Source organism: Ovis aries, chromosome 2, assembly GCF_016772045.2.
Source record: "Ovis aries strain OAR_USU_Benz2616 breed Rambouillet chromosome 2, ARS-UI_Ramb_v3.0, whole genome shotgun sequence".
NCBI lineage: Eukaryota > Metazoa > Chordata > Mammalia > Artiodactyla > Bovidae > Ovis > Ovis aries.
In genome coordinates, this window is record NC_056055.1 from 148362101 (window position 1) to 148506279 (window position 144179).

At 36.7% G+C, this 144179-nt stretch overlaps 2 protein-coding genes and 2 non-coding genes across 12 annotated transcripts; 1 reads left to right on the forward strand and 3 right to left on the reverse strand.

Annotated features, from left to right (window-relative positions):
- Positions 1-1341: 1341 nt before the first annotated feature.
- Positions 1342-10746, reverse strand: TBR1 (T-box brain transcription factor 1). Its single transcript, XM_027964904.3, has 6 exons — positions 9941-10746; positions 9176-9330; positions 8697-8818; positions 7966-8124; positions 6974-7035; positions 1342-3873 (listed from the first exon to the last, which is right to left on the reverse strand). The coding sequence occupies exons 1-6, from the start codon at positions 10630-10632 to the stop codon at positions 3015-3017; spliced, it is 2049 nt and encodes a 682-aa protein (XP_027820705.1). The 5' UTR covers positions 10633-10746; the 3' UTR covers positions 1342-3014.
- A 4691-nt stretch (positions 10747-15437) lies between these two features.
- On the reverse strand, positions 15438-118040 carry PSMD14 (proteasome 26S subunit, non-ATPase 14). 9 transcript variants are annotated; one of them, XM_012135823.4, is made up of 13 exons: positions 117882-118040; positions 109292-109425; positions 106959-107010; positions 79794-79831; positions 59091-59162; positions 58744-58863; positions 56667-56737; positions 55540-55690; positions 41208-41315; positions 34947-35021; positions 28832-28957; positions 18296-18358; positions 15438-15853 (listed from the first exon to the last, which is right to left on the reverse strand). In XM_012135823.4, the coding sequence occupies exons 6-13, from the start codon at positions 58861-58863 to the stop codon at positions 15755-15757; spliced, it is 813 nt and encodes a 270-aa protein (XP_011991213.1). In that variant the 5' UTR covers positions 59091-59162; positions 79794-79831; positions 106959-107010; positions 109292-109425; positions 117882-118040; the 3' UTR covers positions 15438-15754. The 9 variants fall into 9 exon arrangements, with proteins under 9 accessions (XP_011991213.1, XP_042099748.1, XP_042099750.1 ...); XM_042243814.1 differs by lacking the exon at positions 79794-79831 and adding an exon at positions 99295-99354; XM_042243816.1 differs by lacking the exon at positions 79794-79831 and adding an exon at positions 100066-100109.
- Positions 118041-128156: 10116 nt separating this feature from the next.
- Positions 128157-128229, forward strand: TRNAE-UUC (transfer RNA glutamic acid (anticodon UUC)). The gene has a single exon. It is a non-coding gene; the product is annotated as a tRNA-Glu (tRNA).
- Positions 128230-139161: 10932 nt separating this feature from the next.
- TRNAL-CAA (transfer RNA leucine (anticodon CAA)) lies at positions 139162-139243 on the reverse strand. The gene has a single exon. It is a non-coding gene; the product is annotated as a tRNA-Leu (tRNA).
- Between the last annotated feature and the right edge of the window lie 4936 nt (positions 139244-144179).

A 144179-nucleotide genomic window follows, 5' to 3' on the forward strand; every position in this document is an offset into this window, starting at 1 on the left:
GGCCCGGCGCCGCGCTCCGACCTCCAGGATCACTCCCCGGAACCCTTGGCGGCTCCGCAGCCCCTCGCCCTCGGCCTGGGCGCCCCCGGGCCTCCCGACTGCACGTGCGCCTCCTGCTCGCTGGCACCGAGGTCGCAGGAGCGCAAGGCCACGGGATGATTACAAGAATACACCGTTCCACTTCACTCGCCACGCAGGCCCCCTGTTCTGTACTTTTTGTCCTCTTGTTTAGTTCTTAGGTGTGATCCGGGAGAAACAAACACAAAAGAAAATCAGTCATCGCTTTTCTATGTGGCAGACAAAACTCGGCGGAACGCCGTCTAGTGGCCAGATTACCCCAGGAAGGCAAATCGGTTTTGTTCCCCCCTCCAGTGTTCATTTTAATTGGTACTTTGAAGCCTCTTTGCATCTGTCAAATTGCAAAGGGGATACAGGACCATCTCTGGGTGGTGGTAAATTTCACCCCATAACCTGAGACTGGCCTAGGCCAAACAAGGATGCTGGACCATTTTCCACCTTTCTTGGATCTCCTTCTCTGGAGACAAGAGCAAAAGAGAGCTCAATGGACCCCTTGACTAAGACGCAACTAGCCTCCTCCCAGCTGGAATATCCACATTTCTGCATTTTTTCTCAAGGGATGGTGACCTGGCTTGGGCAGGATGGGCGCTGGAACTTCTCTGTAGAAGAGATGGAGTGGTGCCCCACAGATACCTCCTAAAGCAAGTTTTAAGCTCACTGGTTAAATATCGACCTTTCATGAGTTTGCTCTATGATTACTTTCCCTACTCCAACCCCTCCCTATCCCCCCAAAATAATCCACTCAAGAAATGTAGGCCATTCTGTGTTTTCATTTACGGATTCACCACTCAACTCCAAGGCCTTGTATTTAAAGACCAGAATTTTCAACATCAGACTAAAGCTGTGGTCAACAGCCTATTTTGACAAGCATTTAAATTACACTCTTCTCTTGCCCAAAGCCTCCCTCTTGACTTTGTGAAATTTCAAGAAATACTTAATTTCTTATTAAAGACCCTCCATTTCCTGCTCATGTTATTTCCTACTTACAGATATAAGAAAGCGTGTACATTTTCCTGAAGAGAAAAAAAAAAAAACGAGTGTAACAAAGTGAACTCGACTTACAGGGAACTAAGTAGGTGTAAATAAGACAGAAAAAAGTAATTACTGGTAGTGGTATACTAACAAATTTAAGAGGAAAATGGGATGTAGTTCCCACTACACAGACTGCCCCATATTGGAGTAGAGACAGGCTATTCTTCCTCAGCCCTTAAAAATATTCACCTCTAATTAAATTTTCAAACTGTAAACTGCTTTCAAACACCATAGAGTTTTACCAGATTTATTTTACTTGTTATACACAGACAATACAAACGAGCAAAAAACAAAACGTTTCTCAATGGAGTGTGTCCTTGTATAAATTATTCAGTTCACAGACAAAACGAAACAAATATAAAAATCACAACATTAGATTTACAGAAGAGCCAAAATATACACACGTTTAGACCCTGAATTCCTATTAGGAAAAAAAATCCCCCCAATGGACTGGAATCTAGATTGAGTATTGTGTATGATGCATATTTCACATTAATTTTAAAATACAAAAAAAAAGTATAGGTTTGCTACACAACATTAGAAATTCTACTAATCTATTTTCAGGGGGATCAGTGCTCCTTATCAAATATAACAAGACTTAGAGGGGGGAATAAACAGTCTTACTTGCATTAATGCTAGTGTTTTCCCAAGGAAGTCAAATTTCAGCTGTTTCTAGGTGGCGGGGAAATCATTTTCAAAACTAAAATGCAGTAAAATATACAACTCACACAATTCATCTTCACTAGACTACACTATAGTTAACCAACAATTCAGTCATCTATATCATTAGTAGAATATTCATTACAAAGATTTACAGCATATAAAGGTGGAGGGGGGAACTGAAAGATATTCAGAAACAGTTTGTCAGCATATTTGGCACCTGCACAGACCAGTAATGGATTTGGCACTTTGGGGAAAAACAAATAAGGCAAAATAATATTGCTGATGTCGAGCTATTCTATTTAGAAGGAAGGGGGGAAAAAAACATGTAACTCGTTAACTTTGCTTTGCAGGCATCATGCCACTTAATCGACTTGCCTATGAACAGACACCTATCCTTTACAGGTGTTTGGTCAGATTCTCCTTAGCTATTTGTGTGCAGAAGGGCACAGGGTAGTTATTTCATGCAGTGGATTGAGAAGAAGTGAGAAACTCTTCATTATCTAGTCTTTCGAGTTTCCAGAGCCTCTTAGAATACTGTTAATAATCTCACAAGAAAACATTTTCAGGGACGGGAGGAGTTGGAGAAAAAGGAAAAGAAATGAATGAGAAAGTTTAAGCATGAACTGGTTTTGTGCCTTGACAATGTGAATAAAAACTAGCCATTCGTTACAATAAATTAACACTATATACAGTCATTTCACAGGCTTTGTTCCACTAGAATTATTAACATCCCTACCATCCATCCATCCATCCACTCGGGGATAAGAAAGGACGCGCTGGGTGGGTCCAGGTTCTACAGTCAACATCCTACGGTTAATGGGGAGGCCGAGGCTTGGCGGGTCGGAATCGTTGCTGCCTGACAGGACTGCCCAGGTCTCCTAAAGGTGAAGAGTTTCATGAGGAGAAAGACAAGGAGAGGGTGAGAAAAAGACGAGGGGGAGGGGAACCGTTAAGATAACTTCACAGAAGGAGAGTAAGTAGGCAAACCAAAAAGGTTTACCGCCAAGTTGAAGGTCGGTGCGCTAACTGCAGAAACTGCTGTGCAAAAAAAAAAAAAAAAAAAAGGTTAAAATCACACTCAGGAGACCTGTACTAATTCGCTGCAGACGGTGTTCGAGGGTCAGATAAACTGAGGGAGTGCGCGAGGTGGGGCGTGAGCAGGAGGCGCAGGGGGAGAGGCGCGAGGAGCCGGCAGGGGCCGGGCCGCGGCGGGGCGCGGGGCCGGGGCGGGCAGGGCCGGCCTAGCTGTGCGAGTAGAAGCCGTAGTAGCCGCCTATGTCCTTGGCGCAGTTCTTCTCGCAGTCCCGCTGGGCCAGCACCTCGCTCTTGAGCGGGGACGAGCTCTCGGACACCGGCGTGTCGGCGGGCGAGATCCGCCTCCGTTTGGCCTGCTCGTAAATCCCCGAGTCGCTCGAGTCGATGGACTTGATGGAGGAGGGCGTCTCGATCCAGCTGGAGTCGGACAGGTCCTTGGGCTTGGCGTCCTCGGCGGCGCCCGGCGGCAGCGGCGAGCGCTCGGCGGCCAGGCCCTCGGCCTCCTCGCCCAGGTAGGGGTTGGCGCCGGCCATGCGCGCGGCGGCCGCGGCGCTGTTGGGCCAGCAGGGCAGCACCGAGCCCGACTTGGCGCCGCAGTACTGCGGTGGGCTGCGCGCTCCCCAGCCCGACGGGTCGGCGTAGTAGCCGAGCGGGCGGCCCGTGCAGCCAGCCGCCTGCAGCGGCAGCGCCTTCACGCCCGCCGCCGCGTACGAGAGCAGCGTGGCCGCGTTGCCCGCGAAGTCCGTGGCCGTGTCGTAGGCCGAGGCGGCGAAGTCCAGCCGGTTGTTGGCCGGAGTCACAAACCAGCGCTGCGGCGACGGCGCGCCCGGGTCCTCGGCCTGCTGCGGCGACAGCAGCCCGTTGGTGTGCGGCACGCTGCGGTCCGTGCCCGGCCCGGGGCCGGCGCCCGCGCCCGGGTGGAAACGGGCCTTGGCGTAGTTGCTCACGAACTGGTCCTGCAGGAAAGAGCCGGCCATGGCGTAGCGGGCCCCGGGCACGATCTGCGAGCGCGGGGAGTCGTTGGGCGAAGGGGTCAGACGGTCCATGTCGCAGCCGGTGTAGATCCTGCGAGGGAGGGAGAGAGAGAGAACCGAAGGGTGGCGCAAGGTCCTTTCGGGGGCGCTAAAGAGAAGACCACCCCTGGTCGCCCACCCCCACACTCTCCACGTGTAACCTGCCGTCCAGGATAAAGACAGACAAAAGGTCACAGACTTTCATCCTCTCCAAATCGTGAAATTATAAAGGAACCGATTTGTCCATTCAGAGACCTAAAGCTGATACAGATGAAGAGGAAGGCTTCGCTCCTCTCTTGAGCTCTCTCACCAAGTGCACAGAGGGCCGAGAGAAGAGCACAGCAGGGGATGCTCACCCACTTCTCCAATATATGTGCACACATTGAGGCAGATCTGCCCAGGGGCTCAGGTGTCATTTTCCCAGTGGGCCTTTCTTCTGCGGTGACAGTTTCTGAGTGAAATTTCTAAACCGGTTACCCACTCCATCCTTTTAAGACCACTTTCTTCCATCTGACACACACGCGGGGACCCCCCCTTGGTAGTGAGCATCAGACTGGCCTTGGACAGTCTTCTGAGACCCGAGGGTTACTGCTGGAAGCCTCCATGGCACTTACTATTGTTTTCCCCTGTGTGTTCCTTTAACCACCCCTCCAACCATACAAACTAGAATTACTATGTGGAAATAAAGTCATCAATCAATAAAATTATTTTACAGAGGAAAAGTATTCTTTGAGCTTCTCTCCCCAGCTTTTGATTTGTTACTGGTTTAAAAAAAAGAAAAAAAAAATGTGGGCAAACTCTTAAAAGTACAATTATCAACCTCCGCCAAGAATCTCCCACTGGTAACAGCTCATCCTTATACAACTTGACTATGTTCCAGGCACCCTTGTCTAGGGCTGTACAGATCATTATTTAACCATCACAATTTTCCAAGTTAGGTACCATTATTATCCTATCTTACAGATGAAGAAATTGAGTCAAAGGAAAGTTAAATAACTTGCCCAACCATAGACAGTGATTGTGTTACTGGGAATTACCTTAGATAAGATAATCAAAGGTTCACTCTAGGCCCCACAGTAGCCTATAAGATCCCATTAGAATTGAGAAGGAACCAGAGACTGGATCAAGACTGGTAGACCTATTTTCTCATATACATCACACACATGCCTCCCTTTTTTAGCTCACACATAAATGTTTTTATCTTTAATCAACAGACTGTTTTGAAAGAGAAACTTGTCATACCTCAGTACTTTGGGGAGGAGATTCCCTAGTGAGTGGCCAAGCAAACACCCTGGTCCCCCTGAACTCTTTATTGCTTTCTCTGTTTCTCCAACAGTGAGCCAGGCCCAAATAACCAAAGTAAGGTGGAAAGAGAGTGTCCAAAACCATTCTACTCTAAGCCATAAATCTCTAAGACAGCCATCTGTATAGCTAAAGAAGCTTTTTATGATAAATATATAGTGACTTAAGAATCAAACAGAAGTGGCTTTTCCAACAGAAGTCAGCCAGAAGAGGGACAGATGAGGGTTATGCCGTGGCTGCTCATATGCAGTTTGCTGACTGAACAAAATTTCCCTCCTGAAACTTAATTCCAGTCTCAAATAAGAACAAGTAGAGGGAGGCAGGAAGGGAACATAACCAGCAAGGTGCAAATATCTTCTCTGTTTACCACCACATTTAAAAGGAAAAGAAAAAAAAAAACCAATCTGCAAAAGATATAGTTTATATGCCCATCCAGGTTCCAACCCACTTGGGATTACCGAATTGATTTGTGCAAAATAAAATGCTTTGGAACAGATGTTCACAGCAGAATTAAAAGCTCAAAATCTACAAGACCCCCCTAGTACAGAGACCAGTATCTCTGGTCTCCTGGGCCACACGCTTTCCACCGTGCTGAGCCCACCTTTTTAGATTGTGAGGAAGGACTAGAGTAGCCAAGTTTTTCTTTCTTTCTTTTTTTCCTGGGGAATCATACTGATGAGGCTTGCTTCCTTTGGATCACTTTTGAGGGATACACTTGACAGTTACAGTGTATAACTGTACAGTTTTAGTGTATAACTATATAGTTATAGTGTATAACTATAGTTACAGTGTATAACTATTGATGATTCTCTTCAATTTGTTATAAAAATATCAGGAGGGAAGTTTGGTATCTACCTGGAGAGAGCCACTTGTCTTCTCCACAAATTTAATCTATTCCTAATCAAAGATAGCTTCAACTCTGTAGTTCTAGCCCCAGCACTTAATGCAAGCCATGAAATTAAAATTAATGTATCCTTTCCTTCTATGGTCAGAGAAAAGTGAAGGGATCCCCAGAGTCCAGATTTAGATCTTGCCCTATAACTCTTTGTGAACTCCTCAGCACTGTACCTGGGCTCTGAGCCTCTGATTGAGAGAACACCAGAACAAGCCCAGGAAAGGTTCAGTTTACACCTACTGTTGCCCCCAGAGGACAGCATTTTGATAGGCAAGAAATCGAGATAGATAAGGGAGGTCTGGAGAAAAGGAAACCAGCACATTTAATTAAAACACACCTAGATACAAATGATTAAAGAGGAAATATTTTTCTTTCAAAGCATAAATAATACACTGCAACAGCACCTGGGTCCTTCCCAAAGCCTGAAATGACTGCACCATCAGCTGTGCTCGTGAACTTGCCTGTGCACATTTCTATTCAGTCCATGGTAAACTTGCACAGGAAAAGCTATTACACAAAACTTGGAAATGGGTAAATAAAAGTCACATATGCCAAGGAGACTGTAACAACTGCCAGAGCCACATGCACTTTCAGCAGAATCCGGCGGTTTCAGACACAGACAATCTGAGCTGAGCATCTGCAGCACCACACACAACTCCCGAACCCGGGAACCAGGGCAGCTTCCGCAGCCAGCCAGCCAGCCCCAGGGTTCGCGCCAGCAACTTTGTAATTCATATGAAAGCTAAATATAGGTGGAGGAAACCTTTGACCCAAAACACAGAAGTACCAAGCCAGGTCGCCCTAGAGAAGAGGACCGTCAAAAAAGAAAGGGAAAACCCCGAAAACAACTTTGTCTTCACACTTTCTAGCTTCCAAAAACCTTGTACAAAACAGTCTACCTTTGACCCAAAGCCCAATTCCACAAATTTGAGAAGAAAGGTACAAAACTACTTACGTATCATAATTATCCCGAAATCCTTTAGCAAAAGGGTTGTGATCTATTTTCAGTTGTGTAATCTGGAAAAAGAGAAAAAAAGATTAATATAATTTTATTTTTTATACAAAGCAGATTGGGTGTTTAAGAATATGTCATCTGCCACTTTTGACAGGGGCTAAAGGCCTACAATTTCACTAAATAGCAAGGTTTCCCTAACTGAAATTTTTGAGGGAATGGGTGGAAAGGTGAAAAAAGTATGATGAAAGTTATGTTTAAATTAATGGTGACTAAAACTAAAGTATAGCTTTCCATTAGCTCTCCCATGTGTCCTAAACTGGTTCAAAATTCTCATTTAAAAAAATGCTTGTTATGTAAATACACTTACTCAGGCAAAAATTTTTAAGGGGCACTTGAATTCATTCCTAAAAAATGTTGCCTATCTTAAATGCTTTATCATATTTGTTAGTTGCTTCTAATACACAACTTGAAGAACCCACAAGTTGCATCTTGAAATCAGTTTTGACTGAAAAATGCATATCTTTCATTTATTATATTTTCCTGTTTTAAAAGAAACACTCTCACTTCTAGTAGTCAAATCAACAGTAGTAAAAAAAAGTTTTTGCAAACTTGCAAATGAGTGCTAGGAAGCTCACTCCATAGTCCCCAGTAATTTGATTTATTTTAGTTTTAAAATCATGAATGTGCATTTCTTTCGATCACCCAGAAACTGATGTTTGAAAATTAAATCAAAATTCCCAAGAGGCTCTAGAAATCCTGGTCACCTTGAAGGTGGCCCGGTGACCCGCGTCGGAGACGAATAAGCAGAGTTTTCCGACCGGTTAGGTATACAGGGAAGGTGCCCAGCAGGCCCCTAGCCCTACTCTTAAAAGGTACAGCAGAGCCAGCTGTGGCGGCTGTTGGTGCCCGAGCCGGGGATGGCCCCCGGTACCGCCGCGGGCCGCGGGAAGCCTGCGCCGCCCGCCGCGCGCCCAGCCCCCAGGCCTCCTTACATCGGTGTTCTGGTAGGCAGTGACGGCGATGAACTGAGTCTCGGGAAAAGTGAACGTCTGCACGCGCCCGGGCTGGCTGGTGTCCTCTGTGCCGTCCTCGTTCACTTCCACTACATGCAGGCGGGGCTGGTACTTGTGCAAGGACTGCAAAACCACCATCTGTCCGGCGGGAAGAAAGGGAAGCGCCCGGCGGCACGTTAGTGCGGTCTGCCCGCACGGGGCTGTGAGCCGCGGGCCGTGTGGAGTCTGCCAGGAGCCCGCCGCCCCGGGAAACTGACCGCGGGCCTCGCCCAGCTGGTGACTGGCTGGCGGAAGCAGACCTGCCCCCGTTTCGCCGGAGCACGCAACGCCCGAGCACCAGAGGAAAACCGAACCCGACCGCCCAATTCTCAGGGCCCTTCTCCCAGATCTCCTTTAAGGAGCAACAAAGATTTTCACAACCTGCAGATTCTGCGCGTTTCCTTCTCAAAATCAACCAAATATTTGTACTTGTGAAGGTTGGGAACTCGATAATTGGGCGAGGGAGGGGGGCAGGGGGGACAAGAACAACTTTGTAGCTTAATATAATTTGGGAGGACGGAAATAGAATTTTTAAAAAGTCTTTTTAATGAAGCAAAGACACATGTGTCGTTCCTCATGTTAAAGTGATGAACTGGATCTTAGGCAGGAACGAGTGTGTATAAGTGAGTGTGTGTGTGTGAGAGAGAGAAATGAGCGCTTGAGCCACTGACCTGCCCATTGTTGTTTGACGCTCCTTTGTTGTTTGTAAGTTTTAATTTTCCAAAAGAGATTTCTTGACGCATCCAGTGAGCCCCCGTGTTGGGGGAATCCGGGTGCATATAGACCCGATTTCCTAGAGAAAGAGACAAGTTGTTTACATGTGCCCGCGGCACTGCCCAGTCCCAACTCCTCACCACGTAGGACAGACACACACACACACAGACACACACCCCTTATTCCACTGTAAGGCCCGTTAGCTGGGGCTTTTTTAAGGCCGCGCTTTCTTCCTATTAACTGGGAATGATTAAAATAGCTTTTGCATAATCCTCCCCCTTCTCGTCGCTGAGTCTCTCCCCCTATCCTCCTAGTTTCCTTTTAGAAGTCATTGGCCGATCGTTTTAAAAGTCGCTCGAGCCAGTCCACAAAGGCTTTAATTAATCATTCTCACCTAAATAAGTGTCAGGAAGACGTGTTAATTGGAAGGACTTGCCTTGCACATTGGTGTCCGCTTTGCCGCAAGGAACCCATTTGCCTCCTTGAAACCTCCAGTGATTGGGATCCGCCAAAATCACATCCACAAAAATATTGTAATGAGCCGTGGGATCGAGACCAGAAATGTTAAAACTTAAAAAAGGAAACATGCGCCTATTTAAATTAGGGAGGGGGGAGACAACAAGGGGAAAAAAAAAAAAAAACATAAATGTTAAAGATTAAATGCAAGAAGCGCGGCGCCAGATAGCAAAGCAAAACTTATTTTCTCAGCATCGATGAGCGAACGTTTGCTGGATTGGAAATAGGGTGGTGGGGGAGAAAAAGAAGAGGGACTGAAGTCTGGGAGATCGGCGGATGAACTGGAATGGGAAGTCGGCAGGTATCACTGCCCAGGTAGAAAGCGAGGTTGGCGACCCGAATCTCCACCTGTCGGTGTATCGGGCATTGATGCCTCCCTCCCATCTTCCGGCCACAGGCCAGGACTCTCCCCCTCTCTCTCTCTCCTTTCTCCGGCCACTGACTGGCTCTCCGACCACCTTTCTAGAGCGGGAACCCCCACCCCCCCCGCCCCGCTCCCCGACATCACCGCAGTGGTTATACCTTCCACTTTCCGTTTTTCCAACACCAGCCAACTCTAGGACGCGCCGGAGCGCCTTCCACTCCGCTCCCGACCCCAAATCCTCGCTGCCGCGGCGGTCACAGCCCGGGTACACATGCCCCCCGGCCGCGCCTGGAGCAGCGGCAGCCAAGAATGTAGCATTACCTTCCCTGTTTGGTGATGATCATCTCCGTTTGGTGCCGGTGAAATTTCAGCCAAAGGGGCCTGTTGCACAGGTACACCTGCGCTTTGCCAGGCACCAGCCCGGGCTGTGTGGAGGAGAACTGGTAGAACGGGGCTCCTTGGTAGGAGTGGCCGTACTGCTGCGGGTAGGGGTAGCCGGCGGTGGGGTAGCCCTGCGGTGAGGAGTTGGACAGGAGGCTGTTGTAGGCTCCGTTGGTGATGACCGGGTGGTGGGCCATGTAGCGGCTGGGGCTGCCGATGGAGAAGGCGGGGTGAGCCGGTCCGTGCTGGCCGGGGTACGGGAACATGGCACTGGGAGCAGTGGCCGCAGACTGTGGCTGGCTGGACTGAGAGAGGAGGTAGCGATCTGCAGCAGAGCCATCGAAACTGTGACGAAGCTCAGAGACCCCGTCCAAGACAGGAGAGAGTTTACTTCTCTGGACGTCCCCTGGTGAGTCCTTGGAGTCAGGAAAATTGTCTGTATCTGACTGATTCGTCATCCCCCTGGTAATTTTTTTCAAAGGTGAACTTCTCTCCAGGTTGTCAGTGGTCGAGATAATGGGATGATCGTGCAAGACAAGCTCAGATCCGCCTGAATGTGGGTAGCTGCTGCTCACATTGAGAAATTTCTTGGAGAGCATGATAGAAGGAGAAAGGCAGTGCTCCAGCTGCATAGCTCTAGAACCTGAACACTCGCCCTCCTGTCCCTGGTTTTTAAAGTCCTATTTATCATAAACTAGAAATCCACAGACCCCCTCACTAGACAGAAAGCACTTCAACCAGCAAATGCTTCTCAAAGGTTTGATTTACTTTTTTTTTTCCCCTGGGAGAAGAGATTGGCCAATTGACACTATGCAGCAATCAGAAAAGGCTCACTTTTGATCTTGCTGCTTGTGCAGCCGATGAAACGGCTCCTGCCATTGGTTAACTGCTGACAGTAATTTAATTAGATAGACATTAATTAGGATAATCACCTGGCTCCTGGTCGCAGCGATCATGGCAAATTGAAGGGGATGATTTTATTGTTGGTTTAGGGGGGTGGGGAATGTGTGTTGGTTTTACGTGAGCGCTGTTGTGTCACCTTTAAGCTTTGTGACCACTGCTTTAGGAAGATTCAAAGATGTGCAATTTACTAAACATTTCCTACCTTCCCCCTCCCCCTCCTTTGGAGCTGAGGGGCGGAGGAGGGAATTCGACGATGCTAGGAGACTTTTCGGATCTGAATGAGCCAAATATTCAGTTGAATGTAACGATTTCAAGTGCAAAGTATACAAAGCGCGAGCCGGTGGCCTCTTCTCGCCCTGTAAAAGTTCCAGAGTCTGTCTTTTCCAGTTAATACAGAAGCACAAGACACCTGAGCCAGTCCTTTGTGATCAGGTCCTGCGTGTCCTCAACGAACACCCCCACCAACGCACACCCTTTTAACTCCATACAGAAATAAATAAATCACTGCTACTGAGCGCCACAGCCATGAAAGTGAGCGGGAAGGGGGAGTCGTGGGGGAGAAAAGCAATTCAGCCACCCCATCCACCCACCTCGGGAAGATTCGGTTTCTTGGTTGAGCACAGAAACAGTGACAATCAATGATCTCCTTTTTAAGTTTTGAAATAATCATAAGCTGTCGGGTTGAAGTGCCTTAATGTATTTGCAGTGATGTTTACGAGGTCTTTCCTAAATATTTAATCAGCGAGCTTGGTCGCAGATTATCTGAAGAGCATCTAACTGGGGGCAGGCGCCATGCATCCCTCACGTCCCACTGCACTTCCTTCTCTCCGAGGTACGGCCTTGGCGACAGGTTCAAAAGCCTCGCCAGGAAAAGAAAGAGCCGAGTCCTCGCGCAAATGGGTTCGCTAGAAGCGCTGATCTGGGGAGACAGAGTGGAAGTGGTGTCAACGCAGTGATCTTTATGGAAGACTCGTGTGTGTGTGTGTGTGTGTGTGTGTGTGTGTGTGTGTGTAATGTTTATATAATCTGGAGGGGAGAAAAAGAATCCATGCCAATAATTTTAAAATGAGAAAGAATTTAAAGAGGGATAGAGAAAAGAACCAGTTTAAAAGGATGTTGGCACAAATAGATAGCACGAGGCCCAAAGCAACCCCGAGGTGTAAGAAGAGATCTCATGGTACTGGTTCCACGGAGCAACTCAGTCTCCGCCCGAACCAGAGAGCCAAGAGCAGCAGAGGGTTCACCGCCCAAAACTGCTTCGCGTGGCGGGCACCAGCCAGCCCGCCCTCCTGTGGCTTTCCTGGGACGGCCGAGCCGCGCGGAAACCAGGAGGAGCGCAGCGCCGGAGCTCGGCTCGGTCCCGCGAGCTGGCTGGCGGGCCGGCTCCAGGCGGGGCACCGCGGGAGCCGGCGGCGGGAGAAGCCACCCCCGCGCTCGGTGCTCGGCCCTAGGCCAGCCGCCTTGCTCGGCTCCATTGTCTAAGGTCTCTAAGCGGCCCGAGAGTAGGCTCCCCAGCACCCGGGCGATCACGAGGGGGAGCCGCCCGGATACCCAGGGAGCGCGGAGGCTGGCGCGTAACCCAGGGGGACACACTCTTTCCGTGCCGGAGGCTTGGCCTGGGCGCCTCCGCCCGGCGGAGCTCGTGCCTTCCTCCGAGAGTGTAACTGCCTTCCCCTCGCCCCCGCCGCTCCCAGAGGGAAAGGACGCCCGGGACACTGGGTGGGTCCTGCGCTTGATAGCGAGGGGGGTTGCCAGACTCGACCTGTGCCTACGCGGGCGCATTTGGAGAGCGCCGCCTGGGTGGGCCCAGCGGTCAGCGTCCAGCGCGGACTGCGCCCGGCTGGCGGTTCGGGCGCCTCGGCCGCAGAGGGCATCAGCTGTGGCCTCCACCACCGCGCTGCAAGCAAGATCCGACGCGGGCGGCCCAGGGCTGGAAGGGTTGATGACCAGATGTCCCAGACTCAAGCCGAGATAGTTTTCTGGGAGAAAAATACAGCCAGACCCCATTTTCCTTCAAAAAGCCTCAGAAACAAGCAGGGGCTTAATTACTAAGGTGTTGGGAGGTGGGGGAAGGGACCGTGGCAATGACATTATTGATGCTTTTTTTTCCTCTTACCTCTATCGCCATTTCTCCTGAGAGCCTTTTGCCCTGTTTGGCCTACTGTTGCTTTCATTAACTTCTTTGTCCCTGAATGCCTTTCCACGGTTTCCAAGGTTGCCCACCTCCCACTCCCTCAGTGGGACAGCCTTAAGTGTGTAGCAAAAAAGGAGAAACTACCTGGGCTCTTTGTCAGGTTTTTTTATTCCTAGTACCCTGAGTTGGGTTTTTTAAAAAATGAAGAATGCTAAAATGACATGTTAAAGTTCAGAAGAGGGAGAGTGCACCTTCCTCAGTTTTTAAGGCATTGGATTAGAAGATGAACAGGAACACTCACTCAGATCATCAGGACTGCATTCAGTGATTCCTCAATACAGGTTTATGCCTTTAATATGCATCCTCAAGAAGGAAAACTAAGGTTTTTCTCAGGATCAGCACATCTGCTCTTGACTCATACTTCTGTAGAGCTGGGCTTCCCAAACTTTAAAAGTGCATATGACCCTCACCAGGATTCTGGATTCTGATTCAGTAGGTCTGTATGTATGGTGAGCTCCCAGAAGACCCAGGTGCTCCTTGTCCAAGCAGATCACACTGAATAGTGAGGCTGGAGTTTTCCATGCCCCCGTACTAGTCTAAGAGGAAAGCAGGACATCTGAGGCAAGTTTTGGTTCTAGTGCAGCAAAATCAATAAATGTGCTCATATAAGCACTCAGGTAAACACACACATCTGAAGTGGCTTATAGAGCTTGTGGTTAAATAAGTTGCTTGAATGCCCGCCTAGGCTATCAGGCCGCTGCCGCTAGCTAAAATAGCTGTGCACTCCAAGACAAAGGTGTTCACAGAGCCTCTTCTTTGGGCATCCTCCTTTTGATGGGCTTCAAATCTATAAAAATCTAGGTTTTTTGCTAGAAGGGATTTTGGTAAGGTTTTGAAATTGGGAATGTCTCCAGCATGAACCAAGTGGGAGAACGTGGTATGTGACTGTGTGAAGTCCAGGAAGATGAGGTGATCAAGCAAGAACAAAAGGCAGGCCTTGTATAAGCCTTCTCAGTCATTTTATTGTGAGGAGCTATTTTTCAGGGGACCAAAGTGAAAGAAAAAAAAGTTTCAAATGGAATGTTGAGAACAGCCCTTCGATTACTGAGACCTTCTTCTGAGGGCATATTGTACCAAAAAAATCTTTACTAGCTCTCATGAACAGTATCTGTGAGAAAAGTCACAGAACCTTATCTATGTATGGGGGAAAATCATGTATTAAAAAAAACCCAGCTTGCACACAAGTTTAAAGCAGGCAAAAGGAAAACTTCTACTAACTTCAACTTATATTTTAATTGTAAATGGTTGGCTGTTATAATCCCAACAATTAGTACATATTACATGTCCTACATAAAATATACCATCACTGTCTTTAAAAGAAGAAACCACAGGACAATCAAGAAATACTCCAAACACCTCTCATTCCACCAAAAATGAGGCTGTGAAACATACTAGGAGTTTAAGCCAATTCCACTTAAGTTTCTAGCAACTTTTCATTAGGCTACCAAGGAAAGCCAAGGATTATTCAAATAGGACAGTAATTTGGTTCATCATATTATTCATACCACCTTCAGCAGAGGCTAAGTCTCAATTCTAAATCCCCAAGTAAACTCCCCTGTAATGAAGCCTTAGAAACATTTTTACCCTATTTTCACAAAGGGAGAGACAGAATTAAATGTTGTCTCCACACTTTTTGCACATTTTTTGGAGGCCCTGGTAGGGTACTGTCCAATGAATGAGTACTAATGAGAACAATTACTTATGTACATCAAGTTAGAAACAGGTTGAAATATCTCTGAAAACTGCCATCAGTCAAATTTTTGTCTTTATCAGGAAACTGGGTCCTGTTCTCAGTTAATTTAAAATGAGAGAAAACAATGACAAACTTATTGCTTATGTACTCAAGATATTAAATTCACATTATGGCTCCATTTCTCATTTTGCTTTGAAGACATTACACACCTTCTACAGCTGCCTCAGCTAAAGTCTAGTGAAGCAAGCAGTAAGCAACTAACTCCCAGACAATCTCAACATTGTTGGTGGAAATGTACCCTTTAAAAAAAATCACAAAAATCTAAATTTAAATTGCCTCCCTTTTCTTCTTATATTACTTATCTTATCTGAAATACTGGAAGTATAATGTGTTAACAAGATATTGAGTATACAATATTAACTTGTGACAAATACTTTTAATATGTCAACATTTTTCTGGGTTACTCACTAATGAGGTAGCCACTCATTAATGGCAGTCATTTTACATTTGTGAAGTTTTGTTATCATACTGATGTTTTGTGTTATCTTAAATTCCAAAGGGAAACATATCGTTGTGTGAGATTTCTAGAGCACTGTCAAATGTTATTCTGTCAATTCCACCCAGTGCCAAAAAGACCTCAGGAGACATAGATTGTAAATGTATTTTATTTTGTAAGCAACAATCAAAATATATTTGTGTTACTGATTTCTTCAAATATTAAACGGGATCTTAACAAAATTTGTCCACTTTGATGTATTCTTATACAACTTTGGAATCTGCAAAGACCCTGACTAAAGGAATAGAAGTAATTGCACAATGGAGAGTGAAGGTGTTACAGTGCTGCAAATGATGCCAGATGTCTTACTTTTAGCCAAATGCACCTTCAGAGGTCCCTTGATTTTGAGCATTAGGAACAACAGAGGACTATACACTGAAAGTATCACTAAAAGCTTTTTCCATTACTTTATTTAAATACAACAGTATCCAACATAGCTGCTAAACACTGGACAATATTTGAAGTCATAAGTACATCCACATGTTCCTCCAAATGACGTTTGGGGTCCTAAAGGAAAAAAAGAATAAGGAAAGGGAAAAAAAACAAGAACCATATTACTGGTAGACGAATTGCTTAGATTTTTTTTTTCAGTAGCTGATGAAATCGGTAAAGAAAGCCAAACTTAAATGTATATATGTATTTTAAAATTTTGTTTTCCTAATATACTATTACATTTTCAGGATTACTAAATCTGTTAAAATATTAAGGAGCTGATAAAATAAATGAAAGGTCGATTTACACAATGTTATGATTGCAGCAGAAATTATAAACAGTCACAAGGAATTCTATACAGTTTGAAATCATCTGATAAAAAAAAGTTAAGAGCATTTTATATGTATGTATAAATCTGATTATAGGTGTATATTTTCTGCCATTCACATATATTCAATGTCTGAGAGGGTACTTTGCTCAAAACAGACATATATCAATAGACAAGAGTTCAATGTGAATCTCACCACTTCCTCTATAATTTTAATTTAATTTCTATATGATTTTAATATTTCACGAATAGTACTTTAAATCAGAAATACTCTTGGATCAAAAGTCACTATTAGTAACTTAAAAATTTAAATACAATTTGGATCAATTCTAAAATGTTAAGAATATTTCATGTAGCTATTTTGAAAAAATGTATCACAGAAAAGAATATAGATACAATCTGTTAATTTAAACCTGATCAAATCTGTATTTGAAATATAAGTTTAAAATAAGGTTTAAAGTTGCACTGTAATAAAAGGAAGTTAAATTAAAATGCTTAATATACATTTATGTTTAAGGCTGAGCTGATTAAAATATTTCAGCTAAAAACTTGAAAGCTTTGATATAAAGGGTATACACTGTACAAAATAAAAAATTCTCAATTAAAGCATTATTTTCTTATATGAATTGCTAAAATACCAAGAATCCTAACTTTAAAAAAATGTTCACCACTGAAATTACTTCTTGGCTGTTGCTTTCTGAACTACAATTTCAATACGTTGATTTCTTTAAAACACCCAGAGATACAACACGCTACAGATAATTTCAAATAACTAGACCATAATATTAAATTTTCTTAAGTTAAAAAAAAAACACAAGCCTTAGAGCATTTTAGGTGAATGAGTCTAACACTGGCGAGAGAAAAAGACACTGGTCTGATTCCATTATAGCCAGTTTTGCCTTCGCCACGCAGTAGGCCAAACCAGTGAAGTACGATATTTTAAAAAATGATTCTGATGATTATTAAACTTTGCAATCATATATTTTTTCAGTTTCACTTTTAATTTACTCCTTTTATTTGCTGCTAACTGTTAAACTGAATCTACATAAAGAAACTACAGCATCAGAGTTATTTATTCAAGAAATAGTTACTGAATGCTAGGATCCAAGTTGGTGATCTAATATTACATATTATAATAAAATATGTAGTGGGAAAAGACAACAAGGGTGACTGTATCATACCGGATGAAAAAATAAGATGAATTATATCTCATTTGGTTTTGGAGGGTTTCTACTGTTATTTAAACCATAATATTCAGAATGCAGTGGGATTTGACTTCATCAATTATGATATTTAAGTTAGAACCTTTGCCCCTACTGCTCTACTGGAGTAACTGGCTTTGCAGCAAATTGGTAACACACTTCCCGCAGTTATCTACATTACTTCTTGTGGCAGCTGGGTGATTCTTAGAGATTTCCCATCCAAGAATGGTCCTGGCCCAAACCTACATAGCTTGTGAGATGTGATGGGATCAGAGCATATGGTAGGATGGCTGAAAGCAAAGACAGCTTAGTGTCTTGCATCTGAAATATCAAGATTCTGCCAACATCAGCAATATGATAACCATGTTCCATGAAATGAAAAAATGTAATCAACATTCTTTAAAAAACAGTCTAATTAATCTGTAGATTCTTTTAATTGGTTGATGTGTTCCCCCCCAACCTTCAGAAAAATAGGAACTAAAATATATATTTCATCTTGGTAAAGTGAAAGAGCAAATACTTGAAACCCTTTCTCTTCACTCAGTAAAATCCAACAGGGCTTTAAGCTTTCTCAAGAATATTACCTATAAATTTAAGTCTACATATTGATAGATTATATATCATTTTAAAAACTGTTATGTATGAAATAAACCCACCATTCTATTATCTTCAAGGATAATATTATTTCAGATAAAAATAATACTTGGAAAAGTAACTCAGGATGCAAATTTCCTAATTTATTTCTATTATTCTCACTAAAGATAGTATCTCATAGGTATATATTTGTGATTTACTTCTCTATAGCTGGCAAAAAGACTCGGACATCAAATAATTCAGTGACTTTTAAATAGCATCACATTTACATGACAGAAGAAAAATGTAGAGTGAACACAGGAGAAAAAAAAAAATCACACAGGCTCCAAAATAGTTTTAACTCTCAAGAACATGTTATTATGTGACTATATAACCTATTATAGTATACCTCACCTGCTTGCCAACATTCTTTATTGCCAGTTGTTCAGGGGTCATCTTATCTTCTTCTTCTACAGCCTGTGATTAAAACACAAAGGACAGAGTTTCAAAGTCTAAATGTGCTTTTCCTACTGCAAAATAATCAAAGATGATGATCATCATTAATTTTCATTCACAGTATCTTTTATTCAAGCAATTTATTGGGCAAAAAAGCAATTCTGCTAATCCTTCAGGGTAATAAAAACTATCACCACCTTCATTTTGAAAACAGACTTAAGAAATTTGTCCAAAAAATCCCCCAAAACTGAAAATATCAAATTGGATCACCAAATGGAACTGTTAACCATTTGAAAACTGTTACGGAATTATCTGATGGATGGCTACACTGGAAGAAGGAAGAACGTAAGGCAGCTGCTTGTGGCACTGGGGCACTAATTAGTTTATTTTGTCTTCTTTTCCTACTTTCTGTATGTTTCTCCCACAATTTCCTATTATTTTTGTCTCCTTTTTCTTGTCAGCCAAACCCATGCATACCCATTATCTATTAGGAGGCTTCCCAGGTGGCACTAGTGGTAAAGAACCCATCTTCCAAGGCAGGAGACCTAAGACACACAAGTTCAATCCCTGGGTGGGGAAGATCCCCTGGAGGAGGGCATGGCAACCCACTCCAGTATTCTCGCCTGGATAATCCCATGGACAGAGGAGCCTGGCAGGCTACCGTCCAAGGGTTCACAAAGAGTCAGACATGACTGAGCAACTAAGCACAGCACAGCAAGACACTTAGGATCAAGGACCTGCTGCTGACTTTTGATCCACACCTAAAAGATCATATAGTATCTTCCCTTAATACTTTCACATATTTAAATCTCTAAAAGTAAAATATGTATTCAGAAAAATTCCTCATTTCTCCATATGATTTTTCATAATCATGAAGAAATAGAGTAATCTGAGGTTTTCAACACCAAAAAATTACTTGAATTAAATGCCAAATCAAGTAAAAATTAAGTCAATCAAACCATATAAACAAATCACTTTCTACTATTTTCAGAGTCAGCTACAAAGTTTATGTGTAAGATCATAAATTTTCTAGCAGAATAATTTGAAATAATTACAGCATTTATATTAGCTACCACTCTTGCCCTCTACCCTAATAATGGCACCACCACATAAACTCTTTATTGAGAATTCTAAGTTTAAGGAACCTCCTTCTTAACAGTTTTGAGTATGCCACTGCCTGAAACTAGGACTCTGCATCAGGTGAACTCCGAGTCTATGATTTATTCATAGCATTTTAATAAATGGAAAATGAAGAAAATTTAAGTATCATCAATCTTAAGAAATAATACCACAGCACTTAATATGGTTACAAAGAGTAGGGGGTGGGTGGTGAGAAGGTAGGGGTAGAAAGCGGGAAACCAAAATCCCAGTGAGGGTTAGATTTGGATACTCTAAACTTAATAATCTCACAGCTGCCAAATTTCTTCATGTGTGAACAATGAACATGTAGGAAATGCAATCATCAGACATTTCCCATAAACTGGGAAGTTTGGCTGCATTTCACACCTTCTTAATAGTTTTGTAAACAGAGAACTTGAAAATGAGCAAAGATGGCAAGTATCTAATTTTATAAATGGACAAACTATCTGGAGAATTTTCCCCAGTAGAACCAGCCTAAAGAGAAAAGATGGTGAATAAGTATTGTATCTATCTACTGATTATTAAAGGATCCTTATTTACAACACATCATTAGGAAATATATTTATGACTCATAAGACTGAAAGAAGAGAAAATAAGTTAATAACACTCCAAATCCAGAATTCCCTAGACAGAGAATATGTTCATTTTCAGAGTCAGATGTCACTCATTATTCTTAGCTAGTTATAACAAGGATCTCCAAAATTGTGTCTCCCATTATCTTAGTGTCTTACATACATGTAAGCACTGGCAACATATAAAAAGTTTGTCTTTCTAAATTACCTTTACAAATCATGACACTGTATCTTACCAATCTGAAAACATTAGATGAATGGAACAATTCACACGAGTTTGTACTCTATATCCATTCAGTGTTAGCTGTTCCATGCTCATGCCAACAATAGTACTTTACAGTATTGGAAGGAGGTAAGGGTTTTGGAATTTGGCTCAAATACCAATCCATGTACAAAACAGTTATTATGCAGTATTCTGGAGTGTTGCAAATATCAAAGATGGCAGACATGCAAAGATGAAAGTAAAAAAACCACATAAAGCACTGATCTTATTTGAAAGGTTAAACAAAATATAAAAATAAAAAGAATATAAAAAGCTCTCACTCGGTTTTTAAAATCTTTTATATCATTTAACCACTTTACCAATTAGTTTTTCCATTTCCAATAATTAAAAGAGAGAGTTCACAAACTCTTTGAGAAGTGCAGATGGTAAAAAGTACTCCCAGCCATAGATGCCATCTGGAAAATGAGGAGCAGCTGTAGATTTAGGCATATACGAAGGTTGCAAACCCCCATGACAAAAGAGTAAGCACATCTCTTACATTCTGAGATAGACCAGATCATCACAGCAAACCCCTAAATATTTTCTCCATCTACCTAAGTTACCTTTATCACTTTACCACTCTGGGCAAGACCAGTTCTTCTTCATTCTGGCTAGTCACCAGGAAAAATTAAGAAATGGTACCAGCAGAAACAAATGAAATTCAGGCACAGGCAATGTCCTCACTAGGGGAACTTCTGTGTTTATGGCAACTTCTGTGATTTGGCATCAAATTTTGCTTTTGCATTCGTGCTCTTCGGTTTACTCAACCAACAAAAAAGCACTGAAAATGTTTGTGGCTATTCACACGAGAAACGTTTTTAACAGTTTATCAACAAAGACCCCCAGATGGCTATCCCATCATGCACGGTCTGCACAGTTCTAAGAAATTCCTGGAATTTTGTCTGTTATGTTATCACAATCCCCTCAGATGTACCCCTTTTCTTAAAGAGGCTTTTACCAAACCCATTAATCTCAGTCTTTTTTCCGGTAATGGTCAGATTTCTCAAATGGAAAACCTCTGTTTTAAATTTGACCATTTTATTTTCCCTTTGACAAACATGGATTGGATCCTTGGCACTTCATTAATATGATTTTAAGGATCTTGCCACCTTGTAAATTCCAATAGATTCCGTTTCCCTGGACTTTTTGAAGACCTTTTCTAATACACCCTTTACTTCTTTAATTCTTTCCTCTGCTTTTATGACATCATGTCTCTTATTTCACTTTACTGTTGTTCAGTCACTAAGTCGTGTCTGATTCTTTGCAACCCCATGGACTGGAGCGTGCCAGGATTCCCTGCTTTCACTATCTCTCAGAGTTTGCTCAAACTCATGTCCATTAAGTTGGTGATACCAAGCAATCATTCTACCCAAGCCCATTTCTTGGGCTTCTTTTTTTCCCTTGGACATGTTTGCTGTATTCACTCTATAACATGCCATGCTCCCAATCAAGCACATGCTTTATAAAAATCACGTGTATGGTATATTATTTCATTACTTAACAATCTCTGCATAACTGCCAATGTAACATAGGCATTTTAGTTTTTTCTTGATTTTTATACAGTCAATGAATTGACTACTTAACTGAAAATCACATTATGGGTTATGAGGATTGAGAGTAAGTTTAAAGAAATGGCTTTTATAAAACATACTTGGGAAAGCAAAATTAACAAACATGAAACAACTAGAAAACTCTCAGAAAGTATGACAGGTGTGAATATGGAGAACAAAAAAATGGGTTTCCTACAATCACTAGCAATTAAACGTTAACATATACATAGTAATTTACAGAATCCTTAAAACATTCCAGTGAAATAGTTAATCTACATTTTTACATAAAGAAATTAGGCACTATCTCCTTCCTATATGTTAATTACATCAATATTTATACTATAAATTTTCTTTCTAACTCTCCTTTTGAAAGTGCTTATAACACTCCAGTACATTTCATGCATGTCCTCAAGAGTAGAATTTTCATTATTTTATATATTAGTAAGTAACTACTAAGTACTCACTACAAGTAAGACAGTTCTTCAAGAAGGTCACATTTGAGGTTTACTTTACCTGCCTATAAATCACAAATTATAATACAGTATGAAACAAACAAACAAGGAGTATACTCAATGAATAATGGGGACACACAGCCAATAATAAGTCACAATAAAATTGTGACTTAAATATAGTCCTATCTATCTCCAAAGACCTCAAAGCAACATTCATGGCAATTTGGGAAATAATTTGTTTTTAATGACACATTCAGGGAAGCCGAATAAAGCAAACCCATGGTTTATTAAGTGACCCTGAACAGTGTAAATTCTAAAAATACTAAAAGGAATCCAACTTTAAAATGTAATTATATAAAACATATAAAATAAACAGCATATGTGTGTGCCCATACAAGTGTTGTATGCATAACAGAAACTGTAGTTTAGCTTGTAGAAAAAATTCCTATGGCAGAGTCTACTACTAGTTACATACCCAATATACGTCTTTTCCTTCTTTTGTAATATAGCCTTGATTTTATTAAACGCAGCTATGCTCCCAGATAAAAGACTGTATTATAGAGCCTTTCTCAAAGCAAAGTATGTCCACTTGATTAAGTTCTGCCAATGAGATATAATCAGAAGTGCTGTGTGGGACTTATAGAAAGGATCCTGAAAAGGAACTGATTTATCTGAGGAGTATCCTTTTTTGCCCCTGCATTGAAACTCAGATGGGATGGCTAAAGCTTTAGCAACCACCAGGAATCACGAGGAAATACAAAGGACAAAAGCCAATACAGGGAAAGTGGGGCAAAAGATGGAGATATCTGGGGTGTGCAGTAATTTCAAAGTTTCACATGGCCTTGAACTGAAAGAGATATACACTCCTATCTTGTTTAAGCCATTGTTACTTCAAGCTAACACAATCTTGGTTATAAATAAAACATACTTGGTGCAAAAACTGGGAAACATCCAGGATTTACATGAAGTATAAAATTCCCCTACCATCCACCTTGGAGGTAACACTGTTAACAGCATAATACATTGAGTTATATGAGAGATAGGTTATCACTGGAAAATGGAGGGAAGGTAACATAGCAGGAACTTTTAATATTGCTACACAATTTCATCTTATATACATAAGTTTAAAATATTTCTTTAAGTTAGTACTTATAGAATTTCATTCTTCATAATAAACCCTTAAAAGAGAACATGTTAGCTTAAAGAGCTACATGCACGTAAAAGTGAAAGATAAAATGGGAGATGGCCTTAAAAAATGTCATATATCAATCTTTATTTTCCCACTAGTGGCACATTCTCCCAAACCACTTTTTTTCTATTTGAAAAGAAAAAAGAAACTACTTATATTATTAACTTTTTCTTTGAATACTTTATAATAAAGTTGAACTTTTTTTCATGTTTATATGCCACTTGTCTTCAGTGAGTTTTCCAGTTTTGTTATCAATTTATTATTGTTTTTTTTAATTATTTTGTAGGAATTATGTGTCTATTATGTACTCTTTGGATACTAGCCTTTTCTGCATTATAGGTATAAATATTTTCTGCTGGCTGGACTTCTAACAAGCATCCAATAAATGTCATTTTTATTGCAGACAAACTTTATTGCTAATCAAATATTTAAAAGCTCACTGATATTTTTACTAATAGTAAAGTAACCTTTGGGAAGCTTGACCGCCATCTTTACAAATATTGAGTCTTCCCTTACAGAAACAAGGGAATCTATTCACAAATGCTTTTTTTTAAAAACTGTATTTCAAAGAAGTCATACATATTTATACATTTACATTTTTATGGTAGTTATTCCTAAGTATTTTGTAATTTTGGATGCTACTGTGAATTGATTTGCCTTTTATAACTCATTTCACCATATGTAACTGCGTGGTTACTGTAACCTATATAATTCTCAATCATAATAGTTCTAATAGTATTCTAGTTTAGTTTCATGTATTTCTATGTTTGATTGCAAACATATCTTATCATACTTAAATAATGATAATCTGGCCTGATTCCCTAATATTTATATATTATTTTGTTTTTCTTATCTTATTGCACTAGCATAAAACAAGACTTTCTTATTTAATACAGCTACTTTAGTAAACCAAATGTAATCATGCAATTACTTATTTTATGTTACATAAAAGTTGTATCCAAACTTTCTTTCAGGTTACTGAGCAGGAAGTTTTTCTACCCAAAATGTAAACTATCAAATCTCTGAATTTACAGGGCCACATGTTTGAAAGCAAAGTGGATTTTTATGTTTTTATGCTATTCTTAAAAATGTCTTCTACAATTCCTTTTTTCACTGGCGTACTTATTTACAAATATCTGATCAAATATTATCAGTCTTGAAATACTGATGCATCTTGGCATGAATAAACTAGTAGATTTGAAATAAAAGAGTTGTGGGTGTTGAAGTTCAGTAATTATAGAGAAATCAACAATTAACAGGCAAGCAGAATCTCAGCGTGGACTTCAGACTTGAAATCAAAAAGTTGATATAAAAGAATTTAATTAATTTTCTAACCTTCTTTCACTTTCAGAGCTAACTGGCACCTAACTATAATTACCTTAGTTTAAAACGCCAACCAATTAAAAAGAATACTATGAGGAACTAGTTGTATGGGCCTTTCTTTTTATATTTTAAGTGTTACTAAAAACTCCACCACATTCTCTTTCAATCACAGAGGGAATTACAGCCCCAAATTTGGACTCCTTCATATCACAGCTTACACATTGTTTTCATTTTATAACCAAACCTTACAAGTTTTTGAGTACTACAGAGATTTTTTAAAACTGTAAAATAGGAAAAACTTCTGTGGATGGGCAGCAGTAACCATAAATAGGTTATTTCCTGGCAGTGATACCAATAAGAATTTATTTAAACTTGTAATGTTACAGAGAAATGAAAACCATTCCTACAGTCTGCTGAATAATAACTTGTCTTAACTTTTTAATTTATAAAAGTTAACTGTTTTAAATATGATAAACAATTTCTTTAATCTCTACAACATATACTAGAAACATTATATATATATTTCCCTATAATCTAGAACCAATGGAGATTTCTAGCTGGAACACTATATATAAATCAGGGCAATGCTCTTCAAGTGAAAAGTGAAAGTGAAGTCGCTCAGTCGTGTCCGACTCTTTGCGACCCCATGGGCTGCAGCCTACCAGGCTCCTCTGTCCATGGGATTTTCCAAGCAATAGTACTGGAGTGGATTGCCATTTCCTTCTCCAGCAGATCTTCCCGACCCAGGGATCAAACCCAGGTCTCCCGCATTGTAGACAGACGCTTTACCGTCTAAGCCACCAAGGAAGTCTGCTAGATTTTAGCTTGTATGGGCCCATAAGCATTTTTTGCAAAGCTCTCCATTCTCTCAAAAGACTGGTTGTTAACTCTTGGCAAATCTTATACACTATCTCTTGGCTAATATTTTGTAAGATGTCTTTAAATTAAAAAGAAAAAAAAATTTTTTTTTAGTTGCTGTGACAACTAATATCAATTTTAACTGTCTCCAAAAGCTCTAACCCTTGCTGTCAATTTTTAGTCCCACTTAGTGAACTGCTTATTTAAACTCTATTTTTCTTTTTTGCCACACTGTGGCTTGTGGGATCTTAGTTCCCTGACCAGGGACTAAATCTGTACCCTCAGCAGTTAAAGTGTGGAATCCTAACTAATGGACTGCCAGGGAATTCCTTACTTGTTCAATCTCTTTCCATCCTTTCCCAATCTTTCAGTGCATGCATGTGTGCTAAGTAGCTTCAGCTGTGTCTGACTCTGTGCAACCTTATGAACTATAGCCCACCAGGCTCCTCTGTCCGTGAGATTCTCCAGGCAAGAATACTGGAGTGTTTTGCCATGCTCTCCTCCAGGGGATCCTCCCGACCCAAGGATCAAACCTGCATCTCCTTCACTGCAGGCAGATTCTTCCCCAGGGAAGCCCCTCAATCTTTCTACTTCTACTTAAATTGGAAATGTTAACAGTGTTAACATACTTCAAGTTACCTAGGCAGGGGAACTTTAATTCATCTTTGAGTCCTTCTTCTTTCACCTTATCTATCCAACTGGCACATTTTATTTTACTAATCTGTTGATACCTCTGTTCCTACTACCACTGCTATAATCCACACAGACACGTACTACCTTTTGTTTGGGTAACAGGAAGTTCCTCCTAAGAAGAATTTCCATTTCAAATCTCCTCTTAGAATACTTTCTTCTATACTCTTGTTAAATTATGTTTCTAAAGTCAGGTTCTGGGTATACCATGACCCTAATCAAAAAATAAACTATCCAGACTGTTACTTGACTTCAGTCATTTAAAAATCTCTATTCCCCACTATTTACCCTTTTATGTATACGCTTCTTAAGTATTCTACCCAAACACAGCTTCCTAAAGATGCCCTTGCCTATTTTGTCTCCGAGTCTTTGCTCATGACATTCAGCTGGCTTGGGGTAACATTTCTTTGTATTTCCAAATGTTACTCATGCTCTAAGGTCTAGTTCAAACATTATTATTTTCTAAAACAGCATCCTGGGTCCTTCCCAGCTGAAAGGAAAAAGCTTTGAACCACAGGACTTCACCTGCACTTCTCTATGGCAGTGTTCTCTACGTTCTAACTTGAATGGGTATACAAATTTCTTGGAAATCTTGTTAAAATGTAGAGTCTGATTTAGCAGGTCAAAGAGCCTGCATTTCTAACAAGATTACAAGTGAAACCGATGCAGCTGGTCTGTGGAAAATTTGAATACGAAGGTGTTATCAAACACACCAGTTATGGTCTAGTACTCTGGTACTGCACTTTTCTTACTGCTCTTATTTTCCTAAAAATGAAGGAAGAATCCCTGTTTTCACTGAAAATTGTTCAGAAGATATTTGATAAATATTTGTAACCATAACACTGTACATACAGTATGTATATATGTTTTACAAATCACAGATTTTCGACCCTTTAATAGATCACAAGCTATATGTCCATGTACATAGTATGTATATATATAACTGAAACAGAATGAAATCAAGTCAAATGAGAAAGAAAATAGAATATATCATTTGTAAAAGGGTAAATATTGTTTCATAGAACTTCTGTTGTAATCCCTGGAAAAGGGAAAGGCTACCCACTCCAGTATTCTGGCCTGGAGAATTCCATGAACCGTATAGTCCCATGGGCTTGCAGAGAGTCAGACACAACTGAGTGACTTTCACTTCACTTTACTTCTGTTGTAATATATACACATACGTACAAATACATTGCATGTACTGGGTTGAAATGTAAAATCTATTCTTTATATGGATTTTTGTCAAAAAAGTAGAAAAACACGTTATGAGTTGAACCATGTCCGCCCTAAAAGGATATATTGAAATCATAACCTTGGTTATAGCTTAGAATTATGCTGCCACAAGCCAAAGAATACCTGGGGACCAAGAGAAGCTGGAAAAGGAAAAGAAGGACGCTCCCCTGCTAGAGGCTGCACAAGGAGTAAGGCCCTCCCAATACCTTGATTTTGGACTTCGAGCTTCAGATTGTAAAAGAACAGAAATCTGTGAATAAAACATTATCGTGACCACGTATACTTGTGTGTGTGTGCGCATGTGATCAGTCTTTCAATCACATCTGACTTTTTGCAACCCTATGGACTGTACCCTGCCAGGCTCTTCTGACCATGAGATTTCCCAGGCAAGAATACTGGAGTGGTTTGCCATTTCCTATTCCAGGGGATCTTCCCGAACCAGGAATCGAATCCAGGTCTTCTATGTCTCCTACATTGGCAGGCGGATTCTTTACCACTGAGCCACCTACACTTTAGCGTACAATAAACATTTTTAGGAGATTCTCAAAAGTATCACTTTTCTTACATCCTCATATGAAGTGGTCTCCCCTTGCTCTTCTCCTTTATATCATCCTGTTCACTGTCTTCACAGCACTAATTATAATGTATTGTGTTGTGTTTATTTGTTGACTTTCTGTTTCCTCTGCCAGAAAATAAATTCCACGAGGATAGGTCTTATTTCTTACTATACCCCCAGAGCCTGACATCTATCTAACTGGTTTCCAATAAATACTTATTTAATGAAAAACAGGAAACTTCACGTTACGTGTTATGAAGTGTTAAATGCTGCTGTTGTTCACATCTCCTTGTTCCTCCTTCCCTTTCAAGAAAAAGTCCTCTGAGTAATGGAGAGATTTCAAATGTACAAGACCATTTTACACGGTCTACAACCGGGGCTGGCTAACTACAGGCCATGAGTCAAATCTCGCTGGATGCCGATTTTACTAAGACACAGCTTCACGCATTCCTTTGTGTATTTACTGTCTGTGGCTACTTTTACTCTGTAACCGCAGAGTTGAGTAGTTGCAACAGACTGGATGGCTGGGATGGCCTGTACAGCCTAAAATATTTACTGTTTGATCTATGAAATAGGCCACTCTGCTTTTAACTGTTTATATAATGCCTGATATCTAACTGCACATATTCTAAAGGTTATAAGAAATAAACGCTGAAAATAAGTTTTTACCTTATTGTAATTTTTTGCTAATTCCAACATCTCTTTTACCACTGATTCATTATGTTTACAGTGTTCACTGTAGTCCTGAAGTGTCAAACCTTCCATCCAACTCTTCTTATGCAAATTTAATAACATCTAAAAAACACAAAGAAAAATTAATTATGCTTCTATACTGAAGAAATTTCCTTTATGTCTTGAAAAACAACTTCACAAACAACTTTTGGAATTAATGAATTTAAATTTAATTTTATTAATTTAAATAAACCCTAAAGAGTATCCTCCTAAATCTATATTAACAAAACTCTAAGGAATACTCCAACCCCATGGCCTTTGCAGTCCCTCTGCCTCAAAGGCTGTTTTCTTTATCTTTCTATAGCTTACTTTTCTCACTTCCTTAGAGATAGATGCCACTTCTCACCACCTTATAAAAAAGCCACTCCACACTATCCTAAACATCTTTCTTTCCTTAACCTGTTTATTATTTTTATAACACTATAAACAGCTGAAACTTGTGTTTTCTTGTTTAGTGCATTTCTTTCTCACTAAAGAGAAATCAACAGGGCAAGGACTTTAATTCAAGATCACCAAGATCTAGATTCTAGAATCTAGATCATACTCTAATCATAGAATATAATCAATAAGTATATACTGAATGAATGAAACTACTATGTTATGCACAGGATTTCTAACAGTTCATATAGCCCAGCTTTCAAATACCAAGATAAGGAGGTAAATGCTCCTATTTACTGAATGACTTTGTGTCAGTCTTTCTGAGCCTTTGTTTACAGTATCTATGAATTGAAGGCTTATAGATAATCTCCAAGTTTCCTTCAAATTTTAATATTCTGTCTATAACTTCTTAAATTTAAATTTTATATCAAAATGAAAAGTCATAAAACTGGGAAGAAAATCAGATTCATCCAGTTTGCAATCACATCAGCAAACTAGGATCAGATCCTATTAATGATCACGGAACTAAACACCTTAGCTCATTATTTCTTAAATTGGACTCGTAGTTCTGAGGACATATTCTTGGAAATTCATCAGTTTTCAAGTTCAAATTCCTAAGACAGTTTTTCTTAAAAGTCCTATTCTATAAATAATGTCCTTCAGTTGAGGACTACCAGTGAAGAAGAAGAGTTTTCTAAATGATAAAATTACACAAGATCAAAAAAATGGTGGCTACAGAATGATTGATGTTTTCTTGCTATGAAAACCAGTATACTTTATTTAACTTTTTATTTTATATTGGGGTGTACCGATTAGATTCAGGGGAACAGCAAATGGACTCAGCCATACGTATACATATAACCATTCTCCCCCAACGTCCCCTCCCATCCAGGCTGTCATATACCATTAAACAGAGTTCCCTGTGCAATACAGTAGGTCCTAGAAGCAGTATACTTTAAGTGAGATCCACAAGGCATGAGGCTCTAAAGACATAGTCAGAAGTGAGTTTAGTTTAAAAGAACTGTTTGCAGCTAAAATCAGTACAAAGTTTTCCTTATGCTGAAGAATAAGCTACAAGTCAAAATCATCTATGAGAACTTTCAAGACACAAAAGCTCCAAATTCCCTGATTGCTCCCCTAGGGCTCATGGAGGCAAGAGTAGTTTGAAAACACCTGGAAAACTCCTGAACATGTAGCCCAATTTCTTTGCTTCCCATCTACACCATGGATAATGTTTTAGAAAATACATCTTCAGGAAATTTTGGTGCAGCTGCAACTACCAATGTTATAAGAAAGTGAAAGTGTTATTCGCTCAGTTGTGTCCAGCTCTTTGTGACCCCCATGGACTGTAGCCCACCAGGTTCCTCTGTCCATGGAATTCTCCAAGCAAGAATACTAGAGTGAGTTGCCATTTCCTTCTCCAGAGGATCTTCCCAACCCAGGGAATGCTATAAAGCTATAAATGCTATATAGCTATATATACCAATGTTATAAAGCTACCTATGATTGTTGAGAACAGGCTTTTTGTACACATCAAAAGCAAACCAAAAAATTTCCCAATGAGCAGAATATCCCACCCTGCCTGGACAAGGATTGCACTGGGCCCCTCAGGTAAGACTTGGAGTTAAGTATACAGGTTGGTGGGACAAGAATAAAGGCAGGGGCTTTTGACATTAAGAAAGCACATGAACTGAGCTATGCTAGGAATATAAATATACTATTAATTAATTATTTATATGTGTGCTTTTTTTATATCAAGGATGGTAGCTAAGGTATCAAGAATGGATACTATAAAAGAAAGAAGAAAAAGAAAGTCTGATGTAATTAGATGGATATTTCCAAACAGTTGGGTCTCAGATATAAGACTGACAATATATGTATAATATATTTATGTATCTGAATGAATTTTTCAGTTTGTGTCTGAGTGGTACCCTTCTACCCATGGCCTGCACCTAGTCTACATAAAATTAAAACAAGTGTTGAAAGTGTACTTTCAGTTATCAACTAAATCTACCAAAGCTGGTATGAACTTTGGAACAAAAGCAAACAGATGGAAGAGAGCTTTACGGCTCTGTGTCTCCCTCAGGTCAAGGAAGAACTGGCCCCCTGCAGCACCTCACTCAAAACCATGCTCAAGCACCTAGGACCTATGAGGGAGTTTATTGGTGGCTTAGAAGTTTTAAATCAATAGTTTATCAAACTTCAGAAAATCTTACATGGCACATGCTCCCCACAAAATATAAATGAGCCAGAAAACGGAAGTGATTTGGTTGAAAGAGGGAGTATTATAGGGAGCCCTCTTATTTCACCTCCCACACACCATATGCACTAGAATCCCTTCTAAGGTAACTCTGTGGGGAACACTTTCAACTAGTAAGAAGATCTTGTTTACTACTGATTACTTATCATGTTTGAACTTCAGAGTGCATGTAGCATTCAAAGCTTATTGCTGTCAACAGTACTCATGCTCTTTAAGACTTTTTAAAGTCTTTCTCAGAAACGCAAGAAGCCTATTTGGAGGATGACCAATTGCAGTAATAAAGAAAGAAAACAGCAATTCAGATTATAATTTTAAAAAGCAATAGGCAGAATATTTCTAACTAGTTGAGAGAAAAATGTACTCAAGATAACTCTAAATTAGTAGAAGCTAAAGAATGCTAATTTACCAAGATCCTAGGTAATTTGTAAAGTATCAAATTTTACCCCCCAAAGATGTCCTTTTCATTATAGGGGACTGGAATGCAAAAGTAGGAAGTCAAGAAACACCTGGAGTAACAGGAAAATTTGGCCTTGGAATACAGAATGAAGGACGCCAAAGGCTAACAGAGTTTCCAAGAAAACGCACTGGTCATAGCAAACACCCTCTTCCAACAACACAAGAGAAGACTCTACACATGGACATTACAAGGTGGTCAACACCGAAATCAGATTGATTATATTCTTTGCAGCCAAAGATGGAGAAGCTCTATACACTCAGCAAAAACATGATCGGGACCTGACTGTGGGTCAGATCATGAACTTTTTATTGCCAAATTCAGACTTATATTGAAGAAAATGGGGAAAACCACTGACCATTCAGGTATGACCTAAATCAAATCCCTTAGGATTATACAGTGGAAGTGAGAAATAGATTTAAGGGACTAGATCTGATAGAGTGCCTGATGAACTATGGATGGAGGTTCGTGACATTGTACAGGAGACAGGGATCAAGACCATCTCCATAAAAAGAAATGCAAAAAGGCAAAATGGCTGTCCAAGGAGGCCTTACAAATAGCTGTGAAAAAGAAAAGGAAACACATAAGCATCTGAATGCAGAGTTCCAAAACATAGCAAGGAGAGATAAGAAAGGCTTCCTCAGTGATCAATGCAAAGAAATAGAGAAAAGCAATAGAATGGAAAAGACTAGAGATCTCTTCAAGAAAATTAGAGATACCAAGGGAACATTTCATGGAAAAGATGGGCTCAATAAAGGACAGAAATGGTATGGACCTAACAGAAGCAGAAGATATTAAGAAGAGGTGGCAAGAAGACACAGGAGAACTATACAAAAAAGATCTTCACGACCCAGATAATCACGATGGTGTGATTACTCACCTAGAGCCAGACATCTTGGAATGTGAAATCAAGTGGGCCTTAGGAAGCATCACTACAAACAAAGCTAGTGGAGGTGATGGAATTCTGGTAGAGCTATTTCAAATCTTAAAAGATGATGCTACGAAAGTGCTGCGGTCAGTATGTCAGCAAATCTGGAAAACTCAGCAGTGGCCACAGGACTGGAAAAGGTCAGTTTTCTTTCCAATCCCAAAGAAAGGCAATTCGAAAGAATGCTCAAACTACCTCACAATCGCACTCATCTCACACACTAGTAAAGTAATGCTCAAAATTCTCCGGGCCAGGCTTCAGCAATACGTGAACCATGAACTTCCAGATGTTCAAGCTGGTTTTAGAAAAGGCAGAGGAACCAGAGATCAAATTGCCAACATCTACTGGATCATCCAAAAAGCAAGAGAGTTCCAGAAAAACATCTATTTCTGCTTTACTGACTATGCCAAAACCTTTAACTGTGTGGATCACAACAAAATGTGGAAAATCCTTCAAGAGATGGGAATACCAGACCACCTGACCTGCCTCTTCAGAAATCTGTACGCAGGTCAGGAAGCAACAGTTAGAACTGGACATGGAACAACAGACTGGTTCCAAATAGCAAAAGGAGGACGTCAAGGCTGTATATTGTCACCCTGCTTATTTAACTTATATGCAGAGTACATCATGAGAAACACTGGACTGGAAGAAACACAAGCTGGAATCAAGATTGCTGGGAGAAATATCAATAACCTCAGATATGCAGATGACACCACCCTTATAGCAGAAAGTGAAGAACTGAAGAACCTCTTGATGAAAGTGAAAAGGAGAGTGAAAAAGCTGGCTTAAAGCTCAACATTCAGAAAACGAAGATCATGGCATCCGGTCCCATCACTTCCTGGCAAATAGATGGGGAAACAGCGGAAACAGTGGCTGACTTTATTTTTGGGGGCTCCAAAATCACTACAGATGGTGATTGCAGCCATGAAATTAAAAGACACTTACTCCTTGGAAGTAAGTTATCACCAACCTAGACAGCACATTAAAAAGCAGAGACATTACTTTGCCAACAAAGGTCCGTCTAGTAAAGACTACGGTTTTTCCAGTAGTCAAGTATGGATGTGAGAGTTGGACTATAAAGAAAGCTGAGCGCTGAAGAATTGATGCTTTTGAAGAAGCTTTTGGAGAAGATTCTTGAGCGTTCCTTGGACTGCAAGGAGATCTAACGAATCCATCCTAAAGGAGATTAGTTCTGGATGTTCATTGGTAGGACTGATGTTGAAGCTGAGACTCCAATACTTTGGCCACCTGATGCAAAGAGCTGATTCATTGGAAAAGACCCTAATGCTGGGAAAGATTCAGGGCAAGATGAGTAGGGGATGACAAAGGATGATATGGTTGGATGGCATCACCGACTCAATGGACATGAGTTTGGGTAAACTCAGGTAGTTGGTGATGGACATGGAGGCCTGGTTTGCTGCAGTTTATGGGGTTGCAAAGAGTCAGACACGACTGAGCGACTAAACTGAACTGAAAAAATGCTAATTCATCAAGATGCTAGGTAATTTTTAAAGTATCAAATTTTACTACTATAAAAAGGTGTACAAATTTAGATCTGAATATCTGAAAATCCTTAAAATGCATTTCCCTTTTGACTCACTCATCCTAAGTAACCATGATACTTTTTAAAAAACACAATACAGTTACAATCTAATTTATTCCTTTCAAATTTGGAAAGTTATCTATTTAGCAATTTAGTGACAAAAGGTCATTTTTTATGGAGAAGATAAATTAATCAGAAAATCACAGACCTAGAAGAAAGATTTTTATAATTTATCATAAAACCAAGGTGGAATTTTTGTTTCCTACTTCTTCTAACTTCTTCCTTCTTCTAACATAGCAAGAAGTTAAAACTGTCTTTCACTTTTTCCAGTAAAATATTCCTTTATTTTATGCTGCAATTCAAGAGGAATTAAAAAACTTTTGAATACAATGAAAGAGGTCAATAATTTAAATTCAAATAAACCAGGTAATAGTTCAACTGTTTGAAATAGACATTTTTCCTTCTCAAAGGTAAAAAATTTAAGCTCACCTTCTGTTCCAATTCATTTTTCCGATAGTTAATAGTAATGGAGTAATAATGTCTGTTTAGTCCATGAATTAATGCCTATATAGATAAATGATTAGAAAAAGGACAAATCAGTATTTTTCATCTAATAAAATAAATACAGCTGTTTGAAAATATTGACATATCCAGTAGACAATACCTTTATATCTTCTAAACATGACTTTTTATCCAAAATAAATATTAAACTATTTTTTTCTCAGCTAAAGTTTAGGAGTGAGGTTCTGAGGTATGGGGCACACATTCTTTAAGGCATGAAATAGCAGCATAGATTCAACAGTTTTAGTAGCCTTGCTCAGAGTTAGATACAGTTTGACTTTATCATTATCTAACTTAGAAATTAACTATTCATAATTTAGAAATAGCACATAATTTATTAAGTCTAATTTTATGATCATCTAGGCAGTGGCTCTTTCTTACTTAGAAAAAAGCCTAAAAAGCTGTAACAAAATAATTGTTCCTTCACCCACAACATTAATCTGGAGTTTCCCTTTTTAATTCATTTCTAATATTTGAAAAGTAACTGTCTGCACATGTCTCTAAATTAATAAAATGGAATCTGTTCTGTACTGGATCTAGTGACAGGCAATCTCACTCAGCAGTACTTGTAGATATCACTTGGGCTAAATTTATATTTCTTTGTTAGTGTCGCTGTTAATCTTTCATACTCCCTGTGTTAGTTTTACTACTTTTATCCAAATACCGTAATTGAAAATCAAGTAGGTAGTGCCTTCAAGTTCAAAAGTGGGAATTTCAGCAGAAAAGTTGAATCTCTAAAATATGGACCTGTCTGTTTCCCTATTTGGCTAATGGAAACTTCTTTCCACTGTACTTGATCACCAAGAAAAACAGGGAAACCATAATAAAAACTTAAGCTAATGGCATGGTTTTATTAAGAAACAATAACGCTGCATGTGCTGGAAATGCTTCACAACTGCTTAAATAACTTAGCAGCAGAGGTTCAAATGAGGTCCAGAACAGTTTCTATGGACTCCTTAATCAGCCTTCCAAGACATTAAAGCACAGAAATATACATTGGATACATTTTCAAGTACAAAAACAAAAAGGGCTTTGGGGTTAACTCTCAGGAATCTAAAGATAAACTATAATTAGATTTTTATAGTGTAGTCTTAAGGTGTTGAGGCAAAAAAAGGGGGTAGAAAGAAAACATTTGATGAGCACCTGGCATCTGCTTTACAAAATAAGTCTTCTAATCTTCACAACAACCCAGTAAGGTAGGCTGGCTCCGTGTGTATTTCTGACAGATGAGGTAATAAGACACTAATCTCAATTTGTACTAGTTTCTACCTAATAAAAGGCAAAGCTGGGGTCTGAGCCTAAGACTTTTTGACTCCAAAGCCCATGTTTTTTTCTACCATACTATGATGCTACAGTATATCTCAGAAATTCTTAAATTCTTTGTACTTTAAAAATGAGAATGAAAACAAAGCATAGTCTTATTATTAAATTTTGCTAGCAAAATCACCCCACCAAATACTAACCCATTTTAGATTATGTACTGCAAAAATCCATTCTCATATTTCTAACATCTGCTATAATAAAACGGTTGACATGTGAAATTAAAGTACTAAGAGAATCTATTAAATCCTTATTCATTTCAATAATCAAGAACAGTGAGCTAAATTTCAGTGCATAGATATGTGTACTACTGTGAGGATCAAACAGTGGGGCTAATCAGTGCCTCCTTTAAATGGTACTCAACTTTATGCAAATTAGGAAGTACATCCTCTGGGTGGAAGAATTTAAAGAAAAGGTGCCCAAGTGCTCCAACTGTGTGATTTTACATAGTGGCCATAAAGCTAGTAATGGTATAGCCAACAGATACAGAAGTCAGCCAAATGGGTACCTACACACGTCCGCATTTTGGAGATAAACTGTACTGCTGAAATACACAGTTGAGAACTTGAAGGCACTACCTACTTGATTTTCAATTACGTTATTCAGATAAAAGTAGTAAAACTAACACAGGTAGTATGAAAAATTAGCAGGAACAATAATAAATATAAATTTAATCCAAATGATATCCTCAAACTATTTTCTAACTTCACTTACTCACCTGCTGCATGCCCCCATTACATTCATCCCAAATCATAAGTAAACTGGCCCCGAGGAGTCCTTCTTCCATATAAACCCAAAAGGCGCAGGCTCTTTTATTTAACTTAGTGAAAAATAAACTTTCTGAGATTCACCAATCTAGTTGACACTGAATTACAAGTTGTGGCAGCATACACCAAATATAAGATTAGCTCTACCAAGGAGGAGACTAGCCTCTTGAAAGGGCCAAGTTGAAAATGCCATAGTATATCAGGCCAACAAAGAAGTTACATAACCAGGAAATTTTGGAGAACATCAATACCTAATTTTTAAATCTACACTTAACAAAACACATGATGGATTTAGGAAAATTTAGGCAATTCTTCAGTAAAACAGAATTTTGTCCTGAAGCTCATTCATTAATTATTTGAAAACTCCAACAATTTCTCATAGAAGCACTATTAAAAAGCAAGGTTCTGTTCTATACTGTTTATATTTCGGGCTGTCAGCTATCAGTGGCTGATCTGGGAAGCTAAATCACCTTTTAGAGCACTGTTTCTAGGACAATACATTTTAGAATTACTCAAATGGGACTTAGCTTATTTGCTTCGTGGATATGCTGACCCTTGTTTTCTTTGCTCAAAAGCTGTCAAAAACTTTCAAAGAAGGGAGTTCTTCCTAGGTTGAGACTCAATATCACGTATAAGATGCTATTTATTTTAGACAAAGAGTAATCTGGAGAAGTAACTAGACAAAGAGGAGTTTTGAGATCCCACTGATTTGACTTTCAGGTTATTTCTATATTTAAGTTCATCTTTAGAGTAGAGCTTTATAATTTTGTTGGTATGACAGATCTGAAGAAAAGTACACCAATAATCATTATGGTGAAATCATACTTTCTGGCAATGTCTAGACTACTCAGGAGAAATGAGAAGTTCTAACTTCATTTGCTCACTGTGTGGAAAACAGGCATATTATAAAACACACAGCTTATGAAAGGTGTAATAACGTATTTATAGGTTCTTGATAGGTTAAAAAAAAGTTTCATGCTCTTAAGGCGTATTTATTTAGATCTAAAGATAATCTGTTTGCCTTATTTTACACTGATAAACTGAAACTGTGCTGCTAAATATCATCCATTAAATCATACTTTAAAAGGAAGCTTTCTTTATATAAATAAAATAACTGAAAAGAAACAAAACATGTGTTTTGTTCCCTTTTGGGTGGAGGACTAGGCTCCAAATGGCAAATGCAGAAGGGATAACTTTTGCTAAATACTTTTTCATCAGTTTTGAATTTTGAGCTGTATATATATATTATCTATGCCAAAATTAATGAATTAGTGAATCTTCTAACTATAGTATAAAAGGAGAAGCTCTGCTTAGAGTTCCTACAACTCACTAGGTAACCTAGGCAAATCACAAATATGCTGGGCTCAAGTCTCCTCATCTACAAAATGCCCACAATGGTTCTTTCTAGAGCAACTGACTCACAACTGCTTAACAACTACTGAAAATAATGTTTTTTGAAGAGTTTAACTCTGTTAGACAATAAAGTTGTACTCAGAGCTACACTTAAGGGGCTCACAATCCTAGTACAATGCATCTATGCATCAATAGTTAGTAAATTTCCATGCAGCTGACAACCAATCTTCAAACAAACTGTGACCTTTAAGGACTTGAAATGATGAACAATTTTTAGTGAAACAGGTTTAATAAAATAAATGTTTGCTAATCCTCAATTCTATACATTTGACAGTACTGGTCAAATGTTCCACATACAAAATAGTATTACAGTTACGAACATTAACAGGAAACTCTACAGTATAGGCATTACACTTTTCACTCTATTGGAAATGACTCTATTAATGACTTCTCTTATTTAAAACATGAAAGTTCATATAAACCTAGTCTATTAGCTTTGTTTTGTTGTCGATGCTTCAACATTGCTATTAGTGCTTAAAAGTAACATCTTCTAAAAGCAGTATGTTTCACTGCAAAAAGTTTAAGAAATAAAGAGAAGGAAAAACAAGAAAAAAATCCATAATCCTATTACCCAAAGGCAATCAATACTAACATTGTGGTGTAAATACACACACACAGTTTTTAATATATATTTTTTCAAAGAGGAGAACTTGTATATGTGATTTTATCATCTTTACCTTAACGTATTTTGAACTTTCCTCAATATATTAAATAGTAGTTTACAATATAACCCTAATATTATAGTAAAAAAATCAGCAAAGCATTAGCAAACACCAGCATGAGGGCTGATGGACCTATTCCTACTACCTGTAAGTTGGTTTAGGAATAAGATCCCTCTAAACACAAACTAATTTTCCTCCAAAATAAGAGGCATGGCCTTTCTGAAAGGTTTCTGATCCCTGAGGTACAGATTCTGCCAACACATCTTAAAATTCTATTATGAATAACACCATTCACTTCAAGTTCTTCTAGGCTGCTTTCTTTCTACCTCGTCTTAGAAAACTAAGAAGTTGTATTAAGGTGTGCCCTTGTTCTGTCAGTTTTTCGCTTGACCCCATTTGAGTGTTTTAGTACTGGAATTGTCTCAAAACTGCAAAGCATTCAGATAGATATCTTCCTGATGGGCGCTATATAAACTGTAAAATAAATATATTTACAGATTTTAATTGGAAGGCAAAACAAGCTAAGAAGAAATGAAAAACAATGATGCTATAGCTGTTATATACACAGGTCCCTTTAACTTCAGTTTGGAAAGCTTCACAAGGTTCATCTTAAATTACAGTTTATCAGGTAAAAAATACAAACTGGATTGATGCAAAAAGAACCAGATTTTAATTATTTAATTACACTCAATTTTTAAGGTTAAACAGCAGTATTTAAATTTAAAAGACAATATCTGCAACAGGTGGCTGTTGACTTGCAATTAGTAGAAACTTCTGGCAGAAACATACCATGCAGTAATCACAATGATCTTAGACTGTGAGATGCTACTTAACCTTTTGCAAAAAAATAATGAAGCAGTATGATGCTATGGGGGTTTACAAGAAAGGTCATTATCACAGGCTAAACTGGTCCAGTAATATATTCTCTTGGAACATGCAAGCATGGGCTTGTCTGTACCCAATCAAAAGCGCTAGTAGCTTACTTCATACTCGTTGTACTTTGTAGTTTTCTCTGATGTCTGAAATAATTTTTTCAAAAGCAACACACCTCAATCCTTTGGGAAAAAAATTTTTTCACTTTGATGAAGGCTTCAGATGAGTGATTGCTGAAAAACTAAGCATCTGAAAGTATAAAGTTATCAAAGTATAGCCAAGCTTAACCATGGCTAACTGTCAAAGCCACAACTCCCTAAAGACAACCACAGGACAGAGCAAGGTTTCAGAAGCAGAGCAGCAGTAGCTACTATAATGCCTCTGTCCTGTGTGTTCTATTTAACCGAACATGGTATTCCTGTCCTTTTAATTAATCTTCAGAGAAGCAATTAACTATACAGACACAGGTTGTGGTGCATTTAAAAACATATTAAAATAATTTTTGCAGACAATAAAGATTTGTGTAAAAACAATGAGGTATGTGAATGATACAAAGAAAACACTAATCACTCAGGAGGATATTAAGTGTCTAAATAACTTTAATAATATGCCTGACATTACTAGAAAGAACAAGATACAAACTAATCAAAAGCAGTATGTAGCTGTGTCTTGTATGAATTGTTTTAAAAGAAGGGATTAAGCAAAATAAATTTAAAAAATATTTAAGTACTATTTAGGAACTGCTTCTGGGAACCCCTTAAAGTATACAGCAATTTACCATTAGGTATTAAAAGTCTACTAACCAATCAATAATGATACTATGATACCTAACACACTCCACTTAAACCCCTATCAGTCCTTTACTACATTGTTAACCAACAAAACTGTAAGGTACTCTCAAGATTAAGGATCTACTATGCCCCCCAAAAGGATGTCCTCAAACTGTTAGCGAAGTTTAAAGACATCACTAAAAGCAGACTCATATACAACAAATCTAACTTTGCAAAACTATTTTCATAATCTCCTTTTAAAGCACAAGAAAAATTAACTGCAAAACAAATTAAAAGACTAAGTATTGGATCATAAACTGGTCATTTATAACAGGCTTTTAATATGTAAAACAGTTTCAACATATAATCAAATACAGGCATTACCTGAATAGACGGCTTGTTTAGGTGACCCAGATTTGAGGTTGTTTGTCTTGGTTCATGTCCTAAGACCATCATATTAGCATTGATCAATCTGAAGGCATCAATAACAACCTGTAAAAACAAGGTGTCAGGTCATTTCTTTTTTAAAAAGCAAGTGATGATGTCAAGCCAACAGTGGACAAGGCATGATCAACTTGCATCTGTTTCTGGCCTATTTCCAGAAAATCATTTAATTATAATATTAATAAAAAAGAACCCCTGCTGACTGTGCCATCAGCACACCACCCTCTATCTTGTAATGTAAGGTGACACCAATTATTGCAATTTTCATGAAGCAGTAAAGGAAAATATTAACTTTGCATCTTTATTATTGAAACACGTCATTACTAAACTTACACCAAACAGCCCTCATTGGTGTGCATGTCTGTCACCTAAATTTTACCTAATCAAAATGAATGACAAAGAGAAACTAAAACTGAAAGTGAGCACAAGCTAAGGGACCACATCTAAAGCCCAGCCCTGTCACATCAATTATACTACCACAATACTTGAAATGACAACAAAATTACAACCAGCAAGGCAGTCACTCCACGTATTCTCTTCTAGTCAGATACCTTTTACTTCTTGTGACTATAAAAAACTTTATACCTTGTCTGATGGCCTTACATGTCCAAACCACTCTCAAGAATAAGAGGCACAATACAAGAAAACCAAGGTCATCTACGCTTTAAGTTAGGAACATGGTATAGAATGATACAGTTCTAAGTTCAAAGTAAACAAATAATGATAGGTATTCTCTTTTTGCTGGGTGTATTCAATATTTTTGTAGAGAAAAACTTCAAATCCTTTTATGATACAAATCATCAATTAGCTCTTATATAGTAAGAGATTTAACAAGAATCACCTATTATCTGAATGCTTTTCTCTGTTCATTATCATGGATTTGAAAGAACTTGTTAAAGGTTTTAAATGTTAAGTTTTATGCAAAGAACCTGGGATCTCAAGACACATGTCTCTTTTAGAGAATGTAAATCAATCACCTAGAGAAAAAACTCAATACATTCTTCATATAAAAATATCTTAAGGCAGGATACAATAATATTTCTAGGTTTGCCTCTCAAAGAGATTTATCAGTGTTTCAAAAGCTGCTGTCAACTAGACTGTTTCTCATTTGTATAATTATTGAGGATACTAAGTTAAAAAAAAAATCCAAAATAAGTCAATTGGAATGTAATAAAAGTCTGAAACATCAAGGAAGTATATTACTAAATGCTATACGCCAAGAACAAGACTGAAAGAAAGAGTCACTCTTTCTAAAAAGCTGCCATGAAGGTATGAATGTACACAAACTTAGATCAAAGCACTATGAGAAGTGACACAATCTAAGGCCTCTGTCTATTCCAGCAGCCAGATAAATAAATAAATAAATAATCAACCTTGCCTTTTGCTTTTATTTCTAACAGTTTGAATTTCCCCAAAGACTCTTCTTGCCTTAAAATAAAACCAAGTATCCCCAGAACATGCATGATTTAAAAGTTTGTGAAAACTTTTTTCTTTTTATACAATAACTGTAATTCAGCCTTAATTTTCACATTTATGTATAAATAAATATGACCTAGGATTACACCTCTTGCTTACACTTATTTTTTTTCATATTTTTCATAAAGCAATAATAAAAATATGTACTACTATCAAACATGCTTTAATCAGATATTATCAGACAGTTGTTTAAAAACATATCAAAGTAAAATTTCCTAACATTTTCTACTAAAAAGCACATAAAAATAAGGTAACATTTAGGCCAAAGAAGGGGAAAAGAGACTATTCTGATAGACAGAAGTACAACTTAAATAAATATAAAATTAAGAATTGATTCCCTAACCAAAAGCAGTAAATGTTTAAGAGCAAAGCATCACTTTGGTCCAATTGTTTTTTAAAATAGTTTGATTCCGAATAGATTTCAGTACAACTTACAGAAAAAAGAACACTCCTGCAAAACTATGAAAATACCATTATATATCACAAGATGTATTTTTATATAGAATGCCTTCAAACCAAAGCAGCAAACCAGCTATTTTACAGGAAAAAGTCTCTCATATTTCTCTGGAATATTATAAACAGGTATGAAACTACATTAGAAGGAAATGGAAATACCAGTTAAATAGATATTGTGACCAGTTAAAAACAAACTGAAATTTAAATTTTTTAATTCTTTTTAAAATTAAGAGAAAAATTCAAGAATTTAATATGCTGTTCCAACCTATGTGAAATTAAATGCTTAGACTGACAATTTCTGACTGACAATATGATAGCCAACAGAAAATGAATAACTACACCAAGATCAAAGGAATTTGCGTCCATCACTATAGCAACTGTCTTAAGGAAACTAACATGTTCAACAACCTGCAGACTAAAATTAGATTTAGCATGCAATAAAAATATAAATATGGCAATATAGTCTACATTTTAATTTCTATACAATTTTATAATTGCTTTTTGCACTGTGAAAATAAGTAACTTTCTCCTTCAGAACAACTATCAAAATAGACTCATTAATGTCCAGTGCACTAATGAGCAATGGGTGCAGAAGGTGTTAATTATGCCACACTAAGACTCAAGAAAAAGCCCTAGTGAGCACTTGGAGGTGTGTACAAGCTGAAGGCGCTTCTCCATGTTTATGTATTTACAGCATGAGGCAACAGAATGACAGCAAAGTGGTCACTCCATGGATGAGGATGGAAATCTTAGATACAATATACTGAACAAAGAACCCCCTAGGATTAATTAAGGTATGGGAGGGGGGCAGGGGCAAAATCCATTTTTTCGAGCTATCTGATTTTTCTGAATGGTATCTTTTAATGCATATATACATTAAACCAGTTCAGCCTATGTCATAAGCTTATAAATCCAAAAAGTAATTTAGCCAAAAAACTTTGCCCAAAAAACTCTCTCCTTAATATGTACCAACAAAAACTTCCAACCTAAAGTATGACAAATATCTTTAGGAATATGAGGCTAGACTTTTATAATTCCTTTCCGTGCTACAGTCCTACTCACCACGTTGAATCTCTGTTCACCAGCCTGACCACTTAATTTTTTCTGGTACAAGTGCCTTGAGACTTTTCAGAGGTCACTGCAACAGTAGACAGCTTATAACAAAACCATTAGCAGTTTGGCTAGCTTAGGGAAACCTCTTACTTTCCTTTTTTGTTTATTATCACTGCATGAATCTGCAGCATATGATAGTTTATAATTTCTCAGGCTTGTTAAATTCATGTTAAAGGTCTGTTTTCTTGTTGAATAAATTTTGTTCATATAATGCTGCCTATTTCATACACTCAGTCTTTAATAGCACCTTTGGTCTATGCGCAACTCACAGATCAAAACAGAGGACTAAAATAGGGGTTGATGATGCTATTTACATGTGTGATTCCTGCTGTCTTCTTGTTAGTAGCTTTAATATAATAGAAGACCTTGTCTGTTTTGTAATTAACACATCTTTACTGGAGAGATATTTGGAAGTGATTGCTGTGAATATACTGGTTAGTAAAATAAACACAATCACACACCACTTTCTGTTATCAGACAAATTTGTGAATTGTACACATTATACTCCAGATCAACAAACTGTGATATAACAGCCAAGTAGAAGACACATATTTATATAACCCTTTATTTTTCTGAAAATATGTATTCACTCTGACCTTGCAAATATAATTAGCTTGTGGGATGTGCAGATTTCAGTACCATGGTAGCTTTACTAATTGCAACTCTTGGAAATAGACACTAAATATTTGGAAGCTGCCAATACAAAATAAAAACTGCATCTTTTTTGTACATCTGTCTTAGCTTATAAAAGCAAAATAGTTTTAAAAACAATACTGTGTTCCATATTTATTCCAAGCACACCCAAGGGTCAAGGACCTATCATTTCATTTTTAAAACGAATCTGGTTTAGGATACAAAACTGTAATTATTTTCAGATTCAGTTTAATCCATAATTTTTTGGCTTCTTTCATGAGTATAGTACAGTTTAGCCAATATGCTATTTATTTTTAAATTCACGTTTTCATATCAACTACTAGGTCACTGAAAGACTAAATTTAAAGCATCAATCTATAGTTTCCCAATTTTTACATTCAAAGGAGACTATTTTTTAAGTAAAGCTTGTAAAATTAATTTAATACAAAGGTGTCTGAAAGAAAAATGCATAAGTACTTCTGGCAGTAGATACTATAATTCACAATTTCTCTCCTTCTCTCTTGTTTTTTCAACAGTAGCTGCATTTGGCATTCCCAACTGCCCTTATTTTGAAGTCAATGACTATGGGAAGTGTTTATACATAAAATGAGCCAGGGGAAAAAAAGCTTGAAAAAAAAATTTCAGACCTCAAAATCAATGTCAAACATCAAGAAAAGAGAAGAGTTACAATTCAATTATCAGTTAGGTTACATATTTAAACACATATAAACCCACCACCATGTGAAGTAGGTCTCTAAATGGCTATAAAAATGCTAGGTGTGGAAAGAAAAGCAACACCCCATATCAAATATCCTTTATCACCTAGAAATGACCTGTTATCAACTGCTTAGGTTGTTTCTAGATTCTTTAAAAATTAAGGATGCATGTGACCTGGGAAGTACTGCTGGGGTTTGTGACCATTTCGTTACTTCTGCTGCCATGCACTGCCAGACATCTACAAGAGAAAAACATCTTATGTCTCTTGTAAGCCCACAGCATAAAAAATTCAAAGAAATCTTACTTTTTATGCCATTTCCAATGAAAAGCACTAAGAACTAAAACTGACTCATGCCAAATGCATATCACTGAATTGCTGTGATTTCTTAGTCTCAACTTTGCAACACGGAAATTATTTATAAAACGTCAATTTTAGTTCTGGAAAAGAAATTCCTGTGTGTATGTACATTTTCTTTCTTCATCCTTGGAGAATTGCTTATTGTAGCTAGAGATTTGTAGTACAACTTCAATATATTGGGAGAAAAGGGGGATGGAATGTAACTAGCATAATGTACTTTTTTTTGACAAGTGAAGACATGCATCAAAATTCAAACAGTAAAGCCACAGCTCTGAATATATATACTTTAATGAAAACAAATCGATCTCTGGAAACTAGTATGGTGAAAGGTAATTAGACGTTTTTAGATTCATGAAACTTTCTAAAAAGAATATAGTTAAGTCACGAAATAAAGTTTAGCAGAATTTTTATAGTCTGTGCCTGTACTCAGTATGGTATAGGTATTTAAATGCTTAAGACACTCTGTGGAGTCACAATCCTGCCTAAGTTAGAATTCTGGTTCTATCACCTGTGAGTTCAGTTAGCTAAGTTAACTGCTATTTGACTTTTCAATGTCACCATGTGCTCATGAATGATACCATTTGATGATAAAATTATATAAAACAGTATTTGTGTACTTCCCTGGCGGCTCAGAGGTTAAAGCGTCTGCCTCCAATGTGGGAGATCCAGGTTTGATCCCTGGGTCGGGAAGATCCCCTGGAGAAGGAAATGGCAACCCACTCCAGTATTCTTGCCTGGAGAATCCCATGGACGGAGGAGCCTGGTGGACTTCAGTCCACAGGGTCGCAAAGAGTCGGACACGACTGAGCGACTTCACTTTCACTTCCACCACTGTGGTTCTTAGTGTTACTAACTGTAGCAGTCATGGACTTGCCCAGCTTGGATCTCCTTTCAGTAGAACCTACTGCAGACATAGCTGACTCGCAGACTTCAGATGCTACACTTTTGGATCCTCTGGGGGTTCCCCAGGACACATCTCCCTAGGGCTATTCCCAGTCAATGACTGGGCACACCAAGGGTACTACAAACAGCCATTCCTACCAAATAAGGGGTTCTTCTGAAGGACAACAGTCCCAAGGACTCCCCAACAGCCTGGCTGAAACTTTCTTAGGAATATACTGCAGTATGAGGGTCTTCTTACTCAATCCTACCTTCCCTTTCTCCATCCACACAGTCAGACTTGTACTGCTATCTGAAGAGTCTCCCCTTTATCCATTAAAGGTGCTTCCCCAAATAAATCTCTTGCATAGACCAAATCCTATTTTGGCATTTGATTCTTGGAGCACTCAAACTGACACAGTAAACTAAGCAGAATATTGCTACTGCAGTACAGTGTTAAAGTTTAAGACATACTCCCCCTAGGAAAATTTCTAAATCAAATAAAAAATGTAACAGCTATACTGATTTTTTTTTTTTCAAAGACAATATGCCTAGAATTTTGGTATTCCTCTATGATAGGTATTTCTAGAATTAGAGGTGACTAATAAACAGTGAACTTAAAAACTGAATTCCTCAGGGACTATTAATGAGCTACAAGAGACCAGCATCCCTGGGTCACTGGTTGGGTAACGAACTTAACATTATCAAATCTGTCAGTAGCTACCCTGACAGTCAACACAAAAAGGACAAGTGACTTCAGACTCCTGTTTAGTAGACAAAAGAAAACAATACAGTTAGTTTGTTTATTGACAGTTCCACATAAAGTAAAGGAATAAAAGGCTCCAGAGACTAAACACTAGGGCTCACTCACGTTAGAAAGGTAGTAGGGAAGGGATAAGGGAAATAAAGGATTTACATACATTTCTTGTGCTTTAACATCACCTTCAAAAAAAATATACAAATATATCCTTCAAACTGCCATTTCTCAAAAGGCACAGTCATTTTCATAGGAGAAAAAAATGTAAAGCTCAATTACTTTGGTATGTATCCTTTTTATATATTTTTACTGGGCTTATTAATTAAATACTGCATAGAAATTACACTAATACTCAACAACCAAGAGGTAGGCATTAATATTCTTAATTTACGGATAAGGAAACTGAGGCTCCAAGGACTTGAATAAATTAAATGAGATGACAACCAGTAAGTGACACCACTATCATCTGTACATACACAGGATGCCAAAGCCAGTAGTTTTCATCACCACGTTATCTGATGGAACAGTTATCCTAACACAAAAGCAAAAAAAAAAGACCACTCTTAGATTCAGTTACATCCCAGCAAGGTTTGTGTCTTATGTGCCACCAAATATCCATTCCCCAGCAGAGTACTTGGGACCCCTAATACATATACTACAGAAAAGGTTTAATAGATTATCTATTAAACTGAAAAGCTCCAAGAAAACATTTTTGGTTATTGGTTTTTTGATTGTTTTATTTGTTTGTTTGTTTGTTTTTGGCCACACTGCATGGCACCCTGCAATGGAAGCATTGAGTTTTAACCACTAGACCACCAGGAAAGTCCCTTCTTTCCCCTTTGATTTGTGTTTAATTAGGAATAAAAACTGCATATAGAAAAGTTACTTGGCATATAAAAAGTGGCAGCAGGCATTAATTGAAAAACTTACTAGTAGTCTAAGAAAAACCTCTGATTATTATTAGAATAATGATCAACTATGACTTAGAAGAAAATCTACAACCATAGTCAATTCTACCCTCCTGAGGAAATTACAGAGATAACAACAGGCTAAAGCAGACAAACTTAAGTCCTAGGCTCAGAAACATCCTCACAATTACCAAGGATTAATGTCAAATCATTTGAGTATGATCTTAAGCAACTAATATATATAGGCTATGAAAAGACCTTTTATATAAAGTTACAGGTTCCATTTTCCGGTACAACACTGGCATTAAAACAGGGAGTAGATCCTAGTGCCCTGTGTGTCCACTGCATGCCTGGCACACAGTATGATCGATAAATGTCTGCTGAATGAATGACCAGGGTTCATTAGATTGAAGATAGAAAAGTATTCAAGAGGCAAAAGAGTCAATAAATAATATTTTTATAGATAATGGGACATTGTTTTAAAGGTTTTCCTACATCTTTACAGCAACAGTTGAATTCAAACCAATTTGAAGCAGATTTCTCTCACTCAAATGCATAGAAATTACTAAACAACAATAAATTTGCCCACAAATTGTATTATTAATAGAGAAGTTTGAAATTAAAAGAATGACACTTAAGAACTGTTAGTTGTATATCAGATTTATACTTAGAATTTTAAACATAAAATTGTTTTAACATTCTTAGCCGACAATTTCTGATTATATAGATAGTGTTCTAAACTATTAAGTCTAGCAGGAATAGTATATGCACATTAACACCTAAAATATTTTCTTAGACATCCTCACAGATTATATCTGAATGTTATAAAACTTCAAATTGATACTAAGAGTGAAAAACAGGGCACAAACAAAAGATAATATAGAAACTAAACTTGTTCCAAGAGTTGGATGAGTATGCTCACAAAGCTATATTAGGAATAGAAATAGAATTTTTATGTGTCCTATTTTCTATTTTTCTCTCTCAGCCTGGAAAACTAGGCAAAGAAAAGGTGTGTGTGTATACAAAATTCGAGATAAGGACTATTCAGCCCTTAAATTAACTTTTATGGGATACTGATGAAAAGAAAATCTTATGAATAGTAGCTAAATATATTCCACTAGCTTTAAAAGACAAATGACATGACAAACTCGAACTCTAGCTCTGATTACAGAAAATTCAGATTTATCAAGGCTAATGTCTATGAAACACTGGCTCACTGACCTTGTCAATCTCATGTTTCACTCATTTAAAATAAGACTCTATCATCACTAACATATACAAATTACTTACTAAACCTCACAAAATTAGCTGCAGTTTTCTTACATGTTAAGTCAGAACTGGTAATAACTGACCACTGACACACTCATTCCTTGATTTTATTTTATAACCACTTATGAAAAAAACTATTTTTTACAGACCCTGCATGAATTTCAGGATAAGGAAAAATTTCTCCCTTAAAAGAAGCTCCAGTCTTGTGGGGGAGACAATATTTAGGTATATGTGTGTGTGTGTCTTGTGGAGGAGACAATATTTAGATATGTGTTTGTGCGTGCGTGTGTCTTGTGGGAGAGACAATATTTAGATGTGTGTGCATGTGCGTGTGTCTTGTGGGGGAGACAATATTTAGATGTGTGTGTGTGTGTGTGAAGTCGTTTCAGTTGTGTTTGACTCTTTGCGACCCTACAGACTATACCCACCAGGCTCCGTTTTCCCTGGGATTCTCCAGGCAAGAATACTGGAGTGGGCTGCCATGCCCTCCTCCAGGGGACCTTCTCAACTGAGGGACCGAACCCCATCTCCTGCAGCTCCTGCCCTGCAGGCAAATTCTTTACCACTGAGCCACTGCGGAAGCCCATAGACAGATGAATAAAACACAAAATGATTTTAATTACATCAATTATCTTAAAGGCCAGAATTTTAACATAATATATTCACATTCTTTTTCATCAGCATGCCCCAGAGAAATATGCTGGAAAAACAATAAGTGTCCAATAAAAAAATCAGCTGACTATTCCTAAATTAGTCTGAGAGTACAAAATATAAAAAGGGAACTTTTTCTTTTGTAGCTGTTACCTTCACCTTCCTAAAGTGAGCAAATTAGTAATTAATTTATACACTTATTCTTAAATTTTTCAAAAATATTCAGATTCTATTTTTAAAAACATGATAGTCATTTTTCCTTGTATCAATTATTTTAATCTTTAGAATAGTGAAGTTTATTGCACATCTTCAACATGCATGTGCACAGAATATATACATCACTTCACAATATTCATAACACCATGAGATAGTTACTAAAATCCTTGTTTTACAGATGAGAAAACTGAAGCACAAGAATATTAGATAACTTACTCAAGGTTATGCTGTAAAGAAGAGTTAAAAACTGGATTCTAATGCAGACTTGACCCCAAAGCCTGCGTTCTTTACTTATTCTCAGCCTTTATGAAATATAATTTTTAATAACAAAAAAGTGCTAACACAAAACTATTACGGAATAGTTTAAAATCTCTACCATCTTAAAACTAATAGAAAATTTCTTGGATAAGTAAACTATTTCCCCCCCTTACCTTGAAAAAGACATAACCTTCTAGATATCTGAAAATAAAAAGTAAGCTATTATTCATTCCCTAATTCTTTCCTCCTTTGTTTGTTTCTACTCTTCAAAGCCCTATCTTTTTTGTAAAACACTGATTAAAAAACAACAACAATAACTACTCATTTTATATTCTAATATACCTGTGAAAAAAGAACCACTCTGAATGGTATCATTTCTACATTTTCCTCATAAAGTATAAGCTCCTTTTTTCTAAGTAACATCCTTAAAACTTGGTCCAAGCTTCATCTACTCTGTGCAGCTTACACTGATTTCTGCCTACATTTAATTTAATCTGCATTTACTATGTTTGCTACACAAGTACTACTTCATTGCATGTCAACACATAAAAGTTTCTAAGTAAGTATTGGTTGAATTATTTGTTACTAGCAACTAATTCAATACTTAGTTACAGAAACAAACCTGTATAGTATAGTTAGTTTGTATTATATCAGTATGCAGTGTAGGATTACCAGCATATAATTGGCAGAATGTTACCTGACTCACTAGTGACACTAAACATGTATGACTTCTCAAAGAGGCTAAGACCATTTTTTTTTTAATTTCATACCCCAAAATCATTAGCAAATAAGCATATCAGGTACAGTTAAGAAGTATCTGATAATGAGTTGATCTGAAACCAGATAAACAGCACATTTTCAGAAGCCCATTGGATATTTCCAATCAAAGAAAACAAAAAATCTTCAAGAAAGTCCAGCCAGTGTGAAGATTTATTTGGGATAAAGGGGTTTCAGTGATTTTTTTTAATATGCTTTCAAAATAGAGAATAGATACAAAGATTGTTTGGAGTCAACAGGTAACATCTGAACATTTTATTGATAAGAATCCTGTCAAGAAAATTAGTTCTCAAAAAAAGTAGTAATAGTTGTAACCTAGTTTTGACTTTGCACAAAGTGACTGTTCTTTTGCCCTAATGAAGAAGTACAGTCATATTACAAGCTGAATTTACTTCTAAATTCATCGCTGGATAGAGTCCAGTTGTGGGCTGAATATACAGGATAACAAAACATTAAGCAAGAGGCTGCCACCATGCCTCTTGAAAACTGAAGTTTAAAACATTTTCATTTGTGTTTTCATTATAAGTAAACTAAAAGAGAATCCTAAAAGCTATTTCACTGGTAAATTTAGAGAGGAACCCACTGGTAATTGCTATAAGCTTACACTCCATTTAAATTACAAATGTTATTATCACTGATTTTTCACCTGTATCATTTTAAAATACTTATAGGCTTATATAATATACAGAGATATGGATTATTTATCATATAGTACATTTTATTGTTTATGCTGGTTAGGGATGTCACAAAAGCTGACAGACATGAGTCTGCCTAAATTGTTTTTAATTAATAGAAAAAGACTATATCAGAAAATCAATTAATATATAATATCTACTAAAAATAGCACATAGAACTATTGAGAACTCTGAGAAAATGTACAGTTCCTTCCTCTGACTTATGCTGAAGAGAATGACATCTACCAATGTAAGTTAAGAAAAGGCCCTGCAATGACTTTGGTACTAATTTTCCATTCCCAAGTGATTCTAATTGCATTGTTCATATTAAAGAGTCAGTAAACAGCTTGAGTTCTTAACTTTTATAGACCTAGATTCTTATTCTTATTCTGCTGCTTATTACATATTAGGATGATTTGGGACAAAGTGATCTGACTCTATAAATTTTTTTACCCTTACTGACAAACAGAATAATAGAGTCTATTTCCAGAATTACCAAAAAGAACAAATGAGTTAAGTTCATACAGTTATTACCACAATACCTGGCACACAGCAAGAAATTCATATAGAGTCAAGTCAAGGAAAAAAGTGAAATAATAAAAGGAAATCAAACTTTATGGATTGAGATTACAAAGAAAGAATCCATTTTTATCTAATCACTCAAATTCAGGGGGATAAGACTAGGACTTACAAAAATGAAAAGATAAAGATATACAGGAAAGAAGTATTAAAAGAACAGAGACCCAACTTAAATCATTTATACATAGACTGTCATTTTTTAACTGTTGATCTAATCATTTTAACAGCTTTGCTAAATCATGTACAGAGATTGGGAAGGGCGAGTCCTATGCTATTATTCTTTTCTTTTTTACAGTTTATACTCTTAAATTTAATGATTTAACTAGAACACTCTGGCCATGGATTTACTAAAACTTAATTTAATTCATAGTTTTGAGACATTGAGAGAACTATAAATGATAACCAAACTCAGGTACCTTATAAATGAGGTTAAATTATTGACAAAGAACTAGACAGATTCTTATTTGAGGTAATATAATTGCATGAATATATATGTTAGGTACAATAAGTGAGGTGAATCAATGATAGATGCTTATATTAATTTTCCAAAAATATTTTTCAAGATGTATAAAACTAGACAGTGATACATGTAATTCCATAGTTTTTGATATATATTTTAAAATACTACATTTTACCACATTATAACTGTCATGTGATACAAGTGTATTTTTTAATGAATGCACTCTTTTAACATGAATCATGCTTAATTAGAAACAAACACTGCAAACTCCACTATTATATAATACCTAAACTAGGTTTGGAAACTAAAACTACCAGTTAAAATACTATAAACGATAACCAAAACACATATTCACTTACTTACATTCTATTTTGAAAATGCTTTCTTTCACTGTATTTAACTTTATATTTTTCCTTTACAAACTAGCCACTATCACGAGTTAAGTATCATAAAAAGTCACACTAAAACTACAAAACAGAATTCTAATTATATTTAAATTTAAGTTTCAATTATTATTTGTAAGAGTTGTGGGGAGGGAATTTAATCAGATAGTTATATTTCTAAAATAATTATTACTTAAATTAGTTACTTATGGGTTACTTTTTTAAAAGGTATCTTAATTATCAGAGAATTAAACTTAAGAAATACTATACCATACTATAATTCATAAAACTAACAAAATTCAAGGATTTTCAATTCCTTTTATCTGTATCAGTTAAAAAAACAACACATTTAGTAAAAAGAAAGTAAATTAATTGAAATATAGGTATATAGCAAGCCTCAGAAGTTATCCATTCAGATCTGCCTAGTATCAGTTTCTATTATTATTTTTGTGGCTAGTTTCCGCCTCTGAAAAGCTAAATCACATCTAACAGTATCATGATTTAGAGAAGACCTCAATTTTTATTCATCATAGTAATATAATGTCAAAAAGTGTTCAACTTCAAATTCATGACAGCTAAAGGCTCCATGTTTTAACAGCCATATTTAGTTTGTTTGAGCTGGTGAGCAGATGTAAATGTAATCTGCATTACCATCAAACTCCAGGTCTGATAGATAGCAAGCTAATATTTATTTTTAAGTGCTCCAAAAATTATTTGTAAAAGCTGCATAAAAAGGATTCCATAAATGTATTGTGATTTTATTTTAACAATTATTCTACACTACAATGGAAGTACATGCTCAAACAAGACACCTCAGCAGTATTTTAAAGCAGTAACCACCTAGCCAATTTCTGTATGTTCTGTAGTTTTTCTAATCCACTCTCCCTGTGGTTGAGCAAAATCGAATTGCCTCTCACATTTGCAGACAGCTCTGTGAAGGTGATAATAGAGCTGCTCCCTGCTGTCATGAGGCAGGAAATAGGAAAATGGCATATGGGGCTAGTAAGAAAGAAAAAGAAGGAGAAAAAAAAGAGAAAAGAACGAACGAACAAAAAAAAGAAGGAAAAAAGAAAATAAAGAAGGAAAAAAGAACTAAACAAGAACAAAAGATTTCAACAAGAACAAATATAACCCAATATGCTTTGCAAGTTAATCTCTTTTCAGAATCATTTAGCATATCTAATCATTCATCTCTGTCCTCACTCCAAAAATGCAAACGGTTGATACCAAGTGTTTGGGACAAGTCTTCATTGTCTAAAATATTTGGAACATACAACTCCAGAATATGCCCTGTACAATGTCTGCAAAACGGAGCTATTTAACTAGATTTGGTAAACACTGTGCCAATCCCAAATTTACCATTTTAAAATAAAAGGTAGAGAAATGTTTATGAAAATATTAATAAATTGTGAAAAGCAGGTTTTCAGTATGATTTAACATTCTTAAATCTATGAAATAAAATTATTTAAAGATAAAAACGTATGATTAGACTGATTAAAGAAGAAACAAATCTCTAAACAGTTAAATTGCTAATAATAATACCAAGACACATTTATTGACTTGTAAGTTTTTTGGTTGTTTTTTTAAGTAAAGAGACCAGGGTTTCAGTGTGTAATTAAGAAAAGCTTTAAACAAAATAGACTTTTATTTAATGTATCTGTAAACAGAATGTGGCAGGAGATGCTAATAAAGACAGAATCCACTCTACCTTTCCTTTTACACTCTGAATGGGATCCACAACCACTGCCACAGCTCTCTCCGACAAGGCTTCAAAGCTCTGCTGAGTGTTGATATCCACACCAGAAAGCCAACAACCAAAGCCAGGGTGACTGTGATACCAACCAACAACCATCTCAGGCCTGAAACAAAGAGGGCATTTAGCCGTTCAGAAGAGACCAAGTATTACATTTATGATATGAAAAAAAATAACACACTAACAGGGTATAAATTAAGAAGAGATGAAAAACACACAGGTGTGAAAAAACACCATTAGAAACACTGAAATCATACACCATATTACCCAGAAAACATGGAAATGAATAAGTGTGACAAAGGAGTGCTATCATTAAGAGATGCACATTAGCAGTGGTAGATAAGGCTTTCAGTTTTTCACCTTGTTACCACACTTTCTCAGAGCCAGTTTTTACCCTTTCAGCATTCAAGTAAATATCTACTCTTTAACTCCTTAGCTCTGGGAGTTGAATTTTTCAGGCAGAGTACATTTTTAACAATGGACACCAGGATCCACTGTTGTGAAAGGATTAAATATCAATTAAACCAGCAAGAGAACTAGGAACTCAGTCAAAAACCAATTTGCACTGTTCTGCCCAGCTGCTGAGCCTTTTGCTAACATTAATTTTGAAGTTTTTTCCACAGTACAAGAATTTGAGCAAGAGAATGACAACTATTGAGAGATTTAATCTGGGGTAAAAAACCTGAACAATATTTGAATTCTACTTTCTCTGTCTGTAAAACTTGATATGACTACAAATATAATTCAATATTCAGAATTTTATTTAGCTGCAACTCTTGAATTTTGGAACATACAAGCTCTTTCAATTATAAGTGACTAGAGAGTAACTCCATATGCTAAACAGAGGGAAGTTACAGTCCAAGTTTACTATGTAATGGTTGAGAATTTTAACATGAGGCATTTTTCTGACTGGCAAATTTCTTTGATTCTACAGGAAAGAGACACTAGATAGGTAACACTATCACATTAACAACATAGTTTTTTTTTTCCCTAAGAATGATATTCATAAACATCTAAAATTCTGAGACATATTGCTGAAAATATTTCCATTATTCCATTATATGATCACTTGAAATATTCACCTTCCTGTCTGCTTCAACATATCCAACATTTTAGCTTGGAACACTGGATCAACTGCCTCCACACTGACGCCCTGGTTTAGGAAGAAAATAAAAATGATTAGCTTCTACAACAATGAAAAAAAATTGTATTATAAGATAATGAACAAAAAGTTATTGCCAAGAAACCTATGTACATTTGGAGATACCGAAATGATTTAATAGATTTTGATACCCATATTTGATACCCATATCATTCAATTATAATCCATATATTAATAAAACTTTTTACATTGCCAAGTACCAAAAAACTGCCAAGTACCAAACTGCTGTTAATGAGTTAAGGTAATTTTTAGGATGTTTTATAAGCGTTTACAGTCATGACTAATGTGTACACACACAAATACACACCCACAAAAGAAATACCATATTAGTGAATCAATAACTTCTTATTTAGATCTATCTAGTCAAGCATACTTCCTAAAATCATCCTCTGAAAACTGACAGGCAGTAAGTCTCTTCCATCTCATTCAAAGTTCTATGACTATTTGGCTATTGTTATAACCAACAGTTCAAGTCTTTTCCTTTTTTTTTTTTCTTCAGTATGTAAAGACCCTGGAAGGAAAATAATTTAACAATTTAAAGAGTTGTTTTTGCTTGTTTTTTTGGGTGGCTGAGCTGGGAGGGGAGGAAGTTCGGTGCTTTTATTAGGACTTCTTGGTAGATCAGGCAATAGGAAGGAAATACACACATTTGAAATATTACCTCAAATATAAAAGCATTTTCAAAAAATTTCCCACATGAGACAATCTGTAACCAAGTCTTTTAAATGCTCCATTATTTTGCTAGTTCAATCAAAAGAAAATTTTAGGACATGTAAGAATTAAAGGCATTCATATCATCTCTCCAGTGATAGATTACTGCCATTATAGCTCCCTCAAGGCTTCCCTCTAACATCAGGAATTTAAGTCTAATCTACTTAAACAAACCAGTTAACATAAGCACTTCTTCCCACCAAAACAAACAGTATTTTGAATTCTAATTGAGAGTGCATCCTCAAGAACAGGGGTATGCAATCTGCTGCCTACAGGCTAAGAATGTTTTTTTACATTTTTAAAGGGTGGTTTAAAAAAAAAAAAACAAGAATATGAGACAGAGACATATGTCTTTACAGAAAAAGTTTGCTAACTCTTGGGCTAGAAGAGAAACTTTCCAATTCTACTACACAGAGTGAACACAGAGATCAAATATTCTATTTTATATGATCAAACAAACATTTACAAGAAAATAAAGGATATTAAAACTTAAGAACCTTTTACTATAACAGATATAGACATAAGGACATTCATCAGATAAATGTACATATTTTCTTAGGCAAATGGATGAGAAGAATATGTGTGTTATTTTTTGGAAGGTCAGTAAATGGTTATTGGTTTTGGCCAGTTTTTAAAAATCTAAATACACACCTGTCTATAAGCCCAATGCATTAAACAAAACAGAAAAAAAAAAAAAACCCACAAGAAAAAAACTCCCATGGGTAGATGGGTAGAGGACTTTCACAATCAGTATGCAGTATGTTAGTCTATGACAAATTACCACACCCAGGCAAAAAGAACTAAAGTCTGTCATGGTTTCTGTTTTTTTTAAACTTAACATTTTGAATAGGAAAAGCTTAAGTCATTTATCACCATATATAGAACATTTTTAAATGGGTGCTATTTCAAAACAATAAAAACAAAACATGAGGACTAGACAACGTACATGAATTAAAACTTTAATTGAGTCTCTGAAATCTTTTGAACCAAGTATTCAAACTAATATCCTACTGTATTAAAATAACTAACATAAATCCAGGACACTATGCTAGTTACAGCTCAAAGAACAAGTAAAGGGATTAAATTTTAGCATCAGTCTATAGACCCATAGGGAATTCATAATTCATCTAAAAGATTTAACTCAATACAGTCTAAAAATTATTTTTATTAATCTTTTATAATCAATTTTTCTATCAAGAAAATAACAATATGATAAGAGTTATTTTGCATAGGAAAAGAAAAAAGAAACACATTTACTTGCAGCAGGCAACCATAAAAGTACTCACTGTTCCTGATTGTGGCATAGCAAACACATCAATCACTCTGACGGTGTAATCATCCACAAATTCTCCAAGCATAAGACCCATAACTTCCATTGGAACTCCAGCTCGACCATGTTTTAACATCTGTAAAGAGGACGATACACAGACACAAAGCCCTTGAGATCTTCAAACACCCCTCCTTTTAATTAATAACCTAACTGTATTTCAGTGAAAATAAAACCATTCTATTTTATACATGCACCTAAAACAAGTTTATGTATGAGAGGGTTAACATGAAAAATATTTCAATGTAAAAGATACAGAGAAAGCAGCAGAGCTCAGTAAAACCAGTAACTCCATTCAACACTTACTTTTAACAGTGCCAGGGAAGAGATATAGACTTGTTCTGCTGTGTCCACTGCAGGAGCATCTGTAGGTGGCCCCTAGAAACAAGCAGAGAAATCATTATAAACACAGAGAAGTTATGAGTTCAAAATTAAAGTCCCACATTATTTAAACATGATTATTTTTAAAGACTTTAGAGAAAATATGTTAAGTATCCTTTTATTCAGCTACAACATAAACAATCAAAACAAGCTTGTAAATATCAAACCTGTAGAAAATATCAAACTTAGCATTCAGGCAAGTTTCCAATGGATGTAACGCATGAATCTTTTTGCAATGCTAGCTCACCCCCACTACAAAATAGATAACAATGCACCAATTAGCTATGTCTCTTACCTCAATGTGAATGTAAACTACTGTTGGACTAGCATGATTAACTGAAGAACCAACACAAACAATAAATTCTGCGAGCATGATTTTCAGCTAAAGACAGCATGTAGATTGGGGCTTTGGGATCTCTGCCGATACTTCAGTATGGGGATGAAGTGGTGGGGGCGGAGAAGACTTCTAATCCCTAGGTGAAAGAGCTGTGAAAACAACATGCTCTGCGCTTCACCTGAAGTTGTTCCCTTCCCCTACACAACATCAAATTTAACACAAGTGGCCCAGATGTGAGCAAACTGGCTGAGACTGGTGTAGCCAATGGAAAAGACTTCCAAATCCTAACAACTACCTTTAAAGAAAACATTACTATTAATCTTACTACAGCCTAAGAAGATATTATGTTTCTCCATAAAGATTGTCTTCTTCATCAAAAGCACCAAATCTTCTTTTTACTATAACATTCTGCTGCTCAAAGTAATTTACATATAGTTCTTACCCTCAATATGACTACAGTCTTATAAAATTAATTCTGACCCAATTAGTGCATATAGAAAGCTTGTTTTTTTAATACTGAGGATTCTGGGAAAATAAAATGACATGTACTTTTAACTGCCAGGTCCTGTTTTGCTTAAAGTCCCCTTTCCTTAATAATAACTTATAAATTATATAATGAATATGTTAGTTATCTAAACTATAAGTCAGTGCTTTAACTTGCTTTTATGGACTTGATTACTAAAATTAAACAATTGCTTTACTCATTACATTTCACACTTATAGGTCTCTGTGTACTTTATGCTTCTTCTTGTCTATTTATATGCCAAATACTGTGATTTTCTGTTTTGTTTAAAAGCTCGCAATATTTACTGGAAGCACTGAGTATAAAAAGTTCCAGAATAAGTTTTCTCTAAATATAAGCAACACATACAAAAATTACCTCTATTTGCTTATATCCAAAGTGGTGAGAAAAATAAAATCTTTCAAATATTATGTTTAAAAATAAATACATTTTTAAAAATACCAAATTCTTCAATCTATTATCACCTAATGCAGCTTTACTGCTTGCCTTTCAAATAGTTATGAAAACTCTAAGGTAAACTAAAGTGCTATAATGCCAAAACATTTGTTGAGGTCATCATATAAAACATGATAATTTTATTGATATGACCATTTTATTCATCTAAGAAAGTTAAGAAAGTTTAAGAAAAAAGAGAAGATAGTAGTAAATTAGTCATCACAAGAAGTTTTGGGAGAAATAATACTTTAAGGTCAGGATAATGAACATTATATTTATAAAAATTATTTTCTGATTCAGAGCAACTTAAAAAATGCTCACAGCAAAAGAATTTAAACTGGTATTTAGGTTATAGTTATTAATATAGCCTTTCTCAATTTGCCAGAAAATACTTACTAAGAAAAAGAAAAATAGGGAAATAAAACATTACATCATCACCAAAATGCATTGCCAACAAAATTCAGAAACTATTTCTACTGTCAATGAAAGAACACTGTTCTGTTCAACAGTATATAATATCCAGTACCTAGAGAAGTGCCTGGCACATGGAACTCAGTAAGAAATGGTTGGGAAAAAAACAAAAGAATGAACAAATTAAGGTAGCACCAAGTCAAAAGAACAGAAAGGAAAAATACCCAAGAGTTACCCTGGGCGTGAGAACAAGCCATATGAAGTACATGTAAAGATCCTTAGCTTCTCTCTATGGTCTTCTGATTCAGAAACATACTAACCGAAAACCACACAGCTGGTTTCTCTATTGTACAGGTGTTGTGTTTTGAGACTGCAGCCAGTGATATTTTCTACTGCCCCCTCTATTGCTATTCTGTTTCTTGCTCTAGTTAGAATAGATTGCCCCCAAAACAATTTGGCAAGACACTGCCTATGTAACAGATGTGTTAAGGACCTCCAGTGGCAGAGAGTATCTGCTATCATTTTTCTATCGTTATGCTCACTTGTTCGGAATAGCACACAACCAGGAAATGAAGGTGAAGAAAACCCCATTAAGGACTCTGGAAACTAAGCTAAGACAATTATGTAAGAGCCAGTACAGCTGTAGGTCAAAGATGACCTGAGATGAGAAAAATGTGGAGCTATGGACAACTTACCTACATTGCCTTTCGGCAAATACTCATGAGGAATACCATTCAGACAATTTAAGGAGAGGAAAGTCATTTAAAAGTAGGAATCATAAACAAATTTCTAGAAAACTGTTTAGCATCGGTAGATTACAACATGATTTCTTATCTTTGGAATAGAATATTGTAGGACAGACCAAGGTTAAAGCATGAAAAATAATGCAGAATTAAAATTACACTGGAGGAAACAAGGATACAAATAACACTATCACACATTTAATACAAACTTTGCAAAATGTCTTAGAATGTAGAGTAAAAAGTTAGAGATGAAAACTATCAGAAACATAATGATACTTAAAGAGAAAGTAAGGAGACACAAGCTATGAAATACAGTTGATCTTAAGGAGAAAATAAGAAATGGAAAGCATCAATTAAGACAAAGCAAAAGAAAAATTTCTTGAATTAAAAAAAACCCTCAACTTTTGTACTACTAGATGTCAATGGCAATAAAAAATGAAGAAAAGTGTTTGTAAAATTTTAGGTAAATCTTAACTGCATAGATAAAGCATAATTTCTAAAACCATATAAATAGGAAAACTCAATAACCTGAAGAAAAAAATGCAACTCAGGTTGACTTTGGATTTCTTTGCAACATTAAATGGCATAGTTTCAGACTTTTTTAAGAGAGAAACCTTGTGAAGTCAAATACATTATACTTGGTCAAAAAAAAAAAAGTCTGAAAGCCTACAAATATATTACTAAATATACAAGGACTCAGAAAATGATTCCAGTAATCTTCCTTCAAAGAACTTCTTGAAAATGATCCAGTTGAGACCCCACAAATCAAAATTACGAAGTGAAAAATGGAAAAGCCATTATATAAAACAATCTGTTAAGACTAGTGAAAGACAGTTAAAAACAGAGACAGACCTAAATAAATAACCAGGGTTCAAAACTACAGATATTGCCCAATAACTATATAGAGCAATGGAGAGAAATAAAGTATACAAAACTCTATCTGACATACAGAAGGGGAAAAAAGAGATTTGTGTTGACTTAGACTAGTATATCGGAGAAGGCAATGGCACCCCACTCCAGTACTCTTGCCTGGAAAATCCCATGGATGGAGGAGCCTGGTGGGCTGCAGTCCATGGGGTCGCTAAGAGTTGGACACGACTGAGCAACTTCACTTTCACTTTTCACTTTCATGCATTGGAGAAGGAAATGGCAACCCACTCCAGTGTTCTTGCCTGGAGAATCCCACGGACGGGGGAGCCTAGGGGGCTGCCGTCTATGGGGTCGCACAGAGTCGGACATGACTGAAGTGACTTAGCAGCAGCAGCAGCAGACTAGTATATAAATATGGATCTAACAGTCTTTTGAACAACTTTAAAATAACCATGATAACCATTAAAGTTGATTATAGACCTTACCAAACCACTGGAGAAGAAAAAGCTAAGACAAACTGACAATAAAAATCAGAGTACCAAGAAGGGAACAAAACAAAAATAGCAAACAACCTAAATTAAGACCAAATATATTGGTAATGAAAAAATATAAACGAAGTAAAGTCTCTTGTAAAAGTCTCTCATGTGTGATTTAAAGTGGAAATTCATGTATATGTTTCTTTTTATAAAACAAGCCACAATGGCCACTGTGTTTTACCCACCTTGCTTTTCTTCAGGGATGAATTACATCATTAGATTTCCTAGTAGTAAATCACCTTTATATTTCCAGGATAAATTGTTCAAGTTTGATTTATTATTATGTTAACATTTTAAAATATATTTATTTATATTATTTTATATATAAGTATATTATTTTTACATAAGTTAGACTGACCAGGCATTTTATTTTTTGTTAAATTTATCAGGTTTTGATATCACTATACTCAATTTATTAAATGTTTGGAAAGTTTACAACTTCCCATTTTCTATGTTCTAATAAAATGTATGTATACTAAATTATGTATGTCTTAAAATTTAAATTTGGACAAGCTCATTAATAAAATATTTAGCTCTGAAGCTGATTTTAGAGCTTATTTTTATGAAAGTTCCAGTGGTATTAATAAATTCAGGTTACCTGTCTTGAAACTAGATGGACTATTATATTGTTCCACAAAGTTTCATTTCATTTAGGTTCAATGTTATCCCCACAGAATCAGTCTATTTTATCTCTTTTTTTAAACTGTCCAATATGGATAACATTTCACATTAAATTTCTTTCTCCATATCACATTACTACTACCCAGAGAACTGATTTACATTTAAAAACAAATCCAATCATAACCAAAACCATGATAAAAATATTGGTTAAGGGAACACTTCCTAATTCATTCTGTGAGGTCAACACACCCAATACCAAAACCAGACAAAATCACTACAAGATAAGAAAACTACAGACAGACCAGTATCTCTTATAAACATCAGTGAAAACATCCTTAACAAAATACTAATAGAACACAGGAGCATATTCAAAAGACTATCTATATACATGACTGAGTGGGATTAAAATGTGCAATGCAGGGATGGTTCAACAAACAGAAACTGGCCAATGTAATATACCACATTAAGCAAATGAAGGGAGGGGATAAATGATCATTTCTATGCAGAAAAAGCATCTGAAAAAATTCAACACTCTTTCATGATAAAAACACTTGACAAACTAGGTACAGAAGAAAACTACCTCAACACAATAAAAGTCATAGATGAAAATCCACAGTGAACATAATGTCCCATGTTAGTGAAAAATTGAAAACTGTTCCTCCAAGATGAAGAACAAGGCAAAGATGCCTGCTTTCACCCTTGCTTCACTGGTGGCTCCATCAGTAAAGAGTTGGCCTGCAATGAAGGAGACATGGGTTTGATCCCTGTGTCAGGAAGATCCCCTGGAGAATGGAATGACAGCCCACTCCTGTATGCTTGCCTGGGAAATCCCATGGACAGAGGAACCTGATGGGCTACATATAGTCCATGGGGCTGTAAGAGTTGGACATGACTTAGCAACTAAACCACCACCACCACTTAACGTAGTACTGGAAGTTCTAGTGAGAGCAATTAGGCAAGGAAAAAAAAAAAAAAAAAGGCAAGCAAACTAGAAAGGAAAAACTAAAATTATCTATTTGAGATAATATAATATTATACATAGAAAATCCTGCAAGTATGTTAGTTACTCAGTCATTTCTGACTCTTTGCCATCCCATGGAGCCAGCAGGCTTCTCTGTCCATGGAATTCTTCAGGCAAGAATACTTGAGTTGAGCTGCCATTCCCTGAAAATTCCACCAAAAAACCCCTGAAGTCTCCATGAAAAGGATATTAGATCTAATAGGTAAATTCAGTAAAGTAGCAGGATACAAAGTCAACACTAAAAAACACTGCATTTCATTAACAAATAATGAACAATCTGAAAAATAAATTACAAAAATAATTTCATTTACAATGTCATAAAAAAGAATGAGATATTTAGGAATTAAGTTAACCAAGGAAATGAAAGACTTGTACAATGAAAACCACATATACTACTTCAAGAAATTAGAGAAGATATAAATAAATGGAAACACATCCCATGTTCATGGACTGGAAAATTTAATATTGTTAAAATGTCAAGACTACTCAAAGTGATCTACAGATTCAAAGCAATCTGTCAAAATTTCAATGAAAAATTTTGCAGAAACAGAATACCTATTCTAAAATCATATGAAATCTCAAGGGACCCTGAAGAGCCAAACAATCTTCAAAAGAAAACAAAATTAACAGACTCACACTTTCTGATTTCAAAATTACTACAAAGACAGTAAAAACAAAAAAATACAGTACTACACATAGGGACAGACATAAAAACCAGTGGAACTGAACAGAGAGAAAAAAATAAACCCTGGTGTATACAGTCAAATGATTTTTAACAAGAATGCCAAGGATGCCAAAACAATAACTGTAAATTATATATCCAAAATACAAAGAGAACTCCTGAAACAACAAAAAACCTGATTAAAAATGGGCAAAGAACTTGAACAGATATATCTCCAAAGAAGATATATATGAAATACCACCTATTAGTATGGCTACTAACAAAACAGACACACAAAAAAACAGAAAACAAGTACTGGTGAGAATGTGAGTAAACAGAAAACCCTGCGACCGTTGGTAGGAATACAAAATAGGACAGCCACTGTGAAAAACAGCACGGTAGTTTCTCAAAAATTAAAAGCAGAATACTGTAAGATCTGGTAATTCTGTATCTGGGTATATAACATGCCAAAAATGAAGGCAGGTTCTCAAAAAGATGTCTGTACACCAGTGCTCACAGCAACATTATTCACAAGAGTTAAAGAGCGGAAACTAGCCAAATGTCCACCAATGAATGAATGGATAAGCAAAATGTGGTATACACACACATGGTGGAATATTACTCAGTCTTTAAAAAGAAATTCTGCAATATGCTACAATATGGGTGAACTTTGAAGAAGTTATTTTAAGTGAAATAAGCCAATCAAAAATGACCAGGACTATACTTCCAGGATTCTACTTCCATGATGAAGTACTTACACAGAGCAGTCAAAATCATAAAGACAGACAACAAAATGATGGCTGTTAGGGGCTACAGGAAGAGGAGTATGGAAAATTAATGTTTATTGATGGATATTTTCGTTTAAACCAGTTAATTAGAGCTAGGCAAGGAAACACATTCTGGGTACAAACTCAACTGAACAAATAAAACAATACAAAACTGACAATATAACATAAAATTGCTGAATATACGCATACATTGGAAGCACTGTGAGTTCAATTCAAGACCACTCCAATAAAGTAAATGTTACAATAATTCAAGCCATATAAATATTCTGGTTTTCAAGTACATATAAAAGTTATGTTTATACTATACTGTAGTCTGTTAAGTGTGCAATAGCACTGTGTTTAAAAAAATGTACATACTTTAATTTAAAAATACTTTATTGCTAAAAAATGTTAACCGTCATCTCAGGCTTCAGTGAATCATAATCTTTTTGCTGGTGGAGGGTTTGAAATATTGAGAACTACCTGAACATGACACAGAGACACGAAGTAAATAAATGCTGTTAGAAAAACAGCACAATAGACGTTCTCAATGAAGGGTTACCACAAATGCTCAATTTGTGGGAAAAAAAAATTATCTGCAAAGGACAATAAAGTGAAACTAGGTAAAATGAGGCATGCCTCCACTAAAAAAGAAAAAACCTTGAAAAAATAGTTGCCACATTTATAACAAGTCAATACCCAAGTTAACAAAATACTAAAATCTTACCGGAAAATTGGGCAAAGAATATAAAGCAACTAATTACATAAGAAATAATGAAATAAATATGAAAAATGTTCAACCTCACTAGTTGACCTCCTTTAATTAAGAAATGCCAATTAACACATTAAGACATTGTTGTTCCTGTTGTTCCTATCAAACAAGCTTTACAATGCCCAATTTTGGAGCAGGTATGATAAAAGACACACTCTCAGCACTATTGGTGGGAAAGTGAATTAGTACAATCTATTGGAAAAGCAACTGAGCAATGTACATCAAGAGCCTTCAGTTCAGTTCAGTTCAGTTGCTCAGTCGTGTCCGACTCTTTGCGACCCCACGAATCGCAGCACACCAGGCCTCCCTGTCCATCACCAACTCCCGGAGTTCACTCAGACTCATGTCCATCGAGTCCATGATGCCATCCAGCCATCTCATCCTCGGTCGTCCCCTTCTCCTGCTGCCCCCAATCCCTCCCAGCATCAGAGTCTTTTCCAGTGAGTCAACTCTTTGCATGAGGTGGCCAAAGTACTGGAGTTTCCACTTTAGCATCATTCCCTCCAAAGAAATCCCAGGGCTGATCTCCTTCAGAATGGATCTCCTTGCAATCCAAGGGACTCTCAAGAGTCTTCTCCAACACTACAGTTCAAAAGCATCAATTCTCAAGAGCCTTACAACTGCACAACTTTTTAACCTGCTTTTGCACTACTAGAAATTATTTAAGTAAATAAACAGAGATGTTGGCATGAACCAGAACATTCATGATAAACCTTTTAATAATGCAGATAAACCTAAGAACAAAATAATAACCAATAATTTAAAAATACTGTTTAAAACTCCTTTCTCTGTGATCTCAGATGACTCTAGCCATCTTAATTATCAATATTACCTTAAGTTAAAACTACCCTAGCCTGCTGCTATATTGAATGAATATTTTTAACTTACAATATTGAAGGAACTAATAAAAAGGAGTATGGCTGTGCAGTACATTCACTGGAGGCAGAGTTCTGTCCCATCCTGGTGGCTCAGGATAACAGAGGTAAATTACAAGCAATCACTCAAGCTTCTACATTTAACAATGCAAAGTACTTAAGAACACTGAAGGATGAGGTCTTTTTTTGACTGGCTTTGACTATATGTAAGGGATTCCACTTCAAAGTTCTTCACTCTCAGAATCTGTGCTACAATATGGAAAAGAGACTTAATATCATAATATATAGGAAATATCCAAAAGAACTTAATAAAGCTTGGAAAAGAGAAGGTACAAAACAGCTATCTTCAAAGATATGAAGAGTTGTTAGACAAAGTTCAGACTAACAGCTCTTAAAGCGCAGTCCCTAAATCAGATACATCAGCACCACCTGGTAATTTGTTATAAATGCACATTCCTACTGAATCAGAAATTCTGGGAGGAAAGTCCAGAAATCTTGGTTTTTAGAAAGCCCTCCAGGTGATTCTGATGCCTGCTAAAACTTGAGAACCACTGACTTAGACCACATAGTTTGTAGAACTACAGGTAAATGGAATGAAGCTTATGGGGAGACTGAATTTGGGCTCCATATAAGAAAAAGCTTCTACTGGTCCAAACTATCTAAAGAGTTCCAGTTAATGAGTTCCCTGTAATTGCAGTTATTCAAACATAATTGATTCAAGTGGGGAAAATGTTACAGAGGGGTTCAAATATTTGATGACTAATTAAATATTTTGGGGGTTTGTTTCTAACTTAGTATACTACCAATTATCATACTGTTTCCCAAGGGAGCCATCTCAAATTCAACATCTTTAAAAATCAGACTTATAACTGTTTCTCTACAAACTAACCTTCCCATCTTATTTTAATCTTAAGTCTCAAACTAGAAACCTAGGCAAAATTTTCACTGACTCTCCTTCGGTCCTTATAGTCAATACATCACCAAGTTTTATCAATTCTTTTGTTATTCTGCAGTATGACAGAGATATATTTTTAAATATTCACTTTTGGGAAAACAGTTTCAAGAAAATATCATCCATAATAGTTCATTCCTAGTTACGTAAGTCTAGGATATCATGAATATCCACTCTACCCCTCAAATTCATGTCTAAGAAAAATCCTGGAGTGGAAAAAAATCTGTTTATCTTTATTTAACCTGAAGTTTTCCAATTCATTCCATGGTCCACATGGTCCTCTCAGAGAAAATCTGGACTTTCCTTTTCAGGCTGTGAAACAATTTCTCATTTTCTCAAATGTGAGGCAGAGGTCAAGCTCAGGTTCCAAATAATATTTAAGTATTTACCATGGGTCTAGCACCAAAGCTTCAAGAAGCTTATATTGTAGTTGGAAAGACAGAGTAAACACACATTGGCAGAGATTATCAGAAATAAAATGCAATTTTTGACTTCTGGCAATGTGTTCTTTCCACTATAGCATACCATCCCATTTTCAGATGGCCAAATCTACTTATTCTGGAGGCTTAGTTCTTTTCCCTTGTTTACAGTTTTAGAATACTCTGCCACCTGGAGCCATTTCTTATTAAAGAAAACAGAAACAAGTCTTGAGAATAAATAGATGTTCTTTCTACCTGAAAGTTAGTATGCCCACTGAGAACAGGGAACATCTCTGGGCTCCCCTTTATTTACTGAAATCTAGATGGACACAGGGGGCTTAGCAGAGCAAAAGGCACTACTGAATTTACTTATAACACAGTATGTACACTACCATGAAAACAAAAATATGCCTTTTTATTAAAACATATTGTAAGAAACAAGTCACACATAACATTTAGGGCTGTTTTTTTAATCACAGCATTACAAAGGGCTTCCCTGGTGGCTCAGATGGTAATGAATCTGCCTGCAATGCAAGAGACGCAGGTTCAAGCCCTGGATCAAGAAGATCCCCTATAGAAGGAAATGGCAACCCACTCCAGTATTCTGGCCTGGAAAACTCCATGGGCAGAGGAGCCTGGTGGGCTACAGTCCATGGGCTTGCAAAGAACCAGTCGCAACTGAGCAACCAACCCTTACACAAATGGTAGACAAATAATAAAGCAAGCACAGTTCATAAACATACCACCTTATTCAAGGTAATATCACCTTATTCATATATATGCCTACAAAATTACTTGAGTATTACTTTAATATATTTTAAAGAAGTGAGTAAATATACTCAACAAAATAGGACTCCAATTCTTACAGAAGTAGAGATATCAAGTAAGTTTTCAAGATACTTGAGGTGCTAGATGGCTATACCCTAGGCAAATAGAGATATCCAGGTATAGCTCTATTTCAAGCATTAAATAACTGAAGGAAAAAACAGTGTGAGTTCAGGGATTCAAAGAGAAGAAATACACATGAAGTGGTAATGGGCAAAGAGGGACTTCTGGGATTGGGAAGTGCCATCCAGGAAAAGAGACATAGGATGGTTTTCATTCCTCAACCACAGAAAGTTTCCGAGTCCTTTTACCCCTACCCTCCTGTCTCGAATTTACAACCCTATAACTTTAGTCAGAAACAAAAGATTTCACAATCAGAAACTGATACAAACTTTAATGTTAGATTTAAATCACCTGTTAGGCTATGTTTACGTTCAACTGAACATCATAGTGACCGCATATAATGACAAATTATGTATCTTCCATTCAAAGGATGAAAAATATCTGAATAAATGTACAGAATTTAAATTACTTCAATTATCTTTCACTTTACTGAGAATTTATTATGTTTATAAAGAATTAGGCAAAATGCTGGCTAAAGTAAAAAAATGTTAAATGATATAAATGATACAATGATATAAATCAAATGAAAATCTTGGCCCCAATATTTTTTGAATTTCAAAAATTGGCTTAGGATATTATTATTACAAAAATAAACAATGAAGAAAATGTTTCTTTCTGGTGCTTAATCAATAGCATAACTCTAAAACTGCCAACTTAGATGGTATGTGAACTATTTTACTCTGTTGACCTTATAACAACTCTCTAACCACCATAATAAACAAGTACAGAAAGTCGTTATTTTTTAAAGATTGAATATGATATAACAAACTTCAAGATGCTTTAAAAAACAACTATTAGAATTACTAAAGGCATTTTAATAACTAAAGTGGTATTAAGCAAAAGAAAAAAAACTAAATTGGTCTGTACTTCACACAACAAATACATACATAATTCACAACAGATAAGCAAAATAAGAAATATCTGAATATTCTACAACCTTATAGTCTATTGTTAAAACTTAAATGGATGCTAACAATTTGAAAACTGGCAAAAAACTAGAGAATGATTTAGTTACACACTGCTATAAAAAGACATGGAACTAAAATGCACATACCCCTCATACAAATAGGGCTTCCCTTGTGGCTCAGCTGGTTTAAAGAATCCACCTGCAATGCGGGAGACCTAGGTTCAATCCCTGGGTTGGGAAGATCCCCTGGAGAAGGGAAAAGCTACCCGTTGCAGTATTCTGGCCTGGAGAACTCTATGGACTGTATAGTCCATGGGGCTGCAAACAGTCAGACGTGACAGTGACTTTCACTTTCAATCATACAAATAAGAAATTGGAGTAATTGCTTTTGCTGTATAAATCCATAATACTCAAATCCTACAGGCACAACATTAAAATCACTTTAAGTAAGCCTGACTCTTTTTTTTGCCACTTCATTTTTTTAATTGAAGGACATTTGCTTTACAGAATTTTGTGGTTTTCTGTCATACATCAACAAGAATCAGCTGTAGGGACACCCATGTTCCCTCCCTCCTGAACCTTCCTCCCATCTTCCTCCTCATCCCACCTGACTTCTTATAGTTAAGTTTGTTTAGAATGAGGCAGGGTGAATTCACACCTTTAAACTGACTAAGAGTATAAGTCAGCTATCTAACGGAATTGCAAGGTAAAACAGGTAAGCCACAGGCACAAATAGTGTGACTGACCTTTCATACATACATGAAGATCTACCTGACCAGTGATACAATACCTATCAGGAACTCCACAAGGGCATCAAACTCTGTACAACTGAATTTTAATGTTACATTTTGATCTGTTTTGATATGGTACATTTAGTAAAACAAACCGTCATCCAGGTCCACAAATTTTAAATGTGGTTAAATTAAAAGAGACATGAGTTGTTTTTGTGGGACTTTCCCACCTGCCCTCATTAGAAGGTTAAAATCTGATCCAGCATAAAGAGCCATGACTTTTCCTTGGGCAGCCCTTGTTGACTAAGTGCTTAAAAAAAAAATAGGCATTTACCATTATAACAGGATAAAAACTAACACTTCAAAGTGTTACCTACTCAGGCCTTTTAACAAATTTGTTAACACTCTTAGTTATATTACTCCACCTTTCTCTTAGTGTGAACTGGTATCAATTATTTAGCCAATTCTATAATGTTATTAAAATACCTGCTGATTAAACATGAACCAAAGTGTCACTTAAAAAGAAATGTAAAATAAGTAACATCACTGAATTGCGACAGTCCAAAAACATCTAAAAATATAAGTTACCTTGGGCAATGATGTAAAACATTTCTAGACTTATTTAAAAGCTGTTTTAGGATTAAAATATTATATGGATTTATTTTTATAATGGCTATTTTAAAGTATATATTTGGTCCTGCATTATAGAATTATCTTTGAAGTCTGTTAAAAAGTTTTTCAACAACAACAAAAACATTTTTTAACAAATGAAGGTGACTATTCTAAAAAATAAAATAAAACCTAAGCATATATTAAATAGCTGACAGGAAATAATTCTTAATTTCTGGCATTGCAATACAGCCCTTCACAAATTCCGTCAAAAATTTTAAAATTTGATGCAACCACCATCTTCAGTTTCCTCAGTTAAAAACCCCTAGGCAGGGGGTACCTGAACAGAAACGAAGAAAATTTAAACATATACAAATAACTACCACTGTACTATTTATCTCTTACCGAGCAAGGTAAGAAAGAACCTTTTAATACTTTAATTTTGTGAGTATTAAACAACTAGTGTGAAAAACAAGCTGCATGTAAACTATTTCTACTGCCTGAGCTTCAATGACTAGCTGAGGCAACCTGTTATAGGAGGTGTTAATTGGCAATAGGAGTACAAGTCAGAAGCATGTTCCCCATAGTCCTAACCCAGCAAGGCTAGGTCATTAAAGTGGAAATGAATTCTTTCATGTCGACTTAACCCTTTCAATGCATGCTTTCAGCTGTTTTCTCTCAATTAATTTTAAAAACTTGTTACTTTTTAGAGTTTAAAAAAAAATGTTCCAAAAAAAGGTCCTTTGGCTGACAGTTCCAATGTCTACATTATTCAGAAGAGAAGAACAGAGCAAGTTAATTGCATTGTAATATTGCAACGCTCCTCTCTGAAAAACATATAAACTAAACATATTTGCTTATTTTAACACTGAAAAAAGATACAGGATATAGCATTTAAAATTAGCTCAGAACCATTTAGTCACATAGGGCTTTGATTTACAATTCTGTTTAAGATACATGGGCTATCTCATAATAATAACTTGGGACAGAGTAGTAATAATTTTTTAATTTCCACAATGTTCATACAAGAATCTCCATTACGAAAATGTTTTGAAACAGATATAAGTTAAACACCTTTCTAATTAAGTTTCATTATTCTGATAAGGTGCAGAGTCAAAGCATATCCTGATGACTGGTTGCCAAAAAGCCAAAATTCCTTTTATGGCATGATCTCAGAGGTTTCCAGATGGCACATTAATTCTTTAAAAAAAAAAAAAAAAAAAGACAAAAAGAAGGAAAGAAGAATAAGAATAGGAATGTTAAAATAATGATGCATTGCTTTTGAAATGCCATATGTATAAATACTAATATTCCCATATAATAAGCATTATAGCCATTTAAAACTCAATTACATAAATAATATTCTAAATATTATGATTAAAAAATTAACACACATATGCTACATCTTTCACCACTGAACAATCTTGGAGGTATTTTCCTCAATAAAAATATTATCAGAGTAAGAACTAAACACTAGTAAATCTATAATGCCTAAACTATGACTTGTGATAAATCAATAAAAAATTACCAGCATGACAAAAGAGACATAATTTCATCTACTGTTGTACAGTGGAGCTCTCAAGTAACTCTTAACCAACAATACACTTAACTAAAAACTTGATCAGCAAGGGTTGAGATAATAATGTAGGCAACTTAATGGTTTGAAGATGTCAAAAAATGAGAATTATACATGCTATATTCCTATACCCTAATATTTATTCTTTTCCTCCCTTTCATCATTCATCTCCTTCTTTCAAGTCTTTTCATCATTGACAAACTCAGTTCCTGCCTCTCTGGAAACTGACATTTTCCCTTAGGTCCACTGAGCTCCTCCAATATAGAAAACCTAAGGAACTATACTGGAGTCAATATTTTGAGAAGATGAAAATTTCAGTGGGGAACAGGCAGTGGGGTGAGGCAAGGTAGCAGTCGGGGAAAAGGGAAGATAACACCATTATTTGTTTATAAACACACCTTATCAAGGAACACAGGGACTGGTGGCCTAGCGAATAATACCCAACTGTGACATTTCTCTCTAAGACCACTCCTGATACTCACTTTGAAACAGTTTTCACCTACTTAAAAATGTGTGTGTAAAATATGCCATAAGCACCAACCACTTTAGCCATTTATGAAATTTGTCTTATTAGAACAGGGACCAACTGTCTCCCATTCGGGGTGACTTTCACTCTGCCCCATAGCAATGAGGAAGGAACAAGTACAATGCTTAACTACCTCTGTTATAAAGAAGCAAAATTCATAGAGAACTGCTTAGTTAAACTTTTAATTTCCACAATGACCATACAAGAATCCCTATTATGAAAATGTTTTTTTTTTTGAAACATATATGAGTTAAACACCTTTGTAATTAAGTTTCATTATTTTGATAGGGTGCACTGTCAAAGCATATCCTGATGACTGGTTGCCAAAAAGCCAAAATTCCTTTTATGGCATGATTTCAGAAGCTATAACTTCACATGTTTAGGAGTGGCTAAAACATGCTATCTTTTATAACTGGACATAGGGTCCCAGAATCAAGGAGAATCTCAAAAGTCCTACAACAGAGCATTAAGGTATTAGAACTGTTCCAAAACAGACCCTACAATTGGCTTTGACTTTAAAGCTTTTATAAGCGCTAATGGCCCTTTTTCCTTTTATACTATTCAACTATTTATGTATTTAAATTACAAAACATGTAAAATATAGCCAGCCACAAACAAACTGGTTATTTTGGGAAGCATTCATAATTAAGTAGCTGCTCATCTTCTATAGTATGCAAAGTCATGTATGGAATGTTATACACACATACAAAGAGTGCATGTTTTATTTATTTACTCAACCACCACAGACCTGAGAGCCCAACGCCATGTACTGGTTATACAAAGGTTAACAGGTCCCTGCCCTTAAAAGGTTTACAAACCAGAAGGCAGGCAAGAAAAACTATAAAAGCACCACAAAAGCATATATTGTGGATACAGAAGTCAGAGATCAATGCAAGTTCAATCCCTGGGTCAAGAAGATCCCTTGGAGAAGGGCATGGCAACCCATTCCAGTATTCTTGCCTGGAGAATCCCATGGACAGAATAGCTTGGTGGGCTACAGTCCATAGGGTCACAAAGAGTGGGACTCAACTGAAGTGACTTAGCACACACACACGGATGCCCTGAATAGGTTTACAAACCAGAAGGCAAGCAAGAAAAACTATAGAAGCACCACACAAGCATATATAGTGGACACAGAAGTCAGAGTTATGTCCTTGATACAATCTTCCCTTATGCTAAGAACTGAAAAATATGTAGAACTTATCCAAGCAAAACAAAAAGGAGAGGAGTGGCAAGGAAAGGCCTTCCAAGGAAAGAAAATAACACATTTAAAGGCACAGAAACACAAAAAAGCCATTATCCTGCACATTACCATTCAAAACTTTTTTAAAAAATAAAATGGGCTGAAGATCAAACCAGTCAATCCTAAAGGAAATCAACCCTGAATATTCATTGAAAAAGGCTGATGCTGAAGCCGAAGCTCCAAGACTTTGGCCACCTAATATGAAGAGCCAACTCACTGGAAAATACACTGATGCGGGGAAAGATCTGAGGACAAGAGAAGGGCGAGACAGAGGATGAAATGGTTGGATGGTATCAATGACTCAATGGACATGAGTCTGAGAAAACTCCAGGAGATAGTGAAGGACAGGGAAGCCTGGCATGCTGCAATCCACAGGGTCTCAGAGTCAGACACAACTCAGCAACTGAACAACAAATGGATTCTTACGCAGCCAAACATGAGTTAATACTGCTTCCATTTCAATGGGTATTTTACTGAGGATATGACTTTTTTCAAAGACCATTTTTAAAAAGAAGTGCCTTTTCTTATCCACATTTTTGCCTTTTATGAAAAATGTTCAGCACTTCAGAATACATATCAATTTGGAGTTCTCTGATATGCTTAAAAGACACAGTTGTTAAGACAATAGAGAAGATGATGTGCTTTCCATACAAAATGCTGTCATACAGTAAGTACTATGTAGTATCTCTTTGGTTTATGGAATTTGCACAAATATTCTATCTGACTCAATCTTGAGGCCAAGGGCTATTTCTGTTTAACATATCAAGTTCTCCAAATAAAATTTTTTTTCAGTAAGTATTTATAAAAAGTTGATTGTGTGATATCCAAGCATGGGTACCCCTGGAAGAGAAGACAGTTCAAGACTGTGATTAGCTGGATCACTGATCAGAGGAGCCGAGGGTTAAATGGATGCTACTGTGATCAGCTGTTAGAGCCACTAAGCAGTTCATAAGAGCCAGGCTCTAGAGGTGTTAACACAGAATACTAATAACCTTGCCTGTTTGGGTATATCCTGTTCTATATTTTTTCAAATATGTGATTTATCTTATCTAATGAAAGAAGAAAAAGACCAAGGAAAGATATAGAAGAAAAAGCACCATACATACAGAGGAGAGGGAATTCAAAAAACTTGTCTGAGTGAATAGGAGAGGGGAAAAAAAAAGGACTTGTAAAACTCTGTGTGCTAGGAACTATGACAGGCGCTAGATATATGATGAACCAATTCCATGCTGTGCTAGTCTTTAAAATGGAGGTAGGAGACAGGACAATTACACAAGTAAATAAACCTCAGGCCACATCCCAACTCTCCAGAATCTGACTGTCTCTTACCACCCACATAATAGCACTCTGGTGATAACTATAAACATTACATGGACATAAAATCCATCTATATCTCCCCTTTAACTAATTTTGTTTTTATTCTTATTAGAAATTATTTGAGATCTTCTTCCCTTCCTATTACCTTGTTTAATCGAGACCTGATATTACTATACAAAGTGGAAATTCAAACCAATGCGGCTATAGTAACACTATATGTATGTAGTCTGTCTACATGGCAGGTTACACCCCGGCCAAAGAGCAACAATATAAGACTACCAAAAGCCATTACAGCAATCAGTTATTCACTGAAAATTAAGCATCCTAACATTTTAGTCTCAGTGGGACTGGTTTTCTTCTCAGTATAAGCCACTGAAATTCATCCTCAAGTAGGGCTGCAAAATAAACTATTAGTTAAATCTGGATTTAGATAAATGAATACTTTTTAATATGTACATCCCATGCAATATTTAGGACATACTTAAAATTTTAAAATATTTACTGTTTACCTGAAATTCAAACTTAACTGGGCATCCAGTATTTTTCTTTGTGAACTACGACAACTCTATTCCCAAGTAACAAGTAGTTTCTGTTCTAAGTCCATATTCTAACTCTCCCCCATTTCATTTGTTCTGTGTAGCTTAAGCCAGAGGCAACTTTATAGTATTACACACACCAATAGCTTTTTCAAAATGAACTGTTACCTCTTTGTCTTCAATTAAGTAATAAAGTGCTCTTGCCAAATGGTCACTCAGTTTCCTCTTATTAAAAAAAAAAAGCACACATGAAATTTATATCTTAATGATACACAAATCATATTTTTATTCTTATTGGAAATCAGCATCTACATTGAAATATCTTTCTCTAAATGTTAAAATAATCATTCATTAAAGGACAAATATGCTTTTTACTTCAGGTAAGAAAATATAGTTCTGAGCACATTGTGCACATGGCCCTGTTGGTGGACTCAGTTGCTGACACTGGACTCACCAAGCATACCCAGAGCCACACTCCTTAGAGCCACTAGATTTTCCCTGCTACACACTCTTCTCATTGTGTTCTGACGTCCCCATTAAGCAAAACACTGTGTAAGGGCTTGGGATTCACTTGTTTGTAACTTTGTGCAGCACTGGGTCAGTACTCTGCATACTGCTATTGGTTGTTGACAGACTACCTAACAGAAAAGGCTACTATCATAACAGAGAATTCCACACTAGAGAAACAGTATCCTGTACACACAAAAAGATGCTCAATAAATAACTCCTCAATCTCTTTATAAATAAATGCAGTTTCGGTTTTCATTTTTTTGATCACTATCTCACCCACAAACATGCCAAGAAAGGCGTTCTGATGCCTCTGTGAGCCAAGCAGACATGAAAATGCCAAAGGCGATCCTATGCTTGTGTGGTCTCCAGTAAGAGTAGATCCCGTCTCTCGGGAGAAGTGTATCCACAAGGCCGAATAAATGAGAGGCTAGAGAAAAGGAAGCTAACAACTCAATGGACATGAATTTGAGCAAACTCTGAGAGACAGTGAAAGACAGGGAAGCCTGGCTTGTAGCAGGTCACGAGGTCGAAAGAGCTGGACACGACCTAGCAACTGAACAACAAAACATACTTAGAAAGAGACTAAGAAACTGAGATAGATGACCAATTAGGCCGCAGACTGGACACAAGGCTTACTATTATTTAGGGAACTAAATCTGCTTTAGGCCTAAGAGTAGAAAGCTGCCTCCCTAGGCAAAAGACAGGCCAGTGAGGCAGTGAGGCGAGCAGCTGAGAGGGGATGACAGCAAAGTGACAGCTATCCACAGAGCACACTACTGTTTTTTTCTAACCACTGTTAGTTCCTTTTAAAACTGATTGAGGAGTCACAGAAGACTGTAGTACACTCACTAAACAGCTTATGGAATAACACATCACTGAAAGTTAGGCTGAAGCTTCTGCATCATCCTCCTGACTGACGGCACCCTCTCCTTAACCTCTGTTGTAGCCACTATTCTAATTTTTGGTGATTATCATGCATTTCCTCATACTTTCACTATGTAAGCAGATACAGATAATATACAATATTATAGTATTTGCATGTTTTAAAATTATATATTAAAACTTAGAACATATTTATTCCTCTACTTGCCTTTTCCTCTAGTATGTTAATATGGATTAATCATGCAGATATGTGAAGATCACTGACTTTACAAAAGCCCCACTGTTAAGCAAAGTTATGTATTTTCCTCCTGATGGACAATTAGGTTGTTTTCAATTTTTTTGATATTATAAACTACAGATCAGCAAACTGGGGCCTGTGGAAGAGCCAGCTGACTGTTTTTGAAAATGAAGTTTTGTTGGAATATAGCCAGGCACATTCATTTTGTATTATGTATGGCTGCTTTAACACTACAATGGCAGGATGAAACTGAGTGGTTGCAACAGAAACCATTTGGTCCACAAGTTAAAATATTTATGACCCAGACCTTTAAGAAAGGAGTACCAAGGGGTTACAAACAATGCTGTTACGAATGTCCCTGCATCCACATGGGACACTTTCCCTGGGGACTATAATTAGGAAAAGATCTCTCAAGATGCAGGGTAAGCAAATCTTTACCATTACTAGACTTTACCAAAATGCACAAGACGGCTGTACACTACTACTAGCTTATACAAATGGTTTATAAACCATTTGTGTTCTTTCTTCTAATATTCCTATCTTTTGCCCATTTAAAAATATCATTTTCTTACTGATTTATAGAAACAAAATACATATATTCATGACTAGTGTTTTGTCCATTATACGTTAGATATATATATCTTTCCCAATCTGTGGCTCACCACTTTGCTTTTTACATTTCTTCATGCCTCAGTTTTATCTGAAAAAAAAAAATGAAGATTGTAACAATAACCCAACTTCATATAATCGCTGAAAAGACTGAATGAGTTAATATATTTAAAATACTTAGAACAGTGCCTGGCACATATAAGTGTTCCACAAATATTAACTACTTAATATTATCTACTTATTTTATCATATCATAAAGGGAAAAAATTTTAAGTTTCAATGTAAATTTATCACTGTCCCTCTAGTATTCATGCTATCATATTTAAGAAATTCTGCCCTACACATTTAATTTTATGTGTTCAAAAAGCAATAACCTTGTTTATTTAGTACCTCTGAAAGCTAAGAAAGAATAGCACTTTCTGTTAATTTGATTTCAATTATTATTCACTGTCAGAATATTTTCTTAAAATCTAAGTACAATTCTAATACTGATCTCTTTAAAGTTCCAGTAGAAAGGAGAACCCCCTCCAGAATCTCCAGTCCCACAACATTTTTCTTATTAAAAAGTAAATAAAAGAGGCATCTGCTTACGTTCAAGAGAGAGTAATAAAGGACTATATTTACATTCCTAACAGAAAGAAATAAAAAATAGACAAAAGTATATAAAAGAAAAGCTTGTAAGATATTGTTGATGAGGCAACAAAAGACGGTGAGCTCTGAGAACTTGGAAAACAAAGGAAGTAAACCCTGCTACTACCCTAGGTTGTTGCTTTGAGAGTTTCCAAGCTGCAGTGCAGGGGGAAGGAAACCAGGTAGTCTACTGAAATCGCTGAACTGAGATGTTAAGAGCTGAGGTTACTGGGAGACCAAAGCAGCAAGAGTTATCGTCAAAGGGTACCAGAGAGAAAATAGCCACAAAGAGAAAAAAACCTTGGGATCTTCTGAGGCTCCTCCTTGAATAATCAACTGAGTACTGATCAGTTCAAGTGTACGAGGACACCGCATGAGGGCGGGGAAAGAAGAGCAAAAAGATCAGAGAGAGGAGGACCTACCTCTCACACAGCACTGGTGATAACGCTCATTCCCGTCAGCCAAACAGAAAAACATCAGAATGCACAAGGCATTGATTAGACAGAAAGGTCCTGCCTCAATAGTGGAAAAACACGAGTCTAGGACTAAGCACTGCTCCAGTCTCACCTAACAAGTTATAAAAGCAAAACTAGAAAGAATCAAACAGCTTCCAAATAATTTAACTGCATCCCATAACAAATATCAAGAATATTTCATAAGAATAAAAACCAGCCAACATACAAGGCAAAACTCACAAGTTCAGGCCCTAGTTAAAAAAATTACCAGGCATGCACAATTAGGAGATAAATCAATTTAATTAAAACCAATCTAGAATAAAATTAATCTTATTATAACTGTCAAAAAGTTAAGTAGAGACATGAAAGACCTAAAAACGACCCAAATCAAACTTCTTCTAATGAATGCCACAATTCATCAGTGGCAACAGGATAAAGTATGCAGTGAATCTAGAGACACTTGGGGAGCTTTATTTTTAGGGTGTCCACAGATGGTCAAAAAGTGAAAAAAAAAAAGCTGTAAGATGAAAAATATATTGGATAGGATTAATGGAAGATCAGACATTGCACAGGGGGTAAAAAATGAGTGAATTTGAAGACACAGCAATAGAAAATGAAACCAAAGAATTGGAAATAAAATTAACAGAGCCATCAAAAACAATGGGACTACTACAAAAACAAAAATATACACGTCACTATGATTCTTGAAAGGGTGGGAAAGATGGTAGAACAGAGAAAATATTTTTTAAAAATTTCAAACTTTGTTGAAACTTGGTGAAAATAATAAACCTACAGATACGGGAAGCTCAGCAAAACATTAAGCACAAGAAATATGAAGAAACCTACATCACTACCCATCACAACTAAAAACAAGCGATAAGAAAAATCTATAAAGTATTGCAGAATAGGGAGAGATACAGAGACAATGAAATAGATTTGAAAGTTCAGAAATAAATTCTAACATTTATGATCAATAAATCTTTGATAAAGGAGCCAAGACAACTCAACAGGGAAAGTCTTTTCAAAAGATGGTGTTGAGACAACTAGACATCTACATGAAAAAGCAAGATCCCCACCTCACATCACGCACAAAGTGGATCACAGAACTAAACGTAAGAGTTAAAATCATAAAGCTCTTGGAAGAAAACAGAGGAGTAAATCTTCATGAACTCTGGCTAAACACTGATTTTTCAATACAACATCAAAGCACAAGTCACAGGACTTGCCTGGCTTCCACTCTAAGGGTCACAGGTTAGATCCCTGGTCTGAGAACTAAGATCTCGCATACCACACAGTGCAGCCAAAGGGGGGAAAAAAAAAAGCACAGGTCATAAAAGAAGACTGATCATCATCAAGAAAGTGAAAAGACCAGAAACTGTAAAACTCTTATAGGAAAACATAGGCAGAACTCTCTCTGACATAAATCACTATAAGATCCTCTAGGACCCACCTTCCAGAGTAATGGAAATAAAAAACAAAAATAAACAAATGGGACCCAATTAGATTTAAAAGCTTTTGCACAATGAAGGAAACTATAAGCAAGGTGAAAGGTAGCCATAAGAATCGGAGAAAATAATAGCAAATGAAACAACTGACAATTAATCTCCAAAATATACAAGCAGATCATGCCACTCGATACCAGAAAAATAAACGACCTAATCAAAAAGCGGGCCAAAGAACTAAACAGGCATTTCTCCAAAGACATACAGATGGTTAACAGACACATGAAGAGATGCTCAACATCACTCATTATCAGAGAAATGCAAATCAAAACCACAAAGAAGTATCATCTCATGCCGGTCAGAATGGCTGCCATCAAAGTCTACAAACAATAAATGCTGGAGAGGGTGCAGAGAAAAGGGAACCCTCTTACATTGTTGGTGGGAATGCAAACTAGTACAGTCACTATGGAGAACAGTGTAGAGATTCCTTTAAAAACTAGAAACAGAACTGCCATATGACCCAGCAATCCCACTGCTGGGCATACCACCAAGGAAACCAGAACTGAAAGACACATATGTACCCCAATATTCATTGAAGCACTGTTTACAATAGCTAGGACATGGAAGCAACCTAGATATCCATTGACAGATGAATGGGTAAATAAGTTGTGGTACATACACAAAATGGAATATTACTCAGGTATAAAAAAGAATGCATTTGAGTCAATTCTAATGAGATGGATGAAACTGGAGCCTATTATACAGAGTGAAGTAAGAGAAACACCAATAGGGTATACTAACACATATATATGGAATTTAGAAAGATGGTAACAATAACCCTATACGTGAGACAGCAGAAGAGACACAGATGTAAAGAACAGACTTTTGGACTCTGTGGGACAAGGCGAGGCTGGGATGATTTGCGAGAATAGCACTGAAACATGCATATTCCCATATGTGAAATAGGTGGCCAGTGCAAGTTCAATGCATGAAGCGGAGCACTGAAAGCCAGTGCTCTGGGACAACCCAGAGGGATGGGGTGCGGAGGGAGGTGGCTTCAGGATGGGGGGACACATGTGCACCTGTGACTGCTCCACGTCAGTGTATGCCAAAAGCCACCACAATATGGTAAAGTAATTAGCCCCCAATTAAAATAAAGAAATTAAATTTTTAAAAGTGAAAAGAGAACCTATAGACTGGAAGAAAATATTTGCAAATCATATAAGGAGGCTTCTGTCCACAATATGTAAAGAACTTTAACAGCTCAATATTAAAAGAAAAACAGTCCTTTTTTTTTTTTTTTTGTTAGTGGGCAGCAGACCTGCATTACAAAACATATTAAGTCCTTCAGGCAAACAGAAAATACCAGATAAAATATACATCCACACAAAAGACAGAACACAGAAAACTATAAGGACATATGTAAACATATGATTTTTTTCTTCTTATTTAAATCTCTTTAAAAGACAATACACTGCTGTGAAAAATACTACAGCAGTTCCTCAAACACTTAAAAACAGAATTAATTAATTAACTAATCCAGCAACACCACTTCTGGGTATATACCCAAAAGAATTAAACTCATTGATTAGAACAGGTATTTGTATACCAATGTTCACAGCAGCATTATTCACAATAGTCAAAAGGTTTAAACAACCCAAACATCCAACAGCAGATGAATAAACAAAACATGGTATATCATACACGGAATATTATTCAGCCTTAAAAAGGAAGGAAATTCTGACACATGGTACAACATGGATGAACCCTGAAGATATTAGGCTAAACAAAACAAGCCAGTCACAAAAGGGCAAATACTATATCAGTTCAGTTCAGTTCAGTCACTCAGTCGTGTCTGACTCTTTGTGACCCCATGAACTACAGCACGCCAGGCCTCCCTGTCCATCACCAACTCCTAGAACCCACCCAAACTCATGTCCATTGAGTCAATGATGCCATCCAACCATCTTATCCTCTGTCATCCCCGTCTCCTCCTGTCCTCAATCTTTCCCAGCATCAGGGTCTTTTTCAATGAGTCAGCTCTTCGCATGAGGTGGCCAAAGTACTGGAGTTTCAGCTTCAACATCAGACCTTCCAATGAACACCCAAGACTGATTTCCTTTAGGATGGACAGGTTGGATCTCCTTGCAGTCCAAGGGACTCTCAAGAGTCTTCTCCAACACCACAGTTCAAAAGCATCAATTCTTCAGCGCTCAGCTTTCTTTATGGTCCAACTCTCACATCCATACATGACCACTGGAAAAACCATAGCCTCGACAAGATGGACCTTTGTCTGATTCCACTTATATGAGGCACCGAGAGTAGAAACAGAAAGTAAAATGGTGGTTGTCAGGGGTTGGAAGAGAAGGGAATGATGAATTATTGCTTAGTAAGAGATACAGAGTTTCTGTATGTATGTGTGTGTGTTAGTTGCTCAGTCGTGTCCAACTCTTTGTAACCCCGTGGACTGTACTGTCTGCCCATGGAATTCTCCAAGCAAAAATACTGGAGTGGGTTGCCATTTCCTGCTCCAGGGGATCTTCCTGGTCCAGAGATCCCACATTGCAGGCAGATTCTTCACTGTCTGAGTCACCAGGGAAGCCCTCTTTTTCTGTATGTTTCTGCATGGGAAGATGAAAAAGTTCTGGAGTAGAATGGGGGTGTTAAGTGCACAACAGTGTGAATGTGCCTAACGTCTGAACTGTACACTAAAGAATCATTAAATTGGCAAATTTTGTTAACAAATATTTTAGTACAGTAAAAGACTACTCAATCTAAAATAATAAAAATAAACTACAGACTTTATAACAAGTAATACTAAAAATTATAACAGCAATGTACCAATGCATGCTCAGTCAGTAAGTTGCATCCAACTCTTTGCCACCACAAGGACTGAAGCCTACCAACCTCCTCTGTCCATGGAATTTTCCAGGCAAGAACAGTACAGTGGGTTGCCATTTCCTACTCCAGGGGATCTCCCTGATCCAAGGATCAAACCTGAGTCTCCTGAACTGGCATGCAGATTCTTTACCACTGAGCCACCTGGGAAGCCCAACAAGCAACCATAAGATACAAAATATATTATTTTAACATTCATTTGCTCTAAGTGAGGTAATATAATATGACCTGAGGGAGGCAGAAAAAACAACAAAAGAACAAATGAGAAAAATACTATGAGAATAGTAATATAATAGACTGAAACTTTATTTTCTTGGGCTCCAAAATCACTGTGGACGGTTACTGCAGCCATGAATTAAAAGACACTTGCTCCTTGGAAAAAAAGCTATGACAAAACTAGAAAACATATTAAAAAGCAGTCACATCACTGTGCTGACAAAGTCCATATAGTCAAAGTTATGGATTTTGCAGTAGTCATTGTACAGATGTGAGAGTTGGATCGTAAAGAAGGCTGAGAGCCAAAGAACTGATGCTTTTGAACTGTGGTGTTGGAGAAGACTCTTGAGAGTCCCTTGGACTGCAATCGATCAAGCCAGTCAATCCTAAAGGAAATCAACCCTGAATACTCATTGGAAGGATTGATGCTGAAGTTGAGGCTCCAATACTTTGGCCACCTGATACGAAGAGCCGATTCACTGGAAAAGACCCTGAGGCTAGGAAAGACTGAAGGCAGGAGGAAAAGAGGGCAACACAGGATGAGATTGTTGGATGGCATCACCGACTCAATGGACATGAGTTTGAGCAAACTCTAGGAAAAAGTGAAGGACAGGGAAGCCTGGCGTGCTGCAGTCCATGGGGTTGCGAAGAGTCAGACACAACTCAGGGACTGAACAGCAACAGACTGAAACTTAATTATATAAATAATTGCATTAAATGCAGATAATCTTAAAATCTCAATTTAAAAAGCCAAGATTATCAGAGTGGATTAAAAACAAACAAGACCTACCTATATACTGCTTACAAGAAAGGTACTTCAAGTAGGTTGAATAAAGACCTGAATATATTAACAGGAAAAAGATAGGAAAAGATATACCACATTAATAGCAATCAAAAGAAAGTTGGGATGCTATCAAACAGTTTCAGATCACAGAACACTGCAAGAGTTTTAAAAAAAATCATATATATATCAATCAAGTCAATATGATGATCTCAAAAAATGCAGAATATGAATTTTAAAAACATCCAACATCCATTCCTGATGAAAACTCAGTAGAAAGTAAAAATAGTAAGTAGAGAACTTCTGTAATCTGATAAAGAACATCTATTTAAAATGTACAGCTAATAGCACACTTGATGGTGAAATAATGAATGCTTTCCCCCTAAGATCAGGAACAAGACACGAATGTCTACTTTTACCACTTCTATTCAACATTTTACTGACATTTATAGTCAGTCCAATAAGGAAAGAAATAAAAGGCATCCAGATTGGAAAGGAAAAAGTAAAACTGCCTTTTTTATAGACAAGAAAATCAAAGAAATAAAAATGCTGTTTATAGTATTATCAAAGATATGAAATACTTGGACATAAACATGACAAGATATAAAAATTCTGTACACTGAAATCTACAAAAAATTACTGAGAAAAATTAAAGAAGATCTAAATAAATAGAGAGATAACCTGTGTTCATGGTTGGAAGACTCAATATGGGTAAGACGTCAGTACTCCCCGAACTGATGTATAGATCTGATACACAATCAGTTGAAACCCCGGTATATTTTTATTTATTGAAACTGACGTACTTAATTTTTAAGCGTATGTGAAGATATAATGGGCCCTAAAATGGCCAATAACAACATTTAACAATGGCTGTTAAAAAACAAACCTGGAGGACTAATACAACCTGATTTCAACATGTGTTATAGAGTTCCAGTATTTAACACTGTGCAGTACTGGCTTAAAAAGATAAATATAATGGAACGGAATGGAGATTCCAGATATAGGACTACACATATAGGGAGAACTGATTTCCAATAACAGTACAATGCAAAGGTAGAGAAAAAATAATCAACAATTGATGCTACAACAATTGGATATTCACATGCAAAGTTGTTTTAAAAAACTGAACATGATCCATATCTTGCATCATATACAAAAATTAATTTGAACTGGATCACAGAGCTAAATGTAAAACATTAAACTATAAAACTTCTTGAAGAAAAGAGGATATCTTTGTGACCTTAAAGTGGCATAAATGTCTTAGATATCACACTGAAGTACGATTTATAACAGAAAATTTTTATAGACTCCAAAGTTAAGAACTCTGCTCTTTGAAAAACACTAACAGAGTAAAAAAATAAGCCAAAGATTGTGAGAAAATATCTGCAAATCACATATTTTATAAAGGACTTATAAAGGAATATATAAAGAACTCACAAATTTCATTAATATAATAGCCCAGTAAAAACTGGGCAGCAAACCTGAATAAAGATCTCACTAAAAAAGATATATAAATGGCAAATTAGCACATGAAAAAATGTTCAATATGATTAATCATTAAGAAAACGCAAACTACAAGTATAATGGGATGCTATCACCTTTTGGAATGGTTAAAATGAAAAAGATTAACCATAACACATACCAAATGTTTGCAAGGATGAGAAGGGACTGGAATTCTCACACTTTAACGGGAATGGAAAACAGTAAATCATTTTTGAAAAGTTTGGCAGTTTTCAGTAAGTTAAACACACACTCACCATATGATCCAGCCATTCCACATCTAGGTATTTATCCAACAGAAATGAAACATGTACACTGCGGAAAATGCTGAAAGAGATGGGAATACCAGACCACCTGACCTGCCTCTTGAGAAACCTATATGCAGGTCAGAAAACAACAGTTAGAACTGGACATGGAACAACAGACTGGTTCCATATAGGAAAAGGAGTACGTCAAGGCTGTATATTGTCACCCGGCTTATTTAACTTCTATGCAGAGTACATCATGAGAAACGCTGGGCTGGAAGAAGCACAAGGTGGAATCAAGATCGCTGGGAGAAATATCAATAACCTCAGATATGCAGATGAACCCACCCTTATGGCAGAAAGTGAAGAGGAACTAAAAAGCTTCTTGATGAAAGTGAAAGAGGAGAGAGGAAAAGTTGGCTTAAAGCTCAACATTCAGAAAACTAAGATCATGGCATCTGGTCCCATCATTTCATGGAAAATAGATGGTGAAAGAGTGGAAACAGTGTCAGACTTTATTTTTGGGGGCTCCAAAATCACTGCAGACGGTGACTGCAGCCATGAAATTAAAAGACACTCCTTGGAAGGAAAGTTATGACCAACCTAGATAGCATATTCAAAAGCAGAGACATTACTTTGCCAACAAAAGTCCGTCCAGTCAAGGTTATGGTTTTTCCTGTGGTCACGTATGGATGTGAGAGTTGGACTGTGAAGAAAGCTGAGCATGAAGAATTGATGCTTTTGAACTGTGGTGCTGGAGATGACTCCTAAGAGTCCCTTGGACTGCAAGGAGATCCAACCAGTCCATTCTAAAGGAGCTCAGTCCTGGGTATTCTTTGGAAGGACTGGTGCTGAAGCTGAAACTCCAGTACTTTGGCCACCTCATGCGAAGAGTTGACTCACTGGAAAAGACTCTGATGCTGGGAGAGACTGGGGGCAGGAATAGGGGACAACAGAGGATGAGATGGCTGGATGGCATCACCGACTCAATGGACATGAGTCTGAGTGCACTCCGGGAGTTGGTGATGGACAGGGAGGCCTGGCGTGCTGCGACTCATGGGGTCGCAAAGAGTCGGACACGACTGAGCGACTGAACTGAACTGACTGACTGATACAATGTTCACAGCAGTTTTATCTGTAACAGCCCCAAATCAGAAAACACTAGAATACTTATGAACAGGTGAATAGATAAAGTGTGGTATGTCTAGCCAATGAAATACTACTACTTAGTAATAAAGGAGAACAAGCTACTGATAACCACTCAGAGAAGAATCTCAGAATACTTATGGTAATGAAAACCAGACGAAAAAGAGTATCTACTCTATAATTCCACTTTCTTAACAGTCTAGAAAATTAAATCTAATGTATAATGAATGGTTGCCTGAGGAAGAGTAAAAGGAGAGGGATTACAAAATGTCTAAATAAATTTGAGTGTGGGGGGGTTGGTGGATGTTCACCATCATGATTGTAATGACGGTTTCATAAGTGTATGTATACATCTCAAAACTTATCAAATTATATACTTTAAGTATGTACTGTTTCATGTATGCTAATTATATCTTAGTAAATAAAACAAAAATAAAAGGCTTATAAATACTTTAACTTTTTATAATTCACCCTTCTTAGTACCTTCTCTTACAATCATTCTTAAATATATGACTACAAAATAAAACTCTTTTGTAAGCATAAAACTGAAAAAAGATCTATAAACAGGGTAGATAATAAGATGTTACAGCTATTCAGCAAATTCAGGCATCATGTCAAAAAATAGCAGTCATTCAGAGATGCCAATTAAAACTTTCTAAGAGGAGCTTTTCTTTCAGAAAAACATATCAATTTCTGCTTATATCTACAGTGTAACTGAATTATAGCACCTGTGTTTACTTGCGCGCGCGCACACACACACACACACACACACACACACACACCTACCTTCCCCCACTTTCTCTCTGCAGTTTCTAAATCTCCTATCTCATAATTTGCAGTTCCAAAGGCAGCTCCAAAAGTTAAGTGAAATTATGGTGTAAGGAGACAAATCTGGTTTAGGGATGCTTCATCAAGGCTTGACAACTCACCACAATGTTATGTGCTTGGAGTTAGCCAATATTTTAAAGTATTTGCTGAGTGCTGTATGACTTTACAAAACATTTTAAAATCCTCTCATTGTTTTATTTTTAATTGATCCTTAAATCAATGAAGCAGTCAGAGATATGATCACACTTCTATAGAACATACAGATAGGAACAGATACACAGGAAAATAAATATAGATACTTTAAATAACTGTGCAATCTACATGTCAGGAATATTCAGAACCAAATCTCTTGGCCCACAGTTCAATCCCTTTGATTCAGTGTATCATTTCAATGGTACAAATACTAAAAATATTATTACTTGCTGCTCAAAATCATATGCTGAGGCAGTCCTGAGACCTTCACCATGAACAAAAAATAACCATTTGCACTGCGGAATTCCTATAAAGTCAGTAAATAAGGAAGATGATAATGCTTATGAACAATCTGATGAACACCCTCCCAAACTATTTTGGAATTAGAAAACGAAATATGAGGTTTATGCCTCACTGCACAGTTTAAAACTCAGGTTCACTTTCCCTTGTGAGATGGGGCAAATCATACCCACAGTCCTGGTTACTATGAGGATTAAATGGCATAAACATGTACTGCATATATGCAGTACCTGGCACACAGCTGCTACCATTCCACCTACTAGTTTTAATGATAAATTTATAATATTTAAATTACCAGTGTCTATCAAAAAATAGCAATTCTAATTTTAATACTATATGTGTATATGCTTTAGAAATAAATGTTAATACTAAAGCTAACTAAATTTAGATCTAACAAGGCTAATACTTTGTTTTTCCTTTAACTGAGTTTCACTCACACACATGCCATTTAGATTAAACACAGTAACAAAAAAACCCCAGCACATATCCTTCATAGTATACAGACAAAGAACATGCCTGAAATTGGTTCTTAATCTGTATACCTGTTAACATTTTGATTATTAACTTTAAAAAATTAATCTAACTTTTCTGTAAAGAACTTTGAATAAGAAAACAATCCTTATGACAGTGCAAAGTGTTACAACAGATCTTAAATTTTATGAAAAGTGAAGTCAAGAAAAACTTAAAACACACTTATCAATAGTTGCCAGTGTAATAGCTGCCAGTGTATTAAGAACGTAAAAATCATCTGTGATCAAGAACTCATACTGCAAAAAAGTTTACTTTTTCAATATACTTCAAAAGATTTCATTTATAAGCAATATCACTGAAAATACTAAAGAAAAAAATTATACCTAAACTCATAATTATGCTTCCTAATCCATGTAATTTTAGGGCTGCTTCTAAATAGTATCAGCATTTTTATTTTCCTGTTTTCCACCAATATTCAAATATATTATAAAATATTCAAGCACAGGCAATGTTGTATTAAGACTGTGATCTTGCTTAAATTTAACCATTGGCTGACAGGCAAGGCACCATGTTAAGAGCTTGAAATGTACAATTTTGCCAGCTGATATACAAAAGTTCTAAATTAGCATATGAAAAGTAATCCACAGATGGCTATGTACAATTCACAGAAGGGAATAAAAGGTAGAGATTGTCTGTACTTACAAACCTGAAATGAGCTAAGCAAAGCCTTCTGAATGTTCTGCCACAATTTAACATTAAACATCAGCCTCTGGAGTTGTTACGGTTTCATTATTAAAACAGTAAGTAACAGTAAGGCTATTATCTACTACACCTAATTTGAGCTCCTAATACCATTCTTGAATCTTTTACATAAATTACTTCTAATAATCACATAATCCTACGATCCACAGTAGTGGATACTACAGTGCCTGCCATGTAAAAATGAGGAAGCCGAGGCTCAAAGTCAATCAATGTGTCCAAGGTGATCAAGGTAAGTGGTGAAGCCTAAATTCAAAGCTGCCAATGATGTAGTAAATATCCTTGTGAAAACATTAAGACAGAAAACAAAGTATATATCATGGTTCAGACATAAAATGGAATAGCAAACAACCATTTAAAGAAAAGGAGCCACCTATATACGTATATATCAATATACACAAGGAGCCAATCTCCAGAATGTACTATTAAGTACGAGGTTGGCCAAAAATCTCCTTTGGTTTTTAAGTAAAAGACAAATTTTCATTTCATCATGCTGAACACTGCTTTGTTTCACTACCTTTTGCCATTTTTCAGACAATTTCATAATTTTATCTTCCCAAGACTTTTTGTCTTTTTGAGCAAAGAACTGTTCCAGGTGCCTTTACAGTCTTCCAAGGACCTGAAGTTTTTCCATTAAGAGAATTTTGTAAAGAACGGAAATCTGAAGGTACAATGTCTGGTGAATATAGTGGGTCAATCAGAACTCCCCAGCACTTTATGCCTAGCCATCAAAGAAATAAGAGGTCTGTGTTATCCTGATGGAAGAATGCATTTTCTTCTGACTAACACTTTTTGTTGAGTGCTGCTTTCATTTGGCCTAACTGGTAGCAGTACTTGTTGGATCATTTGGTTTTCCAGAAGGAGTTCCTAATAGAGGACTCCTTACAATCTTTCCATTTACACAACATCACGTTCTTGGATGAAGACTGGCCTTTGGTGTGGTTGGTAGTTCATCTAGCTTGCTCTACTATCTCTTCTGCTTCACATTATTGTACAGTAGCCACTTTTCATCATCCATCACAATTTGTTTTAAAAACGAACATTTTCATTACATTTAAGTGGAGAATCACATGTCAAGAAGGTTTTTTTCACTTAACTTACATGGAACCCAAACATCAAAGCGATTAACATAACCAAGCTAGTATAAATTATTTTCGACACTTGATTTGTATATTTTAAGTATGCTGACTCTCTCCTGCATGGTATAACATTAATTATTCTCAATTAAAGCCTCAGTCTGATCACTATCAATCTCAACTGGTCAACCTGACCGTGGAGCATCGTCCAACAAGACATCTCCAGCTCAAAACTTCACAAACGATTTTTGACACCTTCAATCAGTCATAGCACCTTCTCCAAACACTGCACAGATCTTTGTTTTCTTTGCATTTCAGCTACATTTTTTACCTTTCTTGAAATAATAAGACATAAGATGCCTAAAATGTTGCTTTTTCTTCAATCTTCAATATTAAAATGGCTACACAAAAATTCACCCATTTTGATAAGCTTTTCTTTAAACGCAGGCTGATATGACAGCTGTTACAATACAATCTAACAAAATTGTTTCAAATGAAATTGAAGACAACTAAGCGCTACTAGAGCCATCTTATAGGAAAAAAAAAATGAAGTTTTTGGCCAACCCAAATATATATACAACACTGTTTAATACAGTAGCCATTGGCCATATGCAGGTACTTAAACTTTAAACTATTTAAAATCAAATTTAAAATTTACTTCTTCAGTCATACCACTCATACTTAAAGGGCTTAATAGCCACACGGCTCATGGCTACCATACTAGGCAGCTAGATATAACACATTTCTGTGCTCAAGGAATGTTCTATTGGACCTCACTGATATAGAATATTTTTGGAAGAACAGAAATAAATTAGTAACAGTTCCTAGGGAAGGGACAGAAAAGGCATGGACACATTTCACATACGCATAGTTAACTTGTTAACTCTGTAACATGTCAAATATCACCTATTTTAAAACAATGATTTAGCTTTCCTAAAATACCTTGTTTGGTTCTCAAAAGAACCAAACAAGTAGCATGATTTATGCTACTCAGAAGCATAAAAGGCTCAGAAGTTTTAAGGCATAACAGCTGGAGCCTAAGGGACAGAAACCCTCTCTCCTGGACTGCCTAGAAATGCTCCTGCCCACTACCCTAACTGTACGAACTGTTCTTCTATTCACAATACTATTTGAGACGCCATGCAAAAAATTACAGAGCTGCTATTTCTGAGGAATTAAGGAACAGGGACAGAAAAAAACATCAGGGAAAAAAATGCTTACAAGGTATGAAAGAGTAACTATGGTCAAAGGGCACAGGAGAAAGTTCTAGTCTTTGGGGAAGAAAGGCACCGGTAATACTGTCACATCTCTTCTCTTCTTACACTTCTGTTTAAAGCTCTATAGAAGAGCACTTAACAGCGACAGTCTCGGTTCTACTTTGAAGTCACTTTTCCCCCCAAATGTCGAATTTCTTCAAATGACACAGCACACTGAACAACTGAATTGTTACATGCCTCAATTTCCTCACCTGTAAAACAGAAACCTGTTGCCTGATCAATGTCATTGACTTACTACTGGACATTTTTGCCTAGGAGAGGGAACAGTCAAACCTTTGAGAACAAAAAGGCACAGTGGTCAGATACTCCCAAGTAACAAACAACCAAACATTAGAATTGATACTTTTCTCTCATCAGGAGACAGAGGATCAACTCAGGGAAGCTGAAGGACCTGGGGATGATTCAAATATATGAAAATCTACCCTGGAAGAAAAATAAATAGGAACAAGATCCCAAACCATCTACTTTCCTGCACACTGACACAGCATTCTTTTTTTTTTTTTTAAACTTGGCAATTTTTATTTATTTATTTTTAATATAAATTTATTTTAACTGAAGGCTAATTACTTTACAATATTGTACTGGTTTTGCCATACATCAACATGAATCCGCCATGGGGGTACTTATTCTCTTCCTCTTCCATAGAGCTCAGCCATTGCTGGATCTAGCCTCGGTCCAGAGCATGCCTTTCATCATTGCCCAAAACATACTGCCTTTCACAATGAGTTTAGGCAGGTCAGAGATCTGTGCCAGGGTAAACAGAAGGGCAAGCTGGTGTCCACAAAGGGAAAAGGGCATAAATTTGTCCTCACACAGACTGGTGACCAGGAAGTCTGCCCAAATTTCAGGAATCTGGGTTTACAGGGAAAGAAAAGCAAGACACAGTCCTACGAGACAGGAAAATCATTTAGGGACTCCAACAGCTAATCATATCCACAAGCACTCAAGGAAGTCAACTTACTAACGAAAACATCCTATAAAACCTAAGACCAAGCAAGGAAGACACAGCATTGTAAAGAAGGATACATGACAATTATTTTCAGAAATTTATATTTCTAAGTTATTATTAAATTTTTAAATATAAGAATTATCAATATGTAAGTTAAATTCTTTAAAAATATATAGGACAGATGTTAAATTCACTTCATATGATTACCACATAGAAACACTTAATGTGGCCTTAGACTACTATACATTTACTTAGGGGAGTAAAGATCTGAAAATGAGTTTGTATTAATGGAAAAGTGCAAAGAAACTTGTCAACATGTGCCAGTTCCATGGCCCACAGGCAATGAGCACCGCCTGCCTGTGCCAGTCAGATCACCAACCAACATTACTGTGAAGGCCATGAAAGAAGCTGTTAATACTCTGGTTTAATCTCAGCACAGGCCAGAGCAGCAGATTAAGCAGAACTTTACATCAGTGGCAGGTCTCCCAAGTTCTCTTGATGCCACAGAATTCATAAGTGGGATCAGTATGTTCTAAAAAAACATGGTACTGCAAAGGGAAAAAAAGGTTCCACAGCATCAAGCAGTGTAATACTTGAAACCTCATCATCAAAGTGACAGTTTTCAAGTGCCATTTATGATGCCCTAGTCTGGAAACATCCCAGCTAACCCATCTGATCAACAATTTCACAGATGGAAGCACTTGATGGCTAATTGGCAAGTCTATTATTCAAATAAAACAGCTCTCTGTACCTCTTCTTTCATTATTACAAGTCAAGGTACAACAAGATTGGTCATTCAAATTAGCTTAATAGAAACCTCTTTCCCAAAATAAAATTTTTAATGAAACCACACACTGACAACTAGCTTAGAGTACTAATCAGTTTCTGAACAGTAAGGAAAATGTTTTATAAACTTAAAAGGAGTAAGAAACGTAAATCTTCTCTAAAAAGTTGTACTGTTTGTTTCCTTGATCTTTATCAATGTCAAGATATAGTCATAAGGATTAAAATGAATGAAATAGTTACTCATTCCTTAAATATTTTAAAAACATAGGCCATGTAACAAACGTTATCATAAAGAAAAATCCTCTCAAATATTTTAGGTTTCCTAAAAAAGTTGTAAAGCAGGCATCTTCTCTTTGCCTACATTTTGCCCAATAAAAATTCCAGACTGTTAAGGCTTTCTAATTTATGCAGCAAGCAGCCTAATGTTATATGAAGCAAGTATCTAACATCATAGATATTATCTACCTAAGGACACAGTGTTGATGCAGAATAGGCTTTGGCCTCAGAAAGACTTGTGTTCCACCTCTAGCTCCACTTCCTGTTAGTTCTAAGGCCTGGCCCAATAATATGGAAATAATTATCCCTATCCATAGAGGATTGCTGTATGAAGAGGTTCTATACACAGAACACTCACATTAAATCATGCAAACCCTCAGCATTCGTCCATTTAGCTCTCATCCCTTTCTCCACCCTACTTCTATAAATTCCAGAAAAGAATCCTGACACAGCTGTCAAAATATGTGCATTCTCTTTACAGGTCCATACATTTGCTCCAAATCCCACTGAAACGTACATTCCCTATTCAGATAATCTGGCTATCTCCCTATATTCCTACAATTTTCAGACCCCAAGCAAAGCCCCAAGGAAGAACCTTGTAGAAAGACTGAGCTATAAAGTATTTGAAGACCTCATTTTCTACCTATAAATCAGAAACTAGGAAATGCATATAGTAATCAGAACCTGCAAGGGGGAAGGCAATAGTAGCCAGAAACTCTGGAATGAATTACAAACTGAAGTAAAATCACAATTATCTCCTTATAGTGATACAGCAACATAATAGTAACAAAAAAGTATTTTTCTAGGTAATAAAACAATAATTTCCCATGAAGTAAAAGGACATCTTTACTATAAAACAGAAAGGGGTGTTTTTCCAAAATTATATTTTATCATGTTGTCTACTTTTGATAAGCATTTTGCTTCTAATTACTCAGGTTCTTGTGTTTAGAACACTAAAAAGAACTGACAGTTAACAGAGAGATACCACAGGCAGGTAAAAATGTACTCAAGTAAAAAGATAGGAAACGTATATACAATGAAACAGAGAAAAGTACAATTATCCCAGTCATCACTTAACTTTTATTGTCCCTAAGCTTTCCCACTGTGCCCAACACAGGCATTCATTCAGTCTCCTCGAGGGAAGGGCCTGTGAAATCACTGACAACAGTTTGAAAAGCAGCACCGGGAGGCTGCCCAGTAGAGACCATCGCCCTGCTTTTGGGGGCATACTTCCAGGATGTTCAACCCAGATAATAACTCATGAAGAACCACCTTGAACGTATGTTCTGGGATAGAACACTGGCCATGACTATCCAGATTTTAAGTGAGCATGATACCTAAAGAACTGTCCAAATGATAATATGAACTAAAAAATTAGAAATCATGTTAGGCAAGTTTAAGATTGGAAGCCCAAAGATCAGTGTACCAAATGAGCAAAGTGACCAGTATATCAAACATGTAAAATGATGTTGAGGGTAAGGAAGGAAAAGTTATAAATTGAATTTTTATGATCATAACATCCCACACATTTAGAATATTTAGATATTACTATAATATCTTAGTTTCCTATACTAGACAAAAGTACCTTATTTCTCACTCCATATACCCTTTAAAGCTACCAAAAGCACTATCAGTTGTCATGGATCCATCATATCCCTGACTTTAAAAATCTTAACATTTTGTTTTTCCCCAGAATTTTGACTTTTTATTTCATCAGAATGTGATCAATTCTGGAAGACAATTTCACTGTAATTGAAAACACATCACTGCTCCCCTTATGTTCTAAAGAATTCAAGAAAAGTCATTTATGGTAATTTCATATTAAAATAGAAATTTAACATTCACAAATGTCAAAGACCTTTCCCCTTGAAAGACCAGTCACAACTAGAAAGTTCAAACAGAACACCACAGATTAACCACAGTGCAACTACCAGAAATTTGTTTCCCTTTTACTTGAGGACACCCAAGAACAGATTTGAGACTTCTCAGGAGCATCACATTTTTCATAGGGTTTAATATCTATGCAGAAGAATTACATTACAATGACACCTAAAAAGAGTATGTTCTAATTAGCTTGCTTTTGACCTGACCTCTTTCTTAATTTTCTATAGTAGAAACATCAGCTCAAGTACATGAATAAAATAATTAGGAATTACACTTTTTAAATAATAAAATTATTACATCAAGAGCAGCAAATGAAGAGAAGTACATGCATTTTATATTTTTACTTTGTTTCTAAAGCAAAATCACTATTTATTTGTAGTTAAGCATAGAAATAAAACAATTCAAATTTCTTGACCCCTTAGCTCAAATGGTAAAGAATCTGTCTGCAATGCGAGAGACCTAGGTTCAATCCCTGGGTCAGGAAGCTCCGCTGAAGAAGGACATGGCAACCCATTCCAGTATTCTTGCCTGGAGAATTCCACGGACAGAGGAGCCTGGTGGGCTACAGTCCATCAGGTCACAAAGAGTCAGACATGATGAGTGACTAATACTTTCACACTTTGCTGCTGCTGCTGCTAAGTCGCTTCTTACCTACTTCTTAATAGGAAGAAAAATGACCAAATTAATCTATCAATGTTTAGAAAGGCTCTTTGTAAACGTTCAGAGGATCACATCAGGATAGACACTCAAAGAATCAAATGGGGAAAAAACGTAACCAGAAGCATCCATCAGTATATAAAAACTGTCAATACAGATAGGTTAAAGAGCTCAGGAACATAAAGAACTCATAAAAAGCTTTTTGTAAACACCTGCTCATTTTCAAGCTACTGCACCAGCAATAAACAAAAGTTTTGTTTCAAATGTGAAAACAGGTGTAAACATCAACTGTACACATTAATCTACGTTGGCTGAAGCCACACTAGAATCTCTCTAGTAGATAAACAATAAAAATAAAACATCATAATCTATAATTTATTTCAATACAGTATAGTAGCTTCTTGTCTCTGCTTTCATTCCTGCCTTAAGTCTCATCTCCAAGAGTATCCCGGTTCTTTAAAAATGGAAGTATGATGAGCAAAACTCCTGTGCTTAGACACCTCTAACAACTTCCCAAGTCACTTGGAAGAGAATTTCCTACAAGGCCCTACATGATCTTGTCTCTGGCAAGATCTAAAGTGTTACCCTCTTCAACTCCAAGATTAAGAGAGAATATGGAACATCTAAGTAAGGCATGAAAATAAAATTAAAATGAATTTCTGATTTTGTTTTACTTGGCAGCTTTTAAAAGAAGTTTAACTAAAGGAAAATGTTATTTAATGTTATTCACTAAGCTGTTCTTTTTCTTTATTGTTGTTCTTATTAAAAAGAGAGAACACTACTTACGAAGTAGAAATTCCTTTTGTCTCCCTCCCTTCTCATGAACTTGATGTGGGTTATTCAGACCTGTGGTATACAACATGGTAGCCACTAAGCTACACATGATTACTCAAATTTAAGTAGAATTAAAAACTCAGTTCTTCAGGTCATACTGGTACATATCGTGGACTCAACATGCAGCTGTAGAATGTAAGTGAATTAAAAATCAGTAAAATTAAAAATTCAGTTGTTCCAGTCACATTTCAAAGACTTAATAACAGCCGTGTGTGCATGCTAAGCCACTTCAGTTGTGTCTGCTCTTTGCAACCCTGGGGACCATAGCCTGCCAGGCTCCTCTATCCATGGAATTCTCTAAGTAAGAATACTGGAGTGGGTTGCCATGCCCTCCTCCAGGGGATCTTCCCAACCCAGGGATCGAACCTGCAACTCTTACATCTCTTGCATTGGCAGGCGGTTCTTTACCGCTAGTGCCACCCGTGAAGTCTTTGATAATAGCCACATATGGCTAATAGCTATTGTATTAGCACATACAGAACATTTCCTTCACAGTATAAAGTTCTATTGGACAGAGATGCTTTAGAACTTGTAATACTTTTACCTTTAAAAAAAGTTATTCTGTTTTAAGAATTAGCATTAATGTTTTCATAGTGTATGTATATACCTACAACCCGAAATTTTCTCTTAAAATGTTTGTATTATGCATACTGAGATATAGAACCTAGTTCACTTTAACTGCTATATAATATTCCATCATAACACATTTTGACACTTACGTACTTTGTAATTTTTCAATAATCCAAACTGTCACACCCAGACCAACCCTAAGGAAAAAGGCTTCTATGAGAATTGTTGCTTCCTAAGTCTTCAGTAACACTTCACAACAAGTGTTTGTTTAAAAAAAATTAATCTAAAACTTGTTTCATTTTCATAACATAAAATTTACCATTTTAACCACTGTTAAGTACACAATTTCATGGCATTAATACATTCACACTGTTGTGGGAAGGCAATGGCACCCCACTCCAGTACTCTTGCCTGGAAAATTCCATGGACAGAGAAGCCTGGTGGGCTCCAGTCCATGGGGTTGCTAAGAGTCGGACACGACTGAGCGGCTTCACTTTCACTTTTCACTTTCATGCATTAGAGAAGGAAATGGCAACCCACTCCAGTGTTCTTGCCTGGAGAATCCCAGGGATGGGGGAGCCTCGTGGGTTGCCGTCTATGGGGTCACACAGAGTCGTAGACGACTGAAGTGACTTAGCAGCAGCAGTAGTACAATCATCACCACCGTCTACAGAACTTTCGTCTTCCCAACCTGAAACTCTGTACCATTAAACACCAACTCTTCATTCCACTACAACCCCCGACTCCTGGCAACCACCATCCTACTTTTTGTCTCTATGAATCAGATTAGTAACTCATTTAACCAAGATCATAAAATATTCGTCCTTTTGTGACTGGTTAATTCCATTCAGAATAATGTCTTCAAAGTTCACCCATGTTGAGGCATGTGTCAGCACTTTTTAGGTTGAATAATAATCCACAGTATTAATATACCACATTTTGTTTATCCACTAAGCCATCAATAAATACAAGCTGCGTCTACCTTTTGGCTATTACAAATGCTGCTGCTATAAAGCAGCTGTACAAATATCTATTTGAGCCCCTAATTTCAATTATTTGGGTTATATACCCAGATATGGAATTGCTGGATCATATAATTCTATTTAATTTTTTGAGGACCCACCATACCATTTTCCACAGAGGTCACACAATTTTACATTCCTACCAGCAACGCACAAGGGTTTCTCTATACTCTCACCAATATTTGCTACATTTTCTGGATAATAACTATCCTAATAGGTGTGTCTTCCAAAATTATAAAGTTTAATTTTCATAGGTAGATCTTTAATCCATTTGCTACAGATTTTTGTGTTCAGAATTAGGTAGGAATTTAGTATTAGTTTTCCTTCCCATAAAGAAAGCCACCTGCTTCAGCATCATTTAATGAACAGGCCTCTCTTTCCCCACTTGTTTTTAATACCATCTCTACTATAAATCAAGTTTCCATATATACATGAGTCTATTTCTGGACTTTCTATTTGATTATACCAATCTACCTATCTCTATCTTGGGCAAACTCCAGGAGATGGTGAGGGACAGGGAAGACTGGTGTGCTATAGTCCACGGAGTTGCAAAGAATCGGACATAACTTGGTGACTGAACAATACCACCACCGATCTCTATACCAATAAAACATACTTGAGTCACACAATACTTGAGTACCAATACTTGAGTCACACAGCATTAAAATATATTTTGATATTTGGTAAAACAAAATTTCTTTTTCCTTTCTAAGAATCTCTTTGCTATTCTTGGGGGTTTTTTTTTTTCTCCTATATAAATTTTATAATCAGTTTTCTAATTCCATGAAAATTCTGGTTGGTATTTTTATTGGAACTGCACTGAATTTATGATTAACTGGAGAGAACTGGCATGTGATACTGAAACTCATCATTCATGAAAATGGTGTTACTTCTGCATTTATTCCAGTCATTTCCCCCATTACTATATTATATTAATCCCTTCTATAAAATGTTACATTAAAACCTGTAAGATAAATAATTGAAAGAACATTCCTACTCTAAGACTCAACAGAAACCAAAAAATAGTTATTGGTTTTAAATACAAAATCCATACACTGTGGATTTGGGAGTTGTAACAAATAAAGCAGATTATATTCAATTTGTGAAGCCTTTTTTTTTTAAAATCTAGTCACCTGGAATAACCCTTCAAAATGTAGCTTACATCTCACCACTTTCAGAAAGCTTTTTCTGACCACCCCCTCCTATAGTATTTTCCCTTATTTTTGCACCAGAAGTTACTGAAGTCAGTGTTAGAAAGATACAATCTGGTAACTTACAGGTAAAACATATGTTTTTAGTTTGTGTTTAGTTTGGCCTATATCATGTTTCTTAAAAACTAGAGACTAAAAAAATTCAGCAATTTCACACAAAAATCATAGGATTTCTGACTTATAGGTTGTTATGTTGCTCTCTCTCAGAGAGATTCCATTTCTTGGGTTACCAGGGCAGGCAAATCACACACTGATTCTTAAAGTTTCTGTCTAAAAGTGACCTGTCAATTTCCAAGTCAAATTCCACTGGCCAAAGCAAAACCACAAGCAGGCTAAGTTCAAAAATGATGGAAAGGCATAATCCTACTATGTTCCTAGAAGGTTAAAAGTCAAAAATATTTCATATAATTGATGACTTTACCTTTAAACTCTTTCCTCCTACCTATTCTCCAAACTACCACTAGAATTACTTTTCAAAAACACAGGTGGAATTATCTTACAACTCTGATAAAAAAATAAAAAGTCTTCATCAAAGTACAACAATTGGAGAAAAAGTAAAAAGCACTAAGAATGGCATTCAATACCTGCTGAATGCCTATATCTAATCTATTCCAAACTCCCTTACCAGCTTCTTTTTCCATTATTTCCCCTCATATCACATATTCTCCTGGCTTTTCTCAGTTTGTCTGGGTTATAATCCAAAATTTAGTTCAAGCATCATTTCCTCAATTCAGTCTCACTTTCCCTTTTTGCATAAAAAATTAAATATCATATCCTATAAAAATCACATTATTTATAAAAAGCACTGCTGCTGCTGCTGCTGCTGCTGCTGGTGCTAAGTCGCTCAGTCGTGTCCAACTCTGTGCGACCCCATAGACGGCAGCCCACCAGGCTCCTCTGTCCCTGGGAGTCTCCAGGCAAGAATACTAGAGTGGGTTGCCATTTCCTTCTCCAATGCATGAAAGTGAAAAGTGAAAGTGAAATCGCTCAGTCCTGTCTGACTCTTAGCGACCTTATGGACTGCAGCCTACCAGGCTCCTCCATCCATGGGATTTTCCAGGCAAGAGTACTAGAGTGGGGTGCCACTGCCTTCTCCAGGACTAGCATTTGCTAATTCGAAGTAGTGCCAGGCCCTTAAAACATAACTGCTGTATGTCTACTAGATTGTTAGGTCCCTAAATAATGATAACAACCAACATATTTAAAAAGTCAAAACACTGGTCTAAAGAATTCAAATACAAGATAATGCCAAAGACATTTTACTCCAGTTTCATTCACTTTTAAGCTTATCTCAACTCTTCTAAAGTTAAAATTGACCAAGAGACTTAAACTAAAACTTCTATTTAAATTTAATATGTATTTATTGGACTGCACCAAGTGTCAGCTGTGGCATGCAGAATCTTTCAGCTGTGGCATGAACACTTAGCTGAGGCATGTGGGATCTAGTTTCCTGACCAGGGATTGAACCCAGGCACCCTGCATTGGGAGTGCAGTCTTAGCCACTAGATCAGAAGGGAAGTCCCTAAACTTGTGGATGGAATTCCCTGGTGGTCCAGTGGTTAGGACTCTGAGCTTCCACTTCAGGAAACACAAGTTCAATCCACCATCAGAGAACTAAGATCTGTAAGTCACGTGCCAAGGCCAAAATATAAATACATAAAATAAAGTAAGTATTATTAAATTATTTTAAAAGAAACTTTTAGAGACTGCTGACTATGCTTTGGCTATGCCCATCTCTTGGGTTTAGTCTTGACTGCTTTTGGAAATAGCTTAGTTGCCAAGATCTAAGTTGGGATAGTTATAAAGAAAATCAAGCAGTCTAACGAGAGCAATAAATGCTTTTAATATAATTATCTCATATCTTTCAGTAATTTCAAGTTCATAAGCACTGTAGCAAAGTAAATAAAAACATATTTGAAACAAAAAGCTATTCATTTACAAACTGTTAATAGTTCTAATAAAACATCTGTTTTTGCTTCACTACTGATAAGTTATACTGAAGTAGGGTATTATGGACAGATTTAATGATTTTAGCCTCCTACTGTTCAAATAATAACATTTTAAAATGTAATATTAAAAAAAAAACTTTAAGTCATCTTATAGGGTATGCATACCATGATGAAGAACTAGGAAAAAGTAACAGAAAAAAGCTAATGGAAGAAAGATTCAAGAAAGACACTGTGAACAATGTGATATATTAAAACAGTGAAAGAGAACTAACAGTGAGCCAACAGACCTGACAATCTGAACAATTCTAGTACAGTAATGGAGGAGGCCAGAATATAATCTCATCAGTCAATGGAAGTAAGGAGGCAGGATATGTGAGTCTCAGTTATTATTACAGGAATTCTGGAAACGAAATGTTTAATGGCAGGATGCAGGGAAGTTTGGGGGGGATATAGGACATTTAAATATCTGTAACAGAGAAAAAGGACAGTGGAGATGAGTAAGGTTTCAAGACAGGATGGGATCAGAGAATAAGTGAAAGGATTAGCCATGGAAAAGAGAAATGTCATTTCTAGTCAAAGAAAGCTGAGTCAGTAGGATGGATGGAAAACTTTATTCTGCTACAATTTCAATGTTTTAAAAGGGCCATCGAAAAGTTAACAGCAAGTAATCTGCCCCTATTTATGAAGAAATTCTGACTCTTCCATTATATGGTAAGATAGTAACATTTCCCACTTATATTTGGAGGGATAAAACAACTTCTATCTCCTTTTCTACTTTTATTGGCTGCTACACATTATCAAATGGAAATAGCTATTATCAACCCAAAGATCTTTGACTTTTTAATTGAAACTAAATAATGCACTTGGGACTTTCCCTGGCACTCCAGTGGTTAAGACGCCCTCCTTCCACTGCAGAGGCATAGGTTTGATCCCTGGTCAGAGAACTAAGATCCTGTGTGCCACGGATGCACAGCCAAAAAAAATTTTTAATAAACAATACACTTAACTTTTTTACTCCTTATTACAAAGTAATACACAACTTTTCATTTTAAAGAAGTAACATCATATCTGTTTGTCAATTTAGGTTAGAACAAGAGCATAATAAAATTTTAAGAAAAAATATAATTATTGAACACCTAGTATTTGATAAATAAGGTTATCACAGAAATAAGAACCCCATATATCATTCTTTTGAAAGTCTGTCATCTAATCAGAAAAATGAAACACATGAAGTAACAGACTCTCAGACAACATATTTTTAAGTTCAAATAAGAATACAAATTAAGGAGGAACACGTGCCGATGAAATTATCCAAAACCAAGGCCAGGTTACTGAACCAACACTTGGTTTTCCGCTCAATGCAAAGGTTTGCAGTGGTCACTGAGGTATGATGTCAATCAATTTGTAGTCAATCAAACCATCATTTCATGTCCAGCATTTCCAGGCATGGATTTCTGGCATGGATATATAATTTACTGTATCTACTACTTAAGGGAAAAGTTATTTTGGTATTTAAATTTGAAGCAACTTCTCTTAAGAATTCCAGTAAGGTAATACCTTGACCTGTAATTTGCAGGTAAATGAAGTATCTATACACCACCTCAGTTCACTTTTGACACTTTTTACACCTAAACAATATTACTGCTGATTTTAGAGTGAATCAGAAAATTCTAGAAACAATCTATAATGTGTGCAAAAGTATGAAAGCAGCTTTAGGGGCCAAGTTCAGAGAAATTTAGACCTCTTAAGCAAACGTATTGCAAAGATTTTAGAAAAATGAAGAATCATAAAGAAACATGCTTACAGAAAAGGAACGAGAAACAGTCAAAACTAACAAATGGGTCTATGCAAGGGTATAATATAGAATCATAAAATGCCTTCAACATCCTAAAAGGAAAAGGTTTATTAGTCATCAAGCACAACGGACCTAATACAGAATTCTTGTAAAAGTGCCTAAGAAACATTGAAACTTTCATGAAATCTCAAACACAACTACTTATTGTGTTTACAATACACAAAATATTAGACTACTATGAATAAAGGAAGACAAAGTCATTGACAGTGATATGGAAATACGGGAAAGCTGATCACTAAAAGGGTTCTAAATGTGGGTTAGAAAAATACTCCCAAAATGTCAACATAAAATAATATATTACATAAAAGTCTCACATAATCATCTTTTTTGTGACTGGAAGATTGGGAAGACAATCACTGAAGAATTCAAAAATGGCAGAAATTTCTTCTTCAGCTGAAAGCAGACAGAATATCCTAAGACAGAAGTGTATCTGGAGGCCATTTGCCTCAACTGTGCAGAACAAGATAAATGATAATATTAAAAATAACTGAAAATTAATTTAATTTTAATAAGAATATGAAAGAAATCATATATATCAAATTTAAAGGAAAAAGAGGTATTACTTATTCATCCATGGATCATAATTACTGGAAGGAATTTATCAGTGTTAAGGTTGTCCATACAGACATTCTATGGCTTTTCCGGATTTGCCAATAGTATGCACGGTTTACTTTTTCATGTGTTACTTTTAAAGTCTACATTGTAAACCCAGAAATACCATATTATGAGTCTCTCTTTGTTTCACCAAAAGGCAAGTTTGATTATCTTGCATATCTCAAAAGTTTAAATCAAAGCAGAGAAAATTCTTATTCTTAGGAGAAAATTAAATTAATAGAACATATTCTCACAAGTTATCTAGTGTTGGTACACAACAACCAGCAGTAAGGGACGCTTCTTACCATAAGGTTATCTGTGAGGAGAATTTCTTGGGAGTGATTTCTTTCTGTTTGGATAACTAGTGAAAGGCTTGTATTTAACACACAAAAAAATAGTTAGTCCATATACTAACCTGGCCCAGTCCAGGCATACCTCCTCCAAGTCTAAGAAGTCTGTCCATATTTCTAGAAAACAGAAACAAAGAAAAACGATCCTAAGCACAAAAGTGTTTACTCAATTGCTATCTATGTAATTCACCTTCAGTCACTCAGTATGTCAAAAATATTGGTGGTAATTACAACACAACATCAGACTTCCTGTTAATTAACACCACATATTAATTCAAGAAGCTGTCTTCCATGCTAATTAACAGACCTTATTTTACTGCTTTGGTTTTGGGTTTTCCCTAGTTCTAAAGACAAGCAATCTTAGCATACTTTCAAAACTTTGCTATCATTAAGTTAATTATATTTTCTTATTGTTATCTAATAAAGTACCTGAATGAGGAAAAAGTGCCTGAAACGCTTATCATTTGTATGATTGAATTTCCTTCAATTTGTCCAGAGTGTACAAATAAAAATCCTCACTTTTAAATTAAATTTTAACATCCTCATTAGTAAGTTCTGTGCTAATTAACTTACAGCTTGTCAGTTATCATCAAAACTACATGTGAAAGACATTGTGAGCAGATTATGGATCTCTGAATTAGCATCAAAGGCTTTAAAACGCACTCATTATACTAAACAAAATATTATAAAGTAAACATTAAGTGCATTAGGATAGTGTTCTAGAATCCACACAGATAGTTTGCGTTATTTCAGATACTGTGAAGATATACACCATTTTCACTAAGGAAATTCGGCTTCTGGCCTCAATTTTAGAGTAAATCAATACAAAGAAGATTAACTTTGAAATGTCGATCTGATTTTTTTTCATTTCTGGAGTAACCACAGAAGATACTCTTATAAGCTCAAAAATTTCACAGAAGAAATCAAAGGGAAAAATAGCAAGGGTACTAATATGGCCACAAATGCACAAAAAAGAGTAATCAAATTATAAAAATTAATATTAGTACAACTAAATAAACATAATAATGAAGCAATTTTTTCTACTTGAAAACTGCTGCTGCTAAGTCACTTCTACTATGTCTTAAAATTCCTCTTCTTCCTACATGTATGCTTTAGAAAATGGCATTACTACAAATTATATTTGAAACTAAATAAACACTAACAGATTAATTTTGTCACTTGTCCAAGTTGTTTTACTAGTTAGAACAGCTTTACTAACTCTACTAACTTATAATCATTATACCGTTACCTAATCATGTTTGCTGAATATTGCTAACAATTTAATCCTGTGAATATTTAACATTGTTAATACTGCAAACTTCATTCAAATCCTAATTTAGAAAAGTGCCCAAATGATACAACCATGGAATCTGTACAAAGTGAACATACCACCATAACCACCACCTAGATGAAGAAAGAGAACCTTACCAGCACCTAAGACTCTTTTATGCTCCTTCCTAGTCTCCAACCCCCTGCAAAGGCAGAATTCCAAGGTCTAACAGCATACCTTCTCAGGGTTTTTGAATTTTATATAAACAAAATAATATGTTTTGGGTCTGGCATCCTTCACTCCACAAGTTTGTGAGACTGATAATAAACTCTCTTTAAAAAACGAAAAGGCACATAAGAAAACTTGATAGTCTAAACAAAATTTCCACTTCACAGTATTAACTAACCCTCCTAACAGCAACATTTACAAATAAATTCTCCATTAAATTCTCATTAAAATTCCATAACTCAAATATGGCATTCCATACACAGTACTTTTTAAAGGCTGTTGACTGAAAACAAAACAAAATAAACTCCTGTGTATTTAAAATATAAAAGACATTTATTCCTCTACAAGATATTATTCCAAGAAAAAAAAAATTCTCTTGGATCAGTGCAAGCTTACTAAAATAAAGAACAAATGGGGGGAAAAATTTTAGACATTTTATATATTCCAAGCCAAAGTAAATTCCCAGCTGTGTTCAGTTTATCTATTCCCCCTGTGTTGTTTCTGATGACTTTACACAGACTCCAGATGCTGTGAATATACATGAGCTAAGTGGGGAGCAGAGGGAAAGAAAATCTGGCAGGTCAAACTTGTGTTTTTAGCAAAATGAGATGTCTCAGCAAACAGAAAAAAATATTTATCAAACTAAAACATTTAAGATAAGATAATAAGGTTTAATAAAAAACCAACATTTGGAAATGAAATATATTGTTAAGTGTTCTAAATTACACTACTTTTAAGAAGTTTATAGAAAGCAGATAAGAACAAAAAGGCTACTTGTGACTTTCAAGAGCTCTTAAATCTGGGCTTTTGATCTGTGTTAAAAGTAACACATTTTCATAATATTGTTATAACAATATCCTGAAAGAATAAATAAAAGTAAAATACATTCTTAATTCTTACCTGGTCAGTAGCTACAGCTATTGTGGTATTAAGCTTCAATTTGCTGAGTTTGAAAAATTTCTTTAAATTCAAGCTCTTGTTAATATTGGCAGGTATAATTTTTCCCAAGGCTTTTTTTCCCCTTTCTCTCTCTCCTACAAAAATATAATGATAATAATAATAATTAAATAAGATAATTATTTTGAGAACTAAGGAGGGAAATAAGCAAAATTTCTAAAAACAAAAGAGAAATCAAAATTGATTTTTAATTATCATTTCCTGAGAGTACAGAATGAAATACCACCCAAGGGAGCTATAGAGCATAGTGATTACCTCTGTATCCAAATTTTTTGATCCTAAAGATTTTTTTGCGTTGTTCTAATTATATGTAAAGATTGCTATCTCATGACTTTCAGTCTTTCTAGAGGAGTTTTAAAGAACAAAGATTTATTCATTTTTAAATAGAACAAAATTACCATATAGGTTCACTGCACATTATTAGAAATCTGTAATATATTATGGAATCTTAGTGGTTAATTTCCGTATATCTTTAAAGTTTGTTATTTCATTATCCTAGGAATTACTCTAGGAGAAGGCAATGGCACCCCACTCCAGCACTCTTGCCTGGGAAATCCCATGGACGGAGGAGCCTGGTAGGCTGCAGTCCATGGGGTCGCGAAGAGTTGGACATGACTGAGCGACTTCATTTTCACTTTTCACTTTCATGCACTGGAGAAGGAAATGGCAACCCACTCCAGTGTTCTTGCCTGGAGAATCCCAGGGATGGGGAAGCCTGGTGGGCTGCTGTCTCTGGGGTCGCACAGAGTCAGATATGACTGAAGCGACTTAGCAGCAGGAATTACTCTGACATGTCCTAATCAATTATTCTAAACTATGCCAAAGAAGACTAAACTAAGGAGAAAATGCAAGATTACCCCAAATAATGCAACAGTGAAATACATTATAGCCACTGCATCATCTTTCAGTTTTTATGGTGCTGCCCAAAGCACTGCTTCATCTTTCAAAAAGATACAAAACACTAGAGATACCATCTTTGTAGTCATTTTTGTTAGCTTTCACTTAACAAGTACTTCAGAATCCCTCATATTCCTCCCCTAACAGCAAAGAGGGAACTGACAGAGAAAACGTTTCACAATTATTAGAGAATCACGAGATGAACGCTAAAAAAAAAAAGTAACAGCACTCTAGTGATGACAATAAAGCTGACATGAGCCAAGGTTTCTTTGGCACTTCTGACATTCAGAACCAAGTAACTTTTTTGCTGTAGAGGGCTGTCTTGTGCACTACAGGATGTTTAGCAGCTTCCCTGGCCTCTACCCACTAGACCCTATAGCAAGTACAGCTGTGATAATCACAACTGTCTCCAAAAAAGGGAACCTTCCTGCCCTGTTGTTGGGGATGTAAACCGGTGCAGCTATTATGAAAAATAATACGGAGGTTTCCTTAAAAACTAAAAATAGAACTACCATATGATCCAGCAATCCCACTCCTGGGCATATATCTGGAAAAGATGACAATTAGCAAAGATACATGTATCCCAATGTCTATAGCTGCACTATTTACAAAAGTCAAGACGTGGAGGCAACCCAAGTGCCCATCAACAGATGATTGGTTCAAGAATATTTCACACACACACACACACACACACACACACACACACACACACACGGGAATATTACTCAGCCATAAAAAATAGAATGAACCATTGCCACTTGCAGCAACACAGACGGACGTAGAGATTTTCATACTAAGCAAAGCCAGACAGAGAGGATAAAAATTATATCACTTTTATGTGGAATCTAAAAAATAATACAAATACATCTATATGCAAAACAAAAACAAACTCACAGACATAGAAAAGAAACACAGTCACCAAAGGGGAAAGGGGGTGAAGAAGGGATAAACTAGGAGGATGGGATTAACAGTACAAACTACTATTCAGAAAATAGATAAGTAACAAGGATTTGCTGTATAACATGGTGAACAATGTTCAATATCTTGTAATAACATATAATGGAAAATAACCTAATATATGTGTGTGTGTGTGTGTATATATATATAACTTTGAATCACTTTGCTATCCCCCTGAAACTAACACAATACTGCAAATCAACTTTACTTAAAAAAAAAAAAATGTCTCCAGACATTGCCAAATGTCCTCTGGAAGGGTAAAATCATTCAGATAAAATCACCCTGATATAAACAACATCTCACACCACTGACAATATCCTAGATATTTTCTAAAACTTAAAATCCAGTGAGTGTTGGAAACACTTGGGAGTTCTTCAAAAAGTTCAACACAGAATTACCACAGGACCCAGAAATTCTACTCCCAGCTATATATCCAAAAGAACTGAAAACGGGTATTCAAAACAAGTACATGTACATGCATGAACAGCGAAAAGGTGGAAACAGCCCAAATGTTCATAAAAGGAGGAAAAGATAAACAAATTCTATATATACATACAATGGAACATATGGAATGTTATACAACTATAAAAAGGTATTAAATATTGATAAATGTTACAGAGTGGATGAATCCCAAAACATGCTCTTTGAAAGAAGTCATGTATAAAAGGTCATATATTGAATGACTCCATTTATATGAAATATCCAAAATATATAAATCTATAGAGACAAAATGCACACTGGTATTGCCAGGGGCTAGGGAAAGAAATAAAATGGAGAAACTGCTTTGTGAATAGGGGATTTTACTTCAGAAGAATGTAAATGTTACAGAACTATTAATATATAGAGAGAGTAGTTGTACAACATTATGAATCTACTAGATGATTGGAAAAGGTCAGTTTTCATTCCAATCCCAAAGAAAGGCAATGCCAAAGAATGCTCAAACTACCGCACAATTGCACTCATCTCACATGCTAGTAAAGTAATGCTCAAAATTCTCCAAGCCAGGCTTCAGCAATACGTGAACTGTGAACTTCCAGATGTTCAAGCTTCTTTTAGACAAGGCAGAGGAACCAGAGATCAAATTGGCAACATCCACTGGATCATCGAAAAAGCAAGAGTTCCAGAAAAACATCTATATCTGCTTTATAGACTATGCCAAAGCCTTTGACTGTGTGGATCACAACAAAATGTGGAAAATTCTGAAAGAGATGGGAATACCAGACCACCTAACCTGCCTCTTGAGAAACCTATATGCAGGTCAGGAAGCAACAGTTAGAACTGGACATGGAACAACAGACTGGTTCCAAATGAATAAAGGTATAAATCAAGGCTGTATATTGTCACCCTGCTTATTTAACTTATATGCAGAGTACATCATGTGAAATGCTGGGATGGAAGAAGCACAAGTTGGAATCAAGATTGCTGGGAGAAATATCAGTAACTTCAGACATGCAGATGACACCACCCTTATGGCAGAAAGCGAAGAACTAAAGAGCCTCTTGATGAAAGTGAAAGTGGAGAGTGAAAAAGTTGGCTTAAAGCTCAACATTCAGAAAACTAAGATCATGGCATCTGGTCCCATCTGTTCAGGGCAAATAGATGAGGAAACAGTGTCAGACTTTATTTTGGGGGGCTCCAAAATCACTGCAGGTGGTGGCTGCAGCCATGAAATTAAAAGACGCTTACTCCTTGGAAGGAAAGTTATGACCAACCTAGACAGCATATTCAAAAGCAGAAACATTACTTTGTCAACAAAGGTCCATCTAGTCAAGGCTATGGTTTTTCCAGTAGTCGTGTATGGATGTGAGAGTTGGACTATAAAGAAAGTTGAGAGCAGAACTGATGCTTTTGAACCACGGTGTTGGAGAAGACTCTTGAGAGTCCCTTGGACTACAAGGAGATCCAACCAGTCAATCCTAAAGGAAATCAGTCCTGGGTGTTCACTGGAAGGACTGATGTTGAAGCTGAAACTCCAATACTCTGGTCACCTGATGCGAAGAGCTGACTGATCTGAAAAGACCCTAATCCTGGGAGAGTTTGGGGGACTCTGGGAGGTGGTGATGGACAGGGAGGCCTCACGTGCTGCGGTTCATGGGGTCACAAAGAGTTGGACATGACTGAGCGACTGAACTGAACTGAAATGATATTAAACTGTTCACTTTAAAATGGATAGTTTTGAAAAGAATATAAGAATGCATATATGTGTATAACTGAGTCACTCTGCTGTATAGCCAACTGGTACAAATTACCAATCAACTATACGTTAATTTTAAAAAAGAAATAACTTCAAAAAATTTTTAAGTTAATTTTGTGCTATGTGAATTTTACTTCAAAAATTATTTTTTAAACGATCAATGAGTTGGACAATGAATTTCTAAGATCAAAAAGGAAATATGAAATATCTAGTTAATATTCAACAAAAAGGACTCCTTATACAGTTTGACAACAAGAACCTGTTTTGCAAAAGAGGTAACATATTGTTATCATTTATGATGTTGATATAGTTCAAATGTGGACAAATGCTGATGTGTACACGAAGGTGAGTAAAAAGAAAGAACACAAATTTAAAAAAAAAATCACTGGACTAACTGGTGTTCTTAAATCTAAAAGTAAGAATGTTTTATGAGCAAAGATGATGGCTATCCCTACTTCAGCAAAACCATAAGCTTACTTTAAAAACTATCTTATACAATTAAAAATTACTGCATCAGGGAAGATGAAAGAGTTCTAGGGATGGATGGTAGTGATGATTACACAATGTGAATGTACTTAAATGCCGCTGAACTGTAGGCCTAACAAAGGTTAAAATGGTAAATTTTATTACATGCATATTTTAACACACATACACACACACAAAGTATTGCAAGCACAAGTAGAACCAGAAGAAAAGATAAGCTAGGGCCTCTTAAGAGACGTTATTAAAAAAATGTAGGTTCGTGTATGATGGATGATGGACAGCTATTTACATTTAAATGATGTTATCCATTTCAGGTACATATGCCTTCAAAACCAGGAAAATGTAGAACAAAAATTTGCATGTGCTATGTTTAAATATCATTAACATTTCTAAATATACTTTTTTTTACTATTCTTTTATTTTTACTTCTATAAATTATTCAAAAACTGAATAAGGTGTAAGAAATTTTAAAAGATCTACTGGACCCAGGTGGTAAATAGTGATGACTGTTTTTCTTGGTATATTAAGGTTAAGAGCTTAAGAGTCTAGAGTCTCAGTGCCAGGACTCAAATCCTGATTCCAACACGTTTTAGCTCTGTGTCCTTGGGCCAATTATCTCTCTCAGGCTCAGTTTTCTCATCTGTAAAATGGGGATAATGATAATATCTATCTCACAGAATTGTTTAGAATATTAAAGAAGACAATGAACAAAAATAACATTTAATAATGCTTGGCACATAGGAAGTAAACAATGAATGCTAGCTGCTGTCATCAGCTGCTCATCCTGTGAGCATAGCTAGTGCTCATTCAACACAGGTTCTTCTTCCCAAAGAGTTTGACATTTAGTGAATTTCAAAACACTGGGCATATTTCACAGTAAAAAATGAATCAATCACGCTGAAGAGGAGGGACTTGTTTTTTTGCAGAATTTAGCAAAGGGGTTCATAAAATTTAAGTTGTTACACTAGAACATAAAAGAATACTTACAAAAAAAGAATATTTCAAATACTCAGAAATAAAAGCAATGCAAAATGTCTATGGATCAAAACTAAGTTTTTACATCTATCAAAAAGAAAAGGACTCAAGAGCTCATTCATGATATTATTAGCTAAAAAATTATCCGATAATATGAATAAAGTGTTTATGCCTAACGTGTCATATATAATGTCTAGAACTCTGGTAAAAAAGGAAAAAAAAAAAACAGTACAAAATAAGTATCAGTACTTTAAAAATCCTCATGATTTTCCACTTTTTCATCTCCCAAACTGAGCTAACAAAATCATAAAGCCCTTATTTGTTCGAGTTTTTCTTCTGTTTTCCAGCTCATTTTTACCTCTCAACCCATGCTGCACTTACATACTATTCTCAAACTGATGATAAATTCTTTATTCTGTATTTGTGATCTCACTGTATTTCTAATTCCTCTACTCTCTGATTTGTGTAATTAGGAATTTCTTCCTCTCACTTTCTTCAGTGAAAGAAACAGAAACAGTCAACATTAATTTAATCGTATAAATAAGATTTGAAAAGCAAGATCCCCCCCCCATTTAGAATAGTAAGGATAGAATTATTTTAAGTATCTTGTGCTATCTCCTAATTACAGCACTAAAACAAAACATTTATTAAATAGTTCCTAGTATATATATAGGGCTTCCCTGGTGGCTCAGAGATAAAGAATTTGTCTGCCAATGCAGGAGACCTGAGGTTCAGTCCCTGAGTCGGGAAGATCCCCCGGAGAAGGAAATGGCAACCCACTCCAGGGAAATCCCACAGACAGAGGAGCCTGGCAGGCTACAAAAAGTGGGACACAACTTACTAACAAATTAGGGCTTCATGATTGTTGTATATAAGATGATACAAAAATAGAGTCACTAATGAATTTAGTCACTTTCACCAGAAGAATTTACCATCCACCTGAGAGGAATGATACAAACCCAAGAAAAAAGCATAAAGTAAAAAGATTCAGCTGGAAAGGCTCTGGAGGAAATCAGACCTAGATTTGAATCCTAGCGTCTTCACCTACCCTCTCTATATATGATGTGAACAAGTTCCCTTCTTCTAGACTCTAGATCTAGAGTCTAGACCTCATCTTAAAATGAGAGTGGTATCTTTCTTGCAAGTCTGCTGTAAGAAAAAAAAAAAAATACAAGCACCTAACACAGTGCCTGAGATATTCACAGATACTCAGTAACTGTTATTAGTATTCTCTTAGAGCCAGAAGAGGGGTAAAGCATCTGCCTGTGATGCGGAAGACCCAGGTTCGATCCCTGGGTTGGGAAGATCCCCTGGAGAAGGAAACGGCAACCCACTCCAGTATTCTTGCCTGGAGAATCCCATGGACAGAGGAGCCTGGTGGCCTACAGTCCATGGGGTTGCAAAGAGTCAGACATGACTGAGCGACTACACTTACTTAGAGCCAGAAGAGATTATTTAATCCAATTCTCACTTTACAGACGGGGACATCAAAATATCATAAAACATGAGTGTCAAATGAGTGCGACAAACTGGGTAGAAGACAAGTTCACAAGTAAAAATCACAAGTGTTTAGGTAAGGCTTTCACAGGTGGACAACAACTAAGGAAACAAACATTGCTATAAAACTAAAAACAAATTTTAAGCACAACTGCTTTGTGTTACTGATTTTCAAACAAGGGTTCTGAAACTAGATATTAAACACAAGGTTTACAGACAGATATAAAAGTAAATTAAACCCATGTCAGGCAGGTTAAAAACTCAGCTTTTCAATTAGAACAACAATATAATATTTATCAAGCATCCTAGGGGGGAAAAAATCTCCCAAACTCAACAGGTGGGGCTACACTGAAAGATCATGACTTCAGAACTTTCTCCTGTTGGCCACATGTAACTTTGTTCTAAAACAAAATCAAGATAATATTCAGGTTTTTCATGAAATACCACTTCACTAAATGCATCCTGTAGTTAATTCTCAGCCACCACGTATCTTAATCTCTTCAAATGCACAATAATCCACTTAAGTCTGTATGTTTAAAACATACCCAATTTAAACTTTAAATGAACCAGTTGGTAGTTTTATAGGACAAGACTAGAGGGGTATAATCATCTGCACTACAACTGTACTCAGTTCTTTCTCTGTTATTTCACCATTATCATTGGCTGTCTTCTTGCTTACTCACAAACATCAAGTCAGCAGCACTAAGTAATTTTATGGGCAGTGGGAAAAAAAAATCTTCACCCTAGAAGTACATTTCTTGCTCATTTTTAAAACCTCTTCCTTGCCTTTCCCATTAAATCTTTTACCAACCATTTTAATTTCAAGAATTTTTCCTTCGATCACTGGATTTATTTTCAAACTTTTTCAAGAAGTTTACATTTTTCTTCCTTGACTGACACAATGTATTGTTCCCAGGAAAATTGAGTTTTACCGAAAACAAGAAATGTAATCAACTCATCAACAACTACTCTATTAGGACAAACTGAAAGTAAGTTCAAAGGCAGAGCAGAAATAATCGCACTTTGTTTTTAAGAGTTTCAAGTTTAAAAACCAGTGCACCTCTGGGTTTTTTTGTTTGTTTGTTTTTTTGAAGGGAGATAAAAACCTAAAAGAAAATGGGTCAAGGCCTATCCTTGGGAGAAGTGATAAACATGCATTCAACAGTAAAGTTCCTTTTATTCTCTCGCCCTTGTTTCCTGTCTGGTACGAAGTTTTTCAACATAGGGCTAACTTTCCACAGAACACAAACAGTGGCCAAAACCAAGGATTCTCCCAGTATAGGGAGGAGAGGTTCCCAAAGTGCGGTGAATTCAGCGAAGCAGAAACGCCCGGAAGGAAAGTACATCCAGACCTAACTTAATCAGAGACCCGGGAAGCCAGAGAGGAGGACGAAGGAACCTGGACTCCACCCTCACCGCCCGGGGCCGTGGCAACTCTGCTGGGCAACGTGACTCAGGAAAGCACGGGGCTAGCAGAGGCCTAGCGCGGCTGCCTCCGCGGACGTCTGAGGCCTGCCTTCACAGGCTTACCTGAAGGCGGGCGGAGCGGGAGGTCGCGGTCTGGACCCTTGTCTTCCAGGAGCGATGACGCGGCGGCGGCGACAACGACAGCAGCAGCTCGGACTGGGCCCGGCTCTGGCTAGGCGAACCGGCGATGAATCAGCCCGATTCCATTCAAAAGAGTCGCCCGGGCCTCCGCTGCGAAGCACTTCCGGGTTCACTGCTCCTCTTCAGCTTCCGTTCCTCCGACGGCCAATTGGAGACGACTCGGGAGTCGAGCAGGCGTCCCAGGAGTAGCGCCCGCGACCGACGGAGCGGGCCAGCTTCTTGACTCCAGGCTCGGAGGGCGAGGCGGAAGTTAGCGCCGGACATCCTCGGACATCCTCGCTGCTCCGCCTTCACGTCTGCCTTCCCCGCTTCTCCGCGCTCGGCCAGCGCCGAGATCCGAGACGCTGGCCTACGCACCCTGGGAGGTGACTCAATAGGAAAGGGAAGTGTAGTAATGCGAAGTCCAGAACTCCTTTCGTTTTGGTGTTCATCGCGGCCCTACTTTAAAACGAAAAGGTTCAGTTGAACTAAACTTAACGTGGCTATCTGAGAAGCAAGAGAGAAAAGGGAGACGTGTGAAAACAGTGGAAATCGGTCGGTCTGATGTTCTTTTCCATAGTGCAGTCTACTCACCTTGTCTTCACCAATTTGCGAAGATTGAGTTTCAAGGAAAACAAGTATTTCCCTAATTGCGAAACCATCTATTTTAAGCCCAACTTAATTTACAAAACTTAAGAAATCGTTTACTCACATTTCTCCAAGTAATTATCAGCAATAACGTCTTACCCATTAGCTCCCCTGCTAGGTGTTGAGAGAGCAAAACTGCCCAAGAAATGACTATTGACCAGTTTATATCACAATTCAGTACAGGCTCTGTTTAGGGCAGTACTTTTACCAAGCCCCTCTCACTTTGTCAGATGTGTTCTAAATAACTAGCATCTTTAAAGCATTCCTAAATCAAGAAAGGTGATCAATCTACTGGATAGAGGGAAAGGAAGGAATCCAAAGCTGTTTGAGTGGCACAATTATACAGAATTTCCCACTCAAAATTTTCCCACTCAAAAATCGCTGTCTACGGTATGCTGCTGCTGCTAAGTTGCTTCTGTCGTGTCCGACTCTATGCTACCCCATAGACGGAAGCCCACCAGGCACCCCCGTCCCTGGGATTCTCCAGGCAAGAATACTGGAGTGGGTTGCCATTTCCTTCTCCAATGCATGAAAGTGAAAAGTGAAAGGGAAGTTGCTCAGTCGTGTACGACTCTTAGCGACCCCATGGACTACAGCCCACCAGGCTCCTCCATCCATGGGATTTTCTAGGCAAGAGTACTGGAGTGGGGTGCCATTGCCTAGCAATCGGTATAGATCATTTTATTTACAAAGCAGAAATAGCAGCACAGATGTAGAGAATAAAAGGATGAATACTAAGGTGGAAAGGGGAGAACAGAAAGGATTGAGAGATTAGGTTTGACATGTATATATTATTGATACTATGTGATGACACTTAATGGTCACAAACTTTCCAATTTATTAATCCACATATCCATGAAGCTTAATAAAGTCTAAGTGGGATAAATTCAAAGAAATACACACCTGGACACATTATAATTAACCTGTTGAAAACCAAAGTCAAGAAGTGAATCTTGAAAGTGTCAAGAAAGAAGCCACTCGTCACATAATCCTAAGTAAGATTTACAACCAAAACTACGGAAGCAGAAAGTAGTGGGATGACATGTTGAAAATGCTGAAAAACTGTCAGCTAAAGACTTCTGTATCCAGGAAAACGATCCTTCAAAAATGAAAGAGAAATTAGTACATTCCCCAAGTGCATGTATAAACAAAAATAACAAGAATTTGTCACTAGGAAACTTGCCATACAAGAAATTCTAAAGGGAGTCTTTCAGGTTGAAATGAAAAACTAGACAATAACTCAAACCCATATAAAAGAAACTTGTAAATACATATTTATAAAAAGTATAAATGTATTTTTTGTTTATAATTCTTTTTTCTCCTATTTAAAATACAGCTGCATAGTAATTATAAATCTTTGTTGATAAGCATATTATGTATAAGGATTTAATTTCTATCATAATTATAATACAAAGGAAGCAAGAGGGAATGAAGCTATATAGTAGCTAAGTTTTTGTATACTATTGAAATTAAACTGGTATTAATCCAAGCTGTATTGTTCTAAACTGGTAATTGTAATCCCCAGTTCAGTTGCTCAGTTGGGTCTGACTCTTTGGGACCCCATGGACTGCAGCACACCAGGCTTCCCTGTCGATCACCAACTCCTGGAGCCTGCTCAAACTCAAGTCCATTGAATTGGTGATGCCATCCAACCATGTCATCCTCTGTTGTCCCCTTCTCCTCCTGCCCTAGAAGCAACCACTAAGACGCCGTTTTAACAATCAGCTGCCCTGCAAGGTGTTCAGAGAACAAAACTGAGTAATACCTAGAACAACCACTAAGAAGATACTCAAAAAATACATCATAAAAGAAATGACAAGGTAATTCAGTTCAGTTTAGTTCAGTCGCTCAGTCGTGTCCGACTCTGTGACGCCATGAGCTGCAGCACGCCAGGCTTCCCTGTCCATCACCAACTCCCAGAGTTTACCCAAACTCATGTCCATTGAGTCGGTGATGCCATCTAACCATCTCATCCTCTGTCGTCCCCTTCTCCTCCTGCCTTCAGTCTTTCCCAACATCAGGGTTTTTGCAAATGAGTCAGCTTTTGTATCAGGTGGCCAAAATAGTGGAGTTTCAGCTTTAACATCAGTCCTTCCAATGAACACCCAGGACTGATTTCCTTTAGAATAGACTGGTAATTAAAGGTACAAAGTAATTAAAGGTACAAAGGTAATTAAAAGGTACAAATAAGTATTTAACATAAAAGGCGAGAGTAACGGAATAGAAGAACAGACAAATATATGACATTAAGAAAACAGCAAAATGGCAGACATAAAAACTATCTTATCAGTAATTACATTAAATGTAACTAAATAAATGTATCACAAATGGGTTAAATATTCTAGTTAAAAGAGATTTGTAAGATGGGTTAAAAAAAAACTATATGCAAGCCACAAGAGACACATTTTAGATTTAAAGACAAAACATTTTGAAACTAAGAGGATGAAAAGTATATTTACCATGCAACAGTAACTTAAATGGTTTGACCACTTTGAAAATTGTTCTGGCATTGTTGGATTTTGGGGGGAGGGAGAGGTGGCAGCAGGCTACACGGAGACCTAGGCAGTGAAAGAACAGAGTTCTAACAACTCTACCTCCAGGGAATTCCCATTCTGGCTTTTTTTTTTTTTTTTAATGAAGTTAAAAAATACAATTAACCAGAGAATTCCTTGGTGGTCCAGTGGTTAGCACTCAGTACTTTCACTTCTGTGGCCCAGGTTCAATCCCTGTTCAGGGAACTAACATCCTGCAAGGTTAAGAAAAAAAGTACAATTACCATTTGACCCAGTAACTCCACTTTATATATTTACCAAAAGTAAATTAAAACATTTGTCCACACCAAGACTTAAACATAATAGTTCATAGCAGTTTTATTCATAATAGCCCCAAACTGGAAATAATCCAAATGTTTCCCAACTGGTAAGTGGATAAAGTGTGGTATGTCCTTACAACACAATAATGTTCAGCAGTAAAAAGAAAACCACTTATATATGCAACAACATGGATGACTTTTGAAAATATCTTACTGATGAAAAAGAGACACAAAAGAGTACATATTGTAAAATACAATTTTAATGAACTTTAAACAAATGGAGTAACAGACTGGTTCCAAATAGGAAAAGGAGTACATCTGGCTGTATATTGTCACCCTGCTTATTTAACTTCTATGCAGAGTACATCATGAGAAACACTGGACTGGAAGAAACACAAGCTGGAATCAAGATTGCCAGGAAAAATATCAATAACCTCAGATATGCAGATGACACCACCCTTATGGCAGAAAGTGAAGAGGAACTGAAAAGCCTCTTGATAAAAGTGAAAGTGGAGAGTGAAAAAGTTGGCTTAAAGCTCAACATTCAGAAAACGAAGATCATGGCATCTGGTCCCATCACTTCATGGGAAATAGATGGGCAAACAGTGGAAACAGTGTCAGACTTTATTTTGGGGGGCTCCAAAATCACTGCTGATGGTCACTGTAGCCATGAAATTAAAAGATGCTTACTCCTTGGAAGAAAAGTTATGACCAACCTAGATAGCATATTCAAAAGCAGAGACATTACTTTGCCAACAAAGGTCCATCTAGTCAAGGCTACGGTTTTTCCTGTGGTCATGTATGGATGTGAGAGTTGGACTGTGAAGAAAGCTGAGTGCTGAAGAATCGATGCTTTTGAACTGTGGTGTTGGAGAAGACTCTTGAGAGTCCCCTGGACTGCAAGGAGATCCAACCAGTCCATTCTGAAGGAGATCAGTCCTGGGATTTCTTTGGAAGGACTGATGCTAAAGCTGAAGCTCCAGTACTTTGGCCACCTCATGCGAAGAGTTGACTCATTGGAAAAGACTCTGATGCTGGGAGGGATTGGGGGCAGGAGGAGAAGGGGACGACTGAGGATGAGATGGCTGGATGGCATCACTGACTCAATGGATGTGAGTCTGAGTGAACAGGGGGAATTGGTGATGGACAGGGAGGCCTGGCGTGCTGCAATTCATGGGGTCGCAAAGAGTCGGACACGACTGAGCAACTGAACTGAACTGAACTGAAACAAATGGAATCAAATACATAGTGACAGAAAGCAGATCAGTGCTTCTCTTGGGGGTTCAATGTGGAGTTAGGTGGGAGGATTGACTGCATGGAGTGGGAAAGAACTTTTGGGGTTGTCAGAAATATTCTATCTCTTTGTGGTGGTTTATCAGAACTCATCAAACTGTACACTTAAGTACATTTTATTGTATATAGTTTATACTACAATATAGTTGATATAAAAGAGAAGAAAATTCTCAAATTTGTTATTTAGTCCTTTCCTTAGTCATACCAAAGTATGACTTCTGTCTAAAATGTCCTTTCTTCCATCTCCCATCCCCATACTTTACCCCAGTGGTTGAAGTATGGTCAGTAAATAACAGTCACATTGCTTACCCTACAGTCTTACTCTATCATCCTTGTTTTACTTGTCTGCCTTGGCATCTAAATTTTAAGCTTCTTGAGAGCAGTGGGTAGGGCCTAGCCATCATAGATACTTAGATACATCATACATACATACATGATACATAGATACATCATAGATACATAGAATGATATTTATTCAAGTAGTTTGCTTGCTAAGAATACTCAAAAGGATCAGAAATATCTAAAATCTAATAGCCCCTCTTGAAATTATCAATTCTTTAAAGTTAAATCAACAACAGAATTTATACAATTCAGGCCACATAGCTGATACAAATATTACATCTAATGCTTAAAGCATTCATTGTTTGGGTTAGTCCCAGTGTTGCTTTGGAGAACACTATATGCACAAAATTGTGAATTGTTTGATATGTTTCCTAAAATCATATATTGCAGAAGTATACCTTATTAGATATATAAAATACCTGTGTCAGAGAGAAACTTTTCCTTCTCATTTGGTATCTTCTGAACCTGACAGGTTTGTCAAATGAATGAATAACTCTGGCTATTAGCATTACTACATACATTCAAAATGTGTGAACCTTATTATAAAAATTCCTTCCTTTTTGTAAAGAGCACTACATGCATATACATATAACTCCTTTCATATACAAAGTCTAACTATGTGTCTAACAAGAAGTTGTAACAGTAGGTTTTCAGATAGCCTAAATTTACAATCATGAATATCAGAAAAGAGCTATTGCAAAATGAATTTTTAAGAAATGTTTGGAAGAATTTAAGAAACGTTTTGTGTTCAAAATTCAAAATCAATTTTAATTGTTATACCTAATTATAGTGTTTGAATTATACAGTTTTGAATATTATAAATAGATCTAGCACAAGAAAAAGGAAAAATAGGAAAATATTTACTTTTCGAAGTACAGTGATTTAATGTATAAAGCCAATAGAATAATTGTTACTTCTGCCAGATGGTATTTTACATTTTGATAAAAAGATATATTCTTAATCATATATGTCAAGAAAAAGGGACCATATGTTGTTAAACACTTCCAATTTGTCATTTAATTTAAAAGGCACTACTGATATTGCCATAATTTTTTTTGGTGACGTGGCCTAAGTATCCTTGGTGTCAATAAAATTTAATTTTCTCAACTAATTTCCTTATTGTTCTTTGTTTGAGCAAATAACAAAGATTATTTTTTAGCACCTACAAAGAAAAGATGCCATAAAATGGATAAATCAGAATTCAGAGTATGTATTCAAGTTACTACTGGGTAAAAAAGCATAACCTCTGTTTCCAAGAAGCCTCTAAAATTTAACTTACTGCATTCTAGCAAAGTAAGTAAAATACACAGGATAACTCAAATGATTCCAAATTGACATCCTTTAATTTCAGAAACCCAACATATTGTTAAGATTTTTAAAAAGCGGGGAGGAATTCCTTCGGGGTTCAGTAGTTCGGACTTCACCCTTCCGCTGCTGGGGGCGCAGGTTTGATTCCTTGGTCAGGAAATTGAGATCCAGCAAGCCCTGCACGTTGTTGCTGCATGTGTTAGTCGCTAAGTGGTGTCCAATTCTTTGTGACCCTATGGGCTGTAGCCTGCCAGGCTCCTCTGTCCATGGGATACTCTGGGCAAGAATATTGGAGTGGGTAGCCATTTCCTTCTCCAGGGTATCTTCCCAACCCGGAAACGAACCCAAGTCTCCTGCATTGCAAGCAGATTCTTTACCACATGAGTCACTAGGGAAGCCAGTGTAGCAAAAAATAATAATAAAGAGTAATAATTTGTATTACAAAGTAATTTTGATCAATACAAAAGCGTTTCTGATGAAAGAAACCGTATGGAAGACACAAAAAATAACATTTTATCTATAACGGGTAAAGGAAATTGATACTAGATGAGTATTAAAATAAAGGTTTTGTATAGATTTTTTTCATCTGCCTTTTGAAAAGGAAATTTGTTGGTCCTTTTTCCTCTGCCATTTTCCATCCAATTCTCTGTTCATTCTATAGGGCTTTATGTACTGATTTATTCTGGCTGAAAGTTTTAATTACCATGTACATTCTGAAGACTTGTAAATTTCTATTGTCTTTTCCAGGTTTTTCTTTGTTGTATTACAGGATGACAGAGGATGACATAGTTGGATGGCATCACTGACAAGATGGACATAACTTTGAGTAGGCTCCGGGAGTTGGTGATGGACAGGGAAGCCTGGCATGCTGCCACGGGGTCCATGGGGTCGCAAAGAGTTGGACATGACTGAGTGACTGAAATGAACTGAACTGATTACTATATCACCATTTATCATTCTCCAGTTGATGGGCATTTGGATTGTTTCTAGTTTTTTTGTTTTTTGCTATTATGAATACTATAAACATTCTCTATATTCCCTGGTCTATCTAAGCAAGAGATTCTCAAGACTATACCTACAAGTAAAATTGCTGGGTTCAAAGGCATGCATGTTGTCAATTTTAACTTGATAATGTCAAATTGTAATCCCATTTAACATTCAAACTTTCTTATTGCTCTACATCATCACTAGCATTTAATTTTGTTGGACTTCTTAATTTTTGCCAAGCTAATGAAAGTACAATGATGTATCATTTGCTTTAATTTACATATTCCTGATTACTAATAAAGTTGAATATCTTTCAAGTGTTAGTTGACCATTTATATTTACTCTTTTCTGAAATGCCAAGTCATGACTCTGGCACATTCTCTATTATGGAGTTATTATTATTATTGTTTTGTATACTTTCAAACTCTTCATTTTTCACTTCAGTAAAATGAAACCCAAAGAGGATACCTTACATGAGAAAGGTCATGTTGCTAGTTAGTAGCAGAATTAAAATTCATAGTAACCAGTGATTGTTTTTTTAATTTGGTGGAAAAGCAACTGATATGCAATTAATGTCACTTCCTTCTATGTTATCATTTTATTTTTCTAAAGTGTTAACCGGTATAATTTTAGATGTCTGTGACACTTCAGAATGTATGTGACTACCTAGCAGTCCACTGAGATTGGAATGCTGCTCCAAGGAGACGACACTCAACAGGGAAATTTGAAAAGTCATAGATCTGTTCATAATATTGGCAAATAATAGAGGAAATTGGTGAACAACTATCTAGGAAATCTTGGGGATAGAGTGAGGGAAATGTTCAGTTCAGTTCAGTTCAGTTGTTCAGTCGTGTCTGGCTCTTTGCGACCCCATGAATTGCAGCACGCCAGGCCTCCCTGTCCATCACCAACTCCCAGAGTTCACCCAAACCCATGTCCATTGAGTCGGTGATGCCATCCAGCCAACTCATCCTCTGTCGTTCCCGTCTCCTCCTGGCCCCAATCCCTCCCAGAATCAGAGTCTTTTCCAATGAGTCAATTCTTTGCATGAGGTGGCCAAAGTATTGGAGTTTCAGCTTTAGCATCAGTCCTTCCAATGAACACCCAGGACTGATCTCCTTCAGAATGGACTGGTTGGATCTCCTGGCAGTCCAAGGGACTCTCAAAAGTCTTCTCCAACACCATAGTTCAAAAGCATCAATTCTTCAGTGTTCAGCTTTCTTTATAGTCCAACTCTCACATCCGTACATGACCACTGGCAAAACCATAGCCTTGACTAGACGGACCTTTGTTGGCAAAGTAATGTCTCTGCTTTTCAATATGCTATCTAGGTTGGTCATAACTTTCCTTTCAGAGAGTAAGCATCTTTTAATTTCATGGCTGCAATTATCATGTAATTAATTCTCACAGATGAGTCTGGTCTTTCTTTTCACTGTGATCTCTACTCATTGTGATTAATTGATTAAGAGGCAAAATCAAAATACCATGTATTTCTCAGTGTTTTTCATGAATACCATGGGTGGTACATAAGATGATTTTGGACATCCGTGCACATCTTTTATATTAATGGATACATACTTATTTTGATGTATACTAAAAGAATATATAAAAAACATATCAGACCTTTAATTTAATGACTATTATTGCTTAAGATAACAATTTCTTCTAAAACCATCTATTTAAGGAAAAATATTAAGTAAACAATGATACAAATAATAAGCAGATATGGGAAAAAATGTGAAAATGGCACAAATATAACCAAAATTTGGGAAACCCGGGATGATGATTATGATCATAGATAAATCTGGGTTGATAAATTAACTCCATTACGTCCTATGTGTATGAATCTGGGAAGTTATTTACTTTCCTTGGCTGTACTGATTGGTATATGAGTTGCTTTAGCAAAGACCAAAATAGTAATGGCTTAAACAGTTATCCAAAATCACTTCGATGGTGACTGCAGCCATGAAATTAAAAGATGCTTGCTCCTTGGAAGAAAATCTATGACCAATCTAGACAGTATATTAAAAAGCATAGACATTACTTTGCCTACAAATTTCCGTATAGTCAAAGCTTTGGTTTTTCCAATAATCATGTATGGACATGAGAGTTGGAGCATAAAGAATGCTGAGTGTTGAAGAATTGATGCTTTTGAACTGTGGTGTCAGAGAAAACTCTTGAGGGTCCCCTGGAGAGCAAGGAGATCAAAACAGTATCCTAAAGGAAATCAATCCTGAATATTCATTGGAAGGACTGATGATGAAACTGAAGCTCCAAAACTTTGGCCACCTGATGTGAAGAACCAACTCATTGGAAAAGACCCTGATGCTGGGAAAGATTGAAGGCAGGAAGAGAAGGGGATTACAGAGGATGAGATCGTTGGATGGCATCACCGATTCAATGGACATGAGTTTGAGCAAGCTCTGGGAGATAGTGAAAGACAGGGAAGCCCGGCATGGTGCACTCCATGGTGCCCCGAAGAGTCGAACACGACTGAGCAACTGAATGACAACAAAACAAGTTATCAGGTTTCTTTCTATCTCACCTGAAGATCACAGTAGTGAGGGGGTCAGAGTGGCACTGCTCCATGAGGCTCTCAGAAGCCTGGGGTCTGTCTCCCAGCTGTGCTATCATCCTCTCATACTATGGCATGTGGGAAAGGGAAGGAGGAATCAGGGGCAAGCAGCTTTTAGCTAAGAGCTTGAACTAGAACTTACGCATAATCACTTCCGTTTACACTCTAACGGCTAACTGCTAGAGAGACTGTCATCTCTAGTGGGAAGGAAGAAGACAATGGACATCAAGCATCAAAGGACAATGAGGGGAAGTCCCCGGTGGTCCAGTGGTTAGGACTCTGTGCTTTCATTGCTGAGGGCCTGGGTTCAATCCCTGGTTGGGGAACTAAGATTCCATAAACACATGGTGCAGCCAGAAAAAAAAAAAAAAAAGACTGAACCCTGAGAGATGGAAAACAAGTGAACAGAGTGCTCTAGTTCTTCCAGTTGTTCCAGTTTACTGCCTGGAGAAAATGTCCAAGCCTCAACACAGGAAGAAAAGAACTCAGGTGAGCCCAGAGGCCGACCAGAACTGGAGAGACAGAGGTGGGAGTCTGCGGAAGCCAGGCTGCTAGAGTTCATCAGGCAGAGAACTAGAGAGGAGGGAGATACACAGGCAGAATACCGGAGGTCTGCAGAGGGACCACCCTGAATATTCAGCTGACTGGTAATCAGCGCATGCATGTGGCTGGGGAGAGAACCATTGAAAGAATTAGAGGGTGGAGTGGTTCTTAAGGGCCGGGAATAATCATAATAATAAAAACTAGCCTTAGGAAAAAACCCTTACAATTAAAACAGCATCAGTAAGAGCACTAAGAATAGTGTGTTTCAGTAACGTGAAAAGCAGGTTTGGTACTACTTAAAGAGCTTAAAAGCAGGACCCCAAAGGATCAAAATATGTCTAAGTAACGGAATCAGATTTAATGCTGGGTTATCAATTCTCCCTAAGCTGATTCTTAAATTCATATGGAAATGTAAAGGACTTAAAATAACCAAAACAACTGTGGGAAAAAAAGAAAATAAAGGTAAATAATTTATACTACTTGACTCCAAGACTTATTACATAGCTTCAATAATCCAGACTGTGATATCTGACAGTTCTAGAATCAAATCTTGGTTCCATCTTTTACTTACCTTGGGCAAGTCACCTAATCTCTGTAAGCTTGAGTCTTCATCTCTATAAAATCAAAATAATATTAACAACCTGGTAGGATTATGTGACTAAATGAAGTAGTGCATATGATGTACTTAGCATAGTACTGGGCCTCTAAAAATAATGTCAGCTTTTACTATCACTCAGCCTCAACCTCTATAAGACAGGGACTGTGTCTTGATTATCACTGTATCCTTTGGGGCCTTATAAGGAAATCGAGGTTCAACTATCTCAGGCAAAGAGTTAACAAGAAAACAGTTGACCATGTGCTTAAAAGTCCAACACCATCATTTTTCAAATGATGAGCATGAAATTGAGAAAATCCAAGTTTCAAGCCCAGGGGCTTCCCAGGTGGCACCAGTGGTAAAGAACTCACCAGCCAATGCAGGAGACATAAGAGACAGGGGTTTGATCCCTGGGTTGGGAAGATCCCCTGGAGGAGAGATGGCAACCAATTCCAGTATTCTTTCCCAGAGAAACCCATGTACAGAGGAGTCTGGTGGACTACAGTCCATAGGGTTGCAAAGAGTTAGACATGACTAAAGCGACTTAGCATATGGCACACAAGTTTCAAGCCCAGGTCAATCTTTTCTAATGATTCACACCTTCTCTCTTCTCAAATACTTTGGCTTTAGAATACCTTAATAATTATTTATATATTTACATAGGACTTTAAAAGCAGATTTGTAACATTTTGTCTAGGATAGTATTTAGAATGAAGCATATTCAGCTTGAAAAATATGGATAACCATAGAGTATGGTATGATAGGTAGAATTATCCAATAGTTTAAACTTCATTTCTAATAATCCCAAATTCAAGGAATAGATAGTATTAACAATAAGAAAAAGCTCTGGTTTCAGAATAGTATATTTAGAATAGCCATGGTGGCCTATAAGCTGAATATACAAATGTAAGCAAATGATATATGATATTGAGTCATTTTTTTGTCTATAAGAATTTCAATATTAAATATCTAGTGACCACTATTTCACATCTCCAGAGTCTACCCATTTCACTTTGTAGCAAAACAAACAAACAAACAAAAAATATCAAATCCTGCTTATCATACTTTAAATCCCAACACAAATGCCCCCAAGCAAATCCTTAAAATCACTACCCAATCCATCTGACCCTCTTCTAATGGTTTTACATATTCCTGAGTCTATTCTTACGATCTCTTCACTGTTTTTTCAGAGAAGGCAGTGTCACCCCACTCCAGTACTCTTGCCTGGAAAATCCCATGGATGGAGGAGCCTGCAAGGCTGCAGTCCATGGGGTCATGAAGGGTTGGACACGACTGAGAGACTTCACATTCACTTTTCACTTTCACGCATTGGAGAAGGAAATGGCAACCCACTCCAGCATTCTTGCCGGGAGAATCCCAGGGACGGGGGAGCCTGGTAGGCTGCCATCTATGGGGTCGCACAGGGTCGGACACGAATGAAGTGACTTAGCTGCAGCAGCATTGTTTTTTGCTTCAAAATATGCATGTTTTGTTATTAACCTTGCATTAACATTCCCAAATTTTGACTTTCTTCAGTGAGTTGGAACTGGCATGTAATGTAATTCTGCTAGCATCCACAGGAAAAATGACTGTGGTAATAATCCACAGTTAAAAGCTGACTTCATCACGCATGATGGCTGATAAAGAATACATTTAATTTTAATCTTAAAAAATTATTTTCTATTTTGGTGGATGACTAATCTTCATCATATTTTCTCTCCCCATCCCTCCAAGGCTGCCTGCCCCTTTCATACAGTGTTATGCTTCTGGCCATTTTCACAGGCACACTCAGTGCTTTTAGGATACATATCGCTCTCCTTACCAAGACCTACAGTTACAAAGTTCACCAAAATCTCCATCTTTCTCATTTGTATACTTCTTAAACTCCCCCTCTCCTTTCTTGTTCAAGAAAGCATATGCAAGGATGTAATTTCTTCCTATTTTTGCCATTGACTAGGCCCCTTTTAGAATCCTATATCTAGCTTTTATCACATTTTAAGAAAAAGAACAACCAACAATAGTAATTGTTTTAATAATAGAAAGCATGAATAAGGATGAGAGTAATTTGGGGGTTTTAACCTAGAAAATAAAACTAACAAGTGAATTCAATTGAATGTTATTTCGAGAAAAATACCGAATATTCTATATTCCACATAAGATATAGCACGACAGTTTTGAAGAGCTTCATTAGCTATGATCAAAGAAGGCAAGGATAGCATCAAATATTTCATTTCTTGAGAGCTTTAAAATAACAGGCACAGGGAGACACCCCAATTTTTGACTGATAATGTCCTATCTTCCATTTACTACCTGGGGAGTTTCTAAGTGAACAAAACTAAAGTATCTTTCCTAAAATTGTTAGGGTAGAGAGTGCCCAAAAGAAAGTAGAAGAGTGAAGACAGTGTCTCTAGATTATGGCTTCTTTTTACTTTTTAATTTTAAGTGGTCACTTAGAGATGCTATTTATGTGTATTCTCACTTAAGGCAATTGGCTGTATCAGATCACCACTAAAAATGTAACTGCTTTTCTACCCCAGGATTCAAAGAAATAAAATACTGTCATTTATTACTTGTTTCAATATGCACAATATTGTTTGCATAAAATCCAGTCTCCTCTTAAGAATTGGAAAAAAAATTTTTTTCTTAATTTTATAAAATCCTGAAACTTACACTTAGCTCCTGTTTTAACAGAAAAATATTAGTGAACCACTGGTTAGGACTTACATAAAATTTGAACCTTTTATAAAATAAATTTGATCCACTTAGAAATAGGAAAATTAAATTAGAAATGTGTTAAGTATCAGAAAATACTGCTCTATTTAAACTTCAAAAGCTTTCTTAGTCTCTAATGAGGTAGCTTAAATAAGATTATCTTTGTTGGATGATATTAATTGGATCTATAAAAAGTCTTATTATTAGATATAACTATTTTTGTAATGAACTTATTTGATTTGTGGATTAGTTCACTATAAACCCTGTTAATCTTTTTTCCTTAGCATTTTGTGATAGCCTTGTATAATTATTGTATATTTAATAAATTAAACAATAACCTTAATGCTTTAAAATGTTAGTGTAAATACATGAATTCCAAACAATTTGGGAGAAAATAAACTAATTCATGAAGAGGATTTAATGTTCATGAATGACGAGTTCTCTGTAGGTAGATGGTAACATTCACAATAAATCTCAGCCATTGAGTACAATGTTCAAAGTACAAATAATTTGATTAAGAATTAAATAAACACAGATTACTTTTCCCTACTGAGAAAGAATTTTTTATTTCATGTTTCAAAACATGATTGGACCATCAATACTTATAAGAGCAACTGAACTATTAATCATTCTCATAAAAAATTAATATTCACATGCAATGCAATGTCAAATCATGTATGTACACATATGTATAAATGCTAATTTATGTATATTTATAAGAAGTAACTTTATGAGACTAGCATGTTAAAAAGGCTTGCTAGAGTTGTGATACCAACCAAGGTATCTGTGCTATGCAATTGCCTTGAAGGTGACATCTTTATAATAAGATACTTGGGACATTTGGCATTATGCCAAATTTCATTAGGCTGTGTGTCGCTAATGAATTTTCTTTTAAGGTTTATTTATTTATTTTCATTGTTCACTTTCTGACGCTAGCAGTTCTTCACTGCTGAGTGCTGGCTTTCGCTAGTTACAGCAAGTGTGGGCTACTCTCAAGTTGTGGTTCGCAGGCTTCTCATCTCAGTGTCTTTTCTTGTTGAGGAGCACAAGCTTCTTCCCTGTTGAGAAGCACAGGCTTTAGGCATGCAGGCTTGGCTCAGACAGTGAAGTGTCTATCTACAATGCCAAGACCTGGGTTCGATCCCTGGGTCAGGAAGATCCCCTGGAGAAGGAAATGGCAACCCACTCCAGTACTCTTGCCTAGAAAATCCCATGGATGGAGGAGCTTGGTGCAGGCTACCGTCCGTGGGGTCGCAAAGGGTCGGGCACAACTGAGTGACTTCACTTTCTTTCTTCAGTAGCTGCAGCTTGTGGGCTCAGTAGTTGTGGTACACAGACTTACTTGCTCCACGGCATGTGGGATCCTCCCAGACCAAGGATCAAACGTGTGTCCCCTGCATTGCAAGGAGGATTCTTCACCACTGGACCATCAAGGAAGGTCTCTAATGAATTTTTTTTTAATGAAATGTGTTTATTAGGAGGATAAACTCCAAATAAACACAAGAAGTTTTCTTGCGCACTTGACAATTGCATAAGAAAAAGATACCTTAACAGAGTCCACAGGACTTTGCTTACCCTATAAAAGGAGTTTTAAGGCAGTTCTAATGAATTTTTAATTGTTTGGAAGAATTTTTAAATAACTCTAAAAGAAACACACCCATTGTACGTTACTTTGCGAAGTCAATTCCATTTTTCCTAACCTACATATTTTTAGACATTGCTAATAAGTAACTAAATAATCAATAATGGGACACATGAAAAAGATTCAAAACTACTAAGGGCTAAGCAAACTGAAAAAATCAATAGGCTCTTTTATTACAGAAAAAGAGGATTTATTTTAATGGCAATACAGTGTTTTTTAATCTTAACAAAGGGATAATAACAAAAACCAAAACAAATAACAAAATAGCACAAGTCTAGAGCAGATTGTGACTTTGTGACTTTAACTGCTCTGGGCCTTAGTATGCACAACTAGAGAGTGTTTTTCAACTTCTTCCTCTTCTTTACCTTATTCTAGTACAAGAACATTTTCTCAGACAGAACCTTACATGGACCATCAGTACATAAAACAGAATAACGCCAAACTGCTCTGTTGATATGGTGGGTGAGAAAACTTGGCGCCCTCTGTAAATTTGTTTACGTTATTTTTTACTGCATAAAACTTTCAAAGAAAGCTTGCTGATTTTGCTTTTGCTTCTGGGTTGCATATACTCAACCCCCCAAAGAAAGGATTTCACAGCATAAAAAAATTTAAACAATCATTCTTCCTTCTTCAAACACTTTCACATCTAAATTGTTGATCAATCTGGATTTCATTTTTGCGTAAGGAGTCAAGTAGGTCTCTAAATTCTCATTTCTTTCAAGATGACGACCTAACGGTTCTTCACGTTATTAAGTAATCTGTCTTTATCTGTCTGATTTGAAATGCCACACTCCTGCACTAAGTTCTCACATGTCACATCTACTGGCTTCCCTGGTGGCTCGGTCGGTAAAGAATCCCCTTGCAACGTAGGAGACATGGGTTTGATCCCTTTGTGGGGAAGATCAGGGAAGACCCCCTACAGAAGTAAATGACAACTCACTCTAGTATTCTTGCCTGGAAAATCATGGACAGAGGAGCCTGGCAGGCGACAGTTCACGGGGTCACAAAGAGTCTGACATGACTTAGCGACTAAACCACCACCATTTCTATTTTCTAGTACTTTAGCTTTAGGGATGATTCTATCTCCACCGACTGCCAAAAGCAAGTGCTTTTTTTTTTTTTCTAAACTATGAAGATTTTCCTGGTGACTCAGATGGTAAAGCATCTGCCTACTATGCGGGAGACCCAGGTTTGATCTCTGGGTTGGGAAGATCCTCTGGAGAAGGAAATGGCAACCCACTCCAGTACTCTTGCCTGGAAAATCCCATGGACGGAGGATCGTTGTAGGCTACAGTCCATGGGGTCGCAAAGAGTCAGACACAACAGCGATTTCACTTTCACTTTCATGAAGATTTTTCAGTTTCATATACTAATTGTTAACATTTTGTATATCTTTTCATGCCACATTTACTATTATTTATTGCTACCTGTATAAAACATGCTGATATCTATTGCAATGGTAATCAAATAAAGACATATATAAAATGTTAGCATTAGGGGTTAATAGCATGAATTCTAGAGCCAGAATGTGAACAATTATGCTACTTGTTAAATAGCGTTGTTATGAGGATTAAATGGCTCAATATTTGTAAAGCATTTAGTAAACATTATGTATTATTATTATAGTTATTGCATATGACCTGTAAGTCAATTGACTTTGTATATGATATTCAATCTTTTTCATTTGCTACTCTTAAATTTTAACATGACAATTTAACTTATCAATGTCTACATTTAGTCTTTTCCAACACTACATCTCTAACTCTCTGACACAATCTGAGTGTCCTACAATTCAATACTATTCTGATACTAACTACCCTCACTACCCAGAGTCAGTGTTGGACTTCACAAGTTTAAGGACTCAGTCTCATAATACTGCTCTCACTCAAACATCAGGCCTAAGTACCAAGTCCCTGGTACCAGACAGTCCACATCTGTCTAACTTGGCTACAAATTCCAGAGTTCCTATTACCTCTTCTCCCTCCAAGGTTTGATAATTTGCTAGAATGACTCATAGAACTCAAGAAAATGCTATGCCTATAACTCCAGTTTATTATGAAAGACACAAAGGAACAGGCAGATGGAAAAGGACATAGGGTAGGGAAGGCACAGGGCTTCCTTGTCTTCTCCAGGTGTGCCACCCTCCCATCAACCTGACCTGTTCATCACTCTGGAAGCTCTCTAAGTTTCAAAAAGTTCAATATCCAGCCCCTCTCCCCTCCTGGAAGTCAGTGGGTGGGGGTGCAAGTTCCTACCCTCTAATTGCCTGGTCTTTCTGGTGACCAGTCCCATCCTGAGGCTATCTAGGGACCTTATTCTAAGTTATCTCATTAGCATAAACTTAAGTGTGATATAAAGGGGCTGATTATGAATGACAAAGGTCGCTCCTAGCACTCGAAAAGTTAAAATAGAACCCTGTGCTGGGAACTACGATCAAAAGCCAAAGATATTGCTTATTATGGGGCTTCCCAGGTGGCTTAGTGAGAAAGAATCTGCCACCAGTGCAGGAGACACAGGAAATGCGGCTTCGATCCCTGGGTTGGGAAGATCCCCTGGAGGAGGAAATGGCAACCCACTCCAGTATTCTTGCTTGGGAAATCCCATGGACAGAGGAGCCTGATGGGCTACAGTTCATGGGGTTGCAAAAAGTCAAACAGGACTTAGCGACTGCGCATGCACATATTGCTTATTATTCCACAATAGTAGGTATTCTACGTCCTTTTTCCTTCCTGAGCTCACACAGGACTAAAGTTCCCAACCCCTTAGGAGTTGGCCAGGGAGATCTGATACTTCAAATCAATCAACTATGAGAAGTGATGTGTTTTGCTTCTCGGGCTGAGGCGGTAAAAAGCCACTGTGCAATTTTCCAGTTCCCTTTCCCCCCGCAGCAGCAAATGTGGGTGTCTTGTGGTAAGAAACCGGAGCCAGAAAATCAAAGAAGATGAGATTGCTAAGTGACACATGAATGATAGCTGCCTTGAAGAATTACATCAAGGATAGTGACCTTTGAGTGACAGAGAAATAATCTTCTATGTGTTAAACCACTAAGATTTTAGTTCTTGTTTGTTACCACAACATAAACATAGCCTCTTCTGCCTAGCCTCTCTTTTTTTAGTGTATATTCCTTTTCTATAATCTTCCTGGGACTGTGACTGGAAGCCTTATATCAGAATTCCGGCAGGAAACAGAGGCACATTCAAAAGATAGTTTAATTAAAGATCTGGGCATGTTTAAAGGAATTCAACTGAAGTACCTGCCAACATGAAGGTATTACTCTCCCTAGACTTGAGGGGCAAAGGGAGGTAGTAGTAACCAAAGCTGAAATGAGAGTGTTGCTATGGGGGATGGGCCACCTGATAGGAGCTCTGGCCTCAGTAGAATTCAGACAGTCTCAAGCTAAGACCAGCTTCCAGATGATTCGGTCTTTAGGAACCAGTCTCCTAGGGCAGAGAGCAGGGTGAAGAGGATGAACAGCAGAAAATATTCAGCACACTTCATCAAGTCACTCCAAATCTTGCTGTAGAATACTGAATTAACAAATGACATCTAAGGAGGACTTTCACGGCCAAACTGCATCTTGACAATCACCCTGAAAATCATAAGGATCGAGAAAAATGCACTGACATTAGGGACTGTCCTGGGATGGTTCTTCAACCAAAAGAACTATGGACACTCTCCCTTTGATTAGTGCATGAGGATCTGAAAATTAACACTTTTAGAAATAAAAACATTGAACGGATATATTTATCAATAAACTGAGTAAAATTCAAAATAATTTTGGATACCCAGCAAATGTTTTACCCTAGTTTATTATGTATTCTTTCAGTTCAGGAACCTAATCTTATCAGTCTTTATAACCCTAATATCGAGTACAGTTTTCCCTATTGCCTATCATATCGATATAAAGTAAAATCTTTAAGAGAGAATTTCTTGCATGATTCTAATCACATTCTTGTGTTATTTCTTTTTACTTTCCACATTGACCTCTACATTTACACGGATCTCTACATCATTAATACAACATGTTAACTTTCAATTTTATGCTCCTATTTTATATGCCTTTTTGCTACTTGTCATTTTATACCTATGACTGTTCCAGATCTTACTCAAAACATCTTATATCTTCCCTTATCTAATCATACCCCATCTAAAACATTCCCCTTCAGTACTTGTTCAGTTTTCACAACAACTATTCTTGATTATCTGTATTAAAGATTAAAATAATTAAAAGAACTAAATATCTACCATGGCCCGACAATGTTACATATGGTTTCATACAATTGACATTATTAATTCTTTGTATAAGAAAACATTATGTTTATGTTTGAACATGCCAGTGTAAGAAATTATTGGTCTAATCATGTCAGACCAAGTAATGAGCACACATAATAAACTTTTAATACAGATGATTTCTCTTGAGCTGGTACAAAGCACCAGAATAAGCAAGTATGGTCTTTCTTGAGCTTTGTTTATACAGTGGTTATATGTTTGTAATTTAAATTAATTTTCTTACTAAATTTTTTTTGGAATTAATCTCTTGTCTTGTCAGCTATAGTTTGTTAGATTATAGAGACTATATATTTTTTCAATCACATTCATTCCCCAGAAACTATTTATGTGGAATACCTACTTAATAAACATTTACTGGTTAATTATAAATAATCAGAAAGTCCAATTTTCCTTACAGTGGACTAATTTTTTGAATACATAGTGATATAACCTGTTTCATCAGAGAAAAGAGAATTCCACTATATATTAATAATTTTTAAAATGAGCTCTGAACATAAGAAGACCATTCTTCATAAAATGTGTGTATACAGTAAATATCTATAAAAACATTCAATTAAGTTTTTTCTTAAATTCTATTTGCATTGATTTTCCATTTCATATCACCCATATCTTTACAATATATGGTGATATTACCTTCATCATTTTCAACCTCTTCCTTGCTGTGATGTTCATTAATATAAATTATTTTGAAATTCAGTAAATGATTTTCAATTTAATCTCTACAATTTAAAATGGTGTTTTTTTAAGCCTTTAACGAAACCTGTAAATGTAGCCAGTTTCATATTGTTCTTATCCAATGAGAAAACAATTACCCCCAAACTACTGCCCTTTGCCACTAGATGGCGCCTATGTCTAAGTAACAATCTCTATTCTTTAAGTTAAACTATTTGGAAAAAACCCTGTCTTCCTTTGAGGTAAATCCCGTGAGTGAATTTTCAGGTTTGGTGAAATTTATCTCCTTAAGATTTAAAGAAAAGTTCATTTTAAACAATACAGATTAAGATCTTTCTAAAATGAGCCTTCAATTATGTCCATTGAGTTGGTGATGCCATCCAGTCATCTCATCCTCTGTTGTCCCCTTCTCTTGCCTTTGGTTCTCCCCAGCATCAGGGTCTTTTCCAATGAGTCGGCTCTTTGCATCAGATGGCCAGAGTATTGGAGCTTCAGCTTCAGCATCAGTGCTTCCAATGAATATTCAGGGTTGATTTCCTTTAGTATTGACTGGTTTGATCTCCTTGCCGTCCAAGGAACTCTCAAGAGTCTTCTCCAACATCACAGTTCAAAGGCGTCAATTTTTCAGTGCCCAGTCTTTTTAATTGTCCAGATCTCACATTCATACATGACTACTGGAGAAACCATAGCTTTGACTATACGGACATTTGTAGGCAAAGTAACGTCTCTGCTTTTTAATACACTGTCTAGGTTTATCGTCGTTTTTCTTCCAAGGAGCCAACATCTTTTAATTTCACTGAGAAATGCCGTGAGCAGGATTCTAACCTGAGCGGGCAGACCCCATTGGATTTTGAATCCAATGCCTTGACCACCCAGCCATCACAGCTCTATTTCCAGACACCACTTCTTAAAAGCACCTGCTAGCAGCAAATATTTCCTTTCCCCCAACTTTGTTTTAAAATACACCTACTTCCAATGTTAAATAATCAAATAAAGCAGGCAGATAGAATTATTAGAATTGGGTCAAATCCTTCTGATGAATTGCATAGACCTTCACATGTTTTATAGAATTTATAGCATGTCATACTTTATGACATTTGTTTTGAGTACTAAATTTTAATAATCGACACAGTTTCAGTTCAGTTAAGCTCAATCACTCAGTCATGTCTGACTCTTTGCTATCCCATGGACTGCAGCACACCAGGCCTCCCTGTCCATCGCCAACTCCCAGAGTTTACTCAAACTCATGTCCATTGAGTCGGTGGTGCCATCCAGCCATCTCATCCTCTCTTGACCCCTTTTTCTTCTGCCTTCAATCTTTCCCCAGCATCAGGGTTTTTTCCAAGGAGTCAGTTCTTCACATCAGGTGGACAAAGTATTGGAGTTTCAGCTTTGAAACAGCTTAATAAGTGATATAGTTTAATATATAACTATATTTATAATTAACAGTTAAGTTCTAGAGCATTCAAAAATTTGTATACTATTTAGTATATTAAGACTTCCCTTGAGTTCTTTCTCCTTTTAATTTTAGCACTAATAATATTATTGATACCATTAAGGTGATTCCAGGCCTAAGGACTTACTTCATAAAAGTAATTTCAGGTCTAATTTTTACACTTTGGAAAAGTATTTTCCTGTGTCTATTAAAAAATAAATTTTGTTTATGAAAAGGAAATATTTGATGAAAATAATCAGTTCAGTTCAGTTGCTCAGTCGTATCCGACTCTTTGCGACCCCAAGGCCTTCCTGTCCATCACCAACTCCCAGAGTTTACCCAGACTCATGCCCATTAAGTCAGAGATGCCATCCAACCATCTCACCCTCTGTCAAACCCTTCTCCTCACGCCTTCAATCTTTGCCAGCATCAGGGTCTTTTCCAAGGAGTCAGTTCTTCATATCAGGTGGCCAAAGTATTGGAGTTTCAGCTTCACCATCAGTCCTTCCAATGAACACTTAGGACTAATCTCCTTTAGGGTGGACTGGTTGGATCTCCTTGCAATCAAAGGGACTCTCAAGAGTCTTCTCCAACACCACAGTTCAAAAGCATCAGTTCTTCAGCACTCAGCTTTCTTTATAGTCCAACTAATAAATATTTACTAACAATAAAGTCATTCTTAAACTTTAGTATGGTTCCAAATCAACTAGAGGTTTTGCTGCAATTGTATAGAGATGCCAAGATTTCACATGCAGAGATTGTATTTCACTTGCTATGAGGTGGAGACCAGGACACTGTATTTTAAATAAACATCCAAATTAATTCTTTTATCTCTCTGTGTTTCTCAAAATTCTCAGTTGGCACTAAAGAATAAATTCTCATCTGAATGGAGTTTCATTTGAGTGTTCAACATAAAGTTGAGTGTTTCATTTATGGTTCAAAATTAAGGCATGTTATACAACTGTAACTTATAGGAAAGAAAATAGTTTTCACCTCAAAGCCTTTCCCAAAGTACAGAAATACTGGAAATTCTATTTAATACTTATTTTCTCAATAAATAATGTTTGAAGGCATCTCTTCATAGTCCAAGTCACATATAAAGATCTAAACTAAATCTAAACTAAGATCTAAACTAAAATCACTTCAGCTTATTATTAGTAATATTTTCTAATATGCAGTTATGAAAAATCAATTAAAATTAAGAGATTAATCTGTTTTTTAAAATAAAACAACGCTGATCTTTACTTTTAAAAAAAATGCTCTTTCTAAAAATCAACTTCTGCCTTTCTTACCTTGTAGTAACACTTTTCCATGTCTTTTAAGTGACCCTGTTTTGAGCAGTGTTAACACTTCAGAAAAATCTCCAGATATGTGTCATGTATCTTTTGGTCTACTTTAATAACTAAACAGAGTCTCCTTGTTATCCTCACTTGTTCAACCAATGTACATTCTTGCCCCTGTGTTTATACAGTACATTCATTAGTGGTTTTTACTTGTCTAGTCTTTTGGGCCATAAAACTAGAGTTTATTATCCTCCAGGTGATGAATCTTCTTATTTACAAATTAATTGCAGATCATGTGTGGGCAGCATGATTGCTGATCCTGCCTAACGAATACATTTAGTGCTTATTTTTTTTTCTGTTGCTATTTTCTCATTTGAAGTGGGTAGACCAAAACCAATTAATTCTATTCCAGTTTTTCAGTACTTTGTTGCATGCTTCTTCTGTCACTACAGATGCTTATGATTCTTAATGTATGGCTTTAAATAACATTGATATTAGAGATGTGCTAATATTAAACTACATGCTCCTGATAACTGCATCTTTCAGGTAAACCAGAGCTGCTAATTACTCTAAGAAATTTTAGGTTACATATTCATAATTTGAATTACTTTCTCTTCAACAAACTGCTTATATTTAGATTGCTTTAGTAATAATCAAAATCATAGAACTAGAAATTTTTTAGGAATATTTAAAAACAGCTCAGAGTCTATAATTGTTAGTTAAATGCAATTTTATCAGAGCATAGTTTTGTGGGTTTTTTAAAATATCTGAATATGAAATTAAGAAATAGAGATATTCTAGATGTAGAATTTAGTAGGTTTTTGTACTCAATATCTAATTAATCAAAATATATAAATGAAAGAAAGAAAAAACAACCATGAATTTTTGAAGACAAGCATAATTGAGGTATTATAAAATTTCTGGTGATTTTAAAATTTGTGATGAGATTTTAGAACAAGTGGAGTGAGTAGGAAGGTAAAATAAAATTTGAACAGGTAAATATTTATGTAAACATATCATGACATGAGGATGAAATGGTTGGATGGCATCACTGATTCAATGGACGTGAACTTGGGCAAACTCCGGGAGGTGGTGAGGGACAGGGAAGTTTGGCATGCCGCAGTTCAAGGGGGTCTCGAAAAACTGGACACGACTTGGCAACTGAACAACAGCATGACACAGCTATTACTCTAACACCACAAGAATCTAATTATAAGTATCTTTATTTTTTTATGTTAAAAATATTGTGACCCAGTTCTATATCATAATGTTAGTCTAATTATACTTCAGTGACCCTAACCTTAACGTAGTAACAGACAACCAGCTAGTATGTGTTGCTCAGTCATGTCTGACTCTTTGCGACCCCATGGAGTGTAGCTTACCAAGCTTCTCTGTCCATATGATTTTCCAGGCAAGACTACTGGAGTGGGTTGCCATTTCCTTCAGGGTCTCCCACATTGCTGGTAGATTCTTTACTGTCTGAGCCACCAGGGAAGCCCAAAACAATAACAGACAACCAGGTAACTCCCCTCAAATTATGTGACATTAATAAGCACTAGATATTTGAAACATAAAGAGTAGTAAGTGTGATATAAATTTTTAGTAAGCATTATATTTTTAGTTCTGTGCTAGGCCTGATCATATAGTTTGTTTCATTTAAACCTCGATTGTATACATCTTTTACAGATGAAGAAATTGTAATTTAATCCTGACTTCTTAGCTTTCCTGTTCTCAATTATATATGCTCCAGCAGAAGTAAGCATTATCATCACTAGAAATATTAATACTAAGACTGTATAAGTACTTAAAAGAGATTCAGGCATCAAAGGGGTGCTTAAACTGGATGAATTCAAAATTCACCCAGTTCTATGATTCTATAAACTTAAGTAACATTGCTCTGTTTTAGCCTTACAAACCATACAGCAGGGAAAAAAAACCCACCAGGATAGTACAGATATGAGGCATAAACCACGTACTGATGCTCATAGAGAGGCCACATTCATGACAATCTGTCGTAGTGAGTTTGGAACTGATTACTTACACAAAATTAATTATTTGTCCTTAAACAATTGTCTACTTCATAGTAAAGTAATCACCTAATACATAAAATATGAGAAAGAATTGGGTTGAAAGGACTCCCCCTACAGCAATTTTTTAAGCAGTCAGCTTTATACTCTCACCTACAGAATGAGCAGAGGTTAGAACATTCTAATTCTATTTCTCTGTAGGACACCAAAAATAGAAGCAGTTTGCGTTGAAATAGTACTGTGACTAAGCCTAGCCTCACTGTTGCATGTTTCTAATTGCATGCACTTCAAGGTTTGAGTTTTTTTAGAAAGCTATTAAAAGTTAGGAAAGTAGGCTCTACAGTATGACTTAGAGTTTACTTTTAAAAAATTCAACTACTTAAAATTCATTAGTATTTAAGGCAGTGTTATTTTTCACTACTTTAACTTCATTCCTTTTCATTTTTATAAATAGCCATACAAATAAGTTATATGCTCATGTGCATTGACTTAAAAAAATAACCTAGAAAAAAAGATAGCCAATTGCAAAAAAATTCAGAGCGGAACTAAAGAATATTTGATAAACTTTGTCTTACTTTACTATTATCACTTGGTGATTTTACATGATAATCTGTGTTTGAATCAACTCCAAAGGCAAAGAATTCTTGTGTTTGCTTTAATGAATTGAAAAGAAAGTTTGGTGTTCTTGTTTTCACATACACTTACATCTTTTCTGCAGTGAAATCACATTTTTGTTGGGCAAGTAGGTTCTTAGAGTCAGTCTCTAATTTCTCATCAGAGACAATTTTAACCTCTATTTTTTTATTGTGGTAAAATACACAAAACATAAAATTCACCATTTTAGTCATTTTAAGTGCCTAGTTCACTAGCATTTTAAGTAAATTCACACTATTGAACAATTATCACCGTCATCCATCTCTACCACCCATCCTTTTCTTTTTAACCCTTATTGCTACAGATACAGAATTAGACAATTGCTACAGCTTTTCTGACCCCCATTTTACCTTTCTTAGCAGGTTTCCACAAGACAAATTTGCCAATGTCCTTTTAACCTAAATGCTGTTTGTCTGTATTTGC

What these genes read in the sequence shown, in the direction of transcription:
- TBR1 (XM_027964904.3), bottom strand. Translation starts at nt 10,632, where the DNA reads ATGCAGCTGGAGCACTGCCTTTCTCCTTCTATCATGCTCTCCAAGAAA. An exon ending in ATCATCACCAAACAGGGAAG is followed by an intron (nt 9,331 to 9,940) that starts GTAATGCTACAT and finishes TAATTTAAATAG; the next exon opens with GCGCATGTTTCCTTTTTTAA. An exon ending in CTGCCTACCAGAACACCGAT is followed by an intron (nt 7,036 to 7,965) that starts GTAAGGAGGCCT and finishes CTCTTTTTCCAG; the next exon opens with ATTACACAACTGAAAATAGA.
- PSMD14 (XM_042243813.1), bottom strand. Translation starts at nt 107,006, where the DNA reads ATGGACAGACTTCTTAGACTTGGAGGAGGTATGCCTGGACTGGGCCAG. An exon ending in CTATGCCACAATCAGGAACA is followed by an intron (nt 56,738 to 58,743) that starts GTGAGTACTTTT and finishes TTCCTAAACCAG; the next exon opens with GGCGTCAGTGTGGAGGCAGT. An exon ending in TAAAGAATGTTGGCAAGCAG is followed by an intron (nt 15,854 to 18,295) that starts GTGAGGTATACT and finishes TTTTTCCTTTAG; the next exon opens with GACCCCAAACGTCATTTGGA.